General features: G+C 35.2%; 4 protein-coding genes and 1 long non-coding RNA gene across 7 annotated transcripts in view; 1 reads left to right on the forward strand and 4 right to left on the reverse strand.

Annotated features, from left to right (window-relative positions):
• Positions 1 to 2,627, reverse strand: part of LOC127860369 (neutral and basic amino acid transport protein rBAT-like) — a 72,353-nt gene extending 69,726 nt beyond the window's left edge. For 2 of the 3 annotated variants that reach the window (XM_052398398.1, XM_052398397.1), the window contains exons 1-2: positions 2,494 to 2,627; positions 792 to 963 (exon numbers count right to left, since the gene is read on the reverse strand). In XM_052398398.1, the coding sequence (XP_052254358.1) occupies positions 792 to 952 (161 nt within the window). In that variant the 5' untranslated portion in view covers positions 953 to 963; positions 2,494 to 2,627. Of the gene's footprint in view, positions 1 to 187; positions 315 to 791; positions 964 to 2,493 lie in introns of those variants that run through there. The other variant, XM_052398399.1, reaches the window with a different exon arrangement.
• A 20,336-nt stretch (positions 2,628 to 22,963) lies between these two features.
• On the reverse strand, positions 22,964 to 68,013 carry LOC127861098 (enhancer of polycomb homolog 1-like). The gene is made up of 14 exons (XM_052399475.1): positions 67,610 to 68,013; positions 55,181 to 55,337; positions 49,176 to 49,417; positions 48,732 to 48,839; positions 46,892 to 46,959; positions 35,078 to 35,158; positions 34,596 to 34,704; positions 34,038 to 34,208; positions 33,486 to 33,569; positions 32,909 to 33,057; positions 29,505 to 29,627; positions 28,622 to 29,028; positions 27,111 to 27,423; positions 22,964 to 26,285 (listed from the first exon to the last, which is right to left on the reverse strand). Exons 1-14 carry the CDS (start codon positions 67,760 to 67,762, stop codon positions 26,213 to 26,215), a joined length of 2,238 nt encoding a protein of 745 aa, XP_052255435.1. The 5' UTR covers positions 67,763 to 68,013; the 3' UTR covers positions 22,964 to 26,212.
• LOC127861102 (uncharacterized) lies at positions 53,633 to 54,690 on the reverse strand. The gene is made up of 2 exons (XR_008040066.1): positions 54,370 to 54,690; positions 53,633 to 53,809 (listed from the first exon to the last, which is right to left on the reverse strand). It is a non-coding gene; the product is annotated as an uncharacterized LOC127861102 (long non-coding RNA).
• Positions 67,536 to 74,322, forward strand: LOC127861101 (serine hydrolase RBBP9-like). Its single transcript, XM_052399479.1, has 3 exons — positions 67,536 to 67,686; positions 70,307 to 70,604; positions 72,930 to 74,322. Exons 2-3 carry the CDS (start codon positions 70,310 to 70,312, stop codon positions 73,178 to 73,180), a joined length of 546 nt encoding a protein of 181 aa, XP_052255439.1. The 5' UTR covers positions 67,536 to 67,686; positions 70,307 to 70,309; the 3' UTR covers positions 73,181 to 74,322.
• A 12,634-nt stretch (positions 74,323 to 86,956) lies between these two features.
• LOC127861099 (all trans-polyprenyl-diphosphate synthase PDSS1-like) lies at positions 86,957 to 104,160 on the reverse strand. The gene is made up of 9 exons (XM_052399476.1): positions 103,993 to 104,160; positions 99,227 to 99,385; positions 98,414 to 98,547; positions 97,175 to 97,313; positions 94,917 to 95,028; positions 93,701 to 93,810; positions 92,364 to 92,444; positions 90,555 to 90,749; positions 86,957 to 90,158 (listed from the first exon to the last, which is right to left on the reverse strand). The coding sequence occupies exons 1-9, from the start codon at positions 104,152 to 104,154 to the stop codon at positions 90,018 to 90,020; spliced, it is 1,233 nt and encodes a 410-aa protein (XP_052255436.1). The 5' UTR covers positions 104,155 to 104,160; the 3' UTR covers positions 86,957 to 90,017.
• Positions 104,161 to 144,179: the final 40,019 nt, after the last annotated feature.

Genomic DNA, 144,179 nt, shown 5'->3' on the forward strand with positions numbered 1-144,179 from the left:
ATTCACCGTTAAGTCTTGTTTGATGTAATGAATAACTCGTGCCGTCGAGATGATAGAGTTAACATAGAGTAAGTATCGGTAATAGGAAGACAAATAAAACAAAATACAGGCAGTACCGCATAAACTGTTTTATAATATTATTCATCATTTTATATTATTCGAAATAACAAAAATATATATATATTACCGCGTCATTTTGACTATAACGTCCGAATGATTCTCTGTGTAATGTCTTGCAAGAAGACGAAGGTGTAATGTGCCTTATCTGGGGTAGCTTAATTTTGACCTGCATGTTCATAGCGTTAACGTTGGATTAATACCGTGGTTACTAAGCGATCAAAGATTGACGAAGAAAGCCTTACCCCACAGCGGACATCAAAATCGATCAAAATACCGAATTAAATCGAAGAATAAATGTTTTTATTATTCATTGTTTAGTGTATATACATATATTTTTGGATCTTAGCAGTAAATCGATTCGTAAACAACGGTCGTTCATAAAACTACATGTATATATTCCATAAGCACCAATTTGTTTCGGACATAAACATAATTAAATATGTCTTACAAACGAAAACAATCTCAATGCAAAACTTACTTTTATTTATGAGAACTTACAACCTTCCTAACGGGATTATGTTCGTTTTGGTGAATAATGGCTTTACAACACGGATCCTTTAGATGCAAGTAATTAGTTGTTGTTTTGTATTTTCTAGTCTTTGAAAGATAATCCATCAAACGCAAAAAATTCGTCCAGTGCTTTGATTAACTGGTTAAGCTTGTATCCATACCTATAGGTGACCTTTTCTTCGCTATTCGTGAATACCGAGTTGTCGTAAACTTGATGGTTTCTCTTGTGTGCATCTACTGATGTGCTGTCGTACCCTGGCTTGGTTCCCCTGTCTGCATCCACTGGTGTGCTGGACACCAGGTAAACACCCGATTTACTCATGACAAGGGTTGCTATTGGAAACAATAGATCACAAGACCTTTACTGTTTGAAAAACAACAACACATATCGTGCAGTTGAGTGCAATTATTTTGACGTGCTGTCTTTTGCTTATACATATCTTGGTTTTATATTTTTATAACATGAAATATTCAATTTTGCTTTATCAATTTGATTACGTATGCCCTGGCCATAGAATATATGGAAGTATTAAAGGGGCCTTTTCACAGATTTTGGCATTATTTTAGCCCGGAGCAGGTTTCGAACCAGTGACCCCTGGAGTCCTGCCAGAGTCCTGAAGTAAAAACGCTTTAGCCTACTGAGCTATTCCGCCGAGTACACATGCTTGTCGTATTTTATACCTTATATAAGCAATCTTCGTAGTTTTACAAAATTTAACGACAAAAACAGAACTCTCCAAATTATTCAATCGTTTCGCGTTGCAACGCTTTATAATTTTTAGGTTTTAAAATCGTCAAAAGATGCATATAATGGCTATATTAGAGCACGGTTAATGTTCAGTATTACTGTTTCCTTACAAATATCATAACTAAAACGAAAACTTACGAATCTGAAACAACTTTTTTCAATTTTGTCAATTTACCAAAGCGTGAAAAGGTCCCTTTAATGTCACTCAGATTTTATGATTAAATGAGTTCATAGTGAATTAATTAAAATTCGATTTGTTATACAATTATTGAAGATTGTTATTACCACTGTAAACAAAAAAAAAAGCACGTTTGGTGTATAAATGAATATAGTACGCGTGTATATATATATATATATATATATATATATATATATATATATATATATATATATATATATTCACACATATGACCAGTTACGGGGTCTCTGATTTAGACATAGGTCATGGGGTTCCCACTTTAAACACGTGTATCTCCATACCCTTTTTTATCCGATATTAACACGAATTAAGGTATATAAGGGTACCTTATATATTGTTATTTATGAACACGCCATTTATTTAACGTCTTATACAAGGAAATATATAGCGAACTTATTTGCGAGGTATATACAATTTCAATTTCAGACGTGATTGTGGTTTTCGATTTAAGACCTTATTGTGACATTTGATTGCATTACCTCCCCTACACCCCCCTCATAGTAATTAAAGGAGCCTAGATTGCGGGGTTGTATATAGACCCCGTTTTTTATATTGACCTCGTAAGTACAGTCTGAAAACTACAGAGACCGCGTAACTGGCACTATATATTGGTATATATATATATATATATATATATATATATATATATATATATATATATAAAGCATTAAGTACCAAAAATTTTACACTTCTCTGTTTAACCGAAAGCACTTATCACACATTTAACAAATGGTGTACTCATTCATGCTCAATGTGACCTTGTTTAATAATGTACTTTACCAAATATAAGATACAGTGAACATTTAGACATTCATATAATTATTTGAAACATTGTCATATACAGTAAATGTATATACAAAGTGAATGAACTGTTAAAAGTAAAATGTTTTCTTAACAGAAATTAATGTTAAATTACCTGTTTAAATATCGATCCTTCTCGATTAAAACTTGCAGTGTTTGTAAGGCGAATGTAAATTTATGTCAGTATAAACGCTATTTATCTTAAGTAAGGTAGGTTGACGGTGTGGCTAGGTTTTACTTTCAAACTGCGCATGCGTGAAGAGCATTGAGTCGCATCACTTAAACATTTATACAATGTCACATAAAACGTAAAAGTACATATGTGGCTATTAGTATAGTTTTGTTCACGATTTAAACATTGAAAATGGTCATGCCATCGTCTATATATAGCTTCTGGATAAAATATATGCACCAAATATGTAAACGTTATCACACCGGTAATGCGGTTTGCACTTCGATAACATACATTAACAAAAGCCACGCTCGAGAGGCAAGTTCTTCTGCTTTTTTGCATTAATGTTCTATCTATTAGGTTTTTAGACACGGAACAGTGTTTGTCAGATTAATTGCACAGCACGTCGAATTTCAAAGAAAGAAATTCGCGAAAAACGGTTGATAACCTGTTTATAAAAAAAGTCCTTCAAAAACTATCATGAACTGGATTACAAGAACTCATTTAAAAAAATACTTAAAAATAAACAAGATATGTGTTTGTCAGAGACACTATGTCCCCTTTTGCGCCGCTTTGAAGCTATATATTTGACCTATGACCTTGAAGGATGACCTTGACCTTTCGTCACTCAAAATGTGCAGCTCCATGAGATACACATGCATGTCAAATATCAAGTTGCTATCTTCAGTATTGCAAAAGTTATTGCAAGTGTTGAAGTTAGCGCAAACAAACACACAAACAAACCAACAGACAGGGCAAAAACAATATGTCCCCCACTATAGTGGTGAAGGAAATAATAAAGAACGTGTTAAGTATTCGAATTAAAGATCAACATGTCTACTAAATGTCACAATGTTTTAAATATGTATTTTACTTACTTATTTGAGGAAATTCAAATGTTTAAAGAGTCGAATACCACATGGGCACTCCTTTACAAGATCATCTCAATAACGATGGCACTTCTGTTCCAGATTACCTGACACTTTTTAACAGATATAACCCACTTTTTAGCGACCTAGAAATGCAGAATTCGCTTTAGAATACTGTTAAAGTAAGCAGGCCATATTTAAATTAGTATGTACTCACGACAATTTGCTTTATTGTTCTCATCCCTTATGAATATGAGCATGTGGTTGATTTTCATGGCATTTTAAATAAAGACAGGAGATCTTGGGAATTAAAATCTGACCATTTTAGCGTTAAGTTTTATTTATTTATTCTTATATCGATTGCTACGTTGAAGCTCATAAACGTTTCTCCCGTTGTCTTCTTCCTTGGTACTACACCGGTACACTCGCCGGTCTCCATCATATCAGAGTGCCAAATAAGTTAAAAGTCTCCGTTATCCGACGTGTCCGTGATCGGAAAATAAATTGTCTTCAACACCATGCACATACATATTAAACATGCTCTATCTTCGTTCATATTTCATTGACAACTATAAAAAATCAGTATTTAAGCACAGTAATTACTCTAAATGGTGGAATAGCAAACCCCTTGGTAAGAATAGTAACACTATTAATAAACGCATTTCGAGTAGAAGATAACACTCGGACATCAGAGTGCCCAATTTGTTGGGAATAAACGTGCCTACAACATCATGCATAACACCTATTAAAACATACTCGATTTTTGTTCATATTTTATGTAGGTCTATCCAAATTTCAGTAGTTGAAGCACAGTAATCATTCTACATGCTGGAATAGCAAACACTGTATTGCATCATTTCTAAGTTGTGTATGTTTTTTGTTTTTTTAATGTGTACTCATCATCCAATTTATGCTGTTTATCGATGGAATTTTCCCATTTTTGACAAAAATCTACCATTCTTCATTGAAATTCTTTCGTGTGGCTTTTTTAACTGTTATCGAAGTACAATCCGTTAACGAAGTATTCGCAATAACAGCGTGGGTATTTATAGTTAAAATACGACAGATATGAGGGCAATCATTTTAAGTTAGTTCGTTAATTTATTTAGTTATATTACACTGGTATAATCAGTGAATGTTATGCGATAGTTTAAGAGGAATGGTCCGAGCCGTGCACGGTGAAACGAAAAAGCGTTCGCACAGGTCTGTGAACATGAAAATAGCCCAGAGACAAGAATTTTCACTATATGATCAAATCAATAAGACGATGGGTGTAAATTTAAAAATGTATTTATGTTTACATTTACTTGATCAATATTGCAATGAATAAACAATTGCTTGTATTGTTGACCTGAGCCCTTCTAGTCGCGCTAGTTCATTGTAGTAAACACGGCCTTACGACAACACTTGACTAACTCCATTCTCGTCTAGACATGACTATCCATGTAATACAAGATCGACAATTATTAAAGTAAGAAGCCATATATAAAGCATGGTTTCACAATTTGGGACAATAATGCATATTGCTCTAATACTGTATCTTAAAATTGACAATTTTAGAATCAATCAAAACTTTATTTTACTGCTTGGGCTTAAACATGATCATCCACTATGCAAACCTTTATTTCTCTTGTAAGTGATAACATATTATGTTTTGTCTTCAATCTATTCTTCTCAAAAGCAGACGGAATATTTTGTTCAAACGTGGAATTAAGCACAAATAGTGTGCTTGCGAAGCCCTATAGTTTTAACAAAAGGTATAGCATAACAAAAACAAGTCAGTGTAACAAAAATGAATTTCTCACAATCAGTTTGCAACTTTAATAATAAAATCTAATGTTTGTTGTCAACGTCAATAAATCAAGATAAGATCATTCTAAACTAGCATGATTTATTTTAATTTACTCGTATTTCTGTTATTCTTGTGTGAGTTCATTGGGTCAAAAAGCTTAAAATTGCTCGTATATACCGTTATAATGTTAACAATAAAATGATAATTCTAATAAATTCAAAACATCAAAAGAGAGTCGAATGAACTCATATCAACATTATTGTTATTGTCAATCACAATAATGCATTTAATAAAAGCAATCAAGATGATAATTTCTATTTAAGGAACATTCTATTTTGTGATGAAATTCATATTGCCATTTTTACTTGTGATGTTGTCCTTCAAATGCCAGCGACAAGATATTTGGGGTTTTGTGCTAACGAATCACGTATATATGAATTATTTTCGCTGTACTATATTACACTAATTCATGTTCTTTGAAACCAACTTTAGACTGGGAAACGCTAGGTTATTACATTTGTTCAGTGTCAATAAAAGATGAAAGTGAAATCAAATTTTGGCCAAAGGAATACCGGTCCGGCAGATTCACTTATCTAAAAGGGATGACACGCAAAACAACACGGGAGATAAATATGGGGTCTTTGTAAAATGTAGAATTGAAACGGTTCTCGCCCCAGCTTTAAAAGTATGGTCACATATTGGCATGTGAAGTCCGCCCAAGCTTAATTGGGACGGCATTGTCCGCTTTATGTTTATTTTCTTTTTCAGTCTCTTTAAACGCCAATCATGTCTAAGTTGAAAGTGTCGTTCCTGATTAGCATTGTTTCCTAAAAATCGGATCAAATGCTTGCCTCTAATATTTGCTGATAAACATGAGTGCAATTCCACACTTACTCCATATAAACTCTGTTCAACTCGAGAATAAAATATAGAAGCTCTTTAAAAAAAACGCAACCGGAATGATTACGTGCAAAAAATTAAGACGATTTAATAAACAAGCCATCAAGCATGCATGTGTGTGAAATATGTTACCTGATAAATAAATCTATGTAATGACTAAGTTCGTATAAAATTATCTCATATCTTTATGATACATTGGCAGCGAAGAAATACCTATTATTTTGTTACCCCAAAGTCTTGTATGTTAGTTCTTACAAATATTACTATTTTGCCAACTTCATTTGAAAAATATGTTTAACGATAAAAATGCGCATATAATTTTGGCACCTGATTACAACTATACGGTGAAAGATACTTGCTGTCAATGGCAATGTTGCTGTTTGGCATATATACAAGGCTTTCAACGTTCACAGGTTAAAGTAAGACACCCAATCAACAACGTTTGACTACAATTCAGTCTCAATTGGAGACATTTAACATGTTAACAAAACCTTATGTCCTCATTTTGGATTAGTTATTTGTCAAAAGGTCAAGCTGTAGCAAGATGGATCGGCTCTAATGCCCTGATTAACACGAGGTCCGGCGACAAATGTGTTCTCTCTACACGAATTATGTATTTGATTTCACCAGTTGCACAGTTATAATTGGACATATCCTGAATCACTACGATACCGTCGTTACTACACCTGTACGCTTAGTTGGTAGACATATCAATATTAGACTATTGAGCTTACTCATAAATGAAAAAAAACTTATGCCATTCTTTATTAATGCTGAACTCCATATATGAAAAAAGCTTCTGTCATTCTTTAATAATGCTGATTCAAGAAAATAGCATATATACATACCAATTGACTTAAGCAGCACATACATCGCTCACTGATTAGGCAAATTTTAACAGACAGTGAACACTGGACAGTTTAACAAACATTTGTACTAAGACAGACACAAATTACGGAATCCGGATAGCCATCTATAATCTCGCACTTCTTTCATCAAGGGCGACACTAGACACACGAAGCGATACTTGATCTTTTTCTTGACAGTCGCCTTGACGCACGATATTATTCGCGACAGTCGCAGCGACGCACTTTAGTTTGCCCGACAGTCGCGGCGACACAAGATATATTTAACATGATATATCGCCCTTGTGTAGGTAGCCCAAACGGCAATATATCGTGTTAAATATATCGTGCGTCGCCGCGACTGTCGCGCAAACTATCGTACGTCGCCGCGACTGTCGCGAAAAATATCGTGCGTCGAGGCGACTGTCGCGCAAAATATCGTACGTCGCCGCGACTGTCGCAAAAAATATCGTGTATCGCTTCGTGTGTCGTGTCTCGCGTTCAAATGGCGACACTAGACAAACGAAGCGATACACGATATTTTGCGCGACAGTCGCGGCGATGCACGATATTTTATTATTCAAATATCGCCCATATTATCCGAATCAATTATGTCTTGGAAAGAAAATATTTAGTTCCTAAAGTTCCTAAGGTGGTATTTAGATGTTCCGTTTTTTGACTCAATATAGAGTTCTCAAGTTTTAACTTAATAACTATTTCTAATTCACTTGTGTTAAATGTAACGCTCTTGTTTCCCAAATGTTTCAATATGTTTATTGTAAAGCTTTATACGTATGATTTTTACCTAGCGCCTTTAAAATGTTTTTCACCCCATCTGTTTAATGTTCTATTTAAATTGTCAATATGTACCTGTAGTTATTGCGTTTTAAATTATTTGCATGTTTGAGACGATTTATTGCAATACGTGTGATATATATAGAGAAACAAAATCAGCATTGAGTAAAGCATATGAATGTCCAGACCACAAAGCTTCTACAGTGACTCTGTACTGTTATTCCAACTCTTCCGGTTTAATTTTGGGGAAAAAAGTCATATAACAAATATTTGCTTCACATATGTTATTGAGAAAGCATGTTTGCCTATTGATATGCGAACATTGCTGACTCTGTTCTTTGGTACAAAGGAAAAAACGTAGTTGAAGCGAAAACAATCACTTCTAAGTGTAAATGTATCTCTTCTGCAAACGCCATTTACAAACCATTATTATCTCAGCTTCCATAAAAAGTGTTCACAAAACATTCAACAAGCACTTTGTGCATTTTACAACCGTGTTTTCCATATCGGAACTCATTTTTTGCATTTATATAAAGCTTCCCCGAAAATCTATAATAAGTTCGAAACTTTCTCGTGGCAAAAATTGTAATAAAGAAAGTGCTACATCAAACAGAAAAAAAAGCTTTGAAAACTTCTGTATTTATGTTTTCCATTAATGTGCATACATATTCATCACGTATTGCCAAGTAGTGTCCTTAATTGCTTAATGTTTACAATATTGCAATAATACAATTATGTTATAAACGTTACATAAGCATCGCAACATGCTTGTATTCTTGAAATGTGTTAAGAGTTCGTGTATTACGAGACAAAACAAGTAAAGAGTGACAAATGGACCTGTGTCGTTGACCACGTCGCAAATCCACGAAAAATTGACAATCATAAATCACTGTAAATCAATCTGAAGTGAGCTCATCTATCATTACCTCAAATTTGTTAATTATGAAATATCTCACGTAGACTTGCTTACATTTAAAAGATTCTGTATTTGCAAAGGGAGATTAAAGAACGATATTTCTCCTATAAACTTAGAAGATTGATATATAAATGACTGACAAAAGGCTGATTGTTTTCAAGCCCAAAAAGACAACCAGATTTACTCCAGATCAGATCCCTGCCAAACAGATAACATTTTTATCATATACCCTAGTTTACGATAAGTGTTGTGTCGTTTATTTTCCTGTGTTGTATAGGCAAATGGTAACCGGTCATATTTACCTGACGAGTATGACGAAACTTTCTCTCATGATAAATTTCCTGGAAGTTCGTTATTTATGTATAAATTTATTAATTGGCTACAACAAATATGAAACCTGTGATAAACAGGAAATTTGGCGTTCAATGAGGCACTTAAAATAGTGCGTTTTGTAATGTAAGTTAAACATCAGCACATTATAATTCATTTTTCATTATCAAGTAAGCAATCTCGTTACGACCATATTTTACAGACCATTAAGTATTTCACGCGACTTATTGCCAACATGTCCGACAACACAAATACAAACAAAAACGAATCAATAAAACTCGGACCATTGTAACGGACAAAAAAACCTCGAATCGAAAAGGTTTTATTGAATACATTTTAAAGGTTCTATGCTTAGTGACTCTAAATAGTTGAGTACCACCATAAAGACTTTTTTTTCAATTTTCAAACTTCGAGCGCCGGATACTGTAGAAATGTACTTCCACTCTTGTTGTATGACGTAATACAATACTTTTGTCCCATGTACATGTATAAACGTTTACAATATCAGTAATTGCGTTAGTATTTATATTTTAGTTTTAACTGTCAAACGACATGTAAAACATAAAACAGAACAACTATGCAACTATGCAACATAGAAAACTAACAAGATTGTATATGAGATACATATGTCCATTCTGACGTGGGTGGGTGGGTGGGTAGGTGGGTAGGTGGGTAGGTAGATAGGTAGGTTGGTAGGTAGGTAGGTAGGTAGGTAGGTAGGTAGGTAGGTAGGTAGGTAGGTAGGCAGGCAGGCAGGCAGGCAGGCAGGCAGGCAGGCAGGCAGGCAGGCAGGCAGGCAGGCAGGCAGGCAGGCAGGCAGGCAGGCAGGCAGGCAGGCAGGCAGGCAGGCAGGCAGGCAGGCAGGCAGGCAGGCAGGCAGGCAGGCAGGCAGGCAGGCAGGCAGGTAGGTAGGTAGGTAGGCTCCTATTATGGGGTAACGGGGCCAATACGGGCCAGCTAGCGTAATTTCGGCAACACTTTCACCGGCAGCGAAGGCACTGAGACGCCATATTGAACTTGGCGCATGCGTATCCCATCGGGACACACAAGTCTGCCAAGTTTTCTCGCTCTGGCACACCTACTCCGAGAGATAAGTGCGACTTCAGGCTCCTATTATGGGGTAACGGGGCCAATACGGGCCAGTTTGCGTACCTTCGGCGACACTTTAACCGGAAGCGATGGCACTGAGACGCCATAATGACCTTGGCGAATGCGTGCCCCAATCGGGACACACAAGTGTGCCAAGTTTTGTTGCTCTGGCACACCTACTCTGAGAGATAAGTGCGACTTCAGGCTCCTTTTATTGGGTAACGGGGCCAATACGGGCCAGTTAGCGTACCTTCGGCGACACTTTCACCGGAAGCGATGGCACTGAGACGCCATATTGAACTTGGCGCATGCGTGCCCCATCAGGACACACACGTCTGCCAAGTTTGTCGCTCTGGCACACCTACTCCGAGAGATAAGTGCGACTTCAGGCTCCTATTTTGGGGTAACGGGGCCAATAAGGGCCAGTTAGCGTACCTTCGGCGACACTTTCACCGGCAGCGATGATACTGAGACGCCATATTGACTGTGGCGAATGCGTGCCCCAATCGGGACACACACGTCTGCCAAGTTTTGTCGCTATGGCACACCTACTCAGTTAGATCAGTGCGACTTCAGGCTCCTATTATGGGGTAACGGGGCCAATACGGGCCAGTTAGCGTACCTTCGGCGACACTTTTACCGGAAGCGATGGCACTAAGATTGAACTTGGCGCATGCGTGCCCCATCGGGACACACACGTCTGCCAAGTTTTGTCGCTCTGGCTCACCTACTTCGAGAGATAAGTGCGACTTCAGGCTACTATTATGGGGTAACGGGGTCAATACGGGCCAGTTAGCGTACCTTCGGCGACACTTTCACCGAAGCGATGGCACTGAGACGCCATACTGAACTTTGCGAATGCGTGCCCCATCAGGACACATAAGTCTGCCAAGTTTGTTGCTCTGGCACACCTACTCCGAGAGATAAGTACGACTTCAGGCTCCTATTATGGGTTAACGAGGCCAATACGGGCCAGTTTGCTTACTTTCGGCGACACTTTCACCGGAAGCGATGGCACTGAGACGCCATATTGAACTTGGCGCATGCGTTCCCCATCGGGACACACAAGTGTGCCAAGTTTTTGTCGCTCTGGCACACCTACTCAGAGAAATAAGTTTGACTTCAGGCTCCTATTATGGGGTAACGGGGCCAATACGGGCCAGTTAGCGTACCTTCGGCGACATTTTCACCGGAAGCGATTGCACTGAGACGCAATATTGAACTTGGCGCATGCGTGCCCCATCGGGACACACAAGTGCGCCAAGTTTTGTCGCCCTGGCACACCTTCTCCGAGAGATAATTGCGACTTCAGGCTCCATAATGGGGTAACGGGGCCAATACCGGCCAGTTAGCGTACCTTCGGCGACACTTTCACCGGAAGCGATGGCACTAAGATTGAACTTGGCGCATGCATGCCCCATCAGGACAAACAAGTCTGCCAAGTTTTGTCGCTATGGCACACCTACTCAGTTAGATCAGTGCGACTTCAGGCTCCTATTATGGGGTAACGGGGCCAATACGGGCCAGTTAGCGTACCTTCGGCGACACTTTCACCGGAAGCGATGGCACTGAGACGCCATATTGAACTTGGCGCGTGCCTCATCGGGACACACAAGTCTGCCAAGTTTTGTCGCTCTGGCACACCTTCTCCGAGAGATAAGTGCGACTTCAGGCTCCTATTATTGGGTAACGGGGCCAATACGTCTTTTTTGTCTTAGTAACTGAATATTTTGTTAAATTATGTGTTTAGATTAGGGATGTCAACGAATATCCGAATATTCGGTCCCGAACCGAATATTCGGATACTGTTTTCCGAATCGAATATTCGGAAGAAAAAAAATCGAGTTATTTCAAAGACTTTGTATTCGTAAAATTTGCTTCAAACATTGTCAAAAAAGTTGTTTCTCGTGTCATAATGTTTATTCAGGTAGGCGCGTTAATGCGTCGCTATGGTGATGACAGTATACCGGTCATAAATCCCGCTAACAAAGCCAGACACTTTGTGTCAAAATTATGATAGGTGCAAATCGCGTCGGCAATCAAAACACCGACCTGCACTTGATCCAATGACACGAATTACATTTAAAATTATCAAAGATTAAATGAGTAAAGGAAAAGCCACTTTGTGTAAAAACAAATAAGACCGTATGGCAATTAAAACACCGACCCGTATTGATCTAATAACTCGAATTACATTTAAAATGAACAAAGATTAAATGAGTAAAGAAAGAGCCGACTTGGTGTGAAAAACAAAACAGATCGTATGGTTATAATCACGTTGTCCAATCAAAAAAGCTTTTAGAAAATAATTCACTCAACCTCTAATGAGTATTTGCGTATCGTATGGTCCAAACATTAATTAATTACTCAATATTCAATCAGGTATTATACTTAAAGAAATGTTTTTGGTATTTCACCCTCATTTAATTGAAAATATTATAATTGCTACACGCATAAAGTAAATATCTGTCCACGCAAAATGCCACCTACGCCTTCCGCTGCTTGGAAGTATTTCACGACATCATCCGATAAGAAGTCGCCGATCCAAGTGTCTTTTAAACGTGGCAACTTTAAAAGACTGACTGTTTAGTCTGTTAAACAGGTTCAAAGTGTGTTGTGGCTATGTACATACTAAGTAATTCGTTTAAGTTCAGCTTTAATTATATGTAGATCTAACTGTTTTGTCATGTAATTATTTTGTCGTCATGTAATATTATGTTTCTCGTTCTATTGTTGATGTACGATATAATAGTTTAAAAACAGTTTTTGTCATTCAATTTTAACAATAAAAAGTAATCAACAACATCAGCTTCGAATTAACGACGGCAACGCCGTGTCAATATTTAAACACTTCCGGTGAACTTCCGGTAAAAACGAAAGTAGAATTCATGGAGTAATGGTACGGTAAACAAAGTTGACTTTTTTCCAACAGATGTTGACCGAATATCCGAATATTCGTTCGGAAGGGTGACCGAATATTCGAATACCGAAATCGGTATTCGTTGCCATTCCTTAGTTTAGATCCACTTGACTTCTAAAGTATCAAAGCTTTGGCTTTAAAACTTCAAATATTTTCGAACTATCATGAGGGTACTGTACCTTCAAAGTTCAATTTGACTTTGACCTTTGAATGACATTGACTCTCAAGGTCAAGAGTAAACTTTAGTTAAATTGCCATAACTTCTTTATTTGTGATAAGATTTTATTAATACTTTGACAAAACAACACTTACCTGAATATCACAATTGATTCCACCCAAACAATACTCCACATCCCAACCAAAAATCCCTGCCCCCCCCCCCCTCCATCCCCCTCTCCCCCAAATAAAAATATTTTTTCCTTGTTTTATTTTTGAAATTTCATGTAATAAATGACCCCACCCACATTATACCCCCTCTCAACCCCCCCCCCCCCTACCCCCCCCCCCCAAAAAAAAAATAAAAATAAAAATAAATAAATCTTGTTTTCCTTTTTTTATTATTGAAAGATGGTCTTATAAATGACCACATCCCATATTAAACCCCCCTCTCACCCCCCCCCCCACCCAACCCAAAATGAATATTTTTTTTCTTTGAAACATGGTTTAAAAAAAATATTCATTTACTTTATTTTTGAAGGACCGTCCAAACTTTCCACCCAAGCTATTGCTATCAAACTTGAAATAAAATCTTATTACTTTGTTTTATGTCTTTACAAATGTTCAATACATTGTGGAAAATATACCTGAACTATTACCTTGACTTATTGAATAATTTGAACAATTACCGCATGATGGCTTACGTTATACTGTCAAGCACTCGAATAGTCGAGCGCGCTGTCCTCTTACAGCTCTTGTTCTTTTTTAAAATAATTGAATATTTTACTTATAAAGTTCCAAACATTAAATAATGTTCAGCATGTTTCACTGAACACCCTTAATTGAAAGTATAAAGAATGGTCCTCATAATAAGCATAGCGTTTTTGGTAGTGTTAACATTTACAATGCAAGATTATTTGCTATGCACATATTGGCAAGAAAGCAGCTCCAGCAAAATGAATACACATTTTTAGTATTGATAAAATCTATACTAATTTTAAGTTCTTTAACTATTCATAGTTTTCCAGTCCATATAAGTATATGAAAACTTGAAGTACATTTGTTCTGGTTTGACAAGATATGTGAAATTGAGCTCCTTGCAGACATTAAGGTGAGAGCATAGGAATAACACTGTCCTGTTGGTTGCGTTTGTGATTCTTTTGTGATAACGATAGAGGAAAAAATCCCTTTTGTATCAAAATCATACAACTTCGCAATATATATGCGTGTATTTCTTCCATAATTCCTTCAGCAGCCAGTACGAAGGATTGTATAGTTGTAGAACTTGCCCAGACGGTTGCAGTGGAAGTGAAGGCTTCAAATATCTGTGGAACATACCTGGTGAGAAAGCGTGATAGAGATATAAGTTTTGTCTGCAGAGAGAAGAACCCACCTGCATGTCGTCCTTTGTTGATTAAGCTGAAAAAGGTAAGAAATGTAAATTATTAGTGTACCTTGCATTATTAAACTTCTAAGGCTAGGTAACATCCATGGTCTGTTAATTCTTTTCTGCATAAAATACATTGAATTTAGTGGTTTGATAAAAATAGAAAATGCCCAGAGCCAGAAGCACTAACACTTGCAGTATGATATAAGAAATGGCAAACATATTTTGGACCTTCTCTCATAACAGGTATCTCCCTGATAGCTCACAAACATTTTTTAACTGATATTTCAGTCACATTAATGTGAGGAGACTGTCAGGTTGTTGTTTTTAAAAATAATGATTATTGATTAATCGATTAGAAAATATTGAAATTGTGTTCATTGTTATTTGAACTAACTATCTTACATTTCATGTTTTCTTATCTAAGTTAATCTCAAATTTCTTGTTTATTAGGTATTTATAAGTGAAAATAATGAAAAATAAATGTTAAATATATTTTTATGTTTCACAAAGTTTTATATTTAAAGGTAGCGCACATTCGGCGTCCAGAATGCATGGTTGTTTGCTCCAACGAAGACGCTTTGCTGAGCCACTTCTGCAGTCGCCACATCAAGCAACCAGAGACTGGAAAAGAGAGTAAAATTAAGCTAATAGCTTCACCCATGGTATGACTAACTTGCGCATGCGTGATAAGCATTTAATGTACAAATAAAGCAACAAAAGAAAGGAGGTCTACACATGCTCTTTCCCATATAGTGCTTTATGTATCTTCTAGCAACTAATGACACAATTTTGTGTTGACATACGCAATATGATAGTTATAACCCTATATAACTGGTATATCCATTTTAGTTAATATTTCTTTTTTAATTAAACATGTTTGTTTTAGCTAGATTGCTTGAAATGCCCTTAAGTCCGTTCCCTGAGTACAATCAGTACGTAATGTCTTTGTGGAATATCTAAAGTTTTCTCCCACAGTGGGGATCCAACCACTGACCTCATGTTTGCTAGGCAGATACCATATCCACTTCAACATGGAAACCTTGAAGCTAATATGTCAGTAGGATCATTAATAGGTGTCTTTTGGGGAGATCTTAAGCATGCTTCCACTGTTGGGATCCAACCAATGACCTCCTGTTTGTGAGGTGGACACGATATCCACTACACTATGGCATCCTAAAATCCAGCTAATAAGTGATAAATGAAGTGTTCGAACAAATTTTGACAAACACAACAAGGATTATTTTCAGAATTGTCTTACCCCTGTTACATGCAATGTAGCTTATTAAATTGGCAACCTTGTTTTGCATGAGAATAATTTGCAGAACATAGTATTTTGAAAATATATACATGTATACAAACTTAGTCATTACTGTAAGTATATTGAGCAACTCTATTTCTGAATATTTTGATTGGATGGTTAATGGCCTTTATGTTTGTGGCACATTTATGTATTTGAAAGTGTCTCATTAGGCAAAAGAATGAATATTTTTATTTTTTTGGGTAATGATCACTTATTCTAGAGTTATTTATAAATTTAATTCTACAGATTGCATCTGCTAATCAAAAACTCAACGCAGTCAGCTCAAGGACTTGGAAGGGATGCTTGGAAAATTGAAGTTTCCATTGTGAAGGCAAATTTAAGCATATTTCAAATTCATATTTCAAGATTTTGAATGGAAATAAAGACAATTTGATTCAACATTTGTTATCTGTCAAGAAAAACAGTTTGAAGTGAATAAATTAAGCATTGTCTATTGTCTTTATGTTTAATTTTTTACCTGATCCCTGTGAGGATTGTTACTTATTTTATGAGCATTTCAACAATGTTTTAACAATGTTTTATATATAACAATAAAACCACACACCTTGAAATGAAATACATGTTTATCGATACATATAGATGCAATTTGAAAGTGTGCAAAATTGTCATTAAATCTATAGCCTAGTTAGCAAGTAATTGATTATTATGCTCCCCCAAAATTTGTGTGGGGGAGCATATGGTCGCCGCTTCGTCTGTCCGTCCGTCCGTAGTTCCGTCCGTGCACAATTTTTGTCCGGGCTATTTCTCAACAAGTAATGACCGGAATTCAATTAAACTTTATGGGAAGCTTCACTACCAACAAGAGATGTGCATATTATTAGCCGGTTCTGGTCGGATGATTATTCACAGAGTTATGGCCCTTTGAAATATTCCATTGTACATATAGTGCAATTCTTGTCCGAACTATTTCTCTGCAACTAATGACCGGAATTCAATGAAACTTTATGGGAAGCTTCACTACCAAGAGGACATGTGCATATTATCAGCCGGTTATGGTCGGATGATTTTTCACAGAGTTATGGCCCTTTGAAATTTTCTATAAACTGTACATATAGTGCAATTCTTGTCCGGGCTATTTCTCCCCAACTACTTACTGGAATTCAATGAAGCTTTATGGCAAGCTTAACTACCTTGAGGAGATGCGCATGTTATTTGTGGGTTCTGGTTAGATGATTTATTTAGAGAGTTATGGCCCTTTGAAATTTTTAAGTTGCTCAACCATCCATCGTATTATTTTGTCCAAAGTTATGACCCTCAAGACGTTTCCTTTTATCTGAATATATAGTGCAATATTGTGACAAAAAAACTTTGGGGAGCATCACCCGTCTCCGACGGTGTTTGTTGTTGTTTTTTTTTAACTGTAAGTATGATTTCTATACGTACACGTCCAATTCGACAAATGCTATCATTTTTGAGTTTTAAAGCGCAAAAAGACAGATTTCTACCTTGTAACCACCAGATATATTCTAATTGGCATAGATAAAATAAAATCTATAGCCTAGTTAGCAAGTAATTTATTTTTCTAAATTTTAAAAATTAAAAGGATTTCTATTTGTATACATCCATTTCGACAAACGCATTTTTTTAAGTTTTAAACCGCAAAAAGACGTAACCACCATATATATTTTAATTGGCATAGATAAAATTAAATCTATAGCCTAGTTTGCAAGTAATTTATTATTTTTCAAACGTTACCGCTTTTAAAACTGAAAGTAGGATTTTAAACGTATACGTCCATTTCGACAAACGCTATTTTGTTAAGTTTTAAGGCGCAAAAGAGATGGATTTCTACCTTGCAACAACCAGATATATTCTAATTGGCAAAGATAAAATAGGTTTCCTATTTATACTCAAATTTACTATGCCATGTATTTCATTTCAAGGTGTGTGGCTTTAAGGAATGTTTTAATGGGTATATTACCAAGATCCGCACATCTAGGATTATATTAACCTGATACAGAAGTTAAAGCTTTCTAAGACTTTTAAGGCTTGCCTTTTAAACTTGAAATGATAAATCATTAACATGTTTTGTTCTGTAGGAACATACGAACATTTCCCTCCGACCATATGGATGAAGATGTTTGGACTGATGATTCTGGGTCATATGTGTGGACAAGGTGGTCTTCATTACATCATGATGCAGCTGTGTATTCAACAACATGTTAACCTGTCCCAGCGGATGTTGATGCTCTCAAATGATGTTGAGAAAAACCCAGAACCGGTACTTTATGACAAAATATACATTGTTTATTGAATAACCATTTATATTTATTTTAACCTTTAAGTGATTTTTTTTCTTGAATTTTCTGTGCCCTTTGTTACTAGGAACTATTTGTATCATATGTTGGCGATTCAAACCCTGGATCTGTAAGTGCTTCTTAATATTTGCAACAAATCATGTTAAGTATTTGACATAACTGTTTTGTTCAGTTAAGGGACATATTGGACTCACTCTATGCTAAGTCAACTTAGATGCATCAAGTTTTAATTGATGATTTCTACTTTCTGTTGAATTATTATCCTTGCCAAAGGCAAAGAGATATATGGTTTGGGGGTTTTCCATCGGTCAGTCTGTCAGTCCATCCATCTGTCCGTTACAAACATTTTAGGGCTATATATCAGAAACTATAATAAGATTTCAACATGGAAAAATAAGTGTATGCCATATTCATACAATATATCAAATTTACTATTTTCTTTCTTTGTATATAAGTTATTAATAGAAGAACAGGACAGTAACATACTTTATTACATTAACAGAGGCTCTGATTAGATATGTATCTGCATAACATACTCATGGAAAATATAAATATATAGATAAATAAAACAACGAGAGGGCCATGATGGCCCTGAATCGCTCACCTTACTAACCAAATACTATCCCAACCCAGATTTCATCAAGATAAACATTGTGATCAAATTTCATAAAGATTAGATGAAAACTGTGACCTCTATTGTCTACACAAGGTTTTTCTATTATCTGACCTAGTGACCTAGTTTCTGACCCTAGGTGACCAAAATACAATCCCAACCCGGATTTCATCAAGATAAACTTTCTGATCAAATTTTATAAAGATTGGGTGAAAACTGTGACCTCTATTGTCTGTACAAGGTTTTTCTTTTATTTGACCTAGTGACCTAGTTTTTGACCCCAGATGAAGCAAATACAATCCCAGCCCAGATTTCATCAAGATAAACATTCTGACCAAATTTAATAAAGATTGGATAAAAAATGTGACCTCTACTGTCTACCCAAACAAATTGTTGACTGTTATTTCTGTTATTTGACAGTGACCTAATTTTTGACCTCAGATGACCCAAATACAATCCAAACCCAGATTTCATCAAGATAAACATTCTGACCAAATTCCATAAAGATTGGATGAAAACTGTGACCTCTTCTGTCTACACAAGGTTTTTCTATTATTTGACCTAGTTTTTGACAGGTGAGCTAAAAATAGAGTAAAACAAATCATGGTGAAATCCACAATACACACCAAGAGATATTAGTAGGCTTATCTCCATTGACTTATTTCACAATTAATCTCTTTTTTGCCTTGCCGTTTCATTAACATTTTCAAACAAAATACCATTTGGGAAAAACTTAGTCAATGATTATAACTAAAGTTAAAAATGTGGACGCTGTAAGTTAATTGACTTTGGCATCCAAATCTGCAGTTTACAAATTTGCTTGTTATAGGAGTATTCGTGCAAATGGACATCCTGCAAGGAAGACTTTCATTCCATAGGACAGCTAGATGCACATATTATCATCTCTCATGTGGTTCAAGAGAAGTGCTGTAAATGGGGAGACTGTACCAAAGTCACCGTTAATCGGCTTGAAATCAACGCACGTAAACATCTCTGTGATTTCGTTTAGCTGCGATTTGAGTCTGTTGAAACCTGGACCAACACTTTTGCCGAAATTTGATAAGTTCATGGATCAGAACGCGATCTACACGATGGCGTATTCTTTATATCAGGGATTATTCAAGTTTTTAATCAAATCAGGAAAAAGTGGTGTTTTTTATTGCGCAATCCCTTCAAGTTGGAGGCTAACTTCCGGTAGCGTTAATATCAAACCCAAGAATATTCACCCCGAGGAGACAATTCATCTCGTAGACAATTCAAATTCAATAATACATTTTGCGATTTGATTCCCAAATTAAAATCCCTTTTATTTTTATGACGCCATCAATCTGCTGATTCATTTTACGCGGATGGCGTAAAAATATGTCCCTCGACTAGATCTAAAGGTTGTAGGTAGTATTTATAATTTTAAGCCAAAGTTTTCTCAACTCTAGAGAAAAATAATTCAGTGGTTGAATAAAAAGTAGTCCGTGCACGCGACAGGTATATTCATCATGGTGGGAGACAGGCTAGTTTATTCCGTATGGTGTTATACCGTCAATGTCGGTATAAAAATGGGATAAATATCAATAAGGAGTCTTGCCTCGCACTAGAAGCGTGTATTTGCACATTCTTAAATATTATGTAGTTCCCTTGTGAGATTTTGTATGATTTCCGCTTATTACAAATTGTTCGGGCTGTCTTGTTTGTTGCAACATCAGCGTTTTATGTTTACGGTAGATATATTGCTTTTTTACACGATAAAAAAACACCCGTTCTAAAGAGTAACATAATAACACCGCGGAGAATAACATATTGATGCCTTGTGTCCACTCCCGCTGAGCTACGTTACAATGAGTGGTGCGTGTGTGCGACAACGCGATACGGCGTCATAACTACAACAGTTACAGCGGCTTGACTGTTATAGACATACACACGCGTTTACACGGGTAGATTCTTTGTTTAAACTTGCACGTAACACGAGATATGGCATTTATTCATGTTTCTTTATTCGCTACCTAAGCTAACGAGAAATTTTCTAGCGTGAAATCATGAAAAACGAAAGAAGTTCAAGCTCAAAACATAGAAAATCCAATAAATTCGTTGTTTCTGGCTTGCAGTTTCGGTCATGATGATTATTTTCAAAGATCTGTATCAAGTTCACTCATTTACAACCATGTGATGCCCATGTGTATACTATTATTGGTGATTTTTATCAGAGTTTTCAAAACAGTTGTAGCATGTCAACTCCGTGTACATGTTACGATATCTTCTCTTACGACCAAGACATGTTACATAAATACATCAGTACTACACTATTTTACAAGACATTGAACATGCTTTAAAGGCATTAATCTAAATTGAAGACCTTTTATTAAATCAGTCTTTAAACATTTATTATCACTTTTTTTCCATAAATGCACCAGATCGCTAAAAAAATATGTATTGATATTTAAATCGTATATTTTACTTTCAATAGTTACATATAAAATTCAATCTACATTTTTTGTTTTGGTACCTAAAATGAGTCTTTTCAGTGGTAGCTCATTCATGCCCCTAAATTCTTTAATATAGGTATTGCATTAATTAATTAATTAAAAACTAATCACCAGTTTGCAAATATATGCCCCTGATGTAAGACAATAATAGGTGGCATTTACACCTCATTGTAGGTATACCTCTATAAAGATCCGTTTTACCGAACCCTTCACAACAATTACTATAATAATACAATTTACCGAACTTGTTATTTACCGAAACCTCTAGTAAACATCGACACTATACCGTAACCTTCAACATGTTGTAGTAAATGCACTGCAACACTCTCTGTAAGACGCCGTAACATTTCAATTCATCAAAATGTATCTCGTTACACTTACATGCAGTTAATTTTGAGACAGATCTTGATAAGAATGATCCAATATTTGTTCTTGCTTACGTTTGTTTGCATTTTCATCTGTTAAATGTCATACTTTGAATTATGTTCCAATGATTGTATGAGTTGTCTATACAGGTCTGTAAAACTTCCATTTTATTGATATCATAGGAATAAATTACATGGCAAGCTGTGAAAGAGGAACGCAATATCCGTGTTTGAATAAACATTGGCTAACACATACAAAAACAATTCAAAATTATCGTTATTATCTTTTAGTTTAACAACGTCCCGTATCGTCAACAAACTGTGGAAAGACGCCGTAACCGTTGAAATTATGATGCCGTATCGCGTTGTCGTACAGACGCACCACTCAGTGTAACGTAGTTCAGCGGGAGTGGTGCCTTGAACTCTATTAAGCGGAATTAGATCACAATTATTTCCAACTGTATAATGGCCACAGAATGCATGAATATCGCTATAAGGAGCATCGATTTTTTTTATAGGTTAACGTTTTTTTACGAAAAAATGATTAAATTGATATACTATTTTGCGTTCCGTTTTTATATCTTATGTCCTTCAAAGATCTATTTTGAACTTATCTAAGGAGGCATGTTCTTAAATGCGATGCATACTCTTGAAATGGTGATCATGTGTGCGAATACATTTCGAAATGTGAACATGCTAGAGTGATGTGCCAGACACAAAATATGGACAGACAGATCAACCAACAGGAGTCTAGCATTATGCCTCAATATGAAGGGGGGGGGGGGAGAATATGCCTCAATATGAAGGGGGAGAATATGCCTCAATATGAAGGGGGAGAATATGCCTCAATATGAAGGGCAGAATATGCCTCAATATGAAAGGGAGAATATGCCTCAATATGAAAGGGAGAATATGCCTCAATATGAAAGGGAGAATATGCCTCAATATGAAAGGGAGAATATGCTTCAATATGAAGGGGTTAATATGCCTCAATATGAAGGGGGAGAATATGGGGGAGAATATGCCTAAATATGAAGGGGGAGAATATACCTCAATATGAAGGGGAGAATATGCCTCAATATGAAGGGGGGGGGGGAATATGAAGGGAGAGAATATGCCTAAATATGAAGGGGGAGAATATGCCTAAATATGAAGGGGAGAATATGCCTCAATATGAAGGGGAGAATATGCCTAAATATGAAGGGGGAGAATATGCCTCAATATGAAGGGGATACACTTAATAAGTTTGTTGAAGACCAAGATATTGAAAGTACCGGAGAAACTATTAATTTGATCACATACATTTTGGTCATTAAAACCATACAATATGTATATTTTAGTTCTTGGGACGCAAACATAGTAACTAATTTACAACAGTGATTTATCAATATTTTTATTTTTTATTTTTTCAAGGGACGGTCCCTGAAGACCAAACACCCTTTTATATCACAGATGAACACAAGAGTTGTCTATTATACAATAGTTACAGCCCTTCGAGTTACAATGTACCACATACAAATACAAGTTTCACAGCACTCATTGAAGTCAAATAGCACAATTTTGTTATCAGATATGTTGCAATAAATTCATACACAATAATGGTCAAACATAAAACTTTCATATTCATTTAAAAATATTATTCTTTCTTAGGTTAATTAACCTAAAGCATAAATATAATGCTCTGCCTATTGTTTGTTTGTCTAAAAGGTATAATGAAAATCAACGAGAAATTAGAACATGCCTGCTTTTATTTACCAATGCAACATATAAACCCATGCTTGGTAAACACTGGCTTACAGAAGAACGTACATGTACCGGTCATTCCTGATTCAGGTCACTTAGATTCTGTCAAAATTCAAAAATTACTATGAAATTAATAAATTAACATTAACTGGAAAGCAATTAAACTCCAAAAACTCTACAATAACATGTCTTAACCAATAGCACACCATAAAATATTACAGCATTGACCAAGTGTTATACAAGCCTGGAATATATGGAATATGGAAAATAGTGAGTGATAATTGATAACATTTTCTCACTTCCATGCGTTGTTACTATAAAAATGAACAGCGTACATATTCCAGCTCTATATAAGGCCATGTTTAATTTTTACATACAATATGAAATAAATTATAAAATCAGAACATAAGAATTGATCTGTATGTAGTACATGTAACAAGAAAGGCATTTCAACAATTCACTTAATCACTTCAGTGTTCTGTTGACAATGTGAACACAATATGTGGTACATACAAACAAGTCACTAAATTAAATAACACTAGACCTGAAACATCTAGGTACAAAACAAAAGTGAAGACAAACGACTGAGCACAAACACATCTTCAGAATCACAAATAAATTAAATGAATGCATCTAGTTTCTTATCAATAGCTAAAAACAATCACCAAGTTTCATAGCAATAGATAAAATATTTGTTCTACCTTGCTACACAATTTACGACAGCTTTAGTTTCATTTTTTAAATTCAGAAATGAAATTTAAAGATAATCTATAATGTTAATATTGCAACTTTTTGTCTGGTTTCTCTACGCTTTTAAAACAGTCACGACACACTATTACAACCAATAAATATTCGGGAACATGTAAAATATTCAACAGTAGTTTGTATTTTTTTTTAATGTTTAAATAACTTTAAAAAAATAATTCCTTATTCATAGATAAAGAGCACACACACAAATTAAAGAGTTAGTCAAAATAGCCGACAAAGATCCCCTGACGTCCCATGTCCTCCACAATTAGCAAGACAATCTTAAGTTAATTGGCAAATCGGCTACACAGAACAAATGGCATTATAAAGAGGTAGTTTCTTGTTGATGGTGATGGAATAAGAAAGTATGAACAACATTCCAAGTGTGCTTGTTTTGAGAACACGGCCAAATTGCACATGGACACAACATGTTGGGAAATGTGTTTAACTGTTTGAATTTACATTGTGTATACAAATGTTCTGACATCCAGAACAATTAGTTTTATTTACTCAGTTGCATTATTATGGAGCACTTTATTAGATTGGAAATGCTAAATGCTGTTCAAAACAGACAGGTACTAGCTAACAATACTGGGACAAATACAGCTGTGGATCAAGTGATTATCATGCTGTTTTAGTTTATATTTAACACATACTAGTTTTACTATCATTAATATTTGAATATTCAAATACAATTATCATATTAAAAAACACAATTTTGCAGGTTGCAAGGACCTCTACATGAAAATTGTAAAAAGATTATGTGCATAATTATAAAATACACACTTTAAATGATTGTTAGTGTCCAATATAAGCAAGAACATGCGATCTTGCAAATTTTCTTTAATTTTAATAGAAGGCAATTAAAAAGTTGTTATTTGGCAAAAATACTAACTTACAGATATTAGTCAAACTGAAAGTGAAATGACAATTTAACTATCATGATAACATCGACACATTATTAAAGTATAAAAATGATGAAAGACTTTGGTTGTATTGGTTTTTTATAATTATAAAAAAACACAATACATTTAATCATATACTCATACATACTTCGTATCTACTTATTAAGCAACATGATCTAGTATGACAGTTGAATAAATTTTGATTAAGAGTAACTACAAAAACAACAGACATTGTACAATTTATACAAATTGCCTTTTTTTTATATAATTTTTTAAAAATAATGAAAAAATCTTCACAAGAGTCAACAGTTAATAGTCACAAATCAGGATTCTAGGTAGTGAGTCTAACTTAACAAGAGCACCGCATAACTGTTGCCACCCTCGGCTGCAGGTTTAGTTTTGAATAAATGAATGCTTGTCAGATTTTTTTATATTTTATTTTAGAGGTCACAGTTACCTTGACCTTTGACCTAGTGACCCAAAAATGGGTGTGGCATGTAGAAATCATCAGGTTGCAGCTGCATATGAAGTTTCAAAGTTGTAGGTTGAAGCACTTTGATTTTAGAGCAAATGTTTAAGACCTTAAAAAATGTTCAGGTTTTAGCACGACCCCGACGGCGGTTGACGAGCTGGCTATGACAATACCTCAGGTTTTCTCCGAAAACAGCCGAGCTAAAAATTAATACTCCTCTAGGAAAGCCTGTGAATTTTTACATTTGCCAAACTTCAAAAAGCGCTTGCTAAGGAATTTCAGTTATAATACAAATGACAGTAATTATCCTTTGGTTGATAATACTTAAATAAATTATGTTAAATAGCCTGGAAAGTGTTTTTAATAGCATATCCATATGTTTAAAAACAATTCCTTTCCACTCTAAATTCAATTTGGAAAATACAAATTTTAAATACTGGTAATTTGTTTTTACCATTAATATGCTTAACTTAAAGAAATAATTTGAGAATGAGAGATCTGGTTGAAACTTTATATAGTTTTTTATCTCACAAACTCCTAGCTCAATCTAATATATATTTCTCAGGAACACACTGTTTGACAGCCTGTTTGAACGTAACCTCTTAAAGTTACTAAAACATGGACGGTTGAGAAAAACAAAACACTCTGCTTTATTCTCCTAAAAATTCTGTACAAGTAAACAATACTGCCACAATCCCAATCCTGTACACTGGTATTTGAACAGACATGTGACTGATTCAAGTCCATCGCTCCATTCCTTCAGGTCACATCCATGGGAAGTACTGTTTCTATCGTGTGGTTGTTTAAATCTTTGGAATCTACATGGTTTTGTCTGGAAGAGGAAAATTAGAGTCGCGTTCTGAGAAAACTGTGTTTAATGCATGTGCCTAAAGTGTTGTCCCAGATCAGGGACGAAAATTTCCGCTTTTATGGTATTTTTCGTTTAAAGGAAGTCTTTTCTTCATGAAAATCCAGTTAAGGTGGAAAGTGTCATCCATTAGCCTGTGTGGACTGCACAGGCTAATCTGGGACGTCGCTTTAAGCACATGCATTTAACCCAGTTTTCTCAGAACGCGTCTCAATTATAAAGCTTTTACAATCTGATGAACAATACTTGATTGACCCAAGTCGGAAGTAATCTAATCTCTTGGCGTACAAACAATTTTTTGCCTATTATATGCACTTGAATCAAATTCATATCATTACATCAAAATAAAAGATATGTGGTCACCCTAGTTTAAATGACAATACATAACTCCATAGATTAAGAGTATATATACAGGTGTGTGGTTGAGGACAAGTCAAATGGATGGACAATCCTGTGAACTGTTTTCGGATGAGATTTGTATAACAGGGTGACAAATCTCTTTAAACAGACATACACATTAACACCAAGTTTTAGGAACATCGGGCAATACACTTGACTTCTAGTATGCTGACAACAAAAATGCGGGCAAAGAAAAATGTTGACCACAAAGAGCTTATTACTATATCAAGCATGTTATTCTCAGAAAAGCTCAAAAAAATATCAACTGTTCACTGAACGATTTTAGCTGTGTGAATCAACAGAATGATTTAATTCAAGTAAGGGATAGGAGATCTGATAAACAGACACTAAACCGTCTTGGGGTATATAACAACAAACAATGTCTCTTACTTGATTGCTGTCTGAAGGACTGTATTCTGGGAGGCAGCAAAGCGATAGAGGTTTGCAGCTGTAAGGCTGTTCTTGCCCGCCAGATTATTAATGGACGTCAACACAGTGCTAACAGCTGATGCGTTCGACAGTGCCGACACAGGGGATGAACTTGCAGCCATGGAGACGGGACTAGAGTTCAGGAGTGGCTGAAGGGCGTAGGAGGAGATGGGAGTGACGAGAGACGAGGGAGCGTGATGGTGGTGATTGTTGTTGTTCAGCGGAAGATTTAGCTGCAGGATATCTGCTGCCGGTGACGTAGAAAGACCCTGGTCTGAAAATTCACGATTAGCAACGGTTGAAAATCAAAATTGTATCAGCTACCTTTAAATCACTTATATTCTATTGATTCTCTATAAGAACATATCTTTTCCTACTTTATTAAATTTAAAGGGACCAAAGTTAAAAATAATAAGGTACTGGAATTACATGAATGTTCCCAAGTAGATTTCAACATTATAAATACTTAATACATGCGTTTCCAAATGAATTCTAGTAGTCTAAGTCTATATCCTGACCACTTCCAACAACCTTTCATTTGCGCTACTGACATGTATAATTTGTGTTGTTTTTTTTTGTGTTCAAAAGCTTGCATTGATTGTAACTGGACAGAACTAGAGACAAATTGCAGAATGCAGCAACCTGCTCTTTTTTGCTTCCCCCTTTTGCTCATTTGTAATGGTCAACACATAGAAAAGAAAATCTTTGAAAATTGAAGTCATTTTGAAAATATTCTGTACCCAAAGAAGATGGCTTACAGACATTAATTACAAAAGACTCAGAAATTACTTGAATTACATAATGCATTATTAAATGTCAGCAAACTTTCTGACTTTCCACTCAACCCCATTTTAGTAGACCCTCTCAGTACATGGCATGATCCTGAATCTTTCCCTAGTCATACCATGCAATGTAATCAATGTCTACTAACTCCATGAGTGATCATCAGACTGTTTAAAGATTTTTAAACTCAATATCTTCTGTATAAATTTTGACCTCCTAGTCCGAACGTTAGCTTAAAGTTGTATTTAAGATGTTTTTAATAAGAAAATCTTTGGTCTGCACAAATATCACACACAAGATATCTCAGGATTTATTGACTTAATGAATTTTCATCCAGTCCTTATACCAAAAACAAAGATATCCTGCCAACATCTACGGTAAAACTGTAAGGATCCAAATGAAAGAGTACCAAACAGCCAAAGTGTAATCAGGTTACAAAAAATATTTATTGTAACAAAACCACCTTACAACATTAAGTCAACAACTGAAAGATGTTAATTTTCAAAGTGAGAACATAAAAGACCACCTTTATGTTGCTTTTAACAAAATAAGATTCTGGCTGGAGTTTGGCTCAAAACTGAAAGAATCCCAGCCAAGACAAAATAGTTCAATGGTTCCCTTCTAAAACAATATAGAAAATATACAAAGAATCTCTATGTAAATTTCTTCATACACAGAAATACACATACTATCTGTAATTGTAGTTATTGGTCCATTCAGAAGGTTGACAGAAGTAGTTGCTATTGAGCTTGCACCATTGATTGCTGCTGTTGACGTAGCACTATGCTGCTGTTGCACTTGAGCGGTGTTTATGACTGCTGATACAGCAAACTTTGCACTGGCAGTGTCCAGAGTGAAACGAGAGGTGGGTTGGGATGAGAAGGAATGTTCTAAGCCAGTCAATGAGGAATCGAGATCACACGTTTGGTGTCTGAGCAACTGCTCCTGCTGTTCACGTTGCATCTGAAGCAGTTGCTCCTGATGGGACGTGAAATAGTCCATACTAAAGTCATTGTCTTGAGATGAGAATGAATTAGAACCGATATGGTAACCACTTTCCATGTCTGGTGGAGGTGAATGCGGCCGGAAATGAGATCTGAAATTGATATGCAACCATCTGAAAGAGCACTTTTTTAAAACAGGTATGCCATTTTAAGTCCAGAACAATCATTCCAAAAATAATTTTGGCAAGTGCTAGATTGCAAATGGCTATTTCAGTGATACTCAAACTTGATAGTTAACAGATGATCAAACTTTTAATATATATTTTTTTAAATAATTTACAGCAGCACTGTGACAATTAATTGAATGTAAGGTGCTGAAAAGGAAAGGCTTAATACATGTATGTAACATGTGAACAAAACTATGACCTACATATGAAAGTAGCATACTTTAGACTCACATTAGGGGCCTTCACAATTTTGACTAAGGCGATACTGACAAACTATTGAATATGATAACATGTAAATATGCATTGTACAATGCAGAGCCAGTAACTGTTACAAGCGTTCTAGTCTTTGATTATGCAATGGCTAAACATTGTAAACAATGGTACCATTTCCGCATACTTACATTTTTGAGTGTTTAATGTATGTTACATAGTCTCCAATGACTCCTGAATATGAGCCTGACCCTGAGAGATCTGCCTGCTGTAAACCATCGTCCCACGGGGAATACCCGCGATCTAACAATATTCTGTAATGGCAAATATTGAAACATCGACTTGAAATAAATATACAAATACACCTTTTTTTACTTCCATTTTGCAGGTTAAATGCTTCAGATGTCCACTATAATTAACTGCTCAGATGCTTTAGTCATAGAAATCTGCTCAACAGATGATACATTAGCAGACATATTGAAGAACAGATTGCTTAAGTTTTGCTTTAAACAGATTCTGCCCCATTCACAGGACTGATCTTTCCTAAAATTGTTGAAAACTAATGCATTAAAATCACCATCATTACATATATAAATATTCAAGAAATTTTAATATGTAATAAAATTAACATAAGGCCCTCAGCTCTCATAATCACGGTCATAGATCGCGCTGCAGTTCTTATTCTGTACCAAGTACAGTCAGAAATAAGACGGGATGGGTAAGGACACAAGAGGGTTTTAGTACAGACAGAAATAAGTATGGAAAAATGAAAAGAAAAAGATTAAAAGATTTAAAGCTAAAGACTTAGTACAAAAACATGACTGCCCCAATCTCATATTTCTGTTCACATCATTGGGCCAAGTTCCGACAAATATGTGTCATTATCAGGAAAATGTAATAATAAATCTAATAAACATCTGCAATAAGTCTCAGGGCTCGCGCTAGGGGACGGACCTGAGCGACTAAGTCGCTTTCTTACGCCAAACGTCGCCTTAAATTTAAGAAAGTGTAGATAACAAGAGCTGTCTCAATCGGAAGACATATGCCCCCCAAAAAAACACTTTTTCAAAACCTAAACGCAGATTTCAAAACCTAAACGCAGACCCTAAGTTCAAATTCAAGGTCAAAGGGGTCAAAATGTGTGTGCATATGGAAAGGCCTTGTCCATATACACATGCATACCAAATATGAAGGTTACATCTGAAGCGACATAGAAGTTATGAGCATTTTTTGAAACCTCAACGCAAAAGTGCGACGGACAGACAGACGGACGGACAGTGCGACTGCTATATGCCAACCTAGCTAGCCAATCAACATTGAGTTCGCTCACACATAATATTGGGTCATTCATGCGCAGACACTGTATACTTGGAAATACACAGTTGATATTGTCGTCTGCCAACACTAGAGTGGCCGATGACAAACGTCGTATTTAAAGATAAACAAATGAGAAGGAGCCTGACAATAAAAAAATTATTTCTAAGTTGATCCCTTTACATTTCTACCGACTATTGATCTGAATTAACAAAAGGATGGTAATTAAATAATTAGATCTATGTCGATGTTGTTGCACCTTTCTGCCGATTATCGTTTGAAATTAAAAGGTGATAATTAACTTGTTTTTAACCCACAAATTATGCTATTGTAAAGCATTATGTCAATTAAATTGTTTATTAATAACGTATTTGCTAGGTCTCCGATCTTCATTTTTTTGCTGTCAAACGATATGCACAATTTGTTTCATGTGCGTAACGCATACAATTTTTCGGACTGTCGTTTTTGGATACATTATTTTTCATTGATTATAATTTAATTTCGAAGTTCTTTAAAGAAGAAATAAAATGAAGAATACAGATGGGGTGATGCGGACGGTGTGGTTTATCATATTTCGAATTGTATTCACATGAAATTGCAATTGGAAAGACTATTAAAAATAACAAGGGCTGTTGGTAAAACATGCATGCCCCCCATATGGGCTGTCCGTTGTAGTGGCAGCAATTGTGTGAATACGTTTTTTGTCATTGTGACCTTGACCTTTGACCTAGTGACCTGAAAATCAATAGGGGTCATCTGTGAGTCATGATCAATGTACCTATGAAGTGTCATGATCCTAGGAAAAAGTGTTCTTGAGTTATCATCCGAAAATCATTTTACTATTTCGGGTCACCGTGACCTTGACCTTTGACCTTGACCTCAAAATCAATAGAGGTCATCTGCGAGTCATGATCAATCTACCTGTGAAGTTTCATGATCCTAGGCATATGCGTTCTTGAGTTATCATCCGAAAACCATTTTACTATTTCAGGTCACCAAGACCTTGACCTCAAAATCAATAGGGGTCATCTGCGAGTCATGATCAATCTACCCATGAAGTTTCATGATCCTAGGCGTATGCATTCTTGAGTTATCATCCGGAAACCATTTTACTATTTCGGGTCACCGTGACCTTGACCTTTGACCTAGTGACCTCAAAATCAATAGGGGTCATCTGCGAGTCATGATCAATTTACCCATGAAGTTTCATGATCCTAGGCGTATGCGTTCTTGAGTTATCCTTCAAAAACCATTTTACTATTTCGGGTCACCGTGACCTTGACCTTTGACCTAGCGACCTCAAAATCAATAGGGGTCATCTGCAAGTCATGATCAATGTACCTTTGAAGTTTCATGATCCTAGGCCCAAGCGTTCTTGAGTTATCGTCCGACAACCACCTGGTGGACGGACCAACAGACAGACATGAGCAAAGCAATATACCCCCTCTTCTTCGAAGGGGGGCATAACAAATAATTATTACGAAAGCAAATGCTAAATGTCAATAAATGTAATTATTTCAAATGTAAATATTTATCTGGTGTGACAGTTTTATTAAGCTTATGTTCTCTACTGCTTCATAAACATATTATCTTTGAAATACTTTAGTCTGTATAATATGATATTAACATCAAAATGGATTGAATATAGAGCTAGTAAAATATTAGTTATTTATCCGTCGTGTCTATCATAACTTGGTTAATTAGAACTGCTGGAAAAATTAAGATACACAAAAGAAATATAATTATGCGCACTACAGTGGCATACTTCAATAATGTGATACACATATATGTGTTTTGTAACGCCCTACATGCAAACCCTTGTGTCTGAGTCTCTTCACTTCTCCCTAGAGTCTCCTCACTTCTCCCTAAATCAGTGTCCAGGGAGAAGTCACTTCTCCCTTAAATTTGTGCCCAGCGTGAGCCCTGAGTCTTACACAATACCCAATACACATGTCTAACAACTACAACAAATCTGAGCTGCTAAGAATAATAAGAGTCGCTTTCTGAGAAAACAGGACTTGATGCATGTGTTGTCCAAATTAGCCAGTGCATTACGCAAAGGTTATTCAGGCACACTTTTTGTCTTTTATTGCACTTTTATTTAAAAAAAAAGTCCCTTCTTAACAAATATCCATTTAAGGCTGAAAGTGTAGTCCCAGATAAACCTGTTCAAACGGCACAGGCTAATCTGTGATGACACAACGCACATTTTTTTTTACGGAACAAGGCTCATATTCTAATAACAAAAGCTTATTTGTCAATTAAGGGATGAAAGCCATACCTTCCACCTCTACCGACCCTTCTGCGTGCAAAGCCGATACATGTTTGAGGCTGGGAGAGTGATGTCAGGGAGTAACGGAACCGCTTGTCGCCTATACCACCATCCTCTGGACTGCACCACGGCCAATTACCAAGGCGATCTAGTATAGGCTGTAAGATATAACACAAATATGCAAAAACAAATTCATATTATTGGAACTTTTCAGTTAGATATTAAAAGCCATACATCTTGTTTTTTAAAGGGTAATTATACCTTATGCTGGCCTGCCTGACAAAAAGCTGTTATGGTTTATATTATCTGTGCAAACTTAACAAGACATGCTGCAGTTTTAAACGAAACAATGCTTCCAGAAAAATTCAATGCATTTTGATTTTTTTTTTGTAATTATCTGATACTTGACCACACAAATAAGCCACTTAATGTAGTCAGATGTTCCATACAACAAGTAAATCAGTGTTAAATATCCAGTAGCTTAACAGCCAGGGGGCAGTCAAATGAAATTCAATCTAGAATAAATACTGATGTAAAAAGTCATCTTGTTAAAATTGCAAATGATTTTTTTAGTTTCAAAACCTACCGCATAGTAGCTACAGTTCTTCTTTCTCTTGAAGGCATAGATACCATCCGGATCGTTTTCATCTTCTTGGTCAGAGGGAGACATCTGACAAAAACAAATGACAATAACTTGAAAATGGATGCCAAAAACATGATCATACATGCAATGTAATGAACTGCAATCATTCTAATGAATATCAACCTTATTAATCTTGTGCAAGAAAATTGTCAATATCACATCATAATATTCAAGTCTACATTCTTACTGCTTGCTGTCATAGCCCATCCCACATAATTCAGTCTCACATAAGTATTTCCACAATGTGAATATTTTATCCTTTTACAATCAATTGCACAATTGAATAACTTAAAACAATTAAAGACATGTATAACCAGACCTTAAGATATTAACATGCATACTTGTGAAAACATAATTAATAATTTACATCATGAAAATATAAGTGTGGCAAAATTTAAACACATGTAGTATGTAATACCCTGCCTAATGTTGTCTACATACAGCTAAGACCTAACAGCAAGATCTGTCAAAGAGTTGCAAAAAGAGTGTACAAACCGGTGAGAAAGGTTCATCCTCGGAGCTAAAGAGATCAGATTGCAGCATTCCCATATCGGTATTGGCGTACAGTGGTTGAGCATTGGAATTCATGTTAGATGGTTGAGATACAGATGTTTTGTGCTTCCTCTTGCGATATTCACGCTTCTTCTGTTTGACTGCAACCTCCTCCTAGAGGGGATAATGATATTACAATGTGAATGTTTCACTAATGTGTATTTGGATGCAATATTCAATAGTTCATTTTATAACCACACTTTAAATTTGATAATCTTTCATGTACGAAAATATACACCATTCCAACAATTCGAAGTTTAAGAGAACACGTTTTATTATGACTAGTTGTAACAACAAACGTTTTATATAACTATTTAATAAAACTTTCAATACATATTAAATAAAGGGATGTTATTTTTTTAAATACCAAGAGCAGTCCATAATTTCTACACAATGGACTTACAAATAAAAGTGAACAAACAGCATTCATTTGAGCAGCTGAACTTACCCCAGTGTCCCAGTATTTCCAAGTATATGGTGAGACAAAGGGGAGTAACTTACCCCAGTATTCCAGTCTTTCCAAGTATATGGTGAAACAAAGGGAGGTAATTTGTGCCTTATAGACTCTGCCTCTGTCAACATAGTGCCATCATAGTCTTCCAACTGGTATCTGCAAACAAAGGATTTTGATTAAAAACATTGCTAGCATGGCCATTAAAGTGTTTGTATGATTTCCAGATATGTCTGTAAATAAGCTTTTTACATAAATGAAAAACATAATAAGCAAAAAAGCTTCATATTGTATTAATGAAAATAGTGTACTTTATTGCAAAGACCATTATTAACATGCTGTAAATAACTTGCGCATAGTAAAAGAAGTTTCTTTCCTAATGAGGTCTCATTAATTATTCCAAACAATTATTTTAGTATACTTTCTCAGACAAACAATTAAATACATGTTGTTGCTAATGAATTTATGTCAAAATTACAACAAAGTCAACAACTTTGTATTAATTGTAATAACACAACTCTTTGCGTTTCACCTTTTTTCTGCTATTTCAATTGCTAACTGCAGCATTTCCTTCTTCATCTTTTCTCTTCGTTTCACGAATTCCAAAAGCGTTCTGAAATCATTAACAGGGTCCTTAATTTGATTCACGACATAAACTATAACTAAATAAATTATTGATAAACTTTTAAGTTGTCAAAAACTTGATTTCCTTTAAAATTGTCAAAAACATTTTATACATGGATATCAGAAAATGTAGTCAGTTGTAACTGGTTAGACAGTTGTACATTAATCAATCATCAATACAATACACACAATATTTAAATCTTAATAAAACTAGGCCTAAGCGTTCTTGAGTTATCATCCGGAAACTGTGACCTTGACCTTTGACCTAGTGACCTGAAAATCAATAGGGGTCATCTGCGAGTCATGATCAATCTACCTATGAAGTTTCTTGATCCTAGGCCTAAGCGTTCTTGAGTTATCATCCGGAAACCATTTTACTATTTCGGGTCACCATGACCTTGACCTTTGACCTAGTGACCTCAAAATCAATTGGGGTCATCTGCGAGTCATGATCAATGTACCTATGAAGTTTCATGATCCTAGGCCTAAGCGTTCTTGAGTTATTATCCGGAAACCATTTTACTATTTCGGGTCACCGTGACCTTGACCTTTGACCTAGTGACCTCAAAATCAATTGGGGTCATCTGCGAGTCATGATCAATGTACCTATGAAGTTTCATGATCCTAGGCCCAAGCGTTTTTTAGTTATCGTCTGACAACCACCTGGTGGACGGACCGACCGACCGACCGACATGAGCAAGGGGGGCATAAAAAGACAAATAAGACAAAGTATGTACAAACAAGATATGTGTTTGTGAATTGCAATGCCCCCTACTTCACTGTAAAGCCTCATAGCAGCAAAATGACATCAGTGTTATTTTTGAGAAAATTGTTCAATCCAAGGTCCTTTACTATGGTAAAAACAAGAGGGCCATGATGGCCCTGTATCGCTCCACTGCTGAAAAAGCTGAAACAAATATTCCCCCCCCCCCTCCCCCCCCCCCCCCCCCCGGGCAGGGTCAAATTTGATCCAAGGCATAATTTGAACAAACTTGGTAGAGAACCATTAGATGTCACTACATACCGAATTTGGTAGCCCTATGCCTAATGGTTAAGCACAAGAAGATTTTAAAGTTTTCACAAAATAAGCCCTATATAAGCATATAATCGATTTTGTGGCCCCCAGGGCAGGGTCAAATTTGACCCCTGGGGCATAATTTAAACAAACTAAGTGGAGGACTATACAATGTCACTACATACCAAATTGTGTAGCCCTAGGCCTAATGGTTATATACAAGATTTTTTTTTTTAAGTTTTCACAAAATAGGCATTATATAAACATATGTTCAATTTTGTGACCCCAGGGGCAGGTTCAAATTTGAACCCAGGGATAAAATTTGAACAAATTTGGTAGAGTACTATAAGATGTCACTACATACTAAATTTGATAGCCCTAGCAGGGGTGTCAATTGTCCCAAATTTGAAATCCGGAAAATTAAGCCGAGAGTCTGAGGCCGTAGGATAAAGGAAAGAGAGGGCCCAACCCCCCACCCCCCCCTGAGCCCTAGCTTCTAGCTTATTGTTCTTTTTTATAGTCTTTCTAGGTGCATTTTCTGGTGAGTACAATGCGAAATATTATAAACCAAACCATCCGTAACACCGCATGTGTATTTGTATTCTAAACAAATCAGGGGTTTTTTTTACTAAGAAAGTGACGCCGATAATCGGCGTCTTCCCCTACCAGAATTTTTCCCCCAAAACTACCATTTCCCCTCCAAAAATTAAATTTTTCACCAAAATACATGTATAATATTTTACCCTCAAAGAAATCTTTTTTTCTTTCTTTTGGGAAGTCGACACTTATACCTCAGTCACAAATAGAGACCGATCGCCGTCCGATCAGCGGCCGATGTATTTTTCCGCTCATCGGGCTGGCGACCGGGCGATGATCGCACAGGCATCGGGTCATTTTGTTGCATCGGGCGGCGTCCGGATTAATTTTAAGTCTCACTTAAAATTTTACCCGACGTCGGGCCCGGGAAGGAATCGTATTGAGATCGTAAAAAGATCGGACGATCAACGCACGGTTATCGCCCGGCGATCGCCCGACATCGGATTCATCGTACGCGTATCGGCAAAAATCAAGATATTTCACAGGGACGTATACATCGGCCGGCGACCGTCCGATTGCCGGAGGGCCTCCGCACGATGCCCGACGGACGCCGGACGATGTTCGTTATAATACACGTACAATGAAGCCGATGTCGGGCGCACGCCGGGCGATAACCGTTCGTTGATCGTCCGATCTTTTATCGATCTCAACTCGATTCCTTCCCGGGCCCGATTTCGGGTAAAACAAACTGTGATATAAAAAATTAATCCGGACGCCGCTCGATGCTACAAAATGACCATGCGATCATCGGCCGGCGCATGCCCGATGAGCGGAAAAAAAACGTTTTAAACTTTGTCACACATCGGACGGCGGACGGCTCCGACGTGTCCAGTCTTCCCGATGCCTGGAGATCGGACACATCGGCCGGCGACCGGGTTATTTGTGACTGAGGCATTATCCTATTTGTACCATGTACAACGATCTCGCTCTCTCTCTCTCTCCCGACGAACACTCAAATCTGGGAATCCCAGTGATTCTATATATAGCTCTTAAATACGTCATGGAAACCGGGCAACTAATCGTATTAATCATGTGACTATTTTACTGGATTCCGGTCTTGCGCGAGAAGGTCGATTCGTCAATTAATTACCGGAAACCAATCGAGTTTTCATCCGGGTTATGTGAAAGCCAAGATGGGTATAAACGTTAAAACAGAAAAAAAGTCTCACAATAGGCATTCATACACGAACAAAATAAAACGTTCGGACTCGGAAAATATTAATTGCGTTGACGCATTTTTTAAGAATGAATCATCAAAAACCGTTGAAACCCAGCAGGATTCGGAGGTACATGTAATCAACATCGATTAATACTGTCGGATTATTGTGAAAGTGAAAGTAGACAATCGGCAGCTGCCGCACCTTTCCCTTCCAATACTGTAGCAGATCTAGATCGTCAACACATTCATCATGAAATTGAAATCACAATATTGAAATCGTTCCCCGGCCCCAGTTGAAAACATTTCCCATTATTAGATCTACCCCTGCAACTTTATTTAGGACTTTGACTTTAATATCATACTTGTTCATGTGTTTAAGAACAAAAAGGTCAGGGACATGTCTCTTTTTCTAAAAAAAAAACTGAAGTCTGTAGGCGAGTTATAGACATTGAAATGAACAGTTTTTAAAAACCTGAAGTCTGTAGGCGAGTTATAGACATTGAAATGAACAGTTTTTATTTTTTCCCCAAATATGTCTTTTTCGCGCTCGATTTTCCCCTTTTACCCAGCGTCCAGCGTCTTCCCCTTTTTCTAAAAAAAACCCCTGCAAATGATATTAAGATCTTCAAAATTAAATTAAAATCGACAAACCATACCGTATCCGAAAACGACTGTCCGAAAACATGTCCCGATACATCATTTGCAAATGAAATAAAATATGCATATCGTTTGACTGCAGAAAATGTAAACCAGTAACCTAGCAAATACGCAGTCAATATATAATTTGATTAACATATTGTTTTAAAATATGATATTGCAGTGCTTTACTTTGTCAGTTACTGCTCATCATGTCAGTGCCAGCCGCTTACCAATCAGAAATAAATAAAATCGGTACCAAGCGCAAATGTCCGGAATGCCGACGATGCTATAACAATATTCGTTCTGAAATGATCCCGCACTAAAAGAATTTTGTCCCTACCCCACCCCCCTTAAACAAACTCATCGGATTTACATTCACCTCAAAATCAACCCAGGACGGCTCAAATCCGGATTTCCGGAATAATCCGGAAAATTGACACCCCTGCCTAGGCTGGATGGTTATGGACATAAATTTTTTGAAGTTTTGACCCCAGGGGCATAATTTGAACAAATTTGGTAGAGAACTATAAGATTTCACTTCATAACAAATTTGGTAGCCCTAGGCCCAATGTTTATGGACAAGATATTTTTTCGGCGTTAGCTGTATACGCCAGCTTTTCACCTTAGCCTGACCTTTGTTAGCGTCCAATAGAATTCAAATAAAACAAAGTACAGATGAATACACTTCATTGACTGCATTGGCTGATTTGAGAATACGACCAGAACATTGGAAACATGTCCGCGTCTTTGTTTTACTGCGTGTTCAGCATGAAACAATTTTATATCTAATGAAAAGGCTTAATAGATAGAACAGTTTTACACTCAATCTCGACATCGATACAGTTTGTGCGTCCACCTTTTATTTTCAGAAGATTTTCAGCGCGAGAACTTTTGCACTTAAAGGCTATGTTCTCATATTTAGTACTAACTTCCATATTCCTGTCAACATGTTAACATGTTAAAGTATAGAGAGCAGTGGAAGCGAAGACTCACTTTAATGCATTGCATTTCAACTCGCGAGGTATATCGGGTCAATTTGCGGCCACTGTGTGTGAATGTCAGAGTTTACATACAGGTCATCGCTGCGTCTCTACCCTATGTGCTGATCGGAGTTCGCGGCCAGGAAAATAATCGTTACATAATAAAGACGCTATAGCGTGAACTAGGTGAACTGGAATTTTCTTTAGACCAGACAGATGTTAAATGAAGATATCCAGCGATATCAAATGGTATGTCAATAATAGATTCTTAATGTGTTTTACAACAATACCATGATAAATATTATTTTTAATTAATTTAACAAGAATTATGCCATCATATTGACTAATGAATTTAGCATGAGCGCAATGATTCTCGATACTGTAAATAATCGAATCAAATAGCAACGCCAGACAAACCACTAAAACAGGTTTGTTCGAAGAACGTGCGTATAAATATTTAAAATATGTATGGATACTTCGCGTGTGGCCGATTGACTCATATGTTTTAATTTCACTTCCATTCTTCTTTTGGTTTTCTGTTTTGTATCTATACGTTTATGACCAGCAATATGTAATAATGTAAAATAAGCCGCGAAAACTCCGCGTATCATCCCGTACTGCGTTTGCTGCAGCTAAGAATTGCACAGAAAAAGACATTCGCTATCTTTGATCTCATTCATTGAAGTCTTTACCTTTCATTAACTGCAACCACAATCAACCCCGTATATCTTTTTTAAAGATATTTCTTGTTTAAGTTTTCCCACAATAGGCCTTATATTAGCATATATTCAATTTTGTGACCCTCGGGGCAGGGTCAAACTTGACCCCAGGGGCATAATTTGAACAAACTTGGTAGAGGACTATAAGATGTCACTACATACCAAATTTGGTAGCCCTAGGCCCAATGTTTATGGACAAGATTTTTAAAGTTTTCAAAAAATAAGACCTTTATAATCATATATTCAATTTTGTGACCCCCGGGGCAGTTTCAAATTTGACCCTAGGGGCATAATTTGAACAAACTAAGAAGAGAACTATTACATGTCACTACATACCAAATTTGGTAGCCCTATGCCATACAGTTATGGACAAGAATTTTGATAGTTTTCACAAAATAGGCCTTATATAAGCATATGTTCAATTTTGTGAATATGGGGCAGGGTCAAACTTGACCCCAGGGGCATAATTTGAAAACAAGGGCTGTTTGTAAAACATGCATGCCCCCCATATGGGCTGTCCGTTGTAGTGGCAGCCATTGTGTGAATACGATTTTTGTCACTGTGACCTTGACCTTTGACCTAGTGACCTGAAAATCAATAGGGGTCATCTGCGAGTCACGATCAATGTACCTATGAAGTGTCATGATCCTAGGCAAAAGCCTTCTTGAGTTATCATCCGAAAATCATTTTACTATTTCGGGTCACCGTGACCTTTGACCTTGTGACCTCAAAATCAATAGCGGTCATCTGCAAGTCATGATCAATCTACCTATGAAGTTTCATGATCCTAGGCGTATGCGTTCTTGAGTTATCATCCGAAAACCATTTTACTATTCCGGGTCACCGTGACCTTTGACCTAGTGACCTCAAAATTAATAGGGGTCATCTGCGAGTCATGATCAATCTACCCATGAAGTTTCATGATCCTAGGCGTATGCGTTCTTGAGTTATCATCCGGAAACCATTTTACTATTTCGGGTCACCATGACCTTGACCTTTGACCTAGTGACCTCAAAATCAATAGGGGTCATCTGCGAGTCATGATCAATCTTCCCATGAAGTTTCATGATCCTAGGCGTATGCGTTCTTGAGTTATCATCCAGAAACCATTTTACTATTTCGGGTCACCGTGACCTTGACCTTTGACCTAGTGACCTCAAAATCAATAGGGGTCATCTGCAAGTCATGATCAATGTACCTATGAAGTTTCATGATCCTAGGCCCAAGCCTTCTTGGGTTATCGTCTGACAACCACCTGGTGGACAGACAGACCGACCGACAGACCAACATGAGCAAAGCAATATACCCCCTCTTCTTCGAAGGGGGGCATAAAAACTTGGTAGAGGACTATAAGATGTCACTACATCCCAAATTTGGTAGCCCTAGGCCCAATGGTTATGGACTAGAAGATTTTAAAAGTTTTCACAAAATAGGCCTAAAGCATATGTTCAATTATGTAATCCCCCGGGGCAGGGTCAAATTTGACCACATGGGGCAAAATTTGAAGAAATTTGGTAGAGGACTATTACATGCCTTTACATACCAAATTTGATAGCCATAGGCCCAATGGTTATGGTTGATAGGATTTTGAAAGTTTTCACAAAATAGACTTTATATAAGCATATGTTCAATTTTGTGACCCCCGGGACAGGGTCAAATTTGACCCCAGGGGCATATTTTGAAGACATTTGGTAGAGGACTATTAGATGTCTCTACATACCAAATTTGATAGACCTAGGCCCAATGGTTATGACGAGAAGATTTTGAAAGTTTTCACAAAATAGGCCTAATATAAGCACATGTTCAATTTTGTTATCCCCGGGGCAGGGTCAAATTTGACCCCAGGGACATAATTTGAAGAAATTTGGTGGAGGACAGGGCTTTCCACAGGTCATTTAACAATCCCTCGCCGGGGCGCTTGAATTTCGAAATCAGAGTTCCCTGGGCGCTTGAAATTTTCCAACCAGTGTATTTTTCAGTAAAAGAAAGTGGAGATTGTCAAACAAAATCATGGTTTCTATATCACTGTATCAATATTCCCTGTTTTAAAAGAAGCACTCGGTACCTACTTTCACAAGTAATCGCCATAAACACCACATTGTGTAATGGATAATCCACTGATAAGAGAATAGCATGACGCGCGTATCGATTATTCTAGCCACATTACACAGTCATTTAAATGCTGACAAGAATGTTTCAGGTAACTTTCCAGTCGTCAAACTGTAATGTTCATCGTCAAATCGGTTACGTGAATGCTTATAAGGGCGGGGTTAACTATCGACCATTATTTTTTATTGACGTCGGGCACAGAGTTTATCGCAGCTTGATTAGCAAGAAGTTGTACCATTTACGTAATATAAAACCGGTAACTAGTACTGTACAGTACATTAAAGACGGTTTCGGGCATCATTATCACACCTTTTCACTGTAAACAAGTGTTACATATGACCCATAATTAATACGAGAAATTAATTGCAAGTGTTGAACAATTAATTACTTATAGCGAGTAAGTTGTGCAAATAACTCCCGGTTAGAAGTATGCGATAAGTATTTCTGACATTTATTCGACATGTAATGCGCTTTAACAAATTTTCTTTGAATTAATTACGCACAGTTATAAATGTTTCGTACGATAATCGATACTTAGAAGACTGATGGCAACCGGCCGGAATCCTCGTGGACAACGTGATTTTCATGTATAATTCAGTCAAAACATTTATTCGACTCGTAAAGTGCTTAAACAAATTATCGTTGAATTCCTAACGCAACTGTTAATATTTGTTGAAATCTCAAATGGGGAATAATCAAATTTGTAATCCGAAACCCATTCCCGTAAGTGGATGTAAACGCGTTTTTAATCCGAAACATACTTCCGAATGTAAATTTTACCGCAACGTTAAAATATTATTGCTTCAAATTAGCAGTGCACATTTATTTTGTGTTGAATCTTTTTCTCAATTAAAAAGAGCGCGAAAATTATGCAGCATGTACAACGTCGCGTCATTTTCAGACAAAGCGTGCGCGTGTTGAGCGTTTTAACAAGCACACAACACGTCAGGGGATTGACGCATGTTCAGAGGCAATATTTCATCAAATCTATAAATAGACACTTAAAATTTATTTGATACTATAGAAAAATGGCAAGGTTTGTGTTAAAGAAATAATTGATAACTGGATTATCAGGTAATAAAAAGAAACTTGAAAAGTAGTAAGTATACAGTAATAGAGTCGGGTTGAAACGGATGTATTGGGGAATCATTCGAATCGGGATTTTTCTATCTGTGCGGGAAAGTTTTAAAACAATTTAACAATATAAAAAAGTATATATATTTTTAAATTACTAGGGGATTTTCTTGAAGAGTCATAGCGCACCAAATTACGTCTTTTGACGCTGTTTTTCTTAGAGTTATAACGCACCACAGAACGTGAATTGACACGTTAAATAAAAAACAATCAACGTATATAAGCCCCGAGGCGCCTGACAAAAATCCTGTGGAAAGCACTGGAGGACTATTAGATGTCTCTACATGCTAAATTTGGTAGCACTAGGCCCAATGGTTATGGACAAGACGTTTTGGAAGTTTTCACAAAATAGGCCTTATATAAGCATATGTTCAATTTTGTGGCCCCCGGGGCAGAGTCAAATTTGACCCCAGGGGCATAATTTGACCAAATTTGGTAGAGGACTATTAGATGTCTCTACATACCAAATTTGATAGCCCTAGGCATAATGGTTATGGACCAGAAGATTGTGTAAGTTTTCACAAAATAGGCCTTATATAAGCAAATTTTCATTTTTATGACCCCCGGGGCAGGGTCAAATTTGACCCCAGGGGCATAATTTGAACAAATTTGAAAGAGGTTCACCACAGGAATATTCCTGAGATATTTCATCAGAATTGGACCAGTAGTTTAGGAGATGTTTTAAGGAAAAGTTAAGGCATGCACGACGGACACAGGACCATGACATAAGCCTCGCTGGCCTCTGGCCAGTGGAGCTAATAAATGGATAGGAACAAAACTCTTAACACAATCAGCAAGACAGGCAGGTAGACTCAGACACACAAAAATAAAGTCAGCATCTGCAAACGTTTAGATAAAAAAAAACTTGTTTTTTACTGACAAGTGGAGACAGACAGACAGGGTAACTGTAATATGCCACCCTGCCAGAGCATAAATGATCTCGTTTTTGGGCACTAGTGACAAACACTGTGGTCATTTGTATGACGTTAAGTGATATTGAGTTTTCAATGCCAATAAATGTGAAAGTAAAAGAACAATTAGCAATTTTGAAAGGTTGAGCAAATATAAACCACACACTGTGTGGCCTCCTACAAGAGTTATTTAACCATCTGACAAGACATTTTTGTTAACTTCCTCAATGAGCATGTGAAAAAAACACACTAGTATTCCCATAGACAAAACCAAAACATTTTGTACTGGAGTATTTGGATAAATTTGACACAACAATTTTTTTTTGGTAAGTGTCCCAAAAAGGAGATGAAATAATCTTAATCTCTAATTAAATCAGGCCATCCTTAAAAATTCTTTTGTTTAGCATAACCCGACCGACCCACTAAAATCGGCCAGACTGAATTTTTTTTGGTGACTTTCCCCAAAAAAATTTTTTTGGGCTTGCCGAAAAATCTTTTCGCTAATTTTTTCCTTTCCGCTTTTTATCCTTTTCGGTTATTTGTGTCATTTAATTTAATGCTCTTTCAAGGATATCTAGAATAGCAATGAACAAAAAGCACACCAGTATTTTTTTGAGTCGCCTATTTATTTGACATATGCATATGCGATTAATTAGACTTTAAATACAATTAAACCGCTACTGTTTTTCTCGTATCCCTTTAATTAAAATACGCTGTTGTCGTTAAGGACAGTTTGGGAGTAAAAAAAAACAAATTAATTATCACCGTTCAATTCAATCGGCAATCGGCAGAGATGTGTAATATTATTGCCATATAACTTATTATTTAATTATCACTCTTAAATTCAGATCGGTAAATATTCGGTAGAAAGATAAAAAGTGGTCAGCTTAGAAATATTTATTGACGGGTATTGTTACGTTTTTGTTTCATTTGCTTATCTCTTAATAAGACTTTCCGACCGGTCGCTATTTTGGAGGCAGACGGCGATATTAAATGTGTATTCAAAGTATACAACATCTGCGCATGAATGACCCAATATTATCCGATAGCTCCACCCGTCCTCACGTTTCATTCGACAACGTCATGTCATGTGTAAGCGAGCTCAATGCTGATTGGCCAGCTACCATGTGCACTTCATTAACAATAAGGTCAAGCAATGTCTAATCGGGTAAAGACCGGGTTTCTTTAACTGTTCGAAATTGCGAACACTTTCATTGAAACAAATAGAAAAATATAGAAAACCAGTCCGGATTAAAATGGAGGATGTTTTCAACAAAATTTACCTAGATTTTCGCCATTTAGATTTTTCTTGTGCCAAATTTTCAATATTTCCGCAAATGACTCAAATGGCGAATGACAGCGCGAGCATTGCTAACGTGTCATTATTGAAATAAATGCTCACTATTACAGGGCTCGCGCTGTCATTCGCCCTTTGCGAAAGTATAGCAGATTTGGCCCAAGAAATATATAATTTGCGAATATGCTTAAATCTCATTAAATTTCATTGAAAACATCCGCCATATTAATCCAGAGTGTTTTTTTAAACTATTTTTCTGTTTGTTTCCATGAACAATTTAAAGCGCATATGGTAGCTGGCCAATCAACATTGAGTTCGCTATCGGGTAATATTGGGTCATTTATGCGCAGATAATGGAATACACAGTTGATATTGTCGTCTGCCTACAATATAACTGCCGCTGGCAAAAATCATAAAAAATATTATCAAATGAATAGAAGCGTAAAGCTCAATAAATTATTTTTAAGCTGATCACTTTACAAATTTCTACCAACTATCAATCTGAATTAAAGGATGATAATTAAATAATAAGTTACATGTCGAAGATTTTGCACCTTTCTGTTCTTGATTGAAATTTAAGTGTTATAATTACTTTTTTACTCACAACTATGCTATTGTAAAGTAATATGTCAACCAAATAGTATATAAATTACATATTTGCTAGGTTACTTGTTTTCATTTTCTGTAGTCAAACGATATGCACATTTTATTTCATGAGAAAATTGCCTACAATTTTTCGGACTGTCGTTTTCAGATTAAGTATTTTTCGTCGATTATATTATATTTTCGAAGTTCTTTATAGAAAAAATAGACTTACGAATACACATGCGGTGATACGGACGGTGCAGAAAAATTTTACCAGAGGCAGAAGACTTGGAGCTTTATTTGATAATAACCTTTCAGTTTGGTATATGTCGGAGTTCAATGTCAGAAAAAAAAAATTACTAAAAAAAATAAAATCCCTACCTACCTACCCACCAAAATTTACCTGGGTCGGGTTATGCCAAACAAACATTTTTTTAAGGATGGCCTCATAATTTGAACAAATCCTAGTTCACTTACCACCATACCTGGACAACAATGTTAATGTACATGTTAATGAGGAGATACAGGGCTACAGAGACAGTTGTAATCAAGTGCCAGTTGCTGTTTGGACACTTACACTGCCCTACTGAGATCTCGACGCAGTTTTAACATCTTCTCGTAAGACGTCTCATCGTTTTTACGATTCTGAAAGTATTAATTATTATATCAGATTCAGATGTGTGATATAAGAACAACCTCAGGGGAGAAAAATGCCCTTTCCTCATAACAAGCAGTGATTTTTTCTTCTTTATACTCCTAACAAGCAGTGATTTTTTTCTTCTTTATGAAGTTCTAAAAAACGGAACTTTCCCAATTCGGAAACAAGATGCGTTTGTGAAACACAATGTCCCCCTATATGACGTTTGACTTTGAAGGATGGCCTTGACCTTGTGAAGGATGACCTTGACCTTTCACCACTCAAAATGTGCAGCTCCATGAGATACACATGCATGCCAAATATCAAGTTGCTATATTCAATATTGCAAAAGTATTCATAAAATAAGCGATTTGGGCCACATATATTTGACCTCTGACCTTCAAGGATGACCTTGACCTTGACCTTTCACCACTCAAAATGTGCAGCTCCATGAGATACACATGCATGCCAAATATCAAGTTGCTATCTACAATATTGCAAAAGTATTTATGAAATAAGCGATTTGGGCCACATATATTTGACATCTGACCTTGAAGGATGACCTTGACCTCTCACCACTCAAAATGTGCAGCTCCATGAGATACACATGCATGCCAAATATCAAGTTGCTATCTTCAATATTGCAAAAGTATTCATAAAATGAGCGATTTTGGCCATATATATTTTACCTCTGACCTTGAAGGATGACCTTGACCTTTCACCACTCAAAATGTGCAGCTTCATGAGATACACATGCATGCCAAATATGAAGTTGCTATCTTCATTATAGCAAAAGTTATTGCATAATGTTAAAGTTGGCGCAAACAGACAGACCTACAGACAGGGCAAAAATAATATGTCCCCCACTACTATAGTGGGGGACATAAAAACTACAAATTTCCCAATTGCTGTCAAAACAAATCCCAATTGAATGTTTAACCCTTTACAACTTACATAAGTATTTTTACGCATTTGTTGTCCCTTAGAAAGTTAAATTTAATTTAAGACCTTTTTTTAACTAAATTCAAGTTTAAAGGCTTCATTTCCAACCCTAAGATACTGATGAGCAGCAAACACCATAAAACCTGATCAGGCTGGGAGCTACTCCCAGGCTGTTCTGGTTTTATGCTGGTTGCAAGTCATTTTCACTTTGCTTCTTATGGGAAAGGGTATTTTTTTTATTTATTTTTTATTTTATCTTTTAAATAAAATGCAATATTAAGTCAGTTTCCATATGCAGCTCTATGGCTTAAAAATCTAAGTAAATGTTAAATTGACAACGTAAAAACACTTAGTTATCAATTTTTAATGTAAAATTGACAACGTAAAAACACTTAGTTATCAATTTTTAAGTATTTGGGAGCAAACATATAAAGTTCACCAATTTCCCCAATATGAAGACTTATCGACAACACGAATTTCCCCAATTTAGGGATTTTTCGCACACATTTTTTCTATTGGGCTGCTTCAGGTACTTCTTCCATATCGGAAAAAAAATTGCTCAAATGGTTTAACTAAAATCTTCATTTGTATATAGATCCAAGTTAATAAATATATATGTAAAATGAATTTGACATTAATATAAAAATCTCACTCCTGTTATTTAGTATGTGAAAAGAGGAACAGTTCAATGGGTGAAATCAATCAAAATCACAAAACAAAATGGTCTTTTTTTAAAGATTTTCTATGCATTTCATGTCAATATACATGTTACTTGAAAAAAATTATTGAAATAATTAATAAGAACTACTTTTATGGTCATATTTTCATTATTGTATACCTTTCGTGTCTGCATTTTCTCTGTTCTTCTTCTAAAAGCTACATATGGATTGTTTGTTGTTGATCCATCTCGCTTCTCAGTTCTGACACTCAGAATCAGTGGATGTTGCTTAAATATCATTAGTATATGTATATGTGATTTAAAGCAGGACTTTTCAGCAATTAACACTAAACATTATATAGCTTCAATATACAAAACACAATAAAAAGAAATGGTTTTGTGTAAAAAGAATTCTTCTATACATTAATGTACAGACTGCTGTCTGTTCACATTTCATCACAAACAGCTTAGCCCATCAGTGTTTCAGCAGTACTCAGTGGCACAGTAAGTTCAAATACTTCAGCTACATACTGCCACCTGCCCTTCTTGAATCAGCGGTAGATGGATAATTGCCATTGAATTATTTAATTATCATTGGCAAAATAAAAGATGAAGCAAACTTACTGTTCGCAGTCGTTTGTTGAGCCAATAGTCGTAAACGGCAATAATGAGGTCATCATCTTCTTTAAGAAGGAGTTTTGCCTCCCGCAATGTGACCACTTGTTGACCGCTGCCTTTCTCCAAACGATCCATCATTTCCTCAAACTTGACGGGTGTGATTTCCATTTTCTTCACTTGTTCATTTAGCCACCCTTCATCTTCAGAGTCCATGTCATAATCCGGTATTTCCTGATCCATGCCAAAGGCTGAAATATATACATTGACAACTAAAGTTTCAAAAAAGTAAAATACATTGCAGTCTAAGCCAAAACTCTTGTAATCTGTACAGATTACTATATGACATATGTAACATACTGAATAGACAATAACTGATCTTCTTAATTATGAAAAAAGTATTTATTTATTTTTTTACTTTGTGGATAGAAAATAACTTTTACAGTAGGTTGCCCCAACGGCTAACTATCTTAGTACTTTTGTTGCCTGGGAAACAAGAAACTGTCTGAGACGGGTGATGCTCCTCCAAGTATTTTTGTCACAATATTGCACTATATATTCAGAAAAGGAAACGTCTAGTAGTTGGGGGGACAAGAATCGCACTATATGAAGTTTATAGAAAATTTCAAGGGCCATAACTCTGTGAAAAATCATCCGCCCAGAACCGGCTGATAATATGCACATCTCCTCTTGGTAGTGAAGCTTCCCATAAAGTTTAATTGAATTCCGGTCAATAATTGCTGAGAAATAGCCCTGACAAAAATTGTGCACGGACAGACGGACGGACGCACACACGGACAGACGAAGTGGCGACTATATACTCCCAACATTTTTTTTGGGGGGGAGCATAAAAAATACAGGGTTTTTTTTCCAGCTGTTTTGGAATATAGCACATGGCTTTAAAATTGGGAATTTTAGCCGCATTTTCAATAAATTGGTAAAATAAATTGGGATTTAAAACTACATAAAAGAGTTCATGTTCAACATCTTTAATCACAAACACTATAGTACAACCATGTACCGTCAATCTACGAAGATAAATCGCACTTTTTTACCTGCAGATTTTTTCTTCAAGTACGGGGTGCGTATAATATATGAGTTTAGAGCAGAACAATTTTTTTCCTGTGCAAATTTTCAACTAAACCACTGTTATTCGCTTCGCGACAGCCATTTTGAACTACTCCATAACATCAAAGGGAAAACAGGGCTCGCCTTGTCATTTGCCATTTGAGTCATTTGCGAAAATATTGAGAATTTGGCTCAATAAAAATCTTATTTGAGAAAATGCAAAAGTCTAGTAAAATTTCATTGAAAACATCCGCCATTTATATCGGACTGGTTTTCTATATTTGTCTCTTTGTTTTAATGAAAGTGTTCGTTATTCGAACAGTAAACAAAACCCGGTCTGTACCCGATTATGAGACATCGCTTGATCTTATTGTTATTGAAGTGGGCATGGTAGCCAGCCAATCAACATTGAGCTCGCTTACACATGAAATGACGTCAAATGAAAGGTGAGAACGGATGGAGCTATCGGATAATATTGGGTCATTCATGCGCAGACACTGTATACTTTAAATACACAGTTAATATCGTCGTCTGCCTACAAAATAGCGACTGGACGCTAAGTCGTATAAAGAGATTAGCAAATGGAAAAAACAACAACTGACAATACCCGTAAATAAATATTTCTTAGCACTATTTATCTTTCTACCGCATATTTACCCTATCTGAAGTAAAGAGTGGTAATTAAATAATTAGTTTAATGATGCTAATTGAGTCTATTTCACCTGTCTGCCGATTGCCAAAACAAATTGAAAAGTGATAAATAATTAATTCACTTCGCAAAAGTAATTCATGTAGACAACTATAAAAACGGAAGTAACCATTTTGTCTTCTTATTACTTTATTATTATTATAATTTTTATCGTCCCGGATAATGTCAAATTGAATTAAATGTGAGAACAAAAAACAGCGTCTCTGCTCCTTTTACTTTTGAAATTATGAGGGCCCTCAATCTATTAAATCTGCCGCTGACATTGGCGGCAGTCCCCCACCTAAAAAGTATGCTTTTTTCCCCTTTTGGGGAGAATTTGGGGGGAAAAATTCCCCCTAAAAAAAACAAGTTTTTTTTTTTCAATAGAAAGATGTGTCTCATGATTATAATATCTCAATTATGTTTCAATTTAATCTTTGCAAACATACTAAATTATGAAATGAATATGTCAGCAAGGGGCCCATGTGTTATCAGTAACAATCAATGGTAATATAAACAATAGACAAGAGATATATATTCAGCGTTTTTTTTTTGTCCAATTGGGAAAAGTACCTGTAAGGGTCCAATTGGGAAAAAATCAGGTCGTGAAAACCCTCAAATTGGGAAAAATCGAGTCGTGAAACCCTCTAATTGGGAATTGGTGTTTTTGATTTTATGCTCCCAAATACTTTAAAATTGATAACTAAGTGTTTTCAAGCTGTCAATATTATATTTACCTAGGTTCAAACCATAGAGCTGCACAGGAAAACTAACAAAATGTTGCATTTTCAAAAAAAAATAAAAAAAATTTACCTTACATTGGGAATTTTTTGGCCAGCAATTGGGAAATTTGTAGTTTTTTCGTAATTGGGAAAGTGCCGTTTACCGGTACTTTATAGAGAAGGAAAAAAATCGCTGTTATTATGCAACTGTCATAACAACAGCACTATAACACATCCTGATCAATATACCGGGGTATTACTGTGAAACAGATTGTTGACAACACCAAATAGATTTGCTATTTTCACAAAAAAAAATAATATTGACACATTTTTTCGGAAATGGCCGATTTCGGATACTAATTTTGTTAAGTACATATTTCACTCTGATTTTCAATTTTTACCAATAAAATTTGACCAAACTCGTGGGTGCGTATTATATTCGTGGATTTACGGTAGAAGCCATGGCCTCATACTTTTCGCAAGGAAAACAATCTTGCATCAGGCACCATTTTATTTGTAGGCGCTTCATCTTCTTCTGAAGAACTACTGCTTTCAACATGTTGAATATCATTCAGCCTTTTGCTTTCCGAAATCAACGAGGACGATACAAAAGAGTTCCATTGTTATTAAATAACTATCATAAACAATGGAAGGAGTTTCAATGGGAGGACTTGTACTTCTTGTTGACTATGTTTGTTTATTTAATGACGCTTGCTTAAAACAAGAGCACCGCATAACGGGGGCCACACTCGGCTGCGAAAGCTTGTCAGATTTTTTTTTAGAGGTTACAGTGACCTTGACCTTTGACCTAGTGACACAAAATGGGTGTGGCATGTAGAACTCATCAAGGTGCATCTACATATGATGTTTAAAAGTTGTAGGTGGAAGCACTTTGATTTTTGAGTCAATGTAAAGGTTTTAGCACGAAGCCGGCAGACGGCTGATGGCAGACGACGAGCAGGCTATGACAATACCTCGAGTTTTCTCAGAAAACAGCCTCGCTTAAAATCAAGTTTTTGTTTGGCCAGGTTTTTGCTTAGGAATCTTTTTCACGTAATATTTTGAATGGTCCGACATATATTTTTTTCCATTCAGCCGAATCACCTAACGCTTGAATTTTATCGCAGATATAATAAGCGCCTGAACAACACAGAGAATATAGTGTACACGAATAATTCCGATGTAATCCAAATCAAGGTATAGTCTAAAACCTGTACGAAACCGGATCGGACTACTTTGTTAAAAAGCTAAACAGCCGATGTCATTAGCGTTTTTTCCCCGATTGGGAATTTTTTTAGCAAATTTTGGAAAAAAATTATTCTTTTTGCGATTGGGAATATAGCCGAATTTCGTCTATAAAATTGGGCAAAAAAAAACCTGTATAGAGCCTAGAAAAATGTTAAAACTTTTCTTGCCAAGACTACCAACGAATGACTTTAATAAATGTTGCAGAAAACGGTCAAGATGTGATTTGTGTTGCTCTCAAATTGTGAGAATAACTATCAATAATGCCTAAAATGGGAAGATTCGAATATCAAATTTCTCTGAAAATAGTACGAATTAAATCGCCATGTTGAATCTGCTTTCTGATAGGTTATATTAAAAATGGTGCTTCCTTCTAAGCCAATTGACAGATATTGACTTTTAGTTGAAAGTTACATTTTGCATTTTTAGGACATTTCGAAGAAAACTATTTGAAACCAGTAATGATGCAAACCTCTGATGTTGGGCCAGGTTGTTTGTGGAACTACACAAGAGATTTGTGATGAACAAAATAAAAGACTGACAATAAGGACTAAACTGTTTTAAGTTGTGAATGTAAGAAAATAAAAAATAAATACACTAGCTGATACACCAAGCAGGGTTCCCTCTGGGCTTTCAAAAGTTGTCGCCACTTACTTTCGCCAAATGTAAAAAGTTGTCGCCACACTGGGGCTACATTTGGGCAATGAAGATCATGTTATTATAATACAAACAAAAACTGAGCATTTACAGTATGTTAAAGGAATTGATTTAATAACAGTAGTATTAATAATAACAACACATTTAACATTGTTAATTAAATAAAGGCACATTCAATCAGTTGTAACTCTTGTTGATTGACACCTTCTTAGCAGCCTGAATATGTTGCCACAGTTTTGGTGCTTCAGAAGCTTTATGGTATTCTGAAAATACAAAAAGGGAAATATAATATTGATATAATACTAATAATAATCAATGAATGTGAAGTATATAAATAATATAAATGTGTGCTAGCATATGATCTACTACATAGAGCCCTTAACACAACAGTCAAATAAAATAAGCATTTGTGTATATCAAATGTCAAATTGATTTCCATGTGCTAAACTATGTTTACCTTTTTTTTAAGGTACATCCGGTAGTGAATGAATTGATAAGTGTTGAGGATATAAAGAGTTCACACAGCATAGATTGTGTGTTGGAAATCATATTGAAGGAAATGAAATTCTGATAAACAACTGTCTGTGTTTGGTTTTTGTTTGTTAGCTGGTGAATAATAGCGGTGGGAACGTTTGCATTTTGAATGAGTCTCAAAATAAGCAACATCTAATGTTCACTTTCTAAAAGTCGTTTTACACTCTGAACTTGCCATTTTGACGAGTGAAACAGCAATATGTCACCGTTTAAATAGAACCAATAGATGTAAAATGTTTTACTATTTTCTATAATTACACCGATTTTTCTAAAAACAATCGATACTTACCTTTTTGATTGTCATTGTTGTCAATTTAACGGTCTTGAATCTGCTTCGAACACTGTGACAAACACTTCACATTTAAGCGCAAAGTCGGTATATTTCAATATTGCCTTATCTCTGAAGCAATAAAACTGCCGACCAATTAAGATAACTTGCAACAACACCCCAGATACTCGCAATTATCACCATAACATTCCACTTTGCGGTAGTCGGCAGTCAGCACCACGCTCCATTGATTACAGCTGTATCGCTTACACCATGGAAATCTATAGTATTACGACTGCCGTAAAGCGGCTTATAAACACAGCGTCTTTTGTCATTTTAAGAAAATATGAACGCAGAAAAATGCCGATTTTTTTAAAATCGCCATTTACGAAATTTTGTCGCCAGATTTTTTATTTTGTCGCAATTGGCGCCAATGGCGATCGACAGCGGGAACCCTGCACCAAGACACCTGTAGGTTCGTTGTTCAAAATTATAACCTACTTATTCTTTTTACAAACTATGTGGAAATCTTGTCATTTGATAAGCTTTTAACTTTACTGCCCAACTGGACAATGACTTCTTTTAAACTTTATAGTCTGACCATTATTTATTTAGCCTTGAGCTTTTGCTACATTTTTGTGTGCAGACTGCATTACGGTGTTGCCACTTAAATTGAATCAAGTACCGACTATACCCAAACAACACTTCCATGAATTTAGTTTCTGATTGTATTTACATTGACAATGGAAAACAATACATGTCAGGTAACAAACCATAAAATAATTTGTTCAAGATAAAAGAATGTTAAACTTAAAATTGTTAATACATGTACCTTGGAGATGCAAGTACTGTTTTGGTTGCTTATAATCACTTCTGTACAGTCCATCGCATCTTTCTGATGTGTCATCAACATCTGGGATAGGAATGGTGAGAGCTTCCGCACTGCCATATGCTTGTTGGGCACAAAGGGCTTTTTGCAAATGCAGTTCCTTAAATAAACATAAAAAGAAATGACTTTGACAAGTGATAAGCATGTTTTGAAATACATGCAAGACCTAAGAATAGTAATACGCATGCCATCTCCATAAATAGACAGATATGGAGGAAGCCCATCCATATCAGTATCGATGTTGTAATGTACTACTGACCATTGTCAGGAAATTTGACAAAAATTATATTTTTATTTCTGGAAATAAGATGATGAATCAGTAACCTTGAAATAATGTTGTTGTGAAAACCGCAAGAGGGCCCCACTTTAAGCCTTTGAAAGCTATGTTCAGCAATTTTTTTCCTTCTTTATAAAGTACCGGTAAACAGCACCTTCCCAATTACGAAAAAACTACAAATTTCCCAATTGCTGTCCGAAAAATTCCCAATTCAAGGTAAAAGAAAACAAATCATTATTTTTTTTGGGGGGGGGGGGGGGGGTGGGGTGGGGCGGGGGGGGGGGGGGGGGGGGAATGCAACATTTTGTTAGTTTCCCTATGCAGCTCTATGGTTTGAACCTAGGTAAATATAATATTGACAGCTTGAAAACACTTAGTTATCAATTTTTAAGTATTTGGGAGCATAAAACCAAATACACTGTCACAAAACTCCCAATTTGAGGGTTTCACAACTCTATTTTTCCCAATTTTCAGGCTTTCACGACTCAATTTTTCCCAATTGGACCGGTAGGGGTACTTTACCCCATTGGACAAAAAAATCGCTGATATTGACGATCTTGCATTTCACGAGGTTTCACAATGCAGGGTTCGCCAAAACCGTCGGTCCGCCGGTCCTGACCGGAAAATTTTTTTCAGGACCGACAAGTGATTTAAGATAATCGGTCCGACTGACCGACACAATCGGATGAAAAATGGTTTCAAAAAGATCACTCAAATTGTATAATGTGCTATTGGTTTAATAGAAGCTTTTTGTTCAACTTCTGTCAAAATCCTTTTTTTCCTACCTTCATTTTGATGTTTAAAGTTGGATTAGAATAGACTCTCACATCCGAGTTCAAAATCAATGGTCTTTGTTAAAAAAAGCAACCGAGTGCGTCCGCCATTTTGTTAGTTCCATTTAATTTCTCCACAACAAAAACCGCATGAAAACTTGTTTCAACAGGCATTTGTGAGCATTTCTGTTAAATATTTTCATTATTATATTGTTCTGGGAAGGATATATTTTAATTTCTGAAATCAAAATTAGATTTTTCACCCGATGTACTATATTTCGGATATTTTTAAATTCGGACATAGGGATATTTATGTGTTGATTTGTTGTTGATAGTTTGTAGCAATATGTTTTGTGTTATTTCAGACAATAAGATGAATAGTGGTAATTTAATGGGCCTTTCTATCAAGAAATACTGATTAGGTGTAAAATACATTCATTTAATTGAACCTGGAAATCAACCACCTCAGCTAAGAGAAAATATTTTAACAAAAGGTGTTGTTTTAGACCTTGTGAATTGGCTAATAAACAAAAATTGAAGTCATCCAAACTAGTGTGAATGGGTGTGTGCATTTAAGTCAACCTTGATTGGATGTCACCCAAACTTTTCAAGAACACTGATTTGTAGAGCTGTGGAGGCTAAAAACAGTTTGACAAAAAGAAGTCTAAAAAGTATTCCTTTGGTTTATATGTGGTTTATTATTAATATAATACAGTGATTAATCTAGGTCCGCGTCCTGCGTCTCTGACGCATCAAAATCGGAAAAAACGCACCGTAGCGAAGTATGAGCGTCCTCGAGGACGCATACAAATCCGTGTTTGTATTTCTCACAAATGCATATATTTTACGACGCCGTATGTATCACGCTGTTAAAATTCTACAAGACACATTTTCATTGGCTTACAGAGCCGCATATGCTAAAAATAACCAATCAGTGTATTCGTTCTAAATTTGCTTCGTCAAGATTAATTTTAAAGAGCCCGGATGATAATATTCGTTCGGCTGCATTAAGAAAAAATGCCACCAAAGAAAGTGTTAAAGCTTGACACAAAGCAGCAAACTCTTGTTAATTTTTGGCGGCCCGATACTGGCGGACATGATGACTCGCTCGATTTATCCGCGAGTGTTAACGAAGAGAAGGAACAACCAAGCGCAAGCGTCCGAGATGTAAGCCAGCCAAAGAAACGTGAGTTTTTGACCAAATGGCTTTCAATGTACTCTTGGCTTAGATTTGTTGAAAGAACAGACACGCATGACAACTTTATGTATTGTTCTATTTGCGACGAGAACAACGCTAAAAATAGCATGGTTCAACAAATGCACAATAGAAACTACCAGAATACAACTTTGGTACGACATGCAGGTCACCCAGACCATGTAAATGCTGTACGTGTTTGTACCCCAAATGAAACAAAGCCTGGCTGTAGCTTTGCAAAAGGGCTCATCTGATAAAGATAAAGCTATTGAAGTCATGTTCAAGACACTTGAATGGATGATCAAGGAGGATTTGCCTTTGTCAAAATTCCAATCTCTTGTTCAGTTGCTTCATGATTTCAATGTAAAGGACTTAGAAATTTTAACCAAAAATAAAATTAACATAGACTCAGTGTTAACAGTTAACTTTATAGTTCTTCTTTTTTAAGTTTTTTTTCCTCATTTATTATTATTGTTTTTCATTTCTAGTCAGCGAAATCTAGTAAGGGAAATTCTAGTCTTGTCAGTTGATTAAAAGTTTAAAAAAAAATGTGTTTGTGCTATTTTCTTCAGCCCCCAGGGAAAACATGCAAGGACTCATGAATAAAGTTTGGGACTCATTGAATTTCTATGGGACTCATTGTTTTCAAATATGTGAGTCCTGGGACTCATTGAAGCAAACTTCTAGATTAATCACTGTAATAATTGTTTAATTATATCTACATTGGACATGTTTTTATTGTATTTTTATGTGATCAAAACCAATAAACATCTAAAAGGTACTTCTTTTGTTGTGATTTGCTGTTATAGTTTAGTCGGACAGTGGGACTGACAGAAACTGTTTTGGACTGACAAAAATTTCAAGTTTGTCAGTCCGAATGACTGACAGATTTTTCAAGTTTTGGCGAACCCTGCAATGTCTGTTACTAGAGCTATGCCAAATACGAAACGTATCACGAATACAGGGTGGCAAATACGAATATTTATTCGCGAATATGAATTTCAATGAACAAAAGTAATACTGACAGCTTGACATGACATTATATAGCATGAAACTATGAGTGTTTGTCAATTTGATTAATCGAGTATTTTTGCATAGTGAAAATATGAAATGAAATATAACACTTTGAAATAACAAAACACTGACTAGAACTGCTTTAACTTTGAACACAGTTTTGAAAACATGACTAGTACCAATAAAATCGTTGATTAGAACAATTAAGGAAACCAAAGTAGCGCCAGTCAAACGCTGTGTATTTGGCAGGCGGGTTAACAATATCAATAGCATTCCCTTTGCTAGGCTCCGTGTTTGTTGATAAGTAGCACAATCATTAGTGCTGCAACAATATACCGCCTTTTACGGGTATATTGGTATATATCGCAATACGCAATCCGCATATTGAATTGCAATACGATTTTTATCATACCGGTACAAAAATTCTTAAAAAAATTATCCACATTTCGTCCAGAAAAGCCATCCGAAATAATGATATCAAGGTAAACAAAACAAATTGGTGTTTACTGTTGAGTAATAATAAATTGTTGCGTTAAAATAGCATTCTTAAAAGTTTATTCTACAGAGTACAGTTGTTTCATGGGAGTCAGCAAGATCTGCTTTTGCATGTCATACTGTTAAATTTAAGATGAAGCTTATGGAAGTACAAAAATTAACAACACAATTAATTACATAATCAAAATGTAAATTGATGTTATTATAAACAGAAGTAATAATTATCAAAACAAATTTAAGTAACAGCATTCTGATGATTTACACCAGGGTTTTTTTCCACTTTTTCGGAACAGTGCTCCAGCTAGGATTTGAAAAGGGCATGGGGCTTTTTTGTCAAAAGGGCACTTTCAACACGCAGTATATTGTCAAAAGGGCACTTTCGACGCTCAGTATTTTGTGAATAGGGCACGTTCGAGCGCGCGGGCGTTTCTGGAATGCTTCCTATTGCATGTCAATTTATATGTTATAAATAAATGTTATTATTCCCATTATTATTAAACCATTCAAATATAATGTCTACAATGAGGATTAAAATAATTACAATGAAATAAGAGATTTATGAATTATCATGTTAAAAAAAATAATAATAATTTGTTTTTGTGGCAGGGCGGAGGTTTGGGAGGGCAGGGCGAGGCGCCCTTAGATTTTGGCCTAGCTGAGTAGCTGGAGCACTGGGGAAGATAGCCCATGGCTTTGGAATTGGGAATTTTATCAGCATTTTAATGAAAATGGGAAAATAAATTCATTAGCCTTTTTTTTCACACGAAAAGTCCACTGATAAGGGAAATACTAAATTTGATATAACTCTTTATAATCATTCAAATTAAAAGAACAAAATCATATAATACTTTGTTAGATGTAATTGAAATAAAATTGAGATTATATACACATTAGACACTTCTTAAAAAAAATATATAAAAAAATGTTTTTTTTTGTTTGTTTTTTGGAAATTGGGAATTTTTTGCCACATTTTGGGAAAAAAGTATACTTTTGGGATTGGGAACACAGCCAAATTTCGGCTATAAAATCGGGCCAAAAAAAAACCTGTACACGATCAGCTTTTAAACATCCACAATCTTCTTTCCGGTTATTATTCTTCTTGTCAGCCTATATAATAGTTCTCTAAATGGCAGACGAAAAGGTTATGTTCATGTAATTAAGTTGGCTTGGGTGATTAGCTGGCGAGTTATAATTCTGGTACAAGTAAGCAATAAATTGCAATATGGATTTTTGTACTGACAATATATTGCAATATGGTTTTTAGCGTATTGTTGCAGCACTAACAATCATTGTCGTAAAGATAATCAAAAAAGAAATTCCATCTGCTAATCCTGTGTATGTTTGAGCATCAAATCACTCGTATTTACCTAAATAAACATTAAACAACCATCTTAAGATTTTTCAATTAAATGTCGTAAATATTCAACCGATGCCCGCCAATTTTGTTGATAATATCACTATGTAACATAGTGGGTGGGGTAAACATGATAAAAACGCCGGAATAAGGAGAAGAACATTTAAATATAGGGGTTTACTGAGTGAACCTTCATTTGTAAGGTAAGGTGATTAAACTTTCAAACTCGAAACCACGTTTGTATTCATCAAATATTCGGTTCGGGAGGTGGCGACAGGCTTGGAAAAATTGGAAAAAATATGCCAGTCAATATGACAGGCATTTCAGAAAATGTGCCGGTCCGGAGAAAATTTAGCCGGACCGAAAAAACAACAACATAAAAACGACATAGTGGATGATGATCATCCAACGAAATATGTAACAGGGCATCTTATTGGTCAAACTTTACTTAACTGACCAATTATATCCATTAAGGCATTAAAACAACGTAAACTAAAGTAACAAGAAGTATCGAAAATAAAATTGCGGTTAACGGACACTTACTTGTACAATGTCAAAATTAAAAGGATAACATTTTAGGAGACCAATGATGAGTGGATATTATTCAGATATCACTAGAACATTATTTATATTAAATAAACAACCTTTTTAAAGCCATGCTTCATAAAACAAGAGGGCCATGATGGCCCTGAATCGCTCACCTGACTCATTAAGATCAGATGAAAACTATGACCTCTATTGTCTACACAATGTTTTTCTATGATTTGACCTAGTGACCTAGTTCCTGACTCTAGATGACCCAAATACAATCCCAATCCAGATTTCATCAAGATAAACATTCTGACCACAGTTCATAAATATTGGATGAAAACTGTGACCTCTATTGTCAACACAAGGTTTTTCTATTTTATTTGACCTAGATTTTTACCCCAGATGACCCAAATACAATCCCACCCAGATTTCATCAAGAATTCTGACCAAATTTCATAAAGGTTGGATGAAAACTGTGATCTCTATCTAATGTCTACACAAGGTTTTTCTATTATTTGACCTAGTGACCTAGTTTTTGACCCCAGATGACCCAAATAAAATCCCAACCCAGATTTCATCAAGATAAACATTCTGACCAAATTTCATAAAGATTGGATGAAAACTGTGACCTCTATTGTCTACAGAAGGTTGTTCTATTATTTGACCTAGTGACATTGTTTTTGATCCCAGATGACCCAAATACAATCCCAAACCGGATTTCATCAAGATAAACATTTTGACCAAATTTCATCACAGGGTTTTTTTTTGCCCGATTTTATAGCCGAAATTCGGCTATGTTCCCAATCCCAAAAAGTATACTTTTTTCCCAAAATGTGGCAAAAAATTCCCAATTTCCCCCCCAAAAAAAAAAAAATTTTTTTTTTTTTTTTTTTTTTTTGTGAAAGAAGTCTTATGTATTTTATCTCAATTTTAATTAAATAATAAATTACATCTAACAAAGTATTACATGATTTTGTTCTTTTAATTTGAATGATTATAAAGGGTTATATCAAATTTAGTATTTCCCTAATCAGTAAACTTTTCGTGTGGAAGAAAAGGCTAATGAATTTATTTTCCCAATTTCATGAAAATGCCGATAAAATTCCCAATTCCAAAGCCATGGGCTATCTTCCCAAAAAGTGGAAAAAAAAACCTGCATCAAGATTGGATGCAAACTGTGACCTCTACTGTCTACACAAACAAATTGTTGACGGACGGACGCACGGACACACGCAGGCACGCACAACGGACGCCGGACATCACACGATCACATAAGCTCACTGTGTCACTTCATGACAGGTGACCTAAAAGTATGTGTCGGAGATAAACATGAACAGTTGTGGTTAAAATCCCATAGTAACAAGGGCTGTTTGTAAAACATGCATGCCCCCCTATATGGGCTATAAGTTGTAGTAGCAGCCATTGTGTGAATACGTTTTTTGTCACTGTGAATGGTGGTGGTGGTGGTGGTGGTGGTGTAGTAGAAGTAGTAGTAGTAGTAGTAGTAGTAGTAATAGTAGTTGTAGTAGTAGTAGTAGTAGTAGTAGTAGTAGTAGTAGTAGTAGTAGTAGAAGTAGTCGTAGTCGTAGTAGTAGTAGCAGTAGTAGTAGACGTAGTAGTAGTAGTAGTAGTAGTATTGGTAGTAGTAGTAGTAGTAGTAGTAGTAGTGGTAAAAGTAGTAGTAGTAGTAGTGGCAGTAGTAGTAGAAGTAGTAATAGTAGACGTGGTGGTGGTGGTGGTGGTGGTAGTAGTACTAGTAGTAGTAGTACTCAGCGTTTTTTTTCCCCAAAGGGGAAAGGTACCTGTACCCCTACAATTGGGAATTTTTCGAGTCGTGAAATCTTCAAATTGGGAAAAAAACGAGTCGCGAAATCAATGAATTGGGAAAAATTTGAGTCGCAAAGTTGATGAATGGGGAACCTTTAAAATGAATGTAATCTATCATTAGGGGCTATATTCTGCATCACAAAGCATTTTAAACTCTAGGTTTTGACAGAAAAACTACAGTACGGTTATGATATTTTGACTATCGTATCATGTCATGTGAAAATTGTGTTATTGCCACTTCAGTTAGGATGTGCCCGTCAATTGGAAAAAAATATCTTCCAGTGATTGGCATAAGCACTGAGGTTGCATAAAAAATAATATTAATAATTTTGTTTTAGCCCTTTAAAGTCTTACAAGCCCTGCAATGTTTCTTGTGAGTTAAATTAAAAACTTAAAAACTAAACAAAAACAACAACAATGGATCTTGTACTGGTTTGACATCTTTTAACAATAGACAGTGAGAACAGTCACACGTAACCAAAATGAGTTTTTAGAGTGGAATGCTTTAACAATAATTTTCAAAGGTAAGTCTTATATTGTGTTTTGATTTTTTTTTCAAATCATCAAATAAGATATTAAGATCATCTGCCATTAAATGCTTATGTATATGTTGTAAATAACTATAGGATTTTACACCCATGTCTCATTATTTTTAATTTTATGTTAAACTTTTATTTGTTTATATCCGTATCCGAATAGTTACTGTCCGGATTTAACACTTAAAAAACTATACATAGAAGTAATATGCGCATTTAACTCAATACGGTTACGTTTTTTTTTAATGTCAACGAAAAATTAGTGTTGAGAAAGTTTATTGATGTAAGGAAGACTGGTCTTAGCGATGGAATTCTTTCACGGGAAATATCGATCACTCGTCGCGGTTATGTAATCCATTCACATTTTACACAGCGGTTAGAGTTGCGCCCCATTTGAAAAGTTTTGTTTACTTTCTACGCAACAATGTCCGGCGAAAATAAATGGCCGAAAATGAAAGGCTCGACAATATCAAAAGATATTTCCAGCGAAAATAAAAGGCACTGGCTATTGGGAACGGCACCTAAAATCGTTCGGAACGGTAGATATCGAGATTGGGAAAGGTCCGGTGCTAAAATTGGGAAGCCTCCGGTAGGCTTTGGGAAAGGTACCGTTCCCCGGTACTAGTTAAAGAAGGAAAAAAAACGCTGGTACTAGTAGTAGTAGTAGTAGAAGTAGTAGTAGTAGTAGTAGTAGTAGTAGTAGTAGTAGTGGTAGTAGTAGTAGAAGTAGTAGTAGTAGTAGTAGTAGTAGTAGTAGTAGAAGTAGTAGTAGTAGTAGTAGTAGTAGTAGTAGTAGTAGTAGTAGTAGTAGTAGTAGTAGTAGCAGTAGCAGCATTACAAGACCAATACTTAAGAATGATCAAATGGGAAAAGGTAACATAGTAGTAGTGGCAGTAGTAGTAGAAGTAGTAATAGTAGACGTGGTGGTGGTGGTGGTGGTGGTGGTGGTAGTAGTACTAGTAGTAGTAGTACTAGTAGTAGTAGTAGTAGAAGTAGTAGTAGTAGTAGTAGTAGTAGTAGTAGTAGTAGTGTAGTAGTAGTAGTAGAGTAGTAGTAGTAGTAGTAGTAGTAGTAGTAGTAGTAGTAGTAGTAGTAGTAGTAGTAGTAGTAGTAGTAGTAGTAGTAGTAGTAGTAGTAGTAGTAGTAGTAGTAGTAGTAGTAGCAGTAGCAGCATTACAAGACCAATACTTAAGAATGATCAAATGGGAAAAGGTAACATAGCACCAGCAGTAAATATGGGGCTCATTTACAGGTCAGATTTGGAGAATCTGCTGTAAAATGAGATTTTGAATGAATTAAAGGGAGGCAAATCTGTAATAAAAAGGAACATGCATAAACCGTAGTTGTTTCCCTTGTTTGAACCATGCTAAATCCTTACAAGTTTGGAAAGAATTGGATGAAAAATTTGGACTTTATTGCATAAACACCATTTTCTCAATTCAAGGGGAGGTAATTCTGTACTTCATGGACCAATAATGCTCATTTTTTGTAGGGTTTGTGTCCTCATTGATATAAAGACACTGTGCAAATTTGGAAAGGATCGGACAAAAAATGTGGAAGATTTTTGAAAGTTTTCACAAAATAGGCAAAAACGAATAAACATGCAAAGTTCAACGAGCTCCTGCGGCCATGTTTTTTGACAAATCAAATTTCTTTGAACAACTTTTTCAGGGGAGCCCTCAAAGGTCATCCCTGTGAAATTTTTTGAAAATCTGATGAGCGGTTTCTGACAAGAAGATTTTTTAAGGTTTTTACCATATATGGTCATGGCGGCCATCTTGGTTATGTGATCAAATTTTTTTTAACAATTCTTTTGTCCCATGACCAAGGGATGCTCCACATGAAATTTAGTTAAAATTGGCTCAATGGTTTAGTAGAAGAAGATGTTTACAAATTTGTATACGGACGGACGGACGCCGGACGCTGAGTGATCACAATAGCTCACCTCGAGCTATCGCTCAGGTGAGCTAAAAATGCAAATCCTTATATACTCGAAAAATATGTCAAAGCTATCAAGATATTTTTTGTTAGAATGCAGTTGCCGATTTTGCGACTGAGTTTGAAGTAGGTGTTGTGTAACCAATCAGATTTGTTAATTGTACGAAAAAACTTATTGCAAACATCAAAACAATGAGCGATTTTATTTTCATGATGTAAAAAGGGGTTTGCTCTTCGAATTTTTTACTTAAAAAAAATATTTCTTTATACCAGGGGTATATTGTTTGCATTCATTTCATATTTTGCCGGTCGCCAGGACCGACATTCTTGTTAAACCTGTCCGACCAAATGGAAAAATGCCGGTCAGGACAGGCGGACCGGCAATTTCGCCAAGCCTGTGGCAAATAACGAATACGATTCGCCCACAGTCTATTTAAACTGAAACTAACACTCAATTTAATTCCTAATAGCAGGCGGGGTACATGTATGCAGTGCTCCAGCTAGGATTTGAAAAGGGCAGGGGGGGCTTTTTTGTCAAAAGGGCATTTTCGACGCGCAGTAGTTTGTCAAAAAAGGCATTTTCCAACGTACGGTCGTTTCAGGAATGCTTCCTGTTAATTTAATCCTTGTTCGAATATATTGTTCCCATTAATATTAAACCATTATTAAACAATTCAAATGTCATGTATACAATGAGGAATAAATTAAAAACATTGTAATAAGAGATTTATAAATTATCATATGTAAAAAAAATAAAAATAAATTAAAGGGCAGTGGTCAGTGGGGGCCTTAGGAAGGGCAGGGCGGAGGTTCCAAAGGGCAGGGCAGAGGTTCGGAAGGGCAGGGCGTTCTTCAATTTAAGCCTAGCTGGAGCACTGTGCAAGTATACTTAAAGAGTACACAGGTTACATGTTAGTACTGGAACCAACAATGACCATTCGAGCCTAATCATTGGTTCAGCATGATAAATTACACAGGTACTTGAAACAATTTTTTGGTCCTTATATATTTAATAAGAGTAAAGGTACCCAACGATGATTTCACAGGTGTATTGAATAACACAATGCAACAGCATTATAGATCAAACAATGCACACATATGTCGTTGTGGTTGCCAGCAGGACCCAAAATCAAAGTGTGTAATTCCTGACGTCCAGCTGTCAGTAATGAATGACGGCGATTTTCGGTCCATTGTTCACAATTAAACAAGAACTTTGCTATAAACTCCACAAATGTTTTTCATTTACTAAGTTTGTCTTCGAACTACGGCATTCTTAAGTCCCAGTTGAACGGTAAACAGTCAGAAATTCAGAAGAAACAACAAATTTAGTGTACTTTCACTTTCACGACCATCATTTTGAGGCAGAAATCGGTGTTACGGACAGAAGACATTTTCATTGGTTGAAAATAAAATTGGTAAACTTGTTCTATAATGTACGACTTATTCAACCAATCGATAACAAGATACTAATTTACCGCGTTCCATCAATACAATTGATTCAGTTTGAACATTAAATATAATATTTGGTGTATTTTCTACTTATTCTGAGTATTTTTGTTGAGCCATTACCAAAGAACGACGTAGTTCGATGGCAAACTGAGTAAATGACAAACGCACGTGGAGTTTATAGCAAAGTTCTTGTTTAATTGTGAACAATCGACCAAAATCGCCTTCATTCATTACTGAGTGACAGCTGGACGTCAGGAATTACACACTTCGATTTTGGGGTGCTATTTGTGAAACTTTTGGCTGTTTTGGACATACTTGGACGATTTTCATCAAACAAAAGGTGTTTTATCATAGATGGATGCTTCCTGCTGGCAACCACAACGACATATGTGTGCATTGTTTGATCTATTATGCTGTTGCTTTGTGTTATTCAATACACCTGTGAAATCATCGTTGGGTACCTTTTCTCTTATAATATATATATAAGGACCAAAAATTGTTTCAAGTACCTGTGATGAATTATAAAATTCCATACAAAAAGTGTTTAGTGAGCATAACTTTCCTCTCTTCAAGTCTTTCTAGTGTTTCAAAAACCCTTGTAACACGACATAATGAATTGAATAAATAAACAAACATGCTAGTCTATCAAGGATATAGGTCTACATTAAGGTATGTTTTCGATGTAATGTGCATGTTTTTACAAACCGAATGTTGAGTGCTTTTGTTATCATAATCATCTCCCTTTATACACTGTCACGTGACTATAAAATTTATTTATAGAAAGTACATTATTAGATTACTTGATCAAATATTTAAGATGTTAAAGTAGCTAATATTCACGAAATATAGCTTATAACTAACGGCAGGTTTCAAATCTGCTAAAAACTCCATATATCTGATTCATGTGAAAATGCGTAAAAAGCCGCGCCTAAAATTCAATATGGCGGCCATCTTTGCCTAGACTTGAATGATCGACGACTTACCGTTTCTTCCTCTTTTTCCATCCCTGTCGGCATCTGTGGCACCGATCTGTTGATGGTTGCAAAATCTGGAAGATCTGGTATGTCATCTGCTTTGAACACTGGCATTCGCCGTGAGGCGTCTAGCGCCCTGGCCCGAAAAGTTACCTTGCTCATCTTGAATGACCCGCTTTGTGCAAACGAACTGGTCACTCAAAAGAATTTTCGCAAAGTAACCGAGTCATGAGGCTCAAAATGAACCTGAACTTTATATTACGATAGATAAGTGTACCAACATTTGTACTGGGTCTTTAATTTACCGATATATTCCGTAATGAATACACAGTTCGCTTCTAAATTTCGTAAACTTCTCCAAATTTTCTAGTTTTTCATCATGGCGGACAATTTGCCAATGAAGACTCCCACAATCCAGCCATAGGTAACTGCGCATGCGCAATCTAGAGAAAAAGCGCAAAGCACGTGGTTGTTCAATGAGGAAAATCAACATTTATTAATGATCCAAACAATAATGATTTTCTTTTAAGAATTTTTCAATACAACTATTTTAGAAATAATTGTTCTCTTTGGTTACTTGAGAGTACACAACTGAATCACGTTGACAGTGTTAAAGAAAAAATATTGAAATTTTAAATTAAGAAAAAATACATACAAATATTGATCTTAAAATTATATTGTATTCAAAGTGGTTATATCTTTATTTACATTTTAAGATTTGTCATATTATGAACTATAAGGTATGACATATTTAGCATTTTCATGATTGTCCTCATGAACTAATTTATGAAGGTTTAACCGTTTGTTCTGTTTAGACGCGAGCTATACGGCATTTAACTAGACGTTTATTAATCTTAAAAGCTAGCATTGTAATAACTAAAGACGAAAGCAGCCAATTTAGACCTGGTCGCCTGTCGTTTAACTGGCAAAGATTCAATATCAATAAGAAACAACAACGTCAAATTGTTCCTTTAAATTAAAATGTACATGGAAATGAATGTCTTAATTAATTGTTTTGTTTATGTCAATTATTTTTAATTCCCCATGTAGGTTGATCATAAATAAAGCCGACGCTTTAATTGCCTGTCTATCAAAGTATAATTTATTGAGCATAGAACTAATTGTCCGTCTGTCCTCGAGTGGTAAATCTACTTCGTGTCTATCCGAATTCAGCGAAAATATACTTCACAATCATATAGCGCGGGTGTGCGCTTATTGTAACGTCTTTCCTGTCAGATGTTTTTGTATTTGAATAAGAGAAATTTCACGGGACAGTTTCGCGCAAAAATGAGGCATGCGCATTGTATCGAGTCATTCCAAGAAGATGATATTTAGAGAGTTATTGCCCTTTTCATATGAATATTTCCATGATTTTACTGATCTTCGCTAAAAATATGAAATTTTGACTGAGCATAATATTTTTTGTTGCCATGGTTGGAGTGCTATTAAAACATAGTTCATATCTGAATATGCTGACATGAACTAGTGTGAAGCGCGCATTAATCTGAGCCGTAAGTCAAATGTCATTGTTACATATAAAGATCAAAGGTCAATATTTTGCTTGTCCGTGCTTTAAAGGGATCTTTTCACGCTTTGGTAAATTGACAAAATTGAAAAAAGTTGTTTCAGATTCGCAAATTTTCGTTTTAGTTATGATATTTGTGAGGAAACAGTAATACTGAACATTTACCATGGTCTAATATAGCCATTATATGCATCTTTTGACGATTTTAAAACCTAAAAATTATAAAGCGTTGCAACGCGAAACGATTGAATAATTTGGAGAGTTCTGTTTTTGTCGTTAAATTTTGTGAAACTACGAAGATTGCTTATATAAGGTATAAAATACGTCAAGTATGTGTATTCGGCGGAATAGCTCAGTAGGCTATAGCGTTTTTACTTCAGGACTCTGGCAGGACTCCAGGGGTCACTGGTTCGAAACCTGCTCCGGGCAATGTTCTTTTCCTTTTTTTTAATTTTATTCTTGATTTTTTACTGGAGCTTTTACGATCCAATGTTTACATTTATCAATATAAAGCATTTAATGAATAAGTTAAAAAATGCCAAAATCTGTGAAAAGGCCCCTTTAACTTGTCGTCGATTTTTCAAGTATCTGGTCCACATATTATCCTTACAGTATCAGAAATACGAAGTGTGCAATAAATATGGTTTGCATGTGAAAGGTCCACGTCACACGTTGTGGTAACCGTCACTTGGTCTAGCTTGTGGTCCAGGATTGAAAGAATAACTGGTAATTTTCACGTTTGCCTATTCATATGAGATTAAATGTCATACGCATGGTATGACAGTCTCCTTCATACTTGAGGTTGAAATTGGCTCTTTGAATCGGATACATGTATATTCTTTAAATGTGCACTGCATTTGAAGATTATACAAAAAAAATTTAGTCTCAACATGACACTACGTCTCCTTATGAATATTTGTAGGTTCAAGGTCACGACTACATTCGAAATAAAAGCGGCTTCAGAGAGCATCTGTTAGCTCTACCGCTATGCCTGTTGAAGTTAAGAACTGCATGAACACGCATAATCGGAAATTTCATTTACACCACGAACACACAACATTCCCATGGCTTCAGAATTGTCAGAGTATAAACAAGTAGGACAAACGAAAAAAAACACAGGTCTGTGAATAATAGTATATATAATATCGTGATATTGAAACTGGTCTATTTTCATTCCACAGGGCATGCAACATATCGTAATAATTCCCGGAAATGGCTCGGGCGACGTAACGCGAGCTAACTGGTACGGCTGGGCAAAACGAAAGTTTGATCAACTTCCGGACGTCACATGCGATCTACGTAACATGCCGGACCCGGTGGTAGCTAGAGAGAGTATATGGATACCGTTCATGCGAGACGACATGCGTTGCGGCGAGGAGACGATAATTGTCGGGCACAGTTCCGGTGCGGAGGCAGCCATGCGCTTCGCCGAGAAATACCCGGTGAAAGGCATCATCGTAGTTTCTGCGTGTGTTAGCGGTAGGGTTTTAATACTTTCATGTTCATAACTGTTCTATTTTCTAATTGATGTTTAAATAATAATGCAGCATTATGTGGCCCTAACGGTATTCCGTAATTATGAAACCATATAGTCATTGAAGTGATTGTTTTAGGGCGATTTGTATTTCACTTCCTCTTCATTTGAGTTGTTTTAGCTCAACTTATCACGAAGCGCTCGAGATAAGATGTTGTGACAAGTCTGTGTACGACCCGGCGTCCGTTGTCCTGCATCGTGCGTAAACTTTAAGCTCCGAATCAGTATACCACATTATTGTTTTTTGTACGTGCAACATTTTTATGAAATGTGGTAAGATTGTTCTACTTTAAAATATCTAGGGTGAATTCGAATTTTGGTCACAGTTGTCGAAAACACGGTTTCAGGGACGGTTTCAGGGAAAGCATATCTTTAAACATGATTTTTAAAATAACAATTCGAAGAAATCTCTTTAAAAAAACTGTTTTGGGCCGATTTCAACATATTTTTTGGTCATATTTTTAATCCCTTTAGTAAACCATATCAAGAGTTTATCATCCGATATGCAGGATATGTTTGAACTGAACAAATAGTTTGACAAACGCATGCAATTCTCCCTGTTAACATTTAAACATACAACATTATTTGAGCATAATTCAGAAAATCACAGCATAAAGGAATGCGAGACTCTCCCAATTACTAGTAATACTAGATAAAAATGCTTAGTTTCGGTACTTAATGCGCCATATATACAGATTCCCAGTACACCATGCTGTACTACATAAGGCCGTTAATAGCCGTGGTTTCGGTTTCTACTGTTTATCTTTTGTTTCGTTTACCGTGGATGATATGAAAAGTGAAACTTTGTTCCTCCTTTAAGCTCAACTAAGCTTGCTTTTGTGATTTTTTTTTAAGTTTTCGCTCGCCTATAAAATGTCTTAACCCTATAACTTAAAAAAGGTTTTTTGAAGCACCAAACTTTTGAATTCCGAGCTCTAACTTTGACTAAATTTGCGTTTACCAATCTTGGTGAAACTTTTGGAAGCCTACGAAACTAGGAAACCTAGCTTATTCTAGGTTGCCAGTGTCGTGCGATCTGCCACGAGCGCCACTATTAGCCACTCGTAAGTGATCGTTGTCTATGTTCGAAAATTTAGGCTTCCATATGTTGTGATGAGTGGCCATTCTCGCTGCTTTCCGCTTTGTTGCGAACATATCACGACTTGTCGGTAACATGTGTCATGACTTGACTAGGTCTGATCTCTAGTTGAGATACTATTACGTACGTTTCTTTTGCAGCGTTTCGAAGGAGTCCATTAATGGGTCTCGAATCAACGCGCTCATACGATACGATTGTGGTTGCGATATTTCGCATGATATATTTCACGATTTATTCACGATAAAAGCTCCGTCTGTCCCCGAATGACGTAAATGATGGGCGATCCACTTCTTTGAAGTTCGCGATCATAACATATAGTAAAAGAACATGACTTTTTTGTTTTGTTTTGCATATGATAGACTGCGACCCAGCCATGCGGAAATTGGCGCTTTGTTGCGATACAATGCGATCTGATACGATTATCAAGATCAAATAGCTGTTCATCGTATTTATCGTAGAACAATTATTAAAACCGCTCACGATTTACACGACTGAAGCGATTGCTTTCACGATATGATAATGGCTTCCGCTTATTGAATTTGGATCGAGGTATTGCACTGATTTTGTGTGTGTAGGAACATCGGAAGCTTATACACAGATCTTGCTTTGGGTAGAATACTTATTTAAATTAAAAAATATTTATGCAAATATGTAAAACTTAAAAATCTGTAATTGTAATGTTTCTTGTAGTGCGATCGTCATATGGTTTTTGGTATAGTATGTGTGTTTCGTAAATACGAGTATATTTGGTCGATTATATAAACAACACTCAATGTAACTTACTTTGCTAATATATTGACCTCAAACCCTCAGTGAAATGGTCGACACTTACTATTGATGATGTAATACTCGTACACACCTAATATCGTAACATGCATGTTCAAGCCTACCATTTAACTAGAATTTGATTTCATCCGTCTGAGTCCTTGACTGATTGGTTTATTCACAGCAAGGACCAGTGCTTTGTGTACTCGGAATTATAAACTTACCACGTGACCAGGTTGAACCAAACCCTTCTGATCGTAAGGTGGCCACCTTAATCACTACACCATTGGATCTTTGTTAGAAGTTGAGCCAGAATTTCTTGTGAAACTATTTTGCCAGGAATTTTAAATGATTTAACCGTTAAATACTACATATATTGTGATACACATGTATACCCCTATTACAGATCTTGGCGACGCAAACGAAAGAGCCAGCGGCTACTACAGCCGACCTTGGGAATGGGAGAAAATAAAGGCGAACACGCAGTTTAGGGTCCAGTTCGGGTCGACGGATGACCCCTTCATACCATGGAGCGAGCAAGAGCAAGTGGCCAATGGTCTGGGATCGGATCTCCACAAATACGACGACAAGGGTCACTTCATGAATACGGCGTTTCCGCAACTCATTGATGTTGTTAAGAAGAAACTAAACACTTAATTACTTGTTTGATGAAGAACTTATAACAATTTGGCATGTGCATCACAACCATTTCATGTTTAGGCAACACTTAGAGTCCTTTTTGCTCACCTGTGCACCAACTGCGGATAGTGGTCCTTTTTGATCACCTTTCGTCGAACATTCGTCGTCAGCATTTACCTTGTGAACACGCTGGATATAGGCCACATGCATCGCCAAATCTTCATGAAACTTGTTAAAAAAATGGTCAGAAATTCGTCTCAATTATATCTCATTGTGTTTTAAACCGGGTCACGTCGGCTTGAAAACTAGGTTAGATAAAACAAGACTTTTGTCAAGCATTATAAGTCCCCTACCGGCTCCACCATTGTCAGAAATTCCAGATTTTTATATATAAATATTTGTTGCCATAGCAACTAATTTTTTTTATTTAGGAACGAAATGTTATGACGTGCATAATGTCCATATTGCCATATATACATGTTTCAAGTTTCATGAAAAAATAAAGAACTTTAAAATTTATTGCAGGATCCAGAAAACCACCATTTTCAGCTGTATGTCTAGTCTATTTGTTGCCATAGCAACCAGAATTGTTTACGTCGGAACGAAATGAAATGACGTGTATAATGTCCATATTGCCATCTATCCATGTTTCAAGTTTCATGAAAAAATATTAAGAACTTTAAAAGTTATCGCAGGATCCAGAAAAACCACCATTTTCAGCAGTATTTCTAGTCTATTTGTTGCCATAGCAACCATAATTTTTGACGTAGGAACGAAATGAAATGACATGCATAATGTCCATATTGCCATCTATCCATGTTCCAAGTTTTATGAAAAAATATTAAGAACTTTTAAAGTTATCGCAGGATCCAGAAAAGTGTGACGGACGGACGGAGACAAAACCATAAGTCCCCTCTGGTGAAACCGGTAGGGGACTAAAAAAGCTTGTTGACACTAGAAGATCACATTTTAAAAATTTTCTCAGACTTCCGTTCCAGTTCCTTGAAAAACATGGCCGCCAAAGGGATATGGGCCATCCTTATATAGTTACAGTAAAACCTTGTGAACACTTCAGAAGTCACAGTTTGGACCCAATGAACATGAAACTTCCTCATAACATTTAACAACTGTGAAATTATGATAAATCTGATTAAAATCATTATGGTGAGTAAGTTAATTCCTTATTCCTTGTTCGAACAAGGAGTTAGGAACGATTCGATATTCAAACTTAACGTATTTGATATCAGCTTTTGAAGAAAAATCAAACAACCAATTCTTACGTTAATCAAAACGAAATAACTAGAAAAGATGTATTTTATTTAGCACGATACTCGCTCATCTTTCTTCTTGGCGCTAGAATAAGATTTCTTCTTTAAAACGAACTGGCGTTTTCTACTTCGTATACTTACTTCCCATCAACCAAACCTAACACCCATACATTAATTGTAATGTATGTAGTATACACATGATTTCTAGTACATTTCAACATATTGCTTATATTTATACCCCAGTTCCTTTTTCGCGACTGGATATGGAAAACGTTTCTTATTCAAGCCAAATATTCTAAGGAACTTGAATTTTCTCAATTGAACGATAAGTTTAAATAAATAAACCAATGTTTCCGCAGATAAATACAACCATTGCATAATACGTCGGTTATAAAAAATATTTATTGCTATACATTTGTTCTAAGTGTTAGTTAATGGTCCTCTGCAAAATTGTTCAAAACATTCCCCTCGGCTAAAAACTGGCCACTTATTTGACGACATTTTAAAAAGCTGATCAAAATTAAATTCACCACGATGTGTATTATTTGGCATGTAACACCAAATAGTTCTCATCTACTTACTATATTCAAATCACGCCTATTGCCTTGGTATGTCAAGTGAATTTTTTTATATTGAATTTATATTTTGTATTTGCAACCAGGTTTTTATCGTCTACAAAGATTGCTCAAATCATAACCATGTGTTCGAAACTGGCCATGCTTCCATTGAACAGGATCCTATTGTTTGAAAATAATTTATCACAAAAGTTTGCCATTTTGGAGTAGGTGTGTCTTGCTCAAGTCTTGTGTTCTTTGGGCAAAGGCCAATAGCACAATAAACATAAGCATGTACATGCTGCAGTTTGCTTAATTATTACAGGCATTATCGACAATTGCGTCGACAAGTTGCCGACAGGCATCTACCTGGTCAATAATATTTACACTTGAAACATTCACTGTGTTAAAATTTTAAACCGATATGCCACATATAGGAGAAACACTTAAGCTTATGTGGTTAATAGCACTCCGGTTGCAGGATCAACGGGGTTTTCAGGGGTTTACAAACAGGCTTGATAGAATGTAAACACACCGTTAAGAACGTTATTTTTGCAGATTTCTCAAATTATTGACACACATATATGCACAAATCTTTAGTGTATGAAAGACAGTTTTTCTTGCAGTTTGTGCCGATATCTAATGATTTAAAAACAAATTATTGAATACGTCTGAAGTCGGAGACAAAATTTTACGTTGCGTGAAGCATAGCCATGGAATTGCCAAGAGACTCGTTGAGGACAAAAGCCTCACTGATGTCAAGAGCCTCACTGATGTCAAGAGCATCACTGATGTCAAGAGCCTCACTTCTGTAAAGGGTCTCACTGATGCCAAGAGCCTCACTTCTGTAATGGGTCTCACTGATGTCCAGAGCATCACTTCTGTAAAGGGTCTCACTGATGTCAAGAGCATCACTGATGTCAAGAGCCTCACTTCTGTGAAGGGTCTCACTGATGTCAAGAGCATCACTGATGCCAAGAGCCTCACTTCTGTAAAGGGTCTCACTGATGTCAAGAGCATCACTGATGCCAAGAGCCTCACTTCTGTAAAGGGTCTCACTGATGTCAAGAGCATCACTGATGCCAAGAGCCTCACTACTGCTAGATAGGTCTCACTGATGTCAAGGTCCTCACTAATGCAAAGAGTCTCAGTGATGTCAAGAGCCTCACTGATGTCGAGAGCATCGCTGATGCAAAGAGCCTCGCTGATGCAAGAGCCTCAATGCTGTCAAGGCTCTCACTGATTCCAAAAGCCTCGCTAAGGACAAAAGCCTCACTGATGCCAAGGGTCTCACTGATGTCAAGGGTCTCACTGATGCAATGAGCCTCGCTGATGCCAAGAGCCTTACAGATTTTAAGAGCCTCACTGCTGTCAAGAGACTCACTGCTGTCAAGGGTCTTACTGATGTCAAGGGTCACACTGATGCAAAGAGCCTCCCTGATGTCAAAGTCCTCACGGATGCCAAGAGTCTCAGTGATGTCAAGGGTCTCACTGATGTCGAGAGCATCGCTGATGTCAAGAACCTCGCTGATTCCAAGAGCCTCACTGCTGTCAAGGGTCTCACTGATGTCAAGAGCCTCGCTGATGTCAAGAACCTCACGGATGTCAAGAGCCTCACTGGTGTCAAGAGCCTCACTGGTGTCAAGAACCACGCTGATGTCAAGAGCCTCGCTGATGTCAAGAACCACGCTGATGTCAAGAGCCTCGCTGATGTCAAGAGCCTCACTGGTGTCAAGAGCCTCACTGGGGTCAAGAGCCTCACTGGTGTCAAGAACCACGCTGATGTGAAGAGCCTCGCTGGTGTCAAGAGCCTCGCTGATGTCAAGAGCCTCACTGGTGTCAAGAACCTCACTAAGGTCAAGAGCCTCGCTGATGTCAAGAGCCTCGCTGGTGTCAAGAACCTCACTGATGTCAAGAGGCTCACTGATGTCAAGAACCACGCTGATGTCAAGAGCCTCGCTGGTGTCAAGAGCCTCGCTGATGTCAAGAGCCTCACTGGTGTCAAGAACCTCACTGACGTCAAGAACCACGCTAATGTCAAGAGCCTCGCTGGTGTCAAGAGCCTCGCTGATGTCAAGAGCCTCACTGGTCTCAAGAACCTCACTGATGTCAAGAGCCTCACTGATGTCAAGAACCGCGCTGATGTCAAGAGCCTCGCTGGTGTCAAGAGCCTCGCTGATGTCAAGAGCCTCACTGGTGTCAAGAACCTCACGGAGGTCAAGAGCCTCGCTGATGTCAAGAGCCTCACTGCTGTCAAGAGCCTCGCTGATGTCAAGAGCCTCACTGGTGTCAAGAACCTCACTGATGTCAAGAGCCTCACTGATGTCAAGAACCACGCTGATGTCAAGAGCCTCACTGGTGTCAAGAGCCTCACTGGTGTCAAGAACCACGCTGATGTCAAGAGCCTCACTGGTGTCAAGTACCACGCTGATGTCAAGAGCCTCACTGGTGTCAAGAACCACGCTGATGTCAAGAGCCTCACTGATGTCAAGAACCACGCTGATGTCAAGAGCCTCGCTGATGTCAAGAACCTCACTGATGTCAAGAGCATCACTGATGTCAAGAGCGTCACTGATGTCAAGAGCTTAGCTGATGACAAGAACTTCACTGATGGTAAGAGCCTCTCCGATGATAAGAGTCTCACTTGTGACAAGGACCTCTCTGATGACAAGAACTGCCACACTGATGACAAGAATCGCTGATTATAACCGCTTTACTCACGATATTCACCTTGCTGTTGAAAATGGCCTCACTGATTACAAGAGTCGTGTAGATAACAAGAATCTTGATTATGACGAGGTCCTCCCAGATGGCAAGACCCTGGCGAATTTCAAGAGCCTCCATGATGCCAAGAGCCTTGCTGATAACACGTGCTTTATTGATAGCAAGGGCCTTAATGATGTCAAGAGTCTCCATAATGACAATGGTCTGCCTGATGACAGGGGCTTCATTGTGGACGAGAGCCTCACTGATGGAAACGTCAGGGCGTTGCTGATTCAATGGGCCTCCCTGATGACGAGAGCCTGGCTTATTACAAGGGCCCGCCTGAAAAAAAGGGCATAGCTGATGACAAGAGCTTCCCTGATGGCACTGGTCTCACCGAATCTAAATTGTCACAAGTGTCTTATTAATTACAAGAACAGCCAAATTGATGATAAGATTCTCGCTGATTATAACCATCTGGCTGATGAAAAGAGCTTCATTAAGTACAAGGTCCTTGTTGATGACAAGAGCAAGAGCTTTACTGATGAGAAATGACTTACTGATAACAAAAGCTTCGCTAATTACAAGAGGCTTATAGATAACAAGAGCCATTTGTATGACTAGGGACTCCCTGATGACAAGAGCCTAGCTGATGACAAGGGTCTTCCTGGTGACAAGAGCCTAGCTGATGACAAAAGCCTCGCTGATTAGAAGAGGCTAACTAATAAGAAGAGCCTCCCTAATAACAAGTGTCTTTCTGTTGACAAAAGGCCTTGCTGATAACCAGATGACAAAAATTTCCATGATGACACGAGTGTCACTGATAACAAGAGCCTCACTGAAGACAAGACCTCACTAATGAAAATTACCTTAATACAATCAAGGATGACATGGTTCATAGCTGTCAAACGCAGAAATTCTTGGAGGACGTTATCGGTTCTTTAAAAGAAAACATGCAGTTTCAAGGTGATTTAGTTTCATTAGATAAACTAACAAACTTTATGCATTTTGATAATTGTTTCATTTTCTTCATCTTGCTTGAAAAGGATTTCTTTTCTTCAAACTGAACTGACATTTTCGTCTTCGTATACTTACCGGTTCTTCACATCAACAAATTACATTATTATACATGTACATATACATACAGTATTGGCTATGATCAGCGTAGAACTGTTAACCATCAAGACTATCGTTGTTAAGAAGATTGCCGTAATTGCAGGCCAACCATACATCTGGCGACCTCCAACATCTGCATACGATTAGAGACAGTGGGAATCTTCTACACGCGATGATTTCGATGGTTAACTGTCTTAAACAGGTCTTAGCGTAACAGGTGTGCTCTGTATTCGTACTGAATGCCAATATTTTTCGGCGTAAGCTGTATTAAGCTAGCTTTTCACCCTGACTTGACCTTTGTAAGTGTCCAATAATACTCAAATAAAATTTCCCGCGGCTAGGTACGAATGAATACACTTCATTTATTCAATTGGCAGATTTGAGTATAACACCAGAACATTGGAAACATATCCGCGTCTTTGTAACACTGTTTTACTGCATGAAACAATTTTATCTCAAATGAAAAGGCTCAATAGATAGAACAGTTTTACAATCAATTTTCGACATAAATACAGTTTGTGCGTTCACCTTTTATTTTCAGAGAATTACCAGCGCAAAAGCGTTTATACTAAAGGCTATGTTGTCATATTTAGTACTTACTTGCATTGCATTTCAACCCGCGAGGTTTCGGGTCAATTCGCGGCCGTTTGTGAAAGTCAGAGTTTATACAGTTCATCACCGGAGTTCGCAGAAGGGGTTGCGATCATTGTGTTACACCGGTCTTACTGACAATAACGTAGTGACTGTAATGCATTGCATTCCAATCCGCAAGGTATCAAGGTCAGTTTGCGGTCAGTTGCAGAAATCTTTATATAAACGCCGTCTCGTAAACTTTGTGCACTTGAAGTCTGTTTTGATCAAAAGATACTAAATAAAGATATTCGGCGATATTATTGTGGTATGTCAATCATCGATTTTTAATATGGTTTCAACATTTGCATGATAAGGACCAATTTTGATAAAATTAATTAGAAATATTTATCCATTTAGACCAGTTTATTAAGCATGAGCACAATAATTCACTATACTATAATTATGCAATTAAATAAGATTCGAGTATTGCCGGCTGACCTATATGCACTCGTTTATTTTCATGTTTCTTGTGTTTTTCTATTCTGTAAATATAGATATCTGAGTAATAATATAACATAAAGCAAAATAAGCCACGAAATCTGGCACAACACCCCGTAATTGATTTGCTTATGATGTAGCTAAGAACTGCGCAGAAAAAAGGCATCCGCTACTTTTTATCTCATAGAGATAACTTTTGATCGTTCATAAACATCGACCACAATCAACGCCGTATATCTTTTTTAAAGATATTTCTTGTTTGAACTGCTTTGTAGTCTGTGCAGAGTCACTGACGTCATCATTAAGGCGAGACTGCTCTGGAAGCAGCTGCCAAGGTGCCACTAGTTGATTGGAAAGTTTCATCGAATTCTTCTATATTTTAATTGTTTGCGTTTTTTAACAATAAACAATCTGTTCAAAACGCACTCGCATATCGTGATTTATTCATAGGTTGTATGAGTCTGAAAACATGTTGTATTGTTCGTAAAGGCCTATAGTATACCCAGCAACCTTCAACTTGGCATACCATTTGGGGCCGTAATTACCTACAAATGGTCCCTGGTTTTCGGTCCTACGCCAAATTTAACTCGACCTGTTTCTATTCCTTATTCATATGCGAAATAAGAGTTGTCATTAACAAAATACCAAATTAAAATATATTGCAATAAATATGTTTAGTATCCAAACTTCATATACGATTTTTTCATCAATACATAGATAGTGCTTTGATTTATTTCAATTAGCTTTTAAGGTTCATGTAGAGGCTTCATTTTGAAAAATGTGGGACCCCAAGCATTGAACTCAAATTTGACTAAAGGAAGAGTGCCACATTGAAAATGTATACATATATGCTTTAAAGGATGTTTTTCCTTCAAACTGCTACCAATTTTGTACATCAACGTATCATTCCATCCACAAAATCAATCAAAATACAAAGCGATTTTAACACTAAAATATACATTATTTTCAAAAATCTGAATCATGTTTGTTCCACATATTTCGGCGGAAAATTATATAACTAGTGAATAATATCGACATTGACGAGGGCAAGTTACGCTTAAATAGTAAAACAAGTTTACATATCTAGAAATATCAAAACTCGAACACATGTCATTTCATCACCATGGGGGCAGCCATTTGTAAATTCATAACATAGAAAGAAACATGCTAAAAACTAACTCATCGCCTAATTGACATTCCAAACGGTTGACGATGACAAATGCATTGGATTGTAATCTTTCCGTTGATGTTTGCAAACTGCACGATCAGACCTCATAAACACTCAAAAGAATAACTATGTAAGAAGCATTTTACCAATGTTTACAATTGTTGTCGAATCACCATACTTATATTATTGCGCATAAAATAGTACGCTTACAGACTGACAGAAAGATCGATACGTAACTCCGTTAAATTCATCACGGTATACTATTCTATTGATAATATATAATAACACATCGCTTTAACAATCTAAAAGGAGAAATAATTCTTTTAAACAAAGTTTTTAATAACGAAAGTGAAAACAACGGAAGTTAGATGGATATTCTGTGAGATGCACTTCGGCTCCAGAAAAAAACAATACAAATAAACTAAAAAAGACGTGTGGGGGACATTTTTCAGCTGGAAAATATTTGAAATAGGGTAAGTGATGATATCTCTACGTGGTCATTTCTGTTATTGAGTGCGATCTCTTGCTGATTAATGTTAATAGTTGTTTTACTAGTTGCGAACCAACTGTCAAAATATGTTTGTGTTTTCTCAGGTATGTGTATACACATACCCGGTTTTCTCACTACTGCACGTGGTTTCGACCGATTTGTTTTGCACGTTTTTCTACGGAGCACAGCGATGGCCACGCTTTCAAAATGGGTAGAAGTAATCGAAATATAAAATCAATCGGTTTGCCAATTTCTTTATAATTCTTTACAATTTTATATGTCGTCTGCAATCTATTTCAATTTTAGATGGTTTAAATTTGCAATTTGGTTGAGAGGTAAATAACAAAATTGTTAAGCATTTGAAGAAGAATTGTGACTCTTACTATCCACCATACCTGGATTTTTAAAAAGTAGTTACGTTTTAGTTATTTTTAGAACTTTGTTTAGGAAATTTATCCAAAATAGGCAGTTGAATAAAAACTCATTTGTTGTTTTATGACAATAATTTTCTGTGAAATGTTGCTAACTTGACCTTGTATATGTATATAGCTTTGTATTTATTCAACTTAAGGTAGTGCATATCCTGCCTAACTTTAGATTGAGATTTTGTAAATTAGTGTAAAAATGTATTGGTTTTAAACCAAAATATGAATAAAGCACACAAATATTTAATGTCAAAAATGTGTTTATGTTATTCTATCCGTCTTTAGCTTTAAAATGATATATAGTTTGACCATATTGTACCACATTGAATGAAGAAAAACCAAAGCGAATTTTTAATGAATTTTATCCCCCCCCCCCCCATGAACCTTAATGTAAGAAAATGCCGGTTCCTTATTTAATTTGAATAAGAAACCAGTTTTTCATCCCTAATTCAAACTGAATAAGGAACTGGTGTATCATACAATATAACACAATAGAAATGTACTGCAATAAATATTTTTGCTAACAAATCCTATGTTTACAACAATCTTCATTGATTTATCGGTCTTATTGGTTAATTTCAATGTATTTTTCACCAAGAAAAATGAAATTATTCTCGGTTTGATAAATACGGTATAGTATGGTTAAATACGTGTAATTTAGAAGAGAGATTATGGTAATGGTTTAGCGCGAATAATGCACGGGTTTTGTGTGCATGTTTTAGCGCGAAACCGCACGAGTTTTTCGTTTTGGGGTATATATGATGTGTATTTGACAGGCAAACGTTATGGAACAAGAAAACGAAAGGGTGATAACCCCGCCCGCCCGCCCTTAATGAACATATGTATGGTTAAATAATTGGTTAAATTGCTTTTATGTTTATAATTTTGCAATTATAAAGTCTATATTTAGTATATTTTCAGTCGGTTTTTAGTCCATGTGAGATGGGATCTTAACACGAACCGATTCCTTTACTGGGAAAAACGATGGGTGTATTTTCATTCAAGTCTGAAGCAGCTAAGTTTTCTTGATTATTTTGTCTCATTTTTTACTTAAAATTGTGTTTGAATGAGGTTTTTAAGTTATGGTTGTCATTTTTTTCGAGACTCTCACTTCCTGGAGATAGTACCTCCAGCATATTTATTGAAATATCGGTATGTTTAAATGTCAGTTTTATTATTTTTTGTTGTCTTTCGTAATGAACGTTTAATTTTAAAGACATTCTTATTGTACGATTACTTAATATTTTCATTTTGGTGTGACTGGTTAGATGTTGTAGTCGGTTTAATATAGCTGTTAAAAAAAATCAAAAAAAAATCGTCATATGCATTTATATATTTCTCGGAATACTTATGATTTATCAACATTCTTTTAGGTGCTTTATGGATTTTATGGTTTGAGTGATTTGTTTGTTTCTTGTTGATGTCCGGGGTGTGTGCGGGATGCTTTTGATGTTTGTTTGTTATGTTAATTTGCGCAATGAAATTGATAATGTTTTAGTTACAATTTTTACTTAAGAATACTTAATGTTTACAGTGTAATAATATCTGCTTATTTGTAGATTTCTCTAAAATTAGAGGTTTCGGGAGGTGATGAAGGCACCTAGACACCGGTCTCGAGCCATGGGTCCTCATACGTCCCCCTGCCATTAAAAGAAAAAAAAATAAGAAAACAAAAATGGCAGTAGGGTTGCGTATCCCGCTCGCGGTTTTACCTGAATCGTTTATTACTACTGATTATTGTATGGGGTGTACGTGAAGTCATGTACACTTCTCTTGATTGGTGGTGGTGGATGAATCTTGCAGATATTAGCAGCTTCTTTGAACAAATTAATGTTTCACATTTGTTAATTTATAATATTTAAGCAAGTTAGCGTGATTGATTGGCATTGGGGGCGTCCTGTGTGCACTTTGGGCATCGGCGGGGATCAGTTTATTCAAACAGTAACTCTTTATTTGAGATATATACTTGACGTCTAATTGTTATGAATACATTTGCACTTTTTCACATGACACACATGTGCATGTGAAGTATTCAAAATTACATGCCCTACAGCATTTAAATAGTATCGTTTCAGTTCTTTATACACCTGAACAAAGATGTTACACCGTTTCCAGTCGTCTCGAGACTCATCAACTGAGCGGTGCCGTTGAGGTCTATATCCATTGCACATATAACACATATGGGCGTCAGAAGAATTGTTTTTTGCATTTATATGTTGAAAGTCCTGTCAAATACAAGCACTCACTCCTATTTTGTCTTTGGTTTATTATTTGTATGATAATGATAATGATGATGATATGGGTTATAAAGATGAGATTTTAATAGTATTTTGAGAATAGAGAATAATAAATTTACTCATAACTATGAGTAATGCCAGTTCCTTATTGGATATGAATAAGGATTCAGTTTCTTTTTCATTATTCAAACCAAATAAAGAACTGCGTTTTCATTAAATAAAGCAAAGTAGAAATGTATTGCAACATATGTTTTTAATATCCAATCTATATATACAATGATGTTCATTAACATGTGGTATACTATAGTTTAATTTTTGATTTAGAAAATAAAAGTTCCTTATTCGACTTGACAAAAAGAAACTGGATTAAAACTAAGATAACGTGTATTGCAATAAATATGTGATATAACCAATCTAAAATGATTTGTATTTATATGTGGTACACACAGCAGCACAGTTCTTCTAAATGGACAGGTGGGTGACTTTTTCGGAACATCAGTGGGTGTTCATCAGGGCTGTCTGCTCTCCCCCGTCCTGTTTAACCTTTTACTTGAGAAGATAATGCAGGAGACACTCTGATACTGCGACACCTCCATTTCCATCAGTGGCAGACCCATCTCCAACTTGAGATATCCTGATACAATTGACCTCATGGGTAAGCACGAAGCAGTCGAAGATCATGGTGAATTGCACAACACAAACGCAGAAATCACCATGAATAGCAATAAACTGGACAAAGTGACCACCTTCAAGTTATTATGAACAACCCTATCCCAAGATGGTACAAGCATCCATGAGGTCTGAATAAGAATCGTCACGGCAACTGCAGTGATGGCTAGACTGAGCAGATTATAGACAAGCATCTCCATCAGCTTTCCCACCAAGTACAGGCCCTATAAGCCCCCGAGTAGTCTCCATTTGATGAAAAACAGTGTATTCATGTTGCAAAAATTTGCTCATAATATTCTTATTATTATCGTCTTAACCCTAGTTATATCTATTCATTACATAATATTTTACTATTTCTGTGTTTTAATATTGTAGCCAATATTGTTTTATTGCTGATTTTTTTTCTTACAGAATTTTTATTTATATCTCACATTTTTAGATTATTAATCCTTTAATTAATGCCACATAATAGTATCACTCTCTTATTTTTTATCAATTTTATGTACATATATGTTTTGTAAAACGCCATTGAATATAATTATATAAATAGGCGTTTCATCAAATTAGCAAGTTTCAAGTTTCATTTCTACTGCATGGCTGCAAGACCTGAATGCTTCATGCAGACACAGAAAGCAGGATGCAGACCTTGAACACAAGTGTCTCCGAACACTATTCTCAATCTCCTACCTGGAGCACAAGACCAATGAGTACATCCGGAACATGACAGCAGCACTTGTTGGTCTACAAGAACCCCTTCTAGGAACTGTCAAACGACAAAAGCTGGCTTGGTTTGGACACTTCACCAGAAACAACTCACTGTGCAAAACTGTGCCCCAGGGAACCCTAGAGGGATGTCGCTGTTGAGGCGGTCATAAAAAAACTGGATGGAAAATGTGAAAGAATGGACATCCATTCACCTGGATGAACTACTCATAGCAGACCACAAAAGACCTGACATGCGGAGGATCTCTGTGTTGTCGTCTCTCATTTCACCCCAACGGCCAGACTGGTCTTGTGAATGATGATGACACATAGGTTCATTGAAACTAATTGTTTATGTTAAAATACCAGTTCCTTATTTGCCATTTTTTAGTGTCTTAAAAGGAACTGTAGTATAAATGAAAAGAAATATGTCTAATTAACTTAAATCTACGTTAACTCGCTCACCTTTATTTTGTGTAAAATATGCTGCTTGTCTCTATTTCGGATACTCGACGGAAGGCCCAGGTCCTTATATTCCTATCTCCGGTTATTTTTCCATAATTTTACATTTAAGATTACATATTCACATCACAAAAATGTAAAATACATGTATAGGTATAAGGTTTGGTTGTTGTATAGTAAGTTAACGAAGAATAACATGCCAGTAAGTTCTTTTTTGAAAATCAATTCAGGTAAACTTGAATATGTTTGCTGTATTTAAACTTACACAATATCTTACACTAAGTCTCCTGCTGTATGAGACTGAAAAACAACATACCAGAAAGTCAACGAAACTTCATTGTTTATTATGAAATTAAGAGAACATGAATTTAAGTGCAATATGAAATGTAATGACAACACATCAAGGCTTTTGGAAACAAAAGCCATGGTATTTAAGGGTGTAACTGAATTTCAAATAAAATAATGATAATTTCCAACAAGCATTAGTCCAGTCTAATAAGCAGAAAATTAAACAACCTTAAGTCTCGGAAGTTTCCAGCATCCTTGTTTGTTATGCTTAAGGACTACAATCCTTTAGACTTTTCTTGAGAGTGCTATTTAAACGATCACTAAAACAATTACCGTAAATTAAAGTAACTCTATGACCTTATTAACAAATGTATGTATTTGATAATGTCTGAACATGATGATTTACTAATTTCAATTCTAACAATAAATTAGGTTAATGCATCATATATATTCACTCAAAAATCTTGCCAACATATAAATTGAACATAAAGGCACAATGCATTTTTTACTACAAAATGTTCATAAAATGAGAACACAACGTATACTTGAGTATCTCATGAACTGTGTATTTTCATTATCAGACAGCACTGTGTTCTAAGGTATGCACATGTAGTGCAAAGGTATGCACATATAGTGCAAAGGTATGCACATGTAGTGCAAAGGTATGCACATGAAGTGCAAAGGTATGCACATGAAGTGCAAAGGTATGCACATGTAGTGCAAAGGTATGCAATGTTACAAAGCAAAATGTACTGACAGCAGCATGAATTTCATGGGACTAGTTATACACACACTTCTTGAGGTAAGAGTTTTGTTTAACAAACCATAATGCATGATGGCCATAGGTCCTAAGTTGCTCACCTGGGACTTCAGGGAAATGACCTTTTTTGACAATTCGTAATGTTTTGGAAACTCTTTCAAATCAAGACAAGTTTTAATAAGATCAGATATTCTAAGCAAGTTTAATAAATACTAAAAAAAAAGGATAAACTTCCAGAGTTTTCAGATTGTTTCACAAAGACAAGAATCTTTCATTACCCTGGCATCATGTTTTTTCACTGTCTGCAACCATTGTTTTACAATGCAGCAATATCATTACAAGTAACCCACAGGGTAATACCAATTTTGAACCAAAGGATAAAAAAATTGGTAAAGGAACCACCAATAAATGTAACATACCAAATCTCTGTGCTAGGCTGTTTACCATACAAATATATGGGAAACAGGTCAACCCATGGTGAAACATAACTGATCACACTATACAGTCTTACATACCAAGTACATGTACCAAACCTGTGAGCTTTGAGATTTTTTGATTATGTTTTTAAGTTTTCAATATATACCGATATGTATATGGGAACAAGTAACCCTTAGGCAAGACCAATTTTACCCTTAGAGCATGATTTGAGCAAACTTAGTAAAGGACCACCATACAATTCAAAATATCTTACCTCTGTGCATTGCATTTTAAGAGATTTTCAATATAGCCCTACATACATATAAGGGAAACAAGTTAACCCCAGAGCGATCCTCTTGTGATCCAACAATCATGTTTTTAACATGGTGGAGGCCAACCATAAGATGTTCCATGCCCAAAATCAATCCTCGAGCATTGCTGTTTCAGCATAGACGTTTTTAAGGTTTTCCCTTAATAAATATCAGGAAAACAAGTATCCCCTGGGGCGTGGCGCCATTTTTGACCACAAGGAACACCATAAAATGTTACATTCCAAAATACAATCCTCTGTGCATTGCAATTTTAAAGGAGAAGTTTTCACTACAAACATAAAGGAATAACTAGTAACCCCTTGACTGGTCCAGTTTTAACCCAAAAGACATTTGAACACACTTGGAAGAGAACCAATGTATGATGTTACAATCCTAATATCAAACCTCTGTGCCTTGAGGTTTCAGAGAGTTTAAAGTTTTCAATTTACATTTATACAAATAAGGGAAACAAGATAGCCCGGGTCAATTTTAAGCTTAGAAAATGGTCATATAATGTTACATTCCAAATATTACACCTTTGGGTTCATTTTAGCGAGTACCGTAATTACTCTATGTTTTCGGACACTTAAAAATATTATAAATTTTACGAGTCCGAAAACTTAGATACCAAAAATATTCACAAAATACAGGTGTCCGAAAACTTTCGAGTCGAAAATTGAAGTGTCCGAAAAAAGCGTCAATAGTATCAACGACTACCTGTAATAGCACGCGCTTGTAAAATATCATGCCCTAAAGTATAAATTACAGTTATATATGTTTGCACTGCATTCTAAATAATTTTAAATGCTTAATTTATTTGACAGAAAGTTACTACAATGTTGTACTTTGACCAACGAGTTCAAAGATAAGCATGTGATGTACCCATACTGGCTAGTATGAACCTGTAATTAACACAATAAAAAAGCAAACTATGAATTCTTTGTTTGTTCATTTCGGATAGTTGTTGTCTAACACCTTCCATTGTTCATAGAACTTGCAATACCCTGGTAATAGTCAAAACGCTTATGCTATCGGGCGAAACCATTGTTTACAAGGTTATTTACCCAATAACGCAAATGTAATGGTCTGTTGCCTTCAGGCATGCACCTGCCATGTTTTATAATGTTAATCTGGTTGTAAAACCCCATGATCGAAGTGTCATTAGATATCGATAACAGGATCGAAATTTGGTAAAATAGCCCTGTAAAATATACTGTCCGAAAACTTAGAGACTTATGGACAAAAACTTGTGTGTCCAAAAATTAAGTCACAAAAAATAATTATTTTTGGTAAAAAAGGGGTGTCCGAAAACAGAGTAATTACGGTAATATTTTGAAGCCATTTCGCCATATAGGTCTTTATAAATCTTTTGATCCCTGGGGTATCGCAATTTTTGGTCCCAGGGTAATGCCTGGAACAAAGTAGTGTAACACTAGAAAATCTTTACTATCAATATTTAAGCCCTCACCCATGTGTTAAAATCTTATTTTTAGCCCTGTTTACCTCCATATGAAATAGACAGGAACGATATGAACAACAAGGCAAGAGGGTCACCTAAGGATCATTCTTGTGAAATTTCATTGAAATCTGCTTGGCCGTTCAGAGGAAAAGTGATAAGATGAAAAAAATCATGGATGCACTAACGCATGGACTGACAGACAACATGGTATCCTTAAAGCTGCCCATTATCACTTTGTGCCCAGTAGAGCTTATAAATGCTTTTACTTGCAAGGAATGTCAGCACTTAAATTTCTTATTCAATGAAAATAGTATATGATAATTAATATTAAATCATCATAACAATATTAAGTACAAAGTATGTATGTAAAAGTAAAAAAAACAAACATTTCAATGTATCCATTAACATGTAATAATTTATAACAAATGGAACTTGTATCTGACTTCTATTAACACAAAACAGGGGTGTGCTATTTGAACTCTGCAGTGGAAAATTCAGAGTTTACATAATTATGAAATCTCCTTTTGTGTTCAAATAAACTCTTCATCTTAAAATAGTTCAAGCAAACTTAGGTTCTATTAGTAATATTGGTTTGGCATTGAAAGGCATTGAAAGGAAGCAAATAGGCTGAAAGGAGGAGATATCACATCCCTGCATAAAACACAGAGCGTCTCTGTATAAAACTCAGCATAAGACTTGTACAGTACAACACACTAAAATTAATTTGAAAATGTAAGTCCTAAGCTTCAACAGCGTTATTTGTTCCTAGACAAGACCATGTCAGCAACCCTCTCCAGGGCCGTCGTGTACTTTGAGTTGGTCAGAGTATGAATCTGTCGTACCGCTTCCCGGCTGTGATTCTGGGCCAGCTCCCTTGTCTCAGCCACACCGTCACTCTGCAGGGGACCAATAGATATGAGCCTCACTTCGGTCAACAATGATTCATGCATATGTGGGAAGTGTCAACTCAGATTCAGGATAAGCCTCTGCCAACTACACAGGCTAATCAAGGTCGAAATTTAAGGCACATGAATTAAGCCCTTTTTCATAGAGCACTGATTATATTGAGAATGTTTGGTTACTGTAAACAAGGACATTATATTTAGCAAGTGTTAGATAAAATATGATCTCATTAATTGCATTTTTAAATAACACAATTCAAACAAATTTATGAATTAAAGGAAAAGATAAACATTTTATTTATTACTGTGATGTTGAACGAATGTTTATATTGATCTGAATGCTTCACCTGTCACTGTAATTCTCTAAACATGTATACAGAATGCTCAAACCTTTGCCACAAGTTGTCTGGCAGTCTCCACGTCCCCCTCCTCTGTGAACCTCCTCATGATCATGGCATTGAGCTCGGGATATTTCTTGGCTGCAAACAGCACAGGGGCTGTAGCCAGCCCTAGCTTGAGATCAGCGGCTGTTGGCTTTCCCATCACGTGATCACATGATGTGAAGTCAAGCAGATCATCTATCAGCTGCAAACAAGGAAACAGTAGGATTACATGTTCCGGAAACACTTGTTAGTTTGGGAAAATATCTGTGGCAGAAAATCCCCCCCCCCCCCCATTTCTATGCTGTAACCAATTGGGTAAACATATTGTATTCCTGTCATATTTTCTAAATATCTATGGCAATCTTCATGAAATTGACACAAATGTTCCATTGTGGGTCTACATGTGCATATGGTTAACAATTTTGCTTCACTACACATAGCTAAAATATTAAGTGCGATTCGCTACACAATTATGATGTCATTTATATACTTTTTCCTGAGGTATGTTTTTACATGTGATTTAACATATGTCAACGTGTTTTTTATTTGTTCTAGGTCATAAATAGCATCGCGAAAATAAATGTTGTGTGGCAAATTTTTTGGAGATGCATCCCTAGGTGTAATTTTATGTCTAAATTTCCATATGTATGAACGGTCAACGCCCGCTTTGCAGGCTTTTGCCCGTATAAATGTTTCTCAACACCATTTTTTCGTAACCCTAAAATAAGATTTGTAAATAATTTTACACATGTTTATTAGATGGTCTTCTGCCAAAATTATTTAAAAGGTTCTGTTTGACTTTACAAAATAAACGCTTTTTTCTTAATGGAATTTGCGTTAGTTGTGCACATTTGAAATATTTATTTTTAAACATTGTTGACCAATCTTCTTGAAAATTTACACAATTATTCCTTGTTAGGACTTCTAAAAAACATGTGCATGTGTTTCTGCTTCTGCATAATATGGCTACCATAGCTAACAAGAGGGCCAAAGGCCCAAGGACACTCACATGAGCCCCAGATTATCTTGACTGACATGGACCCATATTCACCAAACAATTCTTATACTAATGTCTAAGAATTCAGATATTCTTTCAATTGGAATAATCATGAGCTGCTTCAATTATGAGTCAAACTTGGCATTAATCAACTTTACCTACATCATTTGCATGTAGAACATATGGTTAATGACATTATCTACAGCGGGGTAGCCTGTTAATGTTCAAACACTGGACGTAGTTTTTATTGTTTCTAAGTCTATTCATTATTCTTAAGTCTGAGAGTGGAATGGTGAATATGCAGGAATATATGCTTTCATGATGTTGACAAAATAAATGATTAAACTACGATTGATCCCGGTTTCCCTTTTTAATATCAAATAAAAGTCTGGTACACATATTTTTCATCATGTCATACAAGAAAAACAGTATCACCTGGGAGTTGAAGGGACAACTTTCAAACCTTCTTAAGAATCAAAGTTCCAATGTATTTTTTTTTCAAAATGTAAAACAATTTTTAAAACAAAAAAAACAATTAACATAGGAATGCTACTTATTGACTGGCCCTTAAACTTTGCTGAAAAAACCCAAGACTGATCTTCTTTCTGTTGATACTATTAACCCTTATAGATAGTAAATAGTAAATTCTGTTTGTTTAAATGTTTTTGCCTTCCAGTTATTTTTTAACTCAATTTTTTTGCTAGTTTTTGCCTTCCAGTAATTTTTTAACTCATTTTTTTGCTAGTTTTTGCCTTCCAGTTATTTTCAAATCTTGTTTTTTTTATGTCACAACCCCTAATAACCCAGCCATCCATATACCTGGAAACTAATGCCTATATTCTTGCCATATTCAAAGGCCACTTCTGCCACGCCTTCATCACACTGGCCTAGGATAGCCACCTGAAGCAGAGATGCAGTAGTTATACATGAGTATATTGCAACACATGGCACATCAGAACTGAGAAGAAAACTTTAAAGGAGTTGAAACTATTATTGAAAATCACTTTAAAAGTTGAAACATGTTTTTATTCTGATTTTAATCTCAATGACCTCTTTTAATATGGGAATAAATAAGAAAAGCAGAACATGTATGCTTGCAGCCTGCCGTCAATATATGAAATTGTACAGAGTTTTTTTTCATTGTGGGCTCCTGTAACCTTGACCTCAGAATGCTTGATCTAGAAATCGATATGTGTCATCCTTAGCTAAAGCCTAACCAACATACTGATTTATATGATCCAAAGTAATTGTTCTTCTTATAATTAGTTGAAACGGTTGAAACGGTTATCATGTCACATGCCCTTATGACCTTAACCTATGAATGATTGTCAACAATTTTGATAACTCAAGAATAAGCAGCACAATAATTATGATCATTATGTGCTCAAAGCTACAAAAATAGATTTGAGCAGTGAAAAGGGGATTTAATGCATGTGTGTAAAGTGTTGTCCCAAGTTAGACTGTGCAGTCTGCACTGACTAGTCAGGGACAACACTTTCCGCTTTTATTGTATTTTTATTTTAAGTGAAAATCCAGTTTAAGCATAAAGTTTTGTCCCTGATTAGCCTGTGCGGACTGCTGGGACGACCCTTTGCACATGCATTAAACCCCCCTTTTTACAGAGCACTGCCCATTTATTTATGGAGAAAACAGTTAAAATGTGTCTGAGGCTTGACCTTCCTTGTTTTGTTGCTTTCAGAGCAACCATTAACCCATCGACAATTCTCAAGGTCAGAGCATTCACATTATTGGGACTATTTGAAGTTTGAAATTGAACATGATTTCAAGAAACTATTAACACTTTTATGAAATATAACAGACTTTGAAATGTCTTCACGCCCTGTGTTGTCTCATATAGGAAAATATTTGGACCACATTATTTGTAAACCCGTCAATGCAAGGTAGTTGGAATAATATAAGTTTACCATGTACTCAGTTTGAGCTTCATATAATTTTTGGTAGTCACTTTGAGAATAAAACTATATCATGACGCATTGTAAAATTGAAAGATATTATGTTATTTGTTAATACATGCTGGACCAAATGTTAATTTACAAATAACATGATTCTGAAATTTTCTGGACCGGAAAACACAAGCTTTTGTCATTACATCCAATAGACTGTGGCTGATTCTGTTCCATAGAAAGTGCACATACCGCTTTACAGCTGTTTGCGAGAAGACTGGCAGTTTTTTTGAAAGACTTATTGAGGTAGTGTGTGAATCTCTCCTCCTCTCTCTCCTTGGACCCCAGCTGCATGAACTCACCTGAAGACAGCAAAATACAAGAGGTGTGTTTGTCAGAAACACAATGCGCCCTATTGCGCCACTTTGAAGTCATATATTAGACCTTTGACCTTGAAGGATGATCTTGACCCTGACCTTTCACCATTCAAAATGTGCAACTCCATGAGATACAAATGCATGCCAAATATCATGTGGCTATCTTCAATATTGCAAAACTTTAACCCAACTTTAACCAAGGTTAAAGTTTTGGGACAGAATGACAGACTGACAGAATGACAGACAGGCCAAAAACAATATACCCCTGATCATTTGATCCGGGGGCATAAAAACTGCCATCTGTACATTTCTAAATAACCCTCCTTCTGAGAAAATTGGGCTTAATGCATGTGCATAAAACGTCATCCCAGATTAGCCTAAGCAATTTTCACAGGCTAATCAGGGACAATACTTTTTGCCTAGACTAAATTTTGTTTATAGTTCCCCTTCAAGCAAGTACATATGAAGTGTAAACATCCATATTGGATAACTTGTATAATTGAATTAACGGATATGTTCTTCCATCGGGGAAGATATCATCTATTCAGACAAGAGTATTCCTAACAAACATGCGTAAAAAAAGAAACTCGATGAGCACACAACAGGCACTATGTTCGACAAATCAAAGTAGATTTAATACAGATTGAGAACTCTTTTCTGAAATTCCAGCAAAAATTTAAGTGGAATATAATGAATTTTATGATTGGAAAAAAATAATCAAAAAAGAAGAACAATTGTTAGAACACAGCCCGCTCAGTTGGGCGATGTATTGGTACAAACTCTAATGATTACAAAAGCAAATGTTCCGTGTGAACTTTACAAAGAAAATTAATTTGTTCAAACCCATTTCTATCTTGGATTACTTGGGGAATATAAAAAAGGCATTAAATGTAAATTGTTTGCGTCCCCAACTCAATTTATTTCTATTTATGAGTCCATTGCAAAAAGTTTGCGTCAGAGACGTAGGATGCAGAGGTAAAAATAATCCCTGAAGTAATACCATGTACATCATGAACCTTGTAAACTAATATCGTCACAAGAGCAAAGCTACAGACTGCAAATTCAATCCCTTCCTGATTCTGATGATTTACCTCTGACTAAATCCTCAGTAATCTGAGCCACCACTGAGACCACGTCTTCATTCCGTATACGTGCAAGCTCTATAGATGCCATCGCCATCACAAAGTCTCCCCCTATTATTGCCTGGAAAAGAATATTAACCCTATACCACTTTGATATGTATTTTCATGCATTTGTAGTCCCTTAGAAAGTTCAATTTAATATAAGACCTTTCTTACTTGATTCAAGTTTTAAAGGCTTCATTTCTAACCCTTAGATAATGATGAGCAGCGAACAGCATAGAACATGAACAGACTGCGAGTTACTCTCAGGCTGTTCTGGTTGTATGCTGTTTGCACATAGCCATTTACACTTTGCCTTTGAGTGGGAAACTGTAAGAATACAGCAAGAGCTTTCCCACAACAGCACGCTTGAGTATTCTGGACTATTCTTTTTCTTTGATAGCATTAGTTTCATTTTCAGTCTGTCTTTTATAATTGTATGTCAGTCGGATATGATGACCACAAAGACATATTTGATGTTGATTATCTGAAGATGTTATACATCATACATGTATGTAAACTTAAAGCTTAAAATTTAGGAATACAAAACAATGTCACCTTGGCAGGGATTAACCAGCCAAATAATCAAATAGACTTTAATAACTTTTAAAGCATTTGCATGTTAACGACCAATGCACAAATTTCACGGCCTTTAATAACTGGCGCAAGCTCTCTTGTGCAATGTATTAATACATAAGCCTACTTTTGAGATGGCGCTAAGGACCTGATGTTTTATAAATTTCACAGATAATTCTTCAGAGTGAGTACATTTAATATGTTTTCCCAACATATTTCACAATATTTAAAAGATCTGGCAATGTAGTGCGATTCAGCAAATATTAATTTATCCATAAACATACATAAACATAAAATCAAAACCCATTGTAAAAAAAAAGGTGGCAGCTAAGATTACCGGCCATAAAGTTACAGCACAATACAGCCATACAATTTCAAGGTATTGTAAAGAAACTATTTAATATTTTTTAGATACAATGACCTTGACTGAAATGGATGCAAATCTTATTTTAGATCTGTCAGCTAGATCAACATGAAGCCTATCTACACAAACACTCCAATGAACAAGACTATTGCCAAGCAATAAAAGTCCCCTATCTACGCAGGATTCACCATTTTCAGCAATATTTGTAGTCTATTTGTTGCCATAGCAACCAGAATTCTTGATGTACGAACAAAATGAAATGACGTGCATAATCACCATATTGCCATCTGTCCATGTTTCAAGTTTTATGAAAAAAATATGAAGAACTTTTAAAGTTATCGCAGGATCCAGAAAAAGTGTGACAGACTGACAGACACACAGAGCGCAAACCGTAAGTCCCTCTCCGGTTTCACTGGTAGGGGACTCAAAAAGGGGCGTTTTGTTAATACTCAGTTTTAGTCATGATGTTCCTTTTTTCCCTAAAAATTAAAAAAAAGATTGATCCTTGCAGTAAAGAGTGTTTGATGTTATTGGTAATGTGAAAACTATTTGATTTATTACACAAACAGTCTTCTATTAACTGAAATAATACTTATCAATTTATATAAAAAGCAATTCTAAGTTTGCAACTTTATAATTGTAAATTAAGATAATTCAATTAGAATTTTCATGTTAGCAGTAGTGAAGTAATGCTGCTAAATTGCAGGTCAGATTTATGGAACTTGTTAAGCAACCTCACTTAATGAACTGGAACACAATTGAGAAGTTTAAATTTATTACCAGTAGTGGAAACAGTGATGTTGCAGCTTCAACCCTTCCCCCATAAAGAAAAGTGGCAATCACTTTTGCAACCAGCATAAAACAAGAGCAGCCTGCGAGTAACTCACAGTCTGTTTGCTGCGCATCAGTAACTAAGGGTTGGAAATGAAGCCTTTGTTGAAACTTGAATTCCGTAAGAAAGATACTTAATTAAATGTAATTTTGTAAGGGACTAGAAATGCGTCAAAAATGTGTCTTTGTGTTAAATGGTTAACTTAACCAGAGCGTTAATTCGAAGCAAACATTTGGGTGAGTAGTAGTCCAGCCAAACATTATTTTTGCTTATTTCCATTGTTCACCATTTTTGACAGTATTTAAGTAAACGAATTTACACTTTGCTAATAAACCAGGATTAAACCAGTACAAAAATTACATACTTATACCAGACGTAGTACCAGTACAAATCCCTATTCTGTTCTCATGAAATACCACAATACAGTAATGGTCAAGCCCCTTAGCCAATTCTTACTTTTCTCTGTCCCCACACTTGATTGATGGAGGGTTTGCCTCTACGAGAGTCAGCCGCGTCTATTACATCGTCATGCATTAAACTGGCTGTGTGAATCATCTCTGCTATCATAGCGATTTTTTCCTGGCTAGCTAAAAGCCTGAAAAGAAGGTTATATTTCAAACAATGAATAAGAAACAAACAAAGACTACACAAAAATAACCACGTAGAAATAAAAAATCCTTTAACTTAAAATTGAATAACAGCAAAAGTTAATTTTTATTGTTGTTATGTTTAAATGAATGAATAAAAACACCTTCATTTAAAGATCCCATACTCACAAGATTAACATTCTTATGATATTGACAATGACAAAACTAACATACTTAGAAAATGTTGTTTGTTATTTATAAAACTGAAAGCACCCTTGCAAATGGTGTTCCTGACTTTGGTCTGGCTATTTAGTATCTAGAATTGTAGGAATAAAAATGTAATAGGAATAAAAATACATATGAATTTATAGTTTACGATTCAACTGTCGGAATGACATATGCATACTTAACCGTTCATGTATTTAGTTCAATCTGATATTTTTCAATTGCCAACAGTATTTTAGCCATATCATGGCAGTCAGTAATCCAATTAACACATTTCCTGGGTTAGTTCCCTAACAAGAACTTAGTTTATATATAATGCCAGCAACACATAGCTTCCATACTTTAGTAGTAAAAGGAGAATGGCAGAGAAGAGTTTAATGACCAATCTCCTCAAAAGTTACATGGCTGAGCCAGGGATTGAACCAGCGATTGAATACTTAGTCCAGCTCTCCACCGAGTGAGCAAGTGGCAAATTGAAATATACATATCTTTAAAATATATACTGTATTTAGCAAGTTAAAACACCAAAGCATATATTTTTTTGGCAATGGAAAATACTTAATTCAATTTCTTGTTTGATAATTACACACAATTTTATTCCTGAGTTTATTTACAATAAATAGCTTAAGAAACACTTTTAGTTTTACTAACACCAATATTTATTTATTAGGTCATCTTGGCATTATTGATGTTGTAAGCCAAGCGACCAGGAGGTCACAGGATCGATTCCCACTGAGAGAGCATTCTTTAGATCTCTGCCTAAGACACCAAGAACTGGTTCTAGTCGCAAGAAATGGACTTGAGAGTGTTACAAAAAAGCCTGAGGCTTTCAATGTAATCTAGCTGAAATAAATAGGTTTAAACTAGACTAATATTTATTTACCTGTCCATCTGAGTCTCATGGAAGTTGGCAGCCTTTGCCATCAGCATGATCAACATTGGACGAAACAACTTGCCCTGGCCATCAAAGTAGTACTCCGAAACATGCAGTAGCTCATGATCTATTGCTTTCAAATCCTGGAAATACAATGTATTTGTAGAACTGCTATACTGGTAAGGTTCAGAACAAGAAGTGCTTGTATGATACTAAGACAGAACCCTATGGGGAAATAGATTATAGTAAAATCAGCATTAATCTCATTCATGAACCTTATTAACATTTTAATATCAATTCACAAATTATTGTCACTGCTGAAATTTTTTATATCATAAAATTGCACTTGCATTCACAAGTCAAAATTTGCATAATCACACAAATATAAATGTTTATGAAATAGCTTTGCTACAAATATTCATTTCCCATGAATTGCTTCCATATAAATGCTATTTTTTGTGCCTATGTTTGACAAATCGTAGAGTATAATATGAGTTTGGCTGTATTTATATAGTGACTGATAAAACTCTCATGCAGTATTTTAGTAACTTCATAAATAAACTACAGCTTTGTCTTGCTCTTTCACAGGATTGGCAGCAAATTTGTAAACAATAGGCACGCTTAATGGTGATGACATCATACAAAATACTAGTAATACTTGCTTGAAAAAAGATGGAAGTACATTTAAGGTGAATATTTTATGTAGATCTACAAACAGACAGACAGACCGTCTTCAATTTACCCACTGTCAAACTTCGTTTGTGGAGGAATAATGAACAAACAATGTTAGATTAATGGTTCCAAGCTATGTAAGTACAGTACCTGCTTAATTCTGCAGGTAATCCCATTAAGATGGTTTTCTACTAAAGTGTATGGATGTGTGGATGGTGAGTTGAGGTCTTTTTCAGCCTGTCTGCCCTTGAATCTCTGTCCAAGGTATGGTAGGCCATGGGATCTCACTTTTGCAGTACATAGACTTTCCTGAAATGTGCAAATTAACCAAATTTGAGAAGACACCCAAGCCTGGCCATTTCATTGAAATGTATGTGTGCTGTCTCAAAAGTATGAAATTTCAATAAAAAAAAACATTTTCCTAAAGCAGAACCTCAGGTCCACCCTCAATTTGTATGCCCTTTTGTTTCCATCTTTCATACGTGAACATTCTTGTGAATAAAGACACACCTATTCCCAAGTGTGTTATAAGATGATTTTATACAGCATCATACATTATTACCGGTACTTGGTAATAACAAAAATTCTTTTTAATGAAGCACAATGCAGGTTTGGCAAAGAAATTCAGAAGTTCGATCATAAAAATATTAATGGAAAATAAAAATAATGTAGTATCTATACAGGTAAGTAACTTTTATTAAAACAGTAAATTTCCTTTACTTGTTTATTCACCGCTTGGAGTAATTTAATCCTTTTCCCAATAAAAAGCGAAGTAAAAAAGACTATGTGCAAATAGCATAATACATCACGTACCAGAAAAGCCTGCGAGTTTGTTTCAGGTTTTATACTGATGAGCAGCAAACAGTAACTAAGGGTTAGAAATGAAGCCTTAAAACTTGAATCTAGTAAGAAAGGTCTTTAAACTTTAAGAAAGGTGTTTAATTAAATTAATTTTTATTTGAATTTAACTTTATAAGTGATTACAAATGCTTTAAAATATGTTCAGTGGAGACCCATTTACAGTGATTTTGTTTAGGGTACACTAAGAACAAGATTCTCGTGTTTATACACGCACCAGCTCCAAGTATTTTGTTTTACTACAAATACTACAACTAAAAATTAAGACAAGTACAACATAAATGATGACACAAAGGTATAATTGAATTTAAAAATCTTTCTTCAACTAAAATAACAAATATAAAGAAGTGAAACTCCAGCTGCTGGAGCAGTATTGCATTTTCATTATACATGTAATGATCATGTATAGTATACAATTTGTTGGTCCTTTTTTTAAGGCAAGTGACCAATTGCCAAAACAGTACGAAACAGCAAACTACGAAATAACATACAATCATAGAAAAATAAATTTGGGGTCACCGCTTTGGAATGGTCAATGGGGGTTTAAACCGGTTTAAGAGCGCTCAACCTCATACTAAACTAAAATAATAACACTTTATCCATATTCCATACATGTTTGCATTCTTTTGGTCTTCTTCATTAAATTTCCACATAAAACTGAAAAGTGAAGCAGATGACTTCACTAGTGTAAACACAACATGTTTATTTTTAATATGCCATGTAGAATTCTTCCTTTGGTGTGATGTTACTGGATAAAAGTCGCTCGGGTCAATCATGCACATAGTCTATGCTATTGCAGTCTGATGGAACTATCTGCTTTGCGTGGTTAAACATGCTGTATATAAACAAATTTAACATAGATTTCCAGGGAATAAAATAATTCTTTGAAGATAAATCCTTTATTGTAACACAGTACACTGTTAACGGTTTACCAGAACGCTTTGAGGGCAGCGTTAATCAGCAACTATTATTTATGATCGATGTCGGTCACAAAGTAAGCCAGATAGATTAACAAGGAATAACAGTTCTATCATTTACGTAAAATAAAACAGCAATTAAAACAGTACAATTATGACAGCGTCAATCATCATCATAAAGGATTTTACTGCAAACAATTACTGTAAAATTTGTTGTTAACAATTGTTACTAATGAAAAGTTAAAGGCAAAGGGTGCACAATTAATTACAAATGGCGAGTTATATGTGTAGACAACAGCCGATAACAATTTTATCCTGTAACAATTAAATTCCAGTAGATGAATATTTCATCATGTCTTTTTATAGAACTTATTTTTGCCGTTATTCTACAGCAATCTGATAGATTTTGCTGCTACAAGTCCCTTTGTAATCATCTACCTCGTTCTTAGTATATGTATTCATGTCCCCAAAAATCGTCAAATATCCCGGAAAATTAAGCTCATTGCCCAGAATAGGTCTAAAAATTTATGGCATGTATAACGGTATCAGAAAGTCCCTGGGAAGCACGTTTTTTGCATGTGAGCATATGAAGCAATAAAATATTTCTTTGTACATGTATCATATTGCATTCAATCTAAATTTAAATTCGCTCGTTCAATGAAAGCTCTGCCCCATAATGCACTGTTCTCTTTACACATCTAAAAAATAGTGTATGTATGTGGTAGTGTTTATGAAATTTGAAAACATATTTATAGTCATAAATGTTCAAGATTATTATTTTTTAAGAGATGTAACTTTATTGGATTATCAGATAAATGCAGTGCCTTCCCCAGGAATTTGTTCAGGCGCCCCGGGGGTGGGTTCGGGAGGGGTGTCCCCTCCCGACGTAGATTTTTTTTTAATTTAACGTGTCAATTCATGTTCTGTGGTGCGTTATAACTAAAAAAAAAAACAGCGTCAAAAGACGTCGTTTGGTGCGCTATGACTCTTCAAAAAAATCCCCCAGTCATTTAAAAATATACTTTTTTTATATTGTTTAATTGTTTTAAAACTTTTCCGCACAGATAGTAAAATCCCGACTCGAACGATTCCCCCAATACATCCGTTTCAACCCGACTCTATTACTATATACTTACTATTTTTCAAGTTTCTATTTATTACCCGATAATCCCGTTTATTCCGTTTTTATCAATCTCTTTCTGGTAAATATTTACGATAAAAGCTCTCAGTTATTTCTTTAACACAAACCTTGCCATTTTTTAAGTGACTATTTATAGATTTGATGAAAAATTGCCTCTGAATATGCGTCAATCCCCTGACCTGTTGTGTGCTTGTTAAAACGCTCAATACACGCCATTTGTATGCAATAGACGCGACGTTGTACATGCTGCATAATTTTCGCGCTCTTTTTAATTGAGAAAAAATTTCGACACAAAATAAATTTGCACTGCTAATTTGAAGCAAAATATTTAACGTTGCGGTAACATTTACATTCGGAAGTGTGTTTCGGATTAAAAACGCGTCAACATCGACTTACGGTAATGGGTTTCGGATTACAAATTTAATTATTCCCATTTGAGATTTCAACAAATATTAACCGTTGCGTTATAAATTCAACGATAATTTGTTTACACACTTTACGATTCGAATAAATGTTTTGACGGAATTATGCATGAAATTCACGTTGTCCACGAGGATCACGGCCGGTTGCCATCATCAGTCTTCTAACTATCGATTATCGGACGAAACATTTACAAGTGTGCGTAATTAATTCAACGAAAATTTGTTAAAGCGCATTACGTGTCGAATAAATGTAAGAAAAACGAGGTGAATCAGTTCTATAAATGGACATGTTGAAATATACATGTACTGGAATTAAATAAATTGTTATCACATAATTGTAACCGGGAGTCATTTGCACAACTTACTCGCTATAATAATTAATTGTTTACCACTTACAATTAATTTCTCGTATTAATTATGAGTCATAGGTAACACTTGTTTACAGTAAAAAGGTGTGATGATGATGCCCGAAACCGTCTTTAATGTTCTGTACTGTACTAATTACCGGTTTTATATTACTCAAATGGTACAACTTCTTGCTAATTAAGCTGCGATAAACTCTTACTTATGCCCGACTTCAATCAAAAATAATGGTCGATAGTTAACCCCGCCCTCATAAGCATTCGCGTAACCGATTGGACGATGAACTTCACAGTTTGACGACTGGAAAGTTACCAGATACTAGTACATCCTTGTCAGCATTTAAATGACCGTGTAATGTGGCTAGAATAATCGATACGCGCGTCATGCTATTCTCTTATCAGTGGATTATCCATTACCCCATGTGGTGTTTATGGCGATTACTTGTGAAAGTAGGTACCGAGTGCTCTTTTTAAAACAGGGAATATTGATACACTGATAGGGAAACCTTGATTTTTTTGGACAATCTCCACTTTCTTTTACTGAAGAATACACTGATCGGAAAATTTCAAGCGCCCCGGGGACTCTTATTTCGAAATTCAAGCGCCCCGGCAAGGGGCGCTTAAATGGCCTGGGGAAGGCACTGAAATGTGCACATTAAAAAAGCGGTAATGTATATTACTGTTAACGATACGATTCTGTTTATATGCATGTATTTGCGGATGACAACACAGCATGGCAATAAACAGGACCTATATTAAAGGCTATACTTTACCCGTTTTTAAAGCACCCTGCAATAAATGAGTTAAAACTTATAACGTTGTCCGTTTATAATGCTGTTGCATGGCTTGGACTCCGTCATGCGCATTATGTTGGAGTTACAGTGTAACTATATTGTTGCTCATTCTTTGTTAGTCTCACACAATGACCCAAAGCAACAGGTACACTCATATATAGAGCAAATTAGCTTATATTTATGTATGTGGGTATGTAGTCATCGTTACGTTGAAATTTGGCTAATATTTTTTTTCCTAAGGGCAAGCCTAGCTAAGCATGATGTTGCATAGTGTTATTCAATACACCAGTGAAATCATAGTTGGATACCTTTTCTTTTATTATGTATATAAGGACCTTTTGTCAAGTACCAGAGCATCGCAAGCACGTGTTATGCAACATTTTGACCGGTTGCTTAACCCAGGGCAAAATCTTGAAATTTACCTTTTTCGTTTTATGGCAAGAATGTTTTAAATACATAGAAAGTCTTCTCAATGATGCACCAGTAAATCCTGTTTTCATACCATGAACACAAACGTCATTTTTAAGACAATAGTTTAACATTTTAATTGATGTTCCTGACATTGACAACACTGTGGTAGCCATTTTGAAAATTCGTATCAAACTACAAGGTTATTCAAAGGTCAGAAACTGTAATGTTCCATTTCTGTACGTAAATTGTTGTGTAAGTGATTATTTAAATAATCTATTCAAAAATGAATATAATAATTGAAATAAAGGCTTATTCAATGTTATATATCGCATTTAACAAAATGCGTAACTGCGCGTTGCATCTAGCTCTGACAATTACAATGAATTTCACGCATGATTAAAGCGGTAACATAAACAGTCGGCGATCTTGCCCGATTGGAAAAGTTGGGGAAACCCCTTTTGACTAGTTCATATAAACGGACTCCCAGAGCATTTGATAATTTTTGCTATGGCGGCTCTCAGCAACCCATTGGGTTATGAAGCTGAAGTTGAATTATTGCAACTACCTTTTGACTTGCACACAGCTCATCCAACAACTTGCACCTTCTGGCAAGTATGTGTTCAAAACAGGCAAGTGCGGAAAATGTTGATAGATGCTTAAAGTTGCTCACCTTTGGGCTTGAATATCTGACGAACAACGACATTTAAAACAAATCGCTACAGTCAAATTTAATATAATTGTTTTAAGATTGGATTCAGTTCTTTAAGTTGTTCCTTGGATGAGTTATGTGATGCCCGGACACGTTTTGCCAAGGTATATGAAAAATATGGTTGTTTTCTTTCCTGATCGGGCAATTTTCCAATCAATATTTCCCAATCGGGCAAGTCAAAGGGGGATTCCCCAACTTTCCCTATCGGGCAAGATCCCCGACTGATAAACGCGCCTGTTAGGCTTGGTATTATAACTCGTTGCTGTTTAGTAGATGATCTGATTTTAAAGTCCTTAGCGTCTCGTAACATTAATATTCGCACTTGAAACTACGCCTGGACCATGGAATCCTAGAGCAAGACCTGAATAAACTATAAACCTGGGCATGGGACATGATTCGACGCCAAAAATGCTTTCCTAACAATAAACCAAAAAACCTTAGAGGGGCCTTTTCACAGACTTTGAATTAAAGATTGTCATTAAATTCTCTATATTGATAGATGTAAACATTGGATCTATTGAAAAAGCTCCAATAAAAAACAACAAGAATACAATTAAAGAAAGAAAATATGTAACCTTCAACTGGGCTCGAATCACTGACCCGTGGAGTAAAAGTCTAACGCTTAGACCACTCGGCCATCCATGCTCATGTTGTTGTTCTGAGTTTATTGTCAGGTCCCACGCCAAAGATATAATTTAGATCCAAATAAACCAGTGCACGGTGGCCAATGAGACCTTAATGTGCACTGGTAGTTGACAATTCAAAGACAAATTCTTGTCTGTACGCCTCCGCCAAGGGAGTGCAAGCACCGCTCTGCCTTTATGGCCCCTCTCGCTGTAACCGGCTGTCGTCTTCATCCCCGAGACGGTTTCTCCAGCGCGTTGAGCGCACTAGGTACCGCCGCCCCGGGGTCCCTCTTTAAAGCCACCCCCTCGATGTCCATGGACTCCCTCCCCGCAGAAGGAACCCCGAGTCCGTCCCGTATGTCCTTCCACTGTTGGTCTTGCTGTCCCGCCGTACCCGTCCCTCTACAGACGGGACCTCTGGACCGGTACGGGCAGGCGAACTCTCGACGATAAACAGCGGATTGGTCAGATCCGCTGCATCCTGGAGAAGACAGCAGTCTCAGCAGTGAAGAAGACGTCCGGCTCGAGGGTGACGGACTCAGCTAGATTTGCTGAGCCATCCGCGGAACGCTCCAGCTGCTGACCGAGCATCCATGCTCATAAAATGTGTGATGTATTTTATACTTTAAATAAGCAATCCTCGTAGTATCAGAAAATATAACGACAACAACAGAACTCTCAAAATTATTCAATCGTTTCACGTTGCAAAGCTTACTAATTTTAAGGTTTTTAAATCGTAAAAAGATGCATATAATGGATATATTAGAACATGGTTAATGTTCAGTAATACTGTCTCCTCACACATATCATAACTACAACGAAAATTTGCGATTCAAAAACATTTTATTTTAATTTTGTCAATTTATCAAAACGTGAAAAGACCCTTTCAATACTTGAATGGTGCTTATTGTCAAATTATTCTGAGGTACACACATATCTCGACATAATAACTGTTATATATTGATTTGATTTCAAGTAACGGAAAACAGGTACCACGTCTGAAATAAGCTCTAAATGCATCCATTGTTTGTGTGACACATAATAGACCATGGGCAGTATCCACATTTACTAAAAGCCACATCGAAACCCTTTTATTTGAAAGATATCAAGAAGACATTCGTTTCTTAATTAAGCATCATTTATGTGGTGTTAAGAGTGAATCCATTAATATTAAAATATCTCATTACGCCCTTAGTATAAAACCCTTAGTATAATAGCACGAGAACAAGATAAGTAGTGATGTCACTTCTTGACGCTTATATGTTTCGATCTCTTACAAATACGTTTACCGGGAACTAGCACTTACATCCATCTGGAAAATATTGGTTTACTCACTTACTGGTTACTTGTAATTGATACATAGGTAAGGACAGTGCTGAAACCTATAAAGAGTGTGTATTTTTTGTATTTTATTATTACTTGAGTGCAGAACATTTTTATCGTGGATATGCGTTACAGTTATATTTGTAACATTTAGTTCGGTGAATATTTTTGGATACCGCCACGAAATAAATATTATTTAGAAGCAAACTGTTTTGCACATATTGTGGAATTGTATATCTATAGTTCCATTATTGACACTATCGAACAATCTATTTGAAATAAAAATACTTAATCCGTGTTAATTATAGGTATCTTAGTATAGTCTAAGATTATACTTTTTATAATGTTAAGAACAATTTTAAAGCATGCATGAACAAAAGTGAAAGTAAATGGTTCTAAAACGACTTTAAGTTAAAGCCACAGCTATGGCCATACCACTTTCATTCTATGTTCAGTGTTCCATAAACATTTTTGAAAGTATTAAGTATTCTATTATCAAAAGAAGTATCATTTTATTTTACATTTTGAAAATTGGATGTAAGATAAGGTTAATAATGAAAAGAAAATAGTTATCTATATTTTAAAAGTGAAAATAATAACGGTAGAATTATTGTAACACGTGACTAGGCTATCATAACGTGATTAGTTATGAAGGCAGGAATATAAACCAGCTTTGCTATTTCCCGTGAAAGCTTTGCGCGGCGGTTGACATGAATAGCCTAAATACTATAATTTTGCTTAAACATTAAACAATGTTTTGCAAAACGAACATAATAAAAATGTTAGTGCCGCCACGTTTATTTTTTTTGTAAAACAACGCAAACACATATTGCTCGTTTTCCATTCTTTTTAAATAAACCTTAAATAACATCTACTTATGCAATTGATTTAAGGATGCTACTATAAATAATAATTTTAAAAACGCAATACAAATTAAAAAAATATTGTCGTTTACGGTTAATTTTTTCAATGAACTGCGTTAATGGGAATTTATGAGTATGGTGTGCAAGCTATTAGCAAGTAAAATGTGATATTTGTGCTCATTAATATTTAAAAAATGCAATATTTATACCCATCATAACATAATGTACAACAGTCTAAAAGTAGGTTTTATGATTGGCAATAACCTAATAGCTCACCTTCTACAAAAATGACGTAATCCGATTGGCTTAGAGCGGTCACGTTCCCATGGCGTATTTTCGTTCTCTTATGCAAAGACTTATAGACTTCTATAGGTCTTTGTCTTATGGTAAATAATTGCTGCGGGTGTATATCCCATACACCATCAGTTACTAACAATCTAAGTAATATTTCTTAATCCTATAAAATGCACATGAGACACAATGCTATTCTTGATTAATTTCTTGTTTCTGCCAAGCTTGTGGTATTTTAACGTTTTATAGATCTATTGATGCTGTTATGCTTTGTGATTCGCCATTAACATAATATATTTTACATGACATTGTGTAGACAACAGTCAGTACACAACGAAGATGGTTTACCATGTTAACTTTGTTAATGAGGACATTCACCTAAATATCAAAGTGTTGATATTAACGTGATGTTTAATGAAGCTCGCGTAATGCAGATATTCGGTTAAACTTTATCAATGTGCAAATACAGACGTTAAATATTGTTTAGATAGCGATACATATGTAGACATTTTTTTCGAAGAAATTACTTACTATAATCTTGAATGAGCTATGCTTTAGTGTTAAATTAGTATCATATATGAAATTCTACAATTTTATTTTTGAAGGTAAACATACTATGAGTTGCAGATGCCATCTCGCTTTCAATGATATTGTTAAAGTGTGCTCTGCAAGCAATACACGTATAATGAGATTTCAAAATGCAACTGTCGAGTCATGGCAATGTGGAGTGTCGACTCGTTTACGGAAAATACTTAGAAGGGGTCAACCGAAATGTAAAAAGTCATCCAGTTTCATAAAGAATATGTTTACTCGGCATACTAATGCGGTTTTTTGATGGATACACGATACATTTGTTTATTTTTGGTGAATACTCAACATTAATACTTCAGTATACATGTATACTGTTAATCTCTTTCTTTTCCGAATGTTTTACGTTTTTGGAATATTTTGCCCGTTTCGTTAATTAAATTATCACATTTTTTTACCGAGTGTAAGGTTATAGGCTTACATGATCAAAGCTTGAGCAAACTGTTTTCAAAACATTATTTGATTAAGGTTATTGACAGTTTAAACAGCAACAATTTAAATACCTAACCGATAAGATGCATGCCAACGACCAATTATTATATTATAGTAACGGTAACTGTGACCTTCGGTTGTTATGTTCAAATGGAAGTTAATGAAATGGTTCGGAATAAGGGAGGTAAAAGGTTAACACATAGTAACATTATTGTGGATGAACATGAGCGGCATAAAGGTTGGGTGCACTGTTAACACAATAAGAAAGTTTTCAAAATTGTATAGGCATTCGAATGAAAGGGGGAAGGTGCGGAACGCAGTTATGCTTGACAAAGGATCGATTATTTTAAGCTTTAAGCTCATAAAAAAGATAATTCGTTCATCACCACAGTTAAGCATGCCATTATCTTCTTGTTTTTGTCGTGAAGCAGGCCATTATCCATGTCCATTTAAGTACAGAAAGCTTGAAAAATATCATTTTGTTAAAAAAAAAATGCAAGTGTGACTATAGTATGCCATCGTTTGACCGTCGTTAATTATGTTTTGTTTGCTTGATAAAAAAATTAAAATAATTGTTATATAATTTTTCGTTGAGTCCAGTGATGCGTTGTTATTATTTCTTTTTGAATATTGATCTGAAGAAAATGTTTGACGATTTCGGTACGAGATAATCGCATAATTAATGTGTATCAAAAAATGGTTTAAGTGAAGGTACAACGAAATGTATATATGCACTGACATACCCCTCTTGTTTTTTAGCTCACTTGAGCACAACGTGCTCATGACGAGCTTTAAGGATTACCTTTGTCCGTCGTGCGTCGTCCGTCGTCATTATTTTGCCTTGTTAACACTCTAGAAGACACATAGTGTGATCTTCATGACACTTGATCAGAAGATTTATCCCAATGATATATTGGTCGAGTTCGAAACAGGTGCGCATGAGGTAAAAAACTAGGTCACTATGTCATATTAAATAAAAAGCTTGTTAACAATCTAGAAGTCAAATTTATTACCCAATCTTCATGAAACTTTGTCAGAATATTTGTCCCAATAATATCTCAGCTGATTTCAATTTTTTTCCAGTCAGTTGAAAAACATGGCCACCAGGGAGCGGGACAGTTTTGTTTATGTGGCTATGGTAGAACCTTATTAATACTCTAGAAGTCACACTTACAGTCCAATCTTCATGAAACTTGGTCATAACATTTGTCTGAATAATATTGCTATAGTAAAACATTGTTGACACTCTAGCAGACACATTAATAGTCCAATCTTCACGAAACCTGGTCAGAACATTTGCTCTTATGATAGCTCAGCTGAGTTCGAAAATGGTTCCGGTCCGTTGAAAATCATGGCCAACAGAGGGCGGGATAATGACTATATTTATATATTTATATATGACTATATTTAAACCCTCTAGAAGTCACATTTATAATCCAATCTTCATGGAATTTGGTAAGCTCATTTGTTCTTATGATAGCTCTGCTGAGTGTAAAAATGGTTCCGGTCCGTTGAAAAACATGGTCGCCAGAGGGCTGGGCAGTTTTCTTTATATGGCTATGATAAAACATTGTTAACACCCTAGAAGTCACATGTATAGTACATTCTCCATGGAACTAGGTCCGAAGATTTGTTCTAATGATAGCTCGGCTGAGTTCGTAATTGGTTACGGTTCGTTGATGATGATGAGGAGGAGGAGGAGGAAGAGGAGGTGGATGAAGATGACGAGAATGTTGACGGTCCTTGTTATGTAACTAACTCTTTGACAATTTTGATCTCTGTTATATTGTTGTTTAATAGGTTTTAAGATAGTATAGTTTAACATTAACTGAACGATTAAATGAAAATTGAACAAAACTGAGAAAAATATGTTTGTACATGTATGTACTTAATTTTGGGATCTGTTTTGAGTTCTGTACAAATTTATATTATCATAGAGTTACTATAATATCTGAATTTCTGAGCGATTGAAAATGCAATGTTTAATTAGGTTGTGTAGTGTATTATTCAATGCTAGGTTTAATAAACATTATATTTGATGTTCATGTCTTTTTAATAAATTAGTTTAGTTTCACCTCTTTTTAATAAATTAGTTTAGTTTTACATCTTTTAAATACATTGTTTTGTGTATGGTAATTGTTTTGCATGGTTACATGGCAACTAAATTCTTAAGATACGTTGTAAACATCAATGATTATATATTTTGCAGTGTCAGTACATTTGCTAATATAATGTAATTGTTAGTAATCTTGTCTGATCCAAATGTACTGCAAACTAATTTAGAGCAAATTTTTACATAAGGGTCCATATCTATTGAGATAGACACTTTGACTTTGTATCTGCATTTGGAATGGAAGTTTTTTATCAGCTATTAAACAAAAAAAACAATGAAACACATCTTTGTATATACAGAATTTCAATAATTTGATTATTGTTGGTGTTTCTATGATAACCAATATAGCTTGTATGATGGTTTCTTGTTTTTGAGTTGTATTAACTATATCGTATTATAAAACCTTATGTTATTGTGTTATTCCTGCATTTGTATATATTTCATCATAATTTGAGAAATATTGCAAAAATCTTAAGTGTTCCGTGTTCAGTATACATGGGAGCTTCTGAAAATGTGAATAACTCAATTTCGTCCTTGTACCCCGTTTTGACCAAAAATCTCTCTCTAAAAAAACGAAATAGAGCTATATATTATTTGGTATATAGAAATTATCTTGTAAATCATAAACCCGACGAAAGGGTTGACACTTTGAAAGATAATGCTTACATAGCGTATACATTGTTTTCATCATACGACATTAAAATGGATTTGCTACCACCAACTCCAGCGAGACTAATGCTTTTTTACGTACCTACCCTTAATTCTTTAACATACCAATTTGAGTTTTCGATCAATTTAACAATATAATTCATGCACACATATTCAATGCATAGCATTTTTCTTTATTCGCGTGGTGTTTTTTGAAAATGTTTTCGTTTTTAAAAGACTGTTTTTGGCCTGGGACGTAGCCCTAAGGCAATATCAATGATACAAATTTCTGAGACAGTCAGAATTGGCTGGTTGCCAAAACCCACGAATGAATGAATTCCCAAACGTCCGATTTACCGCTTGGCGGTAATTCATGCGCAATCAAAGAAGTTCTTCGAAGATCTCAATAACCCGCCTTGTAAATACATAACATCACTATATAACATGACAGTGCCATAACACGTGTAAGAAAATATTATTGAAGCAAAATTGCTAAGCATTGGCTACGACATAGTTTTAATTATTGTTTGCATATTCATGCGAGAAGAAGTTCCTCACTTGATGGTCTAAGCCGAAAAGATACGAGTGTCTACGGAGACAGTAAGAAGAAGTTTTTTCTGATACATTTTTTAAAGGCATTACATTTGGTATTTATAACCATATTTTAAGATATTGTTATTTTATTTTGCGTTAACGAGACATTTAAGAAACAAGAAAATGAAAAAAAAACACACAAATATTCATGATCATTCTCGGATATATACGAAGTTACCGGATATGATATTTCACTGCGCAGATCGAGCGCGCAAATCGAGCTCGAAAAGTTCAACGTGATACAACGTAAACAATCTATACACCGTTCTTTATCATGGTAAAGGCCCAGTCTCACTATGATGCCGGCGGAGCCCCTTTGCGTGACCCGGGATCTACCGGGATGAACCGTGGCTCTACCGGAATGAACCGGAGCTCCATCGGGGACGACCGGGATGAACGAGGAAAAACCGGGGCTCCACCGGGAAAGTATTAAAATGTTTTATACCTCCGGGATGAACCGGGACTTACCGGAAAGGACCGGCAACGACCATCGCGGCACCGGAAACAACCGGGACGGCACCGGGAACAACCGGGACCGCACCGTAGTTCCACCGGGGCCCATACAGACACCGGCAGAGCTACGGGATAAACCATAGCCAGTCCGGGTTGACCGGGACTCTGCCGGGCTGTTGACAGGCTTCAACCGGGGCGGCACCGGGAAATAGTGTGACTGCGTAAAAAAAAATGTCTACGAATCATCCCGGTCCTCGCCGGTCGACCGGCGTTAGCAGACCGGGATGGACCGGGGCTCTACCGGCAAAAGTGAGACTTTGGCTTAAGTGGATTTTCTTTTGTATACACATTACAAAGGAAGTATGAGTGTTTTCCTGATCTGTTAATTATGTAATAAAAGCTATTTTAGGCTATTGAAAGTGATTTATTTGACGCCAACAATAACAGTTTTTTGCGGCCATGTTGTTGTATATCTTCACCGCCTAAGTAGACGAACCTCTATCAGATCAGATCAGAGTTGAACAAAAGGTTATCGTTTCCACAACCGGTATCGTGTTGTCCTCCACCGTCTATGTACACTGTAGTATATACACAACTATTGTCTTTTCTTACAGTCTCTGAGCTTCTGCACTCAACCGCTAGGGTCAATCCCTATAAATTCGGACAAAGGGAGAAATTCGGACAAAACATCGTAAATGCATTTTACGTCACACTAAACCTAGCCCCAGGCCTTCAGTGCTTACAGCGCTTTGATTTTATTTTGCGTAAACGAGACATTCAAGAAAAAGAAAATGTAAAAGCAACAACAAATATCACAATCATTCTCGGAAATAGACGAAGTAACCGGATATGGTATTTCACTGCGCAGATCGAGCGCGCAAATCCAGAGCGAAAAGTTCTACGTGAGACAAAGTACACAATATGTACACCGTTCTTTATCAGGGTAAGTGGATTTTCTTTTGTATACATGCTACAAAGGAAGTATGCGTGTTTTCCTGATCTGTTAATTATGTAATAGAAATCTATTTTAGGCTATTGAAGTTGATGTATTTGACGCCAATAATAACAGTTTATTGAGGCCATGTTTTTGTTGTATATCTTCACCGCCAATGTAGACGAACCTCTACCAGATCTGTAGAGTTGAACAAAAGGATATCGTTCCCATCACCAGTACCGTGTAGTCCTTCGCCTGTCTATGTACACTGTAGTATATACACAAATATTGTCTTTTCTTTCAGTCTCAGAGCTTCTGCACTCAAACGCTAGGGTCAATCCGTATAAATTCGGACAAAGGGAGAAATTCGGACTAAACATCGTAAATGCATTTTACGTCACACTAAACCTAGCCCCAGGCCTTCAGTGCTTACAGCGCTTTGATTTTATTTTGCGTAAACGAGACATTCAAGAAAAAGAAAATGTAAAAGCAACAACAAATATCACAATCATTCTCGGAAATAGACGAAGTAACCGGATATGGTATTTCACTGCGCAGTACTCATACCAAGTTTCAATTAAATCCGCCAAAGCACTTTCAAGATATGGCTCCGGACACAACAGTGCCGGACGGAAGGACGGACGGACAAGCAACGCCAAAACAATATTCCCCCGCCTATGGCGGGGGATAATAAAACCCACAAAAAAGCTCTAAAATATGTGTACATCAAGCAAAGATTTGTATGGACACGTTTGCAACCATTATTGCAGTTTTTAAAGGTTTTATGACGATGATATAATTATGGGATCATCTGTCCGTTTCGTCACATTCGTGCTTCATTAAGTTACACTTTTGATGAGGTCGCTTGCATGCAATCGTTTAATACTAGAGCAGTAATGAATGTGTATAATGTGGTATTGATCTCTAATTTGAAATGCAATTCTACACGGCCATGAGGTTGATTTTTATTAAGATGTTAATGTTTATATATAGATAGCATGAGGCCAAGTGCGAGTTAAGTTTAATTAGAATGTAATTACTTAATGGTGTTAACAGAGTCCGATGTAACACGACAAAAAATAAACTGATTAATAAATTATTGACTGATGTCCGCAAACTAAACAAAGGCAAATATGTAGAAGAGCTTTCCGAGGGAGTCCATTGTGTCACACCGGTCTTACTGACCTGTGTGAATGCGCGCTAAGCATTGTGGGAAACGGACTTTCCATCATGGCGTTGGTAAACATAATAAACACGGAAGTGAAAAATGGTAATTAATTATTATCAAAAACAGACCCCATCAAAACGGGCCAGCTGTAATATATACATGGATGCAGTTTATGCTTCAAAAGGAGCCACTTTTCATTAAACACGTAACTTAGACTAACTAAACACGTTGCAAGACTGTATCTTCGAAATAGTAAATAAATCAAAATCATTAATAAATATTTATAATAAATTACCTGCTGAAATTTGAGAACGTAAACGATTTAAAATAAACGCTGTGAACATTACAAGGAATCTTACATGTAGGCCTCATGTGTGAGAGGATTAATCAGGGATAAAATAAATGGAGTTCAAAGGATCTAACATTTTGAGGAGGACGTCATAGTATCTTGGACATTTGGCACTTTCATATATTTATTTAGTAGATACTGAAAATGCTGAATGTGCTAATTGCAACATCAAAGACGAGCAGGTGAGATTTTTACAGCTTTATTTTTCTTGACATAATGTTGTATGTTTTCCATTTAATTTATATGGCGCTCTAGTCTTATTTATAAGACGCGCAAAGAATTTAGAGATACTTTTTATATGGGCTAAATTCTTTGCTCCAAATATTACCCATATAAAAAGTAGCTTAATATTTAAGAGCGTCAAAAATTTGGACTAATGGCGCTCAATTTTAGCTCGGCTGTTTTCGGGGAAAACCCTAGGTATTGTCATATATCGTCGTCAGATGTCGGCGTCGAGCTAAAATCTTTACATCGGCTCTAAAATCAAAGTGCTTCCACCTATAACATTGAAACCTCACATGTATATGCACCGTGATGATTTCTACACACCACACCCATTTTGGGGTCACTCGGTCAAAGGTCAAGGTCACTAACCTCTAAAAATTCTTTTAATAAATTTCATTTATTCAAAACTGCACCGCAGCCTAGCTTGGCACCCATAATGTGGTGCTCTTGTTTATATATAATTTTAAAAATGTATTAATAACCAGAATAGTTTATGCATGTATAAATAAAAAGATACAGCCATGAACAGTGTGTTTTAATTTTTAATAAATATGCTTTGATTGCGTATATGCAAAACAATGAAGTCCATATATTGTTAACTGATTTTTAAAATGTTGAATGTCACACATTACGTACCAGTCCGTTTATGTACCGACACTTTATGTACCACTATCTGACACATTATGTACCATATTTATAATATAAAGAGATAACTAATTTAATATGAATGTGTGTTATTGATGAAATGTATTTTGTGTGATAGTATTTATGAATTAAGACTTATATATTGGCCATAGATTTTATATTTTGTCAGATTGTCTAAGTGTCACTTAGTGTCTAAGTTTAATTTATTAGCCCAAGTACATGTAGTACTTAATAAATGATTTATTAGTCTTACCTGAAATTGAAGTAAATTATAAAAATTCATTTGTCTCTTATCTTATCCTGACTAAGGATTATAAAGTCTAAAATGTTTGTATTATATTGTATAATTGAAATGTGATACTTTGAAGAGAAGAGAGAATGACCATAATGTTCAAACTGTAAAAAAATCAAATTATTTCCTTCTTTAGACTTTAATCATGTTTAGAGAATGACCTTAATTCATTAGGACTGCTATGAATAAATGGACAATAACACCTATATTTTATGTAGGTGGTACATAAAGTTTCAAAGTACCGGTAGTACATAAAAGGTCTGGTACATGTACATAAGGTGTTACACCCTAAAATGTTCATGGTATCAGTGTTTCAATAATGTAGTGTTTTTTTATTATGTATTGCTTAGGTTGTTTTGTTTCAAATTTCAAATTTGCATTTATTTTAAAGCATTTTAAGTCATTTTGTGAATTCCATGTTTTTTGTAATAAGGTGAATTATGTTGTACATGGCGTCAAATATTAATTCATGGTCGCTATGGTGTAGAGAATGATGTCCGCTGGAAGTGGGTTCGATCAATACTCTCGAAGTTCTCATTATCGTCTCCATGGACAACACGTTCTGGTGTACCAAGTAGTAGTAGTAGTAGTAGTGGTGGTGGTTGTGGTGGTGGTGGTGGTAGTAGTAGTAGTAGTAGCAGTAGAAGTAGTAGCAGTTGTAGTAGTAGTAGTGGTAGTAGTAGTAGTAGTAGACTAGTGGTAGTAGAAGTAAGATCAGTAGTAGTAGTTGCTGTTCTTGTTGTAGTAGTAGATAATTAATTAATTAGTAGCAGTAGTAGTAAGAGTTGTAATGGCTGTGTTTGTATTTGTATTTAATTCTGATAATACAACACAATGATGCTGCTGCTAACGATGATGATGGATGATATGATAATGCTGCTGCTGATTGTGATGATGATTATATGATGGGACTTTGGTATTATAAAATTTGTGAGGTTCAAACACAAAACCTGTTGGATAATAAAACTTCTCATTTTATGACAAAAGAGCTAGATTGTAGAGTAAAAAATAAGTATAAAATTCCCTAATAAGAAAGCTACCATTAAAGGACCATGACTTGTGGGCTTCATCAAAAGCAATGCATGAAACAGTTATATCTCTTTCAAATGCACTCAATATTGCTGTTCCAATTGATATGCTCAGAAATGCTTCTGGATGGGCATACACCAATGAGTACTTTCCTTCAGTTATTTCTTCTAAAGACACATTAACAACACTGTCGCCCTTACCAGGAATTCCGGACGCCCCCCCTAAGATGTTCCCTCCCCAGACATTTCCCCCATTTTAGTTTTAGTGCTTACATTACCCCCCCCCCCCACCCCCACCCCACAATAAATTTATAATGGTTTGGTTGAAGTATAATCTTGATTTATTATAAAATGATTATTTTGCTTATGTAATATTTTTATATGAAGCAGCTTGTTTGTTGTTTTCTTTGGATTAATCATTCATTATTTTTGTTAAACTGTTTAAGGAGTGCATGTAAATCATTAGTAAGACCTGCATGTTGGTGTACTAGAGGAATACTAGGGGAATACATGGGATATTCTCAAAATCTTACACATGTTGTTTTTTATATAATTAAATAGGATCAATTGATGAATTAATTCAGCTTGAGTCAACATGGGCTGGGTTGTGGAACTATAGTTATTTGTTGTTTTTAATCCATTTACATAGGGTACTATGTAACTGTCAAGGAAAATATGCATTCATACGCATATAAGCCAAGTGTTGGATGTCACTGATATTTTCAATTTTACTAGTACCTAATTAAGACTAATTAAAACAGAATTGGACTTTCCTTGCAAAGTATTTATTATTAATAATAAAATAAGCTAATGTACTCAAAACATATTGATATTTTAATAATTTAATTCAATGATATTAATAATATTTAAATTTGCCCCAAAAAAACTAGGGCAGGTAGATAGGAAGGATTTTTTTTTGAAAACCAACAGTGTTGTCAGTGTAAAATATTTGTAAAGCTTCTTCAATTTCAGTTTTACATTTTATGACCTGCAACATATTCTATGCTACTTGATTTTAATATGGTAAGTCATTAAAGTGTTATTTATTTTTCAACTATATAATGTGCTAATCTCATATAATGAATTACTACCCCATTTAAAGATGACACCTAATCTAAATTCATTAATACAATAGTTATAATCGTTTTATTGTAACATACTATTCCACTAAAAAATGACCATCATAGAACATCAATGCTGTGCTTTTACTAAAATTTTCATTGATCTCGTTTATATAAAGAAAAAAATATCTCAGGCACTTTTAAAAAATATATAATTAGGGTGTCAAAATTTCGAGGGGTGAACGGAAGACTGTTGTAACTCATATTAAATAAAGAAGGAGATACTGCAGTTTTCCGTTAAGCCCTCGATTTAACAAACTGAACAAGTCAATTTGAACTTCTCTTGCAATGCAAATGGAGCCACTTGAAATACCAAATTGTTCCCATACTAGTCGGCAATATAGCTATGACATTGTGTCTATTCATAACACGCATCAGATACACCTTCTGAAACTTTTTAAGCGGGTTTGAAAACGCTATTTCATTGCAAACTTTCGTCAATACAGGATACATGTTGTTATACAACCGAAAGTGAAAGTACAGTAAATAAAAATGAATAAAGAGCGAAATTGTTGAAAACTTACGAAAATTTTAATTGCTTCTAACATAAGACCGTAAGACTGAACAAAATTATACTTAACTTTTAAATCATAACATGAAAGTTTACTTATAAAGCAAATTCTTCATTCATCCGCGGACTTCTTTGTGTCGTAGTCATAAATGCCTCCAAATGGAGGTGCGTGATGCGTCTAAGTATAGAGGTGACAATAACGTAGTGACGTCACCATTTATGTATAGAATGGAGGGAGTCTGATTGTTACTTCAGTGCCTGCTTCGACAGGCACGTGTCATTAGTTTTTCGCTTCAGATACGGATTATACTTACTGAAAATAACTGAAAATCAGTGAGCGCTACGTTCTGTGTTCTGACAAAGGTTCGGAATGTTTTTGTTTTTTTGGATGTGCTTTCTAAAAAATATTTTAAGCACAGTGGTACGCTTTGTATGGTTGTTTTCTTCGGATATATGCATGTAGTTTGATATACATATTGCATAATATTTTATTAAATGTGTTGACACATTTTTTTTATTAAAAGAATTAAACAATTAAGTCGCCTATTAAAATATCTAAAATACACTATCAGTATCTTAAGTAAATAATTAGAATAATGTTTTTATGAACATGTATCTTTAATCAAATTAAGTATAATAATAAAAAAACTCAGACATTTAGCGCATGGAAATGTTAGCGACATGCCTGTCTCAAACGTCGTAAACATATTTCAAAAAGTGAACATTGCAGTGTGTTTAACTATTTGCTTGTAACTTACACTTCGATTATATCAGTGATCGTCATGACCTTACTTAATATTACCGTTAGCTCTGCGTATTTAATATTTATAACTTACATCTAACATTATTAGTGTTTTTAACTCAATAGTATCTTTAATAATAATCAGGGATTTACTAACAATGTATTGGAATATTTTCGAGGTTGCGCATCCCATTGTGTTTATAGGCACTTTTAATAATTAAGCATTGTGTAAACATGATTTTCTGGATTTCGATCACCTTTTTTTAAATAAAACGATGTCAGTGTTGTTTGGTCTTTCTCTGACTCACTTAACTACTAAAGTAGCATAACATGCTAAAACTGTAGGCCTACAATAATTAAATACCCATGTTTTAAATGACAATTTAATTTACCAGATTAATATGTACCCTGACAGTAACTGGTAGTATCCTGACAGTATTCCAATTGCTTACAAATTATGTGTGAAAAGGCGATACATAGAGAATAACACGTTACTGCCTGATCGTTTTGTAATATATCAGGCGAGGCTTAGAATAAAATAACGGCGAGGCTTGATATATTACAAAACGATCAGGCAGTAACCTGTTTTTCTGATTATCACACCACTGACGCCACTCAACCCGTTTTTCAAGAAATAATGGAAAATAATCGCTACGCCCTGGAGCCGCTGCATTCGTTAACCGCGCATGAATTTTTCTAAAAATAGCAATGTTCCTCGACACGAAAAGTAGCGCCATTTATTGTAATTTAATAACGCTGCTTTTTTCTCTTTCTTCTTTAATTTTGCAACAAAACTTTAAACATCAATACTTTATTACACAAAATGAAAGCATATATTATACATTTTAGAGGCAAAACTTGATAACCGTTGTAACATGTCAAGGCCAGTGCAGTCGCTCACGTCTTCGCAGTGTGTAAACACGTGTAAAGAACTGAATGATATTTTTATTAAAATTTGGAATATATAATGCGCGTTTGGTTTACTGTGGTGGTTGTGCTTAGATATTGAGGTTCTGCACGTTAAGTACAGCTCCAAAAACATGCCATATATTGGATTTTGGCCAGGAAATTGTGCTTGTGAAACTGCCGGGTGGGTGGGGAGAGAAATGTTTATCTATCTATCTTTTAATACTGCCGGAACCCCCCCCCCCCCATTTTTTTTCTTTTTTTCGGAAGTGTTGCCAGAAGTGCATGAAACAGATGGAGTTGCAGTAGAACATGATGCCAAAAGGTTTGAACATCTTTTTGTGTTTGTTAGGAAATTTCTGCAATGATGAGCATGCTCGGTTGGACAACACTTGAATCCAGACGTCAAACGGCTAAAGCCCCAAATATGTCATGATGTACAGGATCATTAACAACTTAGTGGACATCAACGCCAGAAGTGTACTTATTCTCCACTTTCCAATAGACCATAATGCCGTTGTAGACTAATGACTTCCGGTCTCAACGTAATTCGGATATTCCGTTACTGCCGTTGTAAAAGCAAATTGTCAATCCATCGTTTTAGGTAAGAAAATCAATTATCATTTTAAATAATATTGGAAATAATCGTTGGATGTGTTTGATAACTATTTTTAATATGTATAAAATTGATTTAGATGTGTTGTTAGCCGTATGAATAACTTTTTTGAATACACAATAATCAATGTTTATGGTGTGTGGGGTAAAGTATATTAATGTTGATTTATTGAAAAATAGAACTGTGTGCAGAATTTAACCACTATAGCAATACGGCTGTAAAACAATACATTTATACGTATCTGGTGATTTTTTTATTACATTTAACACTCTTGGTTATAATATATTGTATGGTAAACAACAGTTGACATATATCATGGACGAACCATCTTTCGAACCTCTTAATTTTTGACATGTCAAAAATAAAATTGGAAATAGTGAAACGTATTTGTAAGAGTTTTATGTGATAAATAAATTGTTTCTACATACCTGACAACTTTAATTGTTATGTAAATCCTCTTTTGTTAACAGATTTGCTTAAGTTTCCACCACCACCATATCACGTAAAACTGTCATGGAAGCCAAAGCAATCGTACCTGCTTTCAAACCCTTCATTGTTTACTATTTCAATTCACAATTCTAAGCAGATTTGGTTCAGTTTTTTTATTAAACTAGAAAATAACATTAAAACTTGATTTATAACTATTTTTTTATAAAAAATATATGTTTCTATCTCAGTTTTAGTATTTTTACTCTTCACTTTTATGACATGGGCATTCGAAGACATCATTCCGCCTAACAACTTTCTGTTTGCAGCAATAAATCTAGTGTGTCCAATGTCCACATTTTGGGTGATCACATTGTGCCCATTTTGTTAACACAAGGGGAACACAGTTTTTCAGTTCCTTGGGTTGAAAAAGTTTACACACACAACATTTGTCTTCTTCAGGAACATAATCTTCAGAAGACTGACTATCAGTATTACAGATGTTAGAATCACTGCCAATGTGCGAGGTCCAGGAAGAGGTTCTGGGAGGGGGGCATTACTTTGATTGTCATTTGTTGCATTTGTTTTTGTTTGTTTTCTTTTGTTGATCGGAGAGACTGGTGTAACTTTGGAACGTGGTAAAGGTTGTGATAACATTTCTTGATTTAAGCAATCACTGGTTATTTCCTAATAAGACACATTATTTCTTAAAGTCTTTTTTAGTGTATTGACATGGTGTGATTTCTTCAATTCAATTATGTTTTCAGCAGTTGTAAAATAATTGTCAATGCATGGCTGAATGTCAGAAACCACTGTGTTTTCTTGAGGAACAACAAAAGGAATTGATGGCTTAAAAATGTCAGCACTTTTCACAGTTCTATTGAATGGAAATATGCCAGTCTTTTCAAAGGCAGCCCTCATGTTATTCACGGATAATGCTGTCACATATGCATTGGATGCTAACTCTGCAATACTGTATCTTGTGATTTTTGAAGATGGATGTTCTCTGATAAATTTTTGACATGCATAATTATATATTTTATGCAGAGGTCCATAGCAGGCTACGTCAAGGGGTTGAAGCACGTGAGATGTATGTGCTGGAAGGACAAACAAAATTATGCTGTTTTTCTTTGCCCATTCCAACACAGGGACATTAATGTGAGATTTGTGGCCGTCAAATATGACGATAATTTGCTGATTAGGATATGATCTTTGAATGTACTTGACGAAGTGGGATTGTAAATATTCCAGAAAAATGCTTGAATTAGACCAGCCTGTGTTTGACATAATTGCATCTGATCCCGAAGAAGCACCTTGTATTTATGTTTCATTCATTCTCGCACCCTTGAAAACAAAGTAGGGAGGAATCTGTGTCCCAATTGCGTTACCGCCACCAATGACTTTGGCTGTTGCTGTCCGGAATGAGGTGATTGCGGGAGCTGATGCATTACCACTAACTATGTATGGTGGGGCATGTTCAGTTTTAAACGCTTTTTCATCTATGTTATATATACACTCAGGTTTGTCAATAAGGTTCTTACTTTTCAGTACATTTTCTAAATGTGTAAAATAGCTATCAATAGCTACTGGAAATAAAATGTAATTTTCACTGTGCAGCTTAACATGTAATTTCTATTTACTTAAGGACACTTTTGTAGTAAACTTATAATACCAAATATTAAAATTCATATGACTAAACTATAATACTTCATTTTTATTAATATAATATATTGTCTATTTTAAGATATCGGATGCCACATGGACCATGGATGTGTGCAAACTACTATTACACCTAAGAAGATTCAACAAATCAGACAGACATTCTCTTGCGCACCACAACATATAACAGCGAATTTACATTTACTTCGAAGAGATGTGTAGCCTAGAAAACATCTTTTGCTGGACATAATTTTAAATGATGTGATATGCAAGCTTAGAATGACTGTGCCTTTCCTTCCAAAGCTTAGTTCGCGAGACTGCTCAGCATATTTTGTTTGAGGTACTTGCTCATATTCTCTATTTGTTTGAATACACATGTTCATCTATATCATAATCATATATTTTCTTACAAATTCTAGTTTAATATATATGTGATCATGCAAATAATCTGTGCAACAAGCAAAACCAGACATAGTATTCAAGTCATTTAAATTTAAAATGAGTTATTTTGCTAAATTTTTCAACAAATAATTTTATGGTTGTAACTATGTACATGAACTTTCAATTAAAAAATGATTTACTCGGTTGTCAGTATTAATGTGGTGTGTGTTATGTGTATTTACTTATTAATATTATTTAAATGTTTTGCCTGCATATCATTTTCTATCTATATTTTTTCTTTTCAGGGAGAAGATGAAAGTATCTGAAAGCAGACTTGAAGTGATATCTTGATATAAAATGAACAGTTTACAGAAATAGAACATGTTAAAAAGTGTCACGGAGTAATGTTCTTTTAACTCTTTTTAATGGACCAGCCTTGACAAATTAATTGAATTACATAACCGTTCTGTGGAATTACATGATCGTTAAAGTATTGCAGTGAAAGAAAAAAAACAAAGTAAAGATTGAATAAAAAAATAAAAATATCATCAATCATTTTGACTTTTCAAAAAATCGAACAACATTTCATGTTTATTACTTGGTGCAGTGGTAATAAGATCTTGCAGCTCCCTTTTATGACTGAGGCTGTTGAGTATTCTCATTAAGCATCTTTAAGTATTTTCAGATATTCAGGTTTCATTTGAAATTTATTCATTATTACCGGTAGTACAATTTAATGTGGTGTTTTTTGGTATAGTTAACCCCAAATTAAAGACATTTGTATGATAACTTGTTAAGTGTTAATTGATGCTTTCATATGTTTGTATTGCAAGATTTGCAAATTCAAAAATTGACAAGTTAAACTTACTTTGTGAATACTGCTGTACTTCTTTATGAAGTTGATACTGAATTACTATTGTATCTAACATGTGAAATTTGTATGCTTACTATTATGTTATGAAATTATTTATGTAGTGTTTATTTTGATATATTAAAGAAACCCATGTGAGCATGTTATTGGAAACTAAAGAAACTTCAATTAAAAGACCACAAACAAGCATCATTGGGTTTATATTTTATCCTCCGCCATAGGAGGAGGGATATAGAATTGGCGTCTTCTGTCCATTCGTATGTCACAAACTTTTCAATGAGGAGAATTGTAGTGCACAAGAACCATAACCCTACACTTTCTTAAATCAGAGTTATTGCCCGTTGTTGTTTGTTTATGATGTTACTTTTCAGGACTCTATCTCAGATACTATAGAAGATTTCTACATGAAACTCCATGTTTTGTGAGGATTCTACCATAAATCAAGAAATTTTCACCCATCCATATACAAAATTTTAAGTGCGGGTGATACAAATTCAAAAACAATTCTTGTTTGTTATGAAACCACTGTTTTATTCACTTGCATAATCAGATTGCATATGTATCTCATCAATAACAGTAATAACAAAGAAGCAACAAACATAAATACATGTTTACACTTATGTTAATACATACACTTTGTTTTGATTATGCAAAAATAAATATGAAATGGTTTGTTTATATAGTTAACACCAGAGTTCCTGTATGTCACTGCGGTTGTAATATTTGACTGGCTGCATAACGACACCTTCCGTGATGTTTGATGGTGTTTATGTACTTCTTACAAAGCTTCGTACCTTATAGCCAGTAACAAATCGTTCGACTTATTCTTGTCAATCTGAAAACAACAAAAGAAGAGCACATTTTAACTGGAGTGCTTTTACTTTTTTGTCGTTTATTACAAAAATTGTGTACAAGTAACAAAGCAAAAACATGATTTATGATATTTAAAAATGTACAATACCGGGTAAGTGAATATGAAGTAAATATTATATTTTAACATAAAATATATTTGTTAAAAAAGAAAATAGATAAAACTTCAACAGGTTGGTATATTTATACCTATGTTCACTTAGGGACATGTACAACATATGTCCCAGGTTCAGTTCAAAATAAATTATTTTGAACAATGCACACTTAATTCAGTATTCTAACATGTAGTATTTGGTTAATTTGATATATTATCAGTATAGAGGTATACGTTCTAGAATCGTATAATAAGGTGTTCAGATTAATTGGATTTAGTTTAAGTATACACCTGCCTTGGGCATTTATAACTTTCAGGCACACACAGTCTTGGTTAACAGGACCATCATGCTATTCGTCCATGACAATAAGGCATATTTGAAGGATGCCTAAATGGAATCTGAAACAAAACATTTGTGCATCAATCGTTGTCCTGAAATTTTAAAAGAATAATGAAAATGTGTTATTTCACCCCCACCCACTACTGTACCACTAAAAATCAAATTCGGCTGAAAACCCATCGAAAGACAATTACTTGAGTGCATATACACCGAATTCAATATAATTTAGGTAACATATCCTACATTATCTGACAAAAAAGACATTTTGATACATACTGTATTCACCGAAGTTGATTACTTTCGTTATTGCGCAAGAAGAATAAATGTTTACGTTTAACCGGAAGTCGTCTGTTGGTTATGCCGAAATGAATTATGGGTTACTGGAATATAGCGAATACCAGCAGGAGTGCACGCCAGAGGCCATGCAAACTGCTACATAGTGCAATTAACCACCGTCAACGCCTACCAGTTTTCCTTTTTCCCAACTGGAATACGCATCTGGAATGGTCTCCCAGAACAGGTGGTCACTTCCACGTCCATAGATGTCTTAAAGGCCATGATGGGAGAGCTATACAAATAAATCTGGACATTAACCGAGAGATAGAGATAGATATTTCACTGTAATTGATTATTGACTGTACGTTTTTGGTGTCCTATTATTTGCATGATTTCGGTGGGTGCGATATTGGAATCTCTTAGTTTTTGAACAAGGCGTTTTCTAGCAGAATGTTTACTTATGTTTTATCAAAACCGGCCATAGTTTTCAACATCTTGGCAATTTTTTTTACCAAGTTTCTGCCGTAGGTGCCACTGATCAGAACTGTCAGTTAAGGGCACGGTTCTTGTTGCCAGGTAGAATGGGCTATCATCAGTGCTGAAGCCGGGTGGCCTTTAATCACTGTACTGTTTGTAAATGTAAATAGGGTCCCTATTTCTTAATTGTGGGGAGGGAAAACATCTTAGGATGAATTTTTCTGGCATCTGATGCATTTGCTCGGGTCTTTGTCTGCCGTCCATTGAACTCCAGAAATGTATTTCCTGAAGCATCTGTCTTGAGTTTGACATCACCCCATCCTAAAAAATGTGTATAATAATCAGAAGTTGTGTTTATTATATTTAAGTAAGTATTCAGGACGTTTCATGTAAAATTCAAGATGTTTGAGATTAAACAAATTAATTTGGTTTAATACGGGATAATGTATGCATTCCCAAAAATTTATCAAATTTTAGACTCTCATTTTTAGCACTGAAATTCTGTCATTTAATAATTTAGCTAACCTTAAATTGTACTAATCATGGGTTCCTCATAGGCCGAAATGCAGGGAGTTGTTTAAGTTGTATTCAGGAGTGATTTTGGTATTGTTGCACCTAAAATGTTGTATGTGTAGAGTTTTTGTATTTCTTAGTCAGATAATGCGGCAACCTTAATAATAATTTATAATTTAAAATTAAATCATTATTTAATGCATATTACATTGGGTTTTATTTTGAAGTGTGTTTCTATTTTATTTTTACTACTTTTTTATTGTTTGGTTCATTTGTTTGGTCTGTTTATAATAATTGCTGAACTTTTGACAAAACGTTTGACCTTTGATGTTTGCATATGAAGGCGTGTCAAAAAAGTAGTCCGTTTGTTACATGACGTCATCAGCATGTACTTATTCATTCTTAATATTTGAAAAATACGTTTTTTCTGTCTTTGTTGCTGTTTGTGGATTAAATGTAATACCTCTTGGTATCAAATTGTTTGTTTTAATAAATTCAGTTTTACAATAGAACAAAACATTTTAATTAAATCTTAGTTGCCTCCACACATGACTGATATATGAACTTCCTGTTGACCGTGATATAAAAAAAAGATATCAGGCAACAGGATATCAAGCAGATATCAATGTGGTGGTATGATAAAACGCTATAATTTGGCAACTGTGAAGTATTCAACTATACAATCAAATAAACGTCTAAATATTTCAAATATACGTCTAAATATTTTGTTACAACCATATACAATCGATACCGAAGCGCAAACTTTTCCACGTCGCTAACTTTACCACTTGTACATAATTCATTTTAGCCCGTATAATGCAAATAACGGGCCCGCTAACGACGTAAACGAATGTGTTACTATTTATAGTAACATTATGCACTTGATAGATCAAACAAATCTGCGTAAGTATTTGTTTGGAAATCCAAGTGCCTAGAATAAATGCGTTTTTACGTATATATATATATATATATATATATATATATATATATATATATATATATATATATATATATATATATATATATATATATATATATATTTAATTGGAAAGTGGAAGGAAGAAAGATTGCACAGGTAAGCAATTTAGTCAAACCTTCAGTATACCGGTTGACACATGTAACAGTTTAAGTCAAAATAGTTGCTAATGACAGCGTACCGAAATATGTGATATATTGTTTGTTCCACGCCAATTTCCTATGTGGGTCTGCAACATTTCATATTCATTGTGAACTAAGTTGAAACACGTACGTTTTCGGTACTAAATATAAAGATCTTATCAGTTATGATCCAAAATTCAACAAATCGCATTAATCCTTAAATATTTGTTAAATGATGAATGCTTGTCAACACCTAATCAATTGTTCATCTGACCATCTTATCAAATCATATAAGATTGTATTGTATCGTAAAAACAAGCGACATATACTAGATTTTCGTGATTTTACATCTTTATGAGCTCAGTTGATCTAATGCAGGTAAAGATGCATGGTTTTGATGCGATATTATGCATTTGCAAAATTCAACAATCGTTACTCTTTTTGGCTCACCTAAGCATAACGTGCTTCACCTGAGCACAACGTGCTCATGGTGAGCTTTTGGGATCATTTTTGTCCGTCGTGCGTTGTCCGTCGTCAACAATATGCATTGTTAAACCGTAATTTCATACAACGTGTCCTGACGAATGGAATCACTTTCTTTAGCTGTATATATCAACACCTAGGTTGTCACCAAAAAGATACCAATTTTGGTAAACTATAACTTATACGACAATAGTGATTTTCATAAGTAATGAATGGGCTTTAATTCATCGATTGGTCGACTTTTGTGAGTAATAAAACACAAAATGCCTGGATGTTTGCAGACGTTCCGTAGTTGTATTCCGCTGAAGAGTACTCTCGAAATGCAAGGTTTTTTTTACCTTTTTCCTGAAGATATTTGTGTTTTTTTGTCCATGTTTGTGTTTAATAAAAACATATGATAATGCGTCATCGCTTTTGTGTCGGCTTTTGTCTTGTTATGGACAATTTTCTTATTTGATTAAATAATCTGTACATTAAACATTTTCTGCAAAAGCTGAAATATGATAATTTGTCAATTATATACGTGCAATACATTTACCGATATGTTTTTTTCAATGTGATTGTATTTGCAATATACTCTTTAAAAATATAAATAACTTCTCTAGTCTTTGAATGTTATTATTTCGATTGTTGCATCGGAGAAAAAATAAACACCACAAGACATGGCACAAAATACATCTGAAATGATGCTCTGAGCAATATAAGAGGTGTTTGTAATTTATTTAAAACAACTTTAATGATCCGTTTGAGTTTTAAAATAATATAAAGGTTGTTACCCATATCGTTTTAATTTGCTGCGACCAATATCCGTCTGATTGGCGTTGCTCTTATTGAAATAAATAAATTGACTGTTGCCTATATTGGTCCGGTTGAAGGTGACCTATTGGAATTATATTAACAATCGTCAATTGGAGATTGAATGAATGTATGAATTTTAACTAATATGGGTCCGATTAATCATCACCCATATGGGTTTGATTAACTATTCCTCATATTGACTTATATTGTTTCGATTGACCGAATGTTGATGTAAAATGAAACTCATTTGCGTTACAACACAGCAGCATTAGTTATCATTCTTTCGTAATATTTTACAAGATATATTAGTGATGCCTATATTTTACCAATACCAATGTAAAAAGTTTATATTGCAATGGAGCACGTTATTTTGTCTGAGAGATCTTTATAACATTCGCATTCAGTGATGCACATTATTAGTTTGTCATTACATGTAATCGGATTCATTGCCTTATACCTTATAAATATTTCAATGCATGAGTCAGTTAAGGATTGCATATCATTTGCATGTCCGATTTGGGTTCATATCTCAATTTGTAGGAATTAATGTTTAAGGGTTCTTAATAGTTGTCATTGTCGTACGTTCTTTCAATTGGTTATGGTTGCGTTGATGTAACATAGCTAGGTAGTCACGAATTTACCTCTTATGGAATGTAAAATCAAGAAAAGAAAAATGAAAACTTGACTAGCTCAACAGTTTTTAGCAGTGTCAAAGGTATGGGTATCTTCCAATATTGAGGACAGTTGCTTTGCAATTCGATGTCTATAGTTGAGAAAGAAGGATGACGAGTGCGTACTCCCGCGCGAATATGTTTGCCAGCAGTTATATCCCTTACTGCTGGTATCTTTCAATACACTGATCATCGAGGCGTTCTAAGATACCTGTCGCCAAGACGATACCAGCATTTGGACGGTTGAGAAGGTTTTCTAGTGACTACCGAAGGTATATACAAAAATGCGCCATGGCGACTCTTTGCGGACAGGACCATTGTCCAAATACAAATGATTAACATTTGGCTCGCGTCTTCAATTTAAACACTTGTCAACTATAGAAACCACATATTTTGGTCAATCTTAATACAAATTTAATGGTCAGAATGTTTATATGGACCATCGTATCCAGAAAAAGTTCAAAATTTGTTCAAGTGGAGTACAAAACTAGGTCAATAGGTGAAATATAAAAAACGTTACCAATCTTGAAGTAACATTTATTAATAAATCATGATGAAAGTATGAAATGATGTTTATACATTATCTAAAGTTTGTAGATCAACGTGTCGGGTTAAGTGAATGTCAAAACCTTGACCACCAGGTCAAATCCTAGAAAATATATGTACCATTCTAAAAGCAACATAACGATTCAATCTTTAATAAAACTGGTCTGAATGTTCATATTGACAAGATCTAAGCAAAGTTTATATCATGGTCAACTGTTTATTTAACAAATTAACCGGTTAAAACCATACAAAAATTATGTTATTACTTAAGAAGTCACTTAATTATCCCATCGTAATGAAACTTGAGAAGAATGTTTGTTTTAAGTGATTAATTGTGATTTATATTTAAATAATCGTACTCAAAAACTTTGTGATTTCAAAAAACCTCACTAGACAGACACATTAAAGGGCGTTTTCGGGGTACATTAAACAGATCAAGTATTAAATTACTTTGATTGGCTTTTTTTCATTAGGAGTTCGTTGTTGTTGTTGTCTTTGTTGCAACCTATGCAAACGTGGGTTATGCGTATCGGTTATGGACCAACATACATGGAATTCACTTCTCATTTAATACACTTCTGATTCAATACACATTTTATTGAATACATTTAATTTTTCCCGGAACGTTATGGTCAGCATTTTCTATTCTCACCAAATTCCGACCCATTATGCCTCAAATCATCCCCTTAACTTCTATAAACCAAACTTGCTGAATTTATCAAAACTCAAGACCAAAATGGAATCTGTAGTGAGGAGGTAGGTGCATTTTTTTGTAATATTTCCTTCGATTTTTAGTACATCAACATAACTACTCTATCCATTTATAAAGTCCTTTTTTCAAGTAATGTAATATACCAGTCGTGATATTTTAATAAATATAAACTAATTATTGTAAAAATACGGTATTTTAGAAGTTTTCTTTTTTCGTCATTCGTGGTTGACGGTCCCTTTCATAATTAATTTAATACTACATTAACGTTATACATTTTTACTCATGTCCCATATGTAAAAAGTATGTACAATATTGTACAATAATCTTAAACTTTTTTTTTGATGAAACATTTTTTAAATGTAAAAATAATTCAACATGTGCATATAGTTATACAATATTTGTATTTTCATACAAGTAATTTTAATTGGAAAAAAATATTTACATGAAGGTTTATTAACCTAATAGCAGTAATTGTTAAGGGAATCCACCCTTGTTAATTAACAAACGCATCCATAAATAATCTATCATAGTAGTGACTGTTTTCCACACACTAAACAAAGGCAACAAACGGTAAGACAAGACTTAATTGTCTGTGTATCATTAGATAAATGATCTGTGTTGTAAATGGAAAGGTATTTACGTCAATATCATCTCCCGTCTAGCGTCTCTTTGTTACTCCAGTGCCTGCCTCGACAGTCAAGTGTCATACGCATTTCGCTGCACATACGGATTATATTATAATTACTGAAAATAACAGGATATCAGAGATAGCTTCATGCTGTTTCTGACAAAGGTTCGGATTTTTCTTTACTATGATTTTATTTTTGATATGCTTTCTTGATAGTACCCACACTTTATCCGTTATGTTTCTGCGATTATATTCATGTCGTTTGATATCCATAATTATTCATTCAATGTTTAAAACCGAAATTTTATCTTAAGAGTAACACAAAACTGATGCTCTTATAAAACAACTAAAATAATGATTTGGTATCTATAGTAAGTAATTCGAATTATAAACTAAATAATATTTGCAAACATTTGAATTAAAAATATCCTTTATATGTTGACGAAACAAAAACAATTAAATGGAAGCGCATGTTGTAGGCTTTTTTTGTTAGAAACACTGGATTGAAGTTGTCAGTGAGGTAAAATTTTCGTTTTTAAATTTTGTACATTTAATTATTTTTCAAGCTCAATAAGTATTCTAATTTATACTTTCAGTTATTTTCTGCAATGTCATTATTTTATTGAACTGTGGGTTGTTTTTTGCTTTATGTTGTTTTTGTATTATTGTTTTATCCAGTAATGTTCAGTTAGGCCTTAACTGAATTTAGACATTTTTTTGTAAATTTAATTGACGTAGCGCGATGGGATTCATTTCAAATATAGAAAATTGGTCCCGGCAATATACTGTATAATTGGATACATCCCCGTGTCAAAAATTAACGAATGGTAAATGCCAGACATTTATCGTGTGGAAATGTTAGCGAATTGCCGTAATCAAGCACCGTAAAAATATTTGAAACCTAGAACATTGATGTGTTTATTAATATTTGCTAGTTACGTACACCATGATTATATCAGTGGTCGTCACGCCATTATTTTGCATGACTGTTTAATGTACCTGTACAACTTATTGCATTTAACATTGTCAGTGTTGTGAAATCAGTAGTTTGTTTAAGAATCATCAGGGATCTACAAACAAAGTAACGGAATATCGCGAGCTTATGCATCCCTGTGTTTGTGAAGGTACCGATAATAGTTCATAAAACTATATTTAAAATGTTAACTGAATAGTGGATTCACTTGTTAAATAAACCGATGTCAAATTGTTAGGTCTTTCGTTGAATTGTGTCGCTATTTAAATAGCGTTTAGCGTCATAATTGTCATAATTAAACTAGTTATATACCCCAGTTTTGTCATAAACGATTCCTTTTTCTCCATAAGTATTGTACCCTGGCAATAGCGCCATTGTTAGCTAATTAAAACGTGTGAAAAGTTGTGAACACGTTTTTTTTTAATTTGTCAATTACTGTATTAGTTGATTTGAGGGACCTGTTTTCGGTTACTTGAAATCAAATTAATATATTACAGTTATTATGTTGAGTAAGACCTTGCCGCTGCAGATTGAAACCGCGCGATTTAGAAACTTGAAGATCGAAGAAAGACTATGCCTGCTATGTAAAGAACCCAATCAGGTTGAAATAGAATACCATTTCTTGTTTGAATGTCTAGTCTACCTTTGTTTAAGACGTTACGATCTTTTTATAATTGTGTCTCAAAGATTAAACCAAAAATAACATTTATAAATCTGAAATGTTTATTCCAGATTAATATATAAAACGCTCGGAAGCATTATGTATATTTGTCAAACACATAAAACACATCAATATGTGCATACAACTTACTATGTAAATATTATTACTTATTTTGACATGAACTTGCAATATGATTTTTAATCCACTTGTTGATTATTAAAAGAAGTAATTTATGATTTATGTCAACACTATTTTACAAAAGCGTCCGGTCTCGATGGAATAGATAATCGAATCCTAAAATAGTCAATGCATCAACTAAGCAAACCTTGGTGTGATTTTTTATACTCGTGTCGGAATTCTTGCAAATATCTTCTTGTTAGAAACTTGCAAATGTGTGCCAAGTTTTCAAAAAAGGTGATCCATCCTTAATGTCTTATTATAGACCCATATCACTGCTAAATACAACTTAGAACGTCTTTGAAAGGATATTGCATAAACCTTTTTTTTTCTTCGTGCAAATTCATTTTTTTTGCACCCACTCAATCTGATTTCTTGCCTGCTCACTCAACTGTCAATCAGCTGGCAAATATTTACAACAAATTTTGTAGAGCACTAGACACTGGCCTTGATTTAAGATTTTTATTCTTCGATAAAAGTAAAGCTTTTGATCAAGTATGACACAAAGGTATTTTATGCAATCGTCCGGTTCAACCCCTGTTGAAATTCTCGCTGGAGTCCCATAAGGCTCTATTTAAGGACCACCTATGTTTCTGGTGCATATAAATGACATTAGTGCTGATATAAATGCACACATACATTTGTTCGCTGATGATACCAGTCTTTTCATGGGTCGTTAATTCGCCAAACGAAACTGCCGCCGTATTGCAATCTGACATTAATAAAATGCTAGCTGGGCTAACAAATGGATGGCACGTTTAAACCCTTCAAAATCCGAATCGATGCTTATTTCTCGAAAAATAAATAAACCAACTAATTCATCATTGACTATGCAGAACGTTAATATTCCCATGTTTGATGTCCATAAACATTTAGGTGTTTTTATGCCCAATGACTGTACATGCCATGCGCATATATCATTAATAAAGGAAAAGGTATGGGCACGAGGTCATATAATGCGTCTATTAAAAATAATGCTTACATTCTCAAATCTTTTCTATAAAGAAGGAATGTAGTTGACAATTGTTAATAGTTTTATTTGATCGTTCGTCAAAAAGTTGTAATTCTGTTACTCTTGTATCTTCAATGCAATTGAGTAATTAAATAGTAATTAAATTGAATGCGTTTTAATTCCCTTTTATTATTGTTTAATTTGAGTTACAATGCTATGACGTTAAATTTTATTTACACTTGAATGTATTATGAATATTGCTGGGCCAAGTGTGAGGTTGAGCGCTCTATAACCAGGTTTAAACCCCCAATGCTTTGCATTGACCGTTCCAAGGCGGTGACCCCAGCTTTATTCATATTTTGTGTTTATGTTGGTTTGTATTGTGCTGTATTGTGCTGTTTTGTACTGTTTGGGCAATCGGTCACTTGCCTTAAATAAAGGACCAACTAATTGTTTTTAATGAAAATTCAATACTGCTCCAGCAGCTGGAGTTTCACTTCTTTATATTGATAGAAAAAATGTCGAGACAAAATGTGTTTACACCACTCGTGGAGTACTCAGATGTCGTATTTGACAATTGTACGGAAACTAAAAAGATGAACTTGAAAAAATCCAATATGAAGCCGCGGGATCCTTAGAAGATCTGTATAATTAGCTAGGATTCGATATTATCAGTCAACAAAAACGCAAACATGAATTAGTATTTATGTATAACATAAAACAATGTTCTGAACTACTAACAGTCCCTTTTGCCCTAAAATGTTGGTTCGCGAAGCAATTATTCATTGAGAAATTCGTCACATTTCCAACCATTTCAAGCGCGAACGTCACTTTATTCAAATTCGTTTTTACCGTCCACTGTATCTGAATGGAATAATCTTCCCGATGACGTGACATGCCGATAGTAATTACAATCAAAGAACATGCCTCGATCTCAACACACGCATTCAAGGTTGCTGTTAAAATGTGTAATGTAATTCGTGAGAATTTGCCAATATACGGTATATGTATATCATCATAAAAACTCACATTATCAACGAATGGCGCTAAAGTGTCACGCATTTTGTTCATTACCCTCGAGAATCAAACCAATAACACCACATGAATAAACCCGTTATATCAGTAAATAAATAGTCATAGGCTCCATGACAATTAACAACATTTCATGTTTACGATAAAAGGTGCCTCCTGCAACTTAGAAAAAGTACTCGTGATTTATTTTTATGTGCATAAAGTAATGTATTTTATCATGATGTGTTGATAAATAGGTTAAATGCTTTAAAGGGAATCCTTTATTATAAAGAATGAATACAGCGGATTTAAAAGTTATTAATCATCAAATTATAATTTGTAAACATTGTCCACTGTAAAATACAAAATAGTTGAACTAATATGCATACGTGTGTTTGTTTGAACCACATGTTGTTCCCGTATTGATGTCTAACAATGATTTAGTAGATACAAGATTCTTTAAAAAGCTACCCATTCAGTTGTGACACAATCTCTTAACGCATCCATTGATTGTGTGACAATTGGCCCTGCACAGCAGCTACATTACTTTAAAGTAAATTAAGGCTCATTTAATAGGAACACATTCGTTTCTTGATGAAACACCATTCACGTAGGAATAAGCGTGAATCCATTAATATTAAACTGTCAATGTTCATCCTAAATATTATACAAGGAGAACAAGATGATAAATGGCGTTACTTCTTGACTCCCAGATGTTTCGGTCCCTACTTAGCATTTAGACTATTAAGATCGAACGCTAGTATTTTCATACACCCTTAGAAAACAAAACAGTTACAATATTATTGGGAGTTAAACTCAATCAATAGCAAGTCAAGAAGCGTGAAATAATATAATATTTACAGGACAATAGTATGGTATCCCCTGTGATACAACAGTACAAAATGATGGCTAATGACATGCTACATTGAAAATAAAAGAATGATGATCGAACTGCCACGTTTATCCAGAATTTCTACGTTAAAATCGGCTTTGTTTGTAGCATTTACCATGTACACATGGATATTTAGTAAATTGTATCACTTTTATTCTATGAACCGCCCGCGTTAATATAGATAAATGAGAATGGTATGTAGATTATTTTCATTTTCCCGCCTATGTAAACCGCGTCTATTGCTGTTATTGTGTAGACAACAGTCAGTCGATAACGAAGATTGTTGACCATGTTAACTTTATTAATGTGGAGATTTGCCTTAATATCGAAGTTATCAAAGTGATGTTGAATGAAGCTCGCACAATGCGGTTCCTCAGATAAACTTAAAGAATGTGGAAATACTTTGTGGAGGGTTTTGATATAGGAGGGCTGTAAATATTGTTTAGAGAGCAATACAGTGTAGACAAATTCCCCGAAGAAAATACTTACTTAAATCTTGCATAAGCTAAGATATAGTGGTAAATTTGCATCATGTATGAATTTCCAAAATTTTATTTTGGAAGGAAAACATACAATGAGTTGCAGATTTAATTTCGTTTTTATAGACATTGTTGAATTGTTCTCTGCAGGTATTAAAAGAATAATGATAATATATCAAAGTGCAATTATCAAGTTATGGCAATTTGGAGTGTCGACTTTTTTTACGAAAAATATTAAGATGGGGTTAACCGAAAAGAAAAAAGTACTCGATAAACTCCAGATAATGTTTTTGATGGATACATGATACATTTGGTTATCATTTGAGGAGTAATCAAAATTTTAAACGTCAGACTATAACGTACATCTCTTTTTCCAATGTTTTTTTTCGTGTTTTGAATAATATGCTTTGCTCGTAAGTGTTCACATTTTTTTCACCGAGTGTACTGACTGGCTTGAGCTATTTCAGTATTGGTTAGAAGTTCAAAGTGTCGTCTTCATGTAAAACAGTGTATTGACAGGATGGAATTTGTGGATATTGTGTTTGTAAGTTTGCCGTAAATGGACCATACAGATTTCCTTTGCTATATATGTTGTAACCGGCTTTCCACCCAATGAAATGAAGCATTGAGGTTGCTATTTATAGATCGAAACGCTTGCGAATGCTAAACAGTGCATTAGTTATTTTAATGAATATTTCATTATGAGCATGATAGTCAGGACACTCAGTGCGTGAAATTAAGTTGAATTCTATATTGATTTTATGATATGTTTATTACTTTGTATGACATGTTGATAACATTGTTTCACGGATCGGTTTATTTCTATTTCTCGCAATAAACAACGTTTAATTATCATTTAAACGTTATTATTCAACGATTTCTACTCCTTAAAAGTTAACTGCTTCTTAATTACCACCGGATATTTTAGTCAAGGATGATACAAGTCAGGAAGGCTGATCAAAATACACACAAATACAATATTTTAACGCTCGCCTATCGACTTAAATGAGCGGATACTTAAGACTAAATTCGGAATAATTGATTACACAGCGTCACAAAATTAAAAAAGAGAAAATATAATGATGTTATAACCTCAATGTTCTATTAAGTTCTCTTTTTTTCTCGTTATATTTGTCATGCTTATGTTTATGTCGAAACATACTTAATAACTGTTATGACACCAACATGTGTGGCAATGCGTAGTATGTTATTTGCTTTCTTGTATACTATATTTTAGTGAACGGACTGTTAATATTTTATCATTATGCACGACATCGAACAAATTGGTTGATGTCATTGATGCATTACTTTGTAAACTTAATCAATATCGCTGGTAGCTCAAATTAACGCTATTGCGTCGAACAGTCGATTTGTATTTCATAGCTGGATTAGATCCGCACGCGTCTCTGTCATAAAAAGGCTGTTTTTATAATGTTATTGCTATAGAACAACAACTAACCTTGCTGCCATTGATCATGCAGTGATATATCTCAAGACTTTCTGTTATGTGTTTTCCTGTAAGGCACTGTTGTTCTACGTTTGAAGCGGCGCTTCAGCACGATGTTTGTGCGCGCGATTGTGGATACCAGGTAATGTGGAGAAAGATTGTTAAGCTTCAATGTTTATTAAAATGAATAAAATTTTCGAATCATTCTAAGCAATATACTGTGAATACGCACTTTTTGATTCTTACGAAATTTCGCCTCATTCTGCCTCAAGTTTCCCCCTGTAGTTTGATAAAACCAAACTTGCTGAAGATCAGCCAAAACTGCAGACAAACATCGGATATGCAGTTCGGAAGTACGGTAGATGCACATTTGTTTTATTTCCTTCGATTATAATGAGGATACTAACATGCTTGCTGTACCCATTTGTAAATGATATCTGACACTATTATATATTAAATGCATTGAAATATATCCATGTTTGCAAGAAACAATCTGTTGTAAAGAACACACATGCGCTGTTATTATTTGATTTTTATTACCTGTATTGACTCTTTTGAAAGAAAACTGTTTCAAAAATAGTAATATATATTAAGGATCATTCAACCGTTTATTATTTAAACCTTCATCGGGATAAAGTTTTAAATGAATTATTTCTTGTCATATCTTATTTAATTATTGATAAAATTGATAGAGCTTAAACTGCGTGAAACATAGATATGCCTTTCAACGGGAGGTTTGTTTTGTGGATGTGTTTTAATTGTGTTCAATTATTTTAAATAAAATGTACTTGCTTTGATTAATATATACATACCACACATTATATAATATAAAGTATGTATAAATTATTAAATTAATAAATTATTGGCTGTTGTCCACACTAAACAAACGCAAATATGGAAAAGTATTTCCAATGTATCATTAGATAAATGATTTGTGATAAAAATGGAAAGGTATTAAAGTCAATATCTATATTCCGAGGGCGTCTGTTTGTAACTCCAGTGCCTGCATCGACAGTCAAGTGTCATTGGCTTTTCGCTTCAGATACGGATTATGTCATAAATACTGAAAATAACTGAAAATCAGTGCGAGCTTCGTGCTGAGTTCTGACAAAAGGTTCGGATTGTTTGTTTTTATTTTGGATTTGCTTTCTAAATAATATATTAAGCACAGTGATACGCTTAATATGGTTGCTTTCTTCTGATATATGCATGTTGTTTGATATCTATATTGCATAAAGTATTTATTTAATGTTTTTACACTAACTTTGTATTTAAAGCATTAAAAAATATAGTCGCCTATTAAACAACTAAAATACAATACCGGTATCTAAAGTAAGTAATTAGAATGATCAACTTAAGAACATTTATCAATATTCAAATTAAGTATAATCAAAACGAAAAATAAATGGACGTGCATATTGTTTGATTTCCTTGTCAGAAACGTTGGATTTAAGTTGTCGGTACGGTAATTTTTTGTTTGGCAAATGTGTTCATTTTATTAAATTGTGTTGTTATTTTTATTTTATGTCTGTATATCCACTTATTTTGAGTAAGAATCACACACGTTTGACTTGAACGGCATTGAGACATCGTTCTTTGTGGTTGACGTCGCGGGTTTGGAGTCGTATGCCTTCAAATATAGAAAACGGTCCGGGCAAATATATTGTATTAGCGAATATTTCCGCTTGTCAACAAGTTTGCGAATTTAGAATACCAGACTTTTAGCGCTTGGAAATGTTAGCGATAGGGTTGTCTTAAACGCGTCAACATTGCAGTGTTTTAAATATTTGCTTGCAACGTACACTTTGAGAATATCAGTTATCGTCAATACCTTAGTTTATATTACCGTTAGATCTGCGGATTTAATATTTGTATCTAGGTTTTTAACATTATTAGTGTTTTTAACTCAAAAGTATCTTAAATAATAATTAGGTACCTACTAACAATGTATTGGAATATTTTCGAGGTTGCGCATCCAATTCTGTGTATAGGCACCTTTAATTATTTAATTATTTATGCACTGTGTAAAAATGCTTTACTGAATTTCGATCACTCTTTTTTTTAAATAAAATGATGTCAGTATTTGGTCTGTCACTGACTCGCATAACTACTTATGTAGCAAAAAAATGCTAAAACTGTAGGCCTACAATAATTAAATACCCATTTTTTAAGACAAATTTTAATTTACCAGATTATTTTGTACCCTGGCAGTAACTGGTAGTACCCTGGCAGTATTCCAATTGCTCATATCGTACGCCATTCTCTATATCAACGGCAAACCTGTGCGAGACTAGGAATTCACCGGGGATGACCTGGAGATACTAGCATGGAACGTTAATGGTTTAACTCAAAATAAACGAGACAATACTGACTTTGTAAATATTTTATCAAACCACGACATTTTTTTTTCTTTACGAAACAAGTGCATGTAGTGACAGTAATATTCAAGTTTACGGCTTTACCGTGCATAAATTTATATAGAAAATTCCAGCATCGGAGATCAAGACGAGCCAGTGGTGGAGTTGCTCTGTATTATAGAGACGCACTTTCCCATTGTATTTCAATTATTAAAAATAGACATGATACTCTTATATGGATTAAATTAGACAAAGTGTTTTTCAATTTAGACAATGATATCTATATATGCGGTGTTTATCTGTGGGACGAGGATTCCCCAGCATACAATACAGTTAATATAGACTTGTTTGATTTCCTGGAATATGACATTACATACTATGAAAATAAAGGTTCTGTCTATTTGATAAACATTTACATTAGAATAGGTGATAAAAAAGATTTTGCTGTATTTGATAGTGTAAACCACTGTTTTGATGAATTTGATTATGTTCCCGAATTTAAAGCGGGTATATACGATTTTGTCAAATATTTATGAATTTATATAAACTGTGTAAAAAACTTATTATATATATATTTCAATATAAATTAAAATAAAAGTTAAGAAGAACATGTGTCGAAAAATGCGAAATAAGCCAGATATTTAATTCTGAAATTGAAAACGGCTGTACAGCCGAATTCGCCAGCATGTATACCATACATGTACGATGTGCATCTAAACTTAGTTTAACGGTTTATTTGAATTCCTGCAACGATATCTATTCATACGACACACGAACACTATCTCCGATCCTAATACAAAGACGAATGCTTCGGTTATTGTAGGAAAATATGTACGTCACTATCGGCTCGGGGCGCTAATTTGTCTTTGCTGCATTTTATGAAATTCGGCTTTAATGTATAATTTTTCTTGCCTATTTTGTGTTATTGTAACATATTTTATCAATATATTACAATTAAACACATATAAAAAATCGTATATACCCGCTTTAATATGGAAAGGGTCTCAATGGATAAAAACAGTAACACTTTTGGAACAAAACTGCTTGATCTTTGTAGGTCAAATAATTTGCGAGTAGCTAACGGTAGATTAGGTAATGATTTCAATATTGGATCGTTTACTTATGTCGCCCAGCTCGGAGCGTCTGTCATTGATTACCTACTCATAAAAGACACGAACTTCTAAAGTATACGTGATTTTACAATATATTCTGTAAATGAATGGAGCGATCATACTCCGATTAGTTTCTCTCTTCTTTGTAATAATATTACACCTGTAGTGAATGCAAGCTCCCATGTTAGATATAATTGTAATAGTGATTATGTAAATACATTTCGAACCAGTCTGATTGCCAAATTGCCCGATTTTAATAGGATTACAGGGAACATTGATAACACTAGTTGGTCGGCACTTAATAGTTTTACCTTTATAATCTGGGAAGTAGCGGATCCGTTATTTTCCAAAACAGTATATCACAAAAATGACAATGCAGAGGCAAATGTATTTTGCCAAGAACATAACTTTGATAATGATGATTGACCCTTTGATGAGTTGAATATTCCTATTACTGCTGAAGACGTTTTATGTGCGGTTAAATCTCTCAAGAAAGGCAAAGCTGCAGGGCCAGACTTCCTTTTAAATTAGTATTTTCCTGAAAGTATAGACATCTTGTGTGCTCACCTATGTGATTTATTTAATGCCATATTAGAGTCTGGTTTCTTTCCCGACAAATGGATAGAAGGAGTTATCGTTCCTGTACATAAGAAACGCGATACAAAAAATGCACAGAATTACAGGGAAATAACACTAGTTGGTTGTTTTTCTAAACTTTTCACAACTATTTTAAATAAAAGAATTGAAACGTTTTGTGAAAATAATAATATTATATCTGACGCCCAATTCGGTTTTAGAAAAGGGAAATCAACTGTTGATGCGATATTTATTTTTCACTCAGTCATACAACACTATATAAATAATAACAAGCGTCTGTATGTTGTTTTATTCATTTAAAATCTTGTTTCGATAGTATAAACAGAAATTGCCTTTGGCTTAAATTATACAAATGTGGTATTCAAGGTAAATTACTACGTATTGTTAAGAATATGTATGAAAAGGTTACGTCTTGAGGTCGCAGTTGTAATACGTACTCAGACTTTTTCAGCTACGCTGTTGGACTACGTCAAGGGGACGTAATTTCGCCTCAGCTTTTTTCTTTAATCGTGGAAGACCTAGAACTACATTTACAAAGTTATTTAGATTCAGGTTTATATTTTAAGGATATGTTGTTAATATTATTGTTATTTGCTGATGATATGGCAATTTTGGGTAAAACACCAGAAGATTTACGAAATAGCTTAGATAGTTTATATGATTATTGTAACTGTTGGGGTCTTGAGGTTAACTCTCAAAAAACCAAGGTCATGGTTTTTAAAAAAGAGGCAGAGTACTTCCAAATTAGAAGTGGAGTTACCATGGGAACTTGTTAGAAACTGTAGATAACTTCAACTATCTCGGTACAATTTTTAATTACACTGGCAATTTCGCTATGAATCAAGTACATTTAATTGGTTAATCATTAAAAGCATTAAAATTACTTATGTATAATTTTAGAAAATATGATATTAAACCCAAATTACCATGTCAGCTTTTTAATTCCTTTATAGGTCCAATATTGAATTGCCGGGGTATGGGGCGCAACTAAATCTAATGAAATAGAGCGTTTACACCTCAAAGATTGTAAAAGTGTTTTAATGGTCAGAACGAGTACTTGTAACGCTGGTGTATATGGTGACTTAGGAAGGCACCCGTTATATATTACTCGATATATTAGGATAATTAGGTATTGGTGTAAATTGTTAAATACTTATAATATTATTATGAAAACGATTTATCGACAAAGTATATCTGATTGTTCAAAAGGTTATAATAATTGGGTATCAAATGTTAAAAAATTGTTAGAAACATATGGCTTTGCTGATTGCTTTATAAATGGTGATACTCTTGATTGTAAAGCATTTCCACATATATTTAAACAAATTTTAATTGATACTTATAAACAAGACTGGCATAGCTCTGTTGAAAATAGTAGTGTATAAGATTTGTTACAAAATTGTAAAGATTCTCTGTCATATGACCTATATCTAGATGTATTGCCAAGTAGTTTAAGGTTCTTTGTCACTAGAATAAGATTATCTGCACATTCTTTAAGAGTTCAAACTGGTAGATTTGGT

The sequence above is a fragment of the Dreissena polymorpha genome, chromosome 15, assembly GCF_020536995.1.
Source record: "Dreissena polymorpha isolate Duluth1 chromosome 15, UMN_Dpol_1.0, whole genome shotgun sequence".
NCBI classification, from domain to species: domain Eukaryota; kingdom Metazoa; phylum Mollusca; class Bivalvia; order Myida; family Dreissenidae; genus Dreissena; species Dreissena polymorpha.

What these genes read in the sequence shown, in the direction of transcription:
- LOC127861098 (XM_052399475.1), bottom strand. Translation starts at nt 67,762, where the DNA reads ATGAGCAAGGTAACTTTTCGGGCCAGGGCGCTAGACGCCTCACGGCGA. An exon ending in CGAGATCTCAGTAGGGCAGT is followed by an intron (nt 35,159 to 46,891) that starts GTAAGTGTCCAA and finishes TAATGATTTCAG; the next exon opens with AACGCTTTTGGAATTCGTGA. An exon ending in AGAACTGTAGCTACTATGCG is followed by an intron (nt 33,058 to 33,485) that starts GTAGGTTTTGAA and finishes TATATCTTACAG; the next exon opens with CCTATACTAGATCGCCTTGG.
- LOC127861101 (XM_052399479.1), top strand. Translation starts at nt 70,310, where the DNA reads ATGCAACATATCGTAATAATTCCCGGAAATGGCTCGGGCGACGTAACG. An exon ending in AGTTTCTGCGTGTGTTAGCG is followed by an intron (nt 70,605 to 72,929) that starts GTAGGGTTTTAA and finishes CCCCTATTACAG; the next exon opens with ATCTTGGCGACGCAAACGAA.
- LOC127861099 (XM_052399476.1), bottom strand. Translation starts at nt 104,154, where the DNA reads ATGGCTACCACAGTGTTGTCAATGTCAGGAACATCAATTAAAATGTTA. An exon ending in AAGTGTGGGGACAGAGAAAA is followed by an intron (nt 95,029 to 97,174) that starts GTAAGAATTGGC and finishes ATTCTTTTCCAG; the next exon opens with GCAATAATAGGGGGAGACTT. An exon ending in CCAGACAACTTGTGGCAAAG is followed by an intron (nt 90,159 to 90,554) that starts GTTTGAGCATTC and finishes GGTCCCCTGCAG; the next exon opens with AGTGACGGTGTGGCTGAGAC.